The sequence below is a fragment of the Notamacropus eugenii genome, chromosome 5 (genome assembly GCF_028372415.1).
Source record: "Notamacropus eugenii isolate mMacEug1 chromosome 5, mMacEug1.pri_v2, whole genome shotgun sequence".
Lineage (NCBI taxonomy): Eukaryota > Metazoa > Chordata > Mammalia > Diprotodontia > Macropodidae > Notamacropus > Notamacropus eugenii.
In genome coordinates, this window is record NC_092876.1 from 327,304,732 (window position 1) to 327,448,910 (window position 144,179).

A 144,179-nucleotide genomic window follows, 5' to 3' on the forward strand; every position below is an offset into this window, starting at 1 on the left:
AAGGGAAGCCAGGAAGCAGAGATGAGGAAAGAGAGCATTCCCCAAAGAAGGACAACTAGTGAAATGGAATGGAGTTGAGAGGTAGAGTATGATGTTTGAAGAATAGCCAAAAAAAAAAAAAAAAGTCCTATGGTGTTGAATCACCACACAGTATGTGGTAGGGAACAAAGTGTAAGTAAACTGGAAAAGTAGGACAAGGCCAGGTTGTGAAAGGCTTTAAAGGTCAAACAGAGAATTTCATATCTGAAACTGGAAGGAGGTAATCACTTGGAGTTGATTGAATAAGACAGTGACATAATCATACCTGTGCTTCAAGAAGGTCACTTTGACAACTGAAAGAGATGGGCTGGAGTGAAATGCTTGAAGCAGGGAGACTAAAAGCCAGGCTATTGTAATAATCCAGTTGTAAGGTAATGTGGGCCTCCACCAGGGTGGCTAGTCTGTAAGAAGAACAAATGAAACTTGGATGGAAAATGGCATAAAGGTAGAAATGACAGGACTGGCACAGCCTCAGTCTCTCCTGAGCTCCAGTCCCACATCACAAACTGCCTATTAGACACTGTAAAGTGGATGTCCCATGGTCAACTCCAACTTCACAAGTCCAAAGCAGAGCTTATTGACTTTCCCTAGAACCAACCCCTCTTCTGAGTTTCCCTGTTACTATAAAGGACACCGCCATCCTTCTAGTCACCCAAGCTCAGTGTCATCTCCAGTGCCTAACTTCTATCCCCATATAGCCAGTCAATTGCTAAATCTTGTTTATTTCCCCAGCATGTCATATTTGTCCCCTTCTTTCCATTTACTAGGTGATGACCCTAGATTAGGACTTCATCACTTCTCAACTGAATTATTCCAGTAGTTCCCCAATTAGTCTCACTGCCTCAGATGTCTCCAAAGCCTAATCCTTCCTCTACCCAGCTATCAAAACTGTTTTCCTAAAGCACAGGTCTGACCATGCGTTCCCCTGAGTCCCTTCACTCAATAAACTGCTGTGGATCCCTATTACCTTCTACAAGAAGACTTTTGTGATGCCCCTGCAGATAGATGGAATAGTATACAGAGTACTGGACTTGGAGTCAGGAAACCCCATATTCAAATCCTGCCTCAGATACCTACCTGAGCAAGTCACTTACCCTCTCTCTGCCTTGGTTTCCTCATCTGTAAAACCTTACAAGGTTATTATGAGGATAAAGTAAGATAACAGATATGAAGCACTTTGCAAACTTTAAAGTAAATGTGCAAATGCTAGCACTATTAGCTATCCCACCCCAACAGTTAGTTCCCTCCCACCCCATACTACCTTGTATTGATTTTGGTTTCATTATCTCTATTAGATTGTGAGCTTTTTGAGGGCAGGGGCTGTCTTTTGATTTTTTTTTTTTTTGTATTGCCAGTTCCTGACACACAATAAAAGCATGATAAACGTTTATTGACTGACTATAGTAACTGACTATATAGGTACACACTCTATGAATGTAAACTCCTTAGGTTCAAGGACTGTTCCATTTGTGTGTGTGTGTGTGTATCTACCAAGATTAGTATATCAATCAATAATCAATAAACATCTTTTGTTTATTTATACCGGGGACATGGATTGGGAGACATCATGAGTGAATAGAAAAAAGAATACATTAAGTATCAGTGTAGTTATGATAGGCACTATGCTACATGCCAGGATACAGATACAAAAATACTTGATCAGTCAGTAAACATTTTTATGTGCCTGCCGTGTATCAGGCACTGTGCTAAGCACTAAGGGTACAGAGACAAAAGAAAGTTCTGCCTGCAAGGAACTTACAATCTCATGGGAGAGACAACATGCAAACAAATATATACAAGGCAAGCTATATACAGGATAAATAGGAAATAAATGATAGAGGGAAGGCACTGGAATTAAGAGAGGTTGGGAAAGTCATCCTATAGAAGAAGAGATTTTAATTGGGACTTAAAAGAAGCCAAGAAAAGTAGTAGGTGAAGATGAGGAAGGAAAACATTCCAGGCCTATAGGGGCAGCCAGAGAAAATGCCTGGAGACAAAAACTGGAGAGTCTTGTTCCTGAAACAGCCAAGAGACCAGTGTCACTGGATCAGCGGATGTCACAAAAAAGTAAGATATAAGAAGACCAGAAAAGAGGGGGGTAGGTTATGAAGGACTTTGAATGCCAAAGAGGATTTTCTATTTGATCATGAAAGCATAAAGCGCAACTGGAGTTGATTGAGTAGAGTAAATTATATGGTTGAACCTATGCTTTAGGGAAATCACTTTAATGACTGACTAGAGGATGGATTGAAGTGGGGAGAAAAGTGATGTGGGCAGACTCAGGTGGGTTATTGAAATAGTGCAGACATGAAGTGATGAAAGTCTGCACCAGAGTGGTGGCAGGGTCAAAGAAGAGAAGGGGGCATATTTGAGAGATGTCGCAAAGGTGAAATGGATAGACCTGGGCAAGAGATTGGATGTGGAGGGTAATAGATAGTGAAAAGTCAGAGATGATGCCTAGGCTGCAAGTCTGAGAGACTTGGAGAATGGCATTACCCTCTATAGTAATAAGGAAGCTAGGAGAAAGGTGGGGTTAGGGAGAAAGATAATAAACTCTGTTTTAGATGTCCTGAGTTTAAGATATCTACTAGACATCTAGTTTGAGATATCTGAAAGGCAGTTGGACATGCAAGACTGAAAGTTAGCAGAGAGCTTAGAGAAGAATAGGTCTTGGGAGTGGAAGAAACCCATCAGCTTCCCTCTTCCACCCAGCAATTCTAAGTTATCTTCACTCAAAAGCCTCCTATGTTTCTGTATGCATACTGTTTTCTAACTCCTCCTATCCTGAGTCAATCTTTCTGGCCCTGAAGTCAACTGGAGCTTTTCTCATCATAACATAGTATGAATCTTTCTGTCACACATGGATAGAATGATTCCCCAAAGTTCCATAAGTTGAACCAGTAAAAAAATATGTGCATACTATGTTTACCCCACTAGGAAGGAAAAATCCAATCATGGTTTAAGGACTAGGCCCTCATCCTCTGATGCCCCATTACATACATAAAATGCTTTGTAAATTTAAAATTGTATTTAATTGTCAGTTAAAATAGGACAATCATTCATGTGAAAAAGATCTGGAAGTTTTGGTAGACTGTGAGCACAATGTAAGTCAACAGGGTAATATGGCAGCCCCAAATGCTAGAATTATTATACTGCCTTAAGAGAAAAAAGTGTCTTTCTCTGATAAAAGTCTCATTTGCAAGATATATGAGGAATTGATTCCGATTTCTAAGAATTCCCCAATTGACAAATGGTCAAAGGATTTGAGTTATCAGTTATTAAGAAAAGAAATCAAGCCATCTATGGTCATATGAAAAATGTTCCAAATGACTAATAATTAGAAAAAATGCAAATTAAGGCAACTCTGAGCTTCTACCTCACATTGGCAAAATTGAAGAAAAAAAGGGGAAATAACAAATATTGGAGATGCCATGGGGAAAGGCACATTTAAGTGTTAAAGGTAAAACTGTAAATTGTTCCAGATATTATTTTTAAAAACTATTTGGAACTATGAGTAAAAAAAATTATTAAACTGGGCATACACTTTGATGCGTCAATACCACTGCTAGGCTTAAACCCCCCAAAGAGATCAAAGAAAGAGGAAAAGGCACTATATGTACAAAAATATTTATAGCACTCTTTTTCCCCCAGCAGAGAACTAGAAATTAAAGAGATACTTATCAATTGAGAAATAACTAAATAAATTATTGCACATATATGCAATGGAATTCTATTATGTCATAAGAAATGATGAAAGGGATGGTTTTGGAGAGACCTAGAAAGACTTGTATGATCCAGTGCAGAGTGAGTTAGACAGAACCAGAAAAACAATTTATGCTATAACAACAATATGGTAAAAATAAACAATTTTGAAAGACTTAAGAACTATGATCTTTGTGGCGTCAACTGGAAATTGTGGGGATGCCAAGTCATTTGGGGAATGGCTGAACAAGTTGTAGTATATGACTGGGGTGGAACACCATTGTGCTATGAGAAATTATGAACATGTTGATTTTAGAAAAACTTGGATAGACTTGCACAAAATCATGAAAAGTGAAATGAGTAGAATCAAGAGAATGTTGTATACAGTAACAGCAATATTGTTTTTAGAACAACTTTGGGCAACTCAATCTTTTTGGTCAATTATAAATACCCAAAGTAACTACAAAGGACCTATAAAGGAAGTTGCTATCTGTATCCAGAGAAAGACCTGATAAATAGAAGTATATATAGAATGATTTGGAGGAGAAAAAGGGGGAAAGTTTACATGATAACTTTATTGTATATTTAAAAGGTATAGCAAGGTGTATATAATTGCTGTTTCATGTGCAATCATCTTTTTTTTTTAATTCTGCTATGTTATGGAAATGGTTATTTCTTAAGTTAAGAATAAAATAGAAGAAATGTAGAGGAAAAAACAGGGTTGGATGACTAGAAGTCATCTAGTTCAGAGGTACCAAACTCTTATGCAGCAAAACTTGCTAGTGGGGCCAAATCAGATTAAAATGCAATTGGGAAATGTTTAGCAAGATTAATAAAAATACACCTACAACATTTAAAAAAGAGCTCTGATCAATGCTATGATCAACCATGATTTCAGAGGAACAGAGATAATGTATTTTACCCACCCCACTGACAGGTGGTGAACTAAATATCAGATTGGGATTTTTACTTTTGGAAATAGCCAATATGGGACTTTGTTTTGCTTGCATGCATATTTGTCATGTATTTGTATGCATGCATATTTGTTACAAGAATTTAGGGGGTTTGGGAGGAGTGAGGGAGAGAAAACAAATGCTTGTTAATTGAAAAAATAAAAATAATGAAGAACAAGAAGAAAAAAAGGCGCAACCCCAGAACGAGAGAGGTGATTTTCCTGCTGTTCTCTGCCTAGGGGTATTGTATTCAACTCTGGGCATCACAGTTAGGAAGACAATTGACAACCTAGATACATTTCAGAGAAAGGCAACCAGAAATCATGCCACACTAGGACAGATAGAAGAAACTTGGCCAATTTAGTCTGAAGAAGAGAAGATTTATGGAGCACATGATAGCTATCTTTGAGCTTTTGAAGAGTTGTAACCTGGAAGAGGTATTAGGCTTTGCCCCAGAGGATACAAGTAAGTACGTTGGGTAGACGTGCAGAGAGGTGTGTGTCAGCATGATTTAAAGGAAAACAAATACATGTAGAGCTATCCAAAATGGGCTACCTGGGGCGGTAAAGAGTTTGCTTAGACTAGCTATCTTCAAGTGGAGACTGGATGACCACATATCAGCCATGTTATAAATTCACTTTCAGTCTGCAAAAGCAATGGTTTCACCTCAGGTCCCTGATCTGGAGTCCTCCGTCTGTTGCCTCCCAGGAGACTCAATGTCTAGAAAACAACCTGTATAAGATGGGCTTTTTTTTTTAGTAAGAGTCCGCAGGTTTTCTTTTTCTTCAAATCAAATTCAAATATTTATGAAGTCCCTACAATGTGCAAGACACTGTGCTAATCACCATGGTACAAAGAAAAAAAATTATCATTCCCTGTCCCCTTGAAGCTTGTGTTGCACTGGGGTCTCTCCTCACTCCTGGTAGGCTGAGCCTTGGAGGTGTGCTGGTAAATATTTAATAACCAGATATTCAGGAGGAAAAAATCCTATGACACTTTTAAATTTAATGTGCATTATTAACATTTCCTCCATCGTTTTCTAAAGTCTAGACAAACAACAAAGGAATAAATCTAGCTCTGGTTTCTAGCACTTGTGGATTTCCAGAGAGTAAATGCTTACCCTGAAAATGTAAGACATGAACTGATTCCAGCACACTCCTGGCACCAACATTTCCTCAAGAAAACATGATTTTTTTTCTTTTTGTCATGCCCCTTGCCTCAACTACCCCACTTTCCTTCAGGTGCTTAATCAAAATGACACTTTTCCCCTCTTGTGGAGTACCAAGAAGCTAATCTGTAGCCTCAAAGTACCCATCCCCTCAAGGAGCGGAAACTGAAGGGTTTGATCCAGTCTGAGGCTAAAAAACAGAACTCATTGACTCTTCAGCGTTATCAGCTGCTCTGGAGGATTTGTCTCTTATCAAGGCTTTTTTGCTCTGAACTGGCCCCATTCTTACTTTGTTTATCCTTCTTAGTATGGAGCATGGAATCTGCTTCAAATGAACACTCTTTTGTCTCCCTGTGGATTCTCCATTTCATCCAGAGAATTTTTGACCTTACTAATCAGTCCTGTCCCATTCCCCAGACCCTCAGAGAAAAGATAGCCACCACTTCATACTGCATTGTCATAATCACAAGAAAACTGCCAAGCTCTTTCAGAGGAGGCAAGTAACCAGAGGTTCCTGTCAGCTAGGCACGGCTACCAATGGTTCTGTTGTGAGCTGACGAATTTATACAGTGAGTTCTCCTCCAAGTCATTTCTTATTCATAAACAAGAGCCAAAGCAGACTGGATCCTACTGGATGAGTCTTCCTCTGTCTTTTCCTTCAGCTTCTGAGGAAGGTCATGCTGGAGGAAGTCCAAAGGCAAGGGAGCTACAGAGAGAAGAAGATGGCATTCCTTCTCTACCACTTTTGACTTCTTGCATATCAGGGGAACAGCTCAAGGGAATTTATTTGCCCAATGTCATACACCTAGTTGGTGGCAGAGCCTAAAAACTTGAGCCCAGGTCCACTGAGAGTGCACTTTTAAAAAAAAAAATGTTATGTTTGGTGTTTTTTTTTTTTAACATTTCTGTCTTTCCCTAATACAATTCCCTAAGAACCCATTTCTTGTAATAAAGTACAGTTAAGCAAGGAAATTGACATACTGATGACATGTACTGCATTCTTCTCCTGTATCAAGAGGAGGGAGGCTTATTTCATCTTTAGTCCTCTAGGGGGAAAATAAATCATCACATTGATCTGAAGTCTGGTGTTGTTGGTGTCGTTTTCTTATATATTTTTGTGATCATATCACTCAAGAGACATTTACTAAGTATCTACTATGTGCGAGGCATTGTGCTAAGCACTAGGGATGAGAGAGAGAGAGAGAGAGAGAGAGAGAGAGAGAGAGAGAGAGAGAGAGAGAGAGAGAGAGAGAGAGAAACGCAAAAATGCATTCCTGCCCTCTTGAGCTCATATTCCAGTGGGGCAGATAATATGCAAACTATGTATACATAAGATCTATACAGAGTAACCAGAGGTAATCTCAGGAGAGAAGCACCAGTGTAGGTGGGAAGAGGGAAACATGGGGAAGGGAGGGCAGGTGTAACACTGGGCAAAACCTCTTGCAGAAGGTCAGATTTGAGCTGCAACTTGAAGGAAGTCAGGTAAGCCAAGATGTAGAGGTGAGGAAAGAAAGCATTCCAAGCATGAGGGAGTCAATACCTTCTCAGTCTTCTTACATTTTATACTCTCCCATGTACTCTTTGATTGAGTCACTCTGGTCTGTTTGTGGATCCTCAAATAGGACACTCAGTTTCCTGAATCTCAACATTTTCATTGACTGTCTTTCATTCCTGGAATGTTCTCCCTCCTCATCTGTACCAAACTTCCCTGGCTTCCTTCAAATCTTGGTTACAATATTGCTTTCTATAGAAATTCTTTCAAAATCCTCTTAGTTCTGGCCCATTTCCTTCCGTTTACCCTGTATATAATTAATTTATAAATATAGTTATTTGCATATTATCTCCCCCATTAGACTGTGAATTCCTTGAAAGCAGGGACTGTCTTTTGTCTTTCTTTGTAGCCTGAGTTTAGCATAGTACCTGTTACATAGTAGATAATTAATTTTTGCTGATTTAATGACTGAATAACATTCTATTAAATGAACAGCAAAAAGGCTAGTGTTGCTAGATTGTGAAACACATAGAGGGGAGTAAAGTATGAAAATAGGAAGTTACCAGATTGTAGATGGCTTTGAAAACGAAACAGAGGATTTTATGTTTGATCCTGGAGGCAATAGAGTGCTGCTAAAATTTATTGCCTAAAAGAGTGACATGATCATGTATATGCTTCAGGAAGATCATTTTAGCATAGAGGATAGAGGATGAACTGGAGTGGGAAGGGACTTGAGGCAGGGAGACCAACAAGCAGGCTATGACAACAGTCTAGGTATAGAGCGATGAGGTCTAGCCCAAGTTAGTCTAGATGACAGTATAAGAGCAGAGAAGAGGGCATATTCAAGAGATGCTGTGAAGGTAGAACTGACAGAACATGGCAACAGATTTTGGATGGGGGGAGTTCAAGTGAGTGAGAAGTTAAGGATAACACCAAAGTTATTAGCCTTAGTAAGTAGGAGGAAGGCATTACCTTTTACAGTGATAAGGCAGAGGGGAGGACTAATGAGTTTCAGACATAGTGAATTAAAGATATCTACAGGATATCCATTTTGAGGCGGCCAATAGACTGTTGAGGTCAGAAGAGGGGTTAGGGCTGGAAAAATAGATCTGAAAATCATCTGTATAACTGAACCCAAATAAGCTGATGAGATCTCCAAATGAGATATTACAAAAAAAAAGAAAAAGATCCCAGAAAGACCCTTGAGTCAAAGGATATGAACAAGTTAGTGGAGTTTTTTTCCAGATAGTTTCAAATTGTTTTCCAGAATGTTTGGACCAATTCACAGTTCTATGAACAGTGGATATATCTCTCCATAACCCCACTAAAATTCACTCTTTCCATTATCATCTTTACCAATTTGAGTGATATGAGGCAAAACAGCATTGCTTTATTTTTTTTATTTCCTTTATTATTATTAATCTGGAGGATGATTTAATTTTTTAATTATTTGCATTTCTTCTTCTAAAAATTGTTCAGATTTTTGGCCATACAAACACATACACATATACATATATATATGTATATATATATACACATATATATATACATATATATATGTACACACACATATATATGCCAATTCTATATCTCTAAGATATTAGTCTTTTAGTTTTGTTAATGCAATTTTAAAAATTTTATAGAACCAAAGTTGTCCTTTATCTTTATTTCTATGATCACCTCTATTCCTTATTTGCATATAACTCCCTGAGTTATGCATTTGAAAATCCACAAGAGGAGCAGTGGCCAATGACAGAGGAATCCCCCATAGATGGAGTGAGAGAGACCATCCTTCAAGGACAATGGCATCTTCTGGAACCATGACCCCTCTTGATAAAAAGAAATCTGATCAGGTTCTCTGGAAAGGTACCAGTCTACTCAGCCCAGGCAAGAGCTACCCCCTAAGGGAAACTTCATGAGGACTCCATAAAGGAAAAATAGGAGTTCTGGGGCCAGGAATCAAGAGGTGCAGATGAGGCATAAAGACGAGGCCAATATGTTGATATGTCTTGCTTGACAGTCCTTTGTTACAAAGGAGGATTCTGTTGGGAAGGATTGGAGCATTGGGAAGTGGCAATGCTACAAAGAAATAACAATATCAATAAACTTTTTCTGAAGTTCAGAGAAGGAAGAATTCAGTGTGACCCAGAATAAGATAGTCCCCAATTGCCTCCTGACTTCATGTGAGACCTGAGCTGCAGGACTTGAAAGGACAATTAAGATCTGATCCTTATATTAAGCTAAAATCTATGTTTTCTGCCCACTGATCTCAGGTCTGCTGTTCAAAGCCAAGTCTAGTCCCACTTGCATATATGTGTATATGTATATACATATATATATGTATATACATACACACACACATATATATACATATACACATATATAAATACACATATGCCATATGTGTGTATATGTATGTATATGTGATGCATATGCCTGCATGCCGTATGGACAGACATATAACAAAATATATAAACTAAAATTATATAAAACTAAATACATAGATAAATATAGTGTTCTCCATGTATGGACCTATGTTCACATGGGTTATGTAAATGCAACTTGCAGGGAGGCATAAGTAAGTATACCTGAAATTTTGATCAGCAGCCTTCAAGGAAGACTGAGTCCTTCCTGGAGGAAAAATGAAGGGGCTATGAGGATGGTCTTCATTCTTCTATAAAGGTGGATGTACTGGAATCAAATTATATTTATCTCTGTCTCCCTAAATCCTGCTGGTCTAGGAACACAATTTTTTTTTAAGTTCATAAAGAAATAAAGCCACCATCTTCCTTGGTTGCTGTCTTCTAAAGGGAGAAGGTAAACTAAGCTTACACTGATAGACTTGTATCCTTTTCACTGAATACTGGTTACATGAAAGGACATCACAAACAGTGAAAAACAAATAATGAGTAAACCCTTTTATGCAAGCAGATAGCAAAGAGAAATGGTTTAAGTCCTACAGATTAGAATATACCAGAAAATATACAAGAGTGATTGAGCTCTTTAGATGGGAACAAGCTGTAATCTCACTCAACCAAGGCAGAGGCTCCATCTCACCCAAAGGGAAATTTCCCCAAGTCTCAGGACGGGGAGTGGCGAGAGGGGAGGCAAGTTGGAAATTAGGAACAGGCTGAGGAACTAACTACTCTTTACATGTCAGCATGAGTCTTTGTCTGTCTCCTCCCTGCAGTCAGCCCCCTGAAGAGTGGGAAAGCACGTTTACATGTGTCTCTCTCTGTCTCTGAGGATATGACGAATGTCTCTCCAGAGCTCTAAAAACTCTGTCCCTTATTACAGGTATGCAGATTCTTTCTACAAATCAGACAAGTATTATGCAAAATGCGCCAGGCTATAAACCTAAATTATATGTATTTGTAGATAATGGTGATATCTCTACTTACTCTTTTCCAGTCTTTTCTTCCCCAAACTAAATATTCCCAATTCCCTCAGCCTATTATTACATGGCATAGTTTTGAATCATAGATTCATAGTCAAAGCAAATCAAGGAGCGTTTATTGTTTACTATATGCCAGGCACTCTGGTAAGTACTAGAGATATAAATAGGAGCAAAAAAAAAGATAGTTCCTGTCCTTAAAGAATATATATTATAATGAAGAAAGGCATCACATAAAATGGAGAGTGGAAGGGGAAAGAAAAAGGCATAGTAACAAAGACTAGAAAGTAAAGGCTGGCTGGTCTGGGCCTGTATAGCCAAGGCAATATTCACAGCACTGACGGTGACTAAGAATATGCTGGCATCATTCTGAATTGCAAAGTATAACAGACTCTTCATATAGAAAGCCGAAGAAAAACATTTATTCAGATACCAGAAAACCAAATCCCAACACCAAAAAGCCAAATCCATCATAGTAACAAAGACATCTATATACAATAACAATGCAGAGGGCAATACTATCCCCAAACCTTCCCCCTGCTAGACTTCTTACAGACCAGCTCCCTTAAACAAATCACAAACAAGCTCTCTCACTCATGCTAGCCAGCTGCGTTTCCTAGCTCTGACTGCTCTCTAATTTCCTCTCAGCTCTGCTCTAGCTCTTCCTATTCCTGCTCCACCCCTTCCTGTTCTATATGACTTAGACTCATGTAACTCAGGCTTCCATGTGAGTTAAGCAGGTCATATGGGCCTATTAATGGATGGGAAAGATCTTCCTTTAAAAATACATTAACCCATTATGCAAAAATACATTAACAACACAGAGCCTCTCCTCAAAAAAGGGTTTCTAGAAAGAACTCACCAATGGAAAAGAGGGGTCACTGGGGCAGAGAGAGAAGACCACTGAAGCTTGGCAGAAAAGTAGAAATTTAAAGCCAGAAGAAATTAGAAATCATGTAATCTAATCTCATAATTTTATAGATAATGCAGGTTCAGAGAGGTTAAAATGAGTTACCTAACATCACAAAGCTAGTTAGATAAGGATAAAGAGTTAGGTTGGGGGGCAAATAATAGAAGATATTGAATACCAGGTTGATAAGTTTGGAATTTATTATGTAGATAATTGAGAACTCTTAGAGTAGTTTTGAGCAGGGTTACTTCCTTTGAAGATTTGAAGACATTGGCAGTTCTAGTTGTGGGATGTTTTTTCTTTGTATTTCTGATATCTTCATTTACAAGCTCTTGGTCTAATATCTTTATATTTATTATTATTAATTCATCATATATTCATTATATTATTTGTTACTATTTATATTTTTATATTTACCATCTATTCTTATATACAATAATAGATTCTTGCAGACCACCTTCATGCATTGTAGCTACCCTCTATTATTGTTCATGAAATAAGATACAAAATCCTGCTTTGAAGTCCAAAGCCAAACAGCTGTCCTCTCAATGCCAAAGTCTCTGTTTTATTCTCATCTAGAATTGTTCTTTTGGCAAAGTTACCAGTTCATTCTCCAATTTGAATCAACTTTAAAAGAGGAAGATTTCATGGAAACCTATTGAATGCTTTGTAAAAATCAATTTGTGTTACACCAACTGCATTCCTTTCATCTCTTCATTATGTCATTCTGCCTTGAACATGCAAAATCATCAGTCTGGCAAGATTTCTTCTTTTTAAACCCGTCCTGAGCTTGCTAAATTCCATTAATTTTTAACTGTTTATAGATTTTTTTTTACTTCTTAGAATATTTAGTTGTTGCTTTCATGAAGAATTCAAATTGAATTTAAATATGAAAGGCAGTGCTATGTGGTGGTTTTAGAGTCAGGCAAAATTTGAGCTCCCTTCATCCCTCAGATATTTACAAGCTGGGTCACCACAGGCAAGACTCTTACCTTCTCTGAACTTTATTTCTTCACCTATACAAAGAAAACATTAATCCCTGTAGGACCTACCTCACAGGGTTGTTTTGAGCATCAGAGGAGATAATGAATGTTAACCTCTTTTGCACATTTTAAAGTGTAGTGTAAATTTCAGCTGTTACTGAGGATCAAGATGCATATTTACTTGCCATCTTTCCCATTCCTTAAATATCTTCTATATCCAGGAGAATCATTCAGGCCCTAAATAACTCTATAATCATTGGCATATTTCTTTCATTCCAAGCCATACAGATTCATCTATTTACCCTTTAATACAGAAACATCCCTAGCCTTTCTATAACTGAGGTATATCTATTTTTAAAAGTTTCAATTCAATTTAGTAATCAACAAGCATTTATTTCACATTTACTATGTAGCAGGCACTGTGCTAATTGCTCAGGATACAAAGAAAGTCATGTGTATGTATGTATGTATATATACATACATGTAGACTCAGCTTTCAAGAAGCTCCCAGGCCAGTGGGGGAGACAATATGAAAACAACAATGTTCAAAGAACCTTTGTTGTGGCTCTGTTGTTTCAGTCATGTCCAACTCAATGGCCCCATTTGGGATGGGTTTTTTTTTTTTTTGGCAAAGATACTACAGTGGTTTGCCATTCCCTTCTCCAGTTCATTTTACAGATGAGGTAACTGAGGCAAACAGGGTGTAGTGAGTTTCCTAGGGTCATACAGCTAATAAGTGTCTGAGGCCAGATTTGAACTCAGAAAGATGAGTCTTCCTAACTTCAGCCCCAGAACTCTATCCACTGTACCATCTAGCTACCCACAATCCACCTAGCTACCCACAGTCAACCTATATATGAATAATATATGAACAAACAAACAAATAAACAATCCATCATGATAAACTGGAGATCATCAACTCAGGAAAAGCACTGAGGACTGGGAAAGGCTTCTTGCAGAAGATAGCATTTTAGCTGAAACTGGAAGGAAACCTACGATTAGGAAGGAGAGAATGCCAGGTGTGGGAGTTAGCCAGGGAAAACTCAGGAGTTGGAAGAAGTGTCGTGTATAAGGAACAGCAGGGGAAGTCAAAGACTATTGGGAGGAAAAGTAAAGAGCAAGAAGGAAGAAGCCTGGAAAGGTAAGAGATGGCCAGAACCTGTGCCACATACTGGAGATACAAAAGCCAAAGGTCCCTTCCCTCCATGAGCTGCCATCCTAATTCCAAAGATAACAAGCACATGAATACATCTATATAAGTCAGATATAAGGCATACTAGCAGTTGGAAAGACCAGGTAAGGTCTGGACCAGAAAATGGTGCTTGAGTTGAGAGGAAGGCAGCCAGAATTCCAAGAAGCAAAAGTGAGAAGGGAGGAAGTGCCTTCTAGCAGGAGAGAATGCCAGGGCAAAGGTGTAGAGATGAGAAATAAAATGCTGGCCAGTCAGAGAGGATATGGAAGAGCATAATTTGTAACAAATTTTAAAAAACTAGGTTGGGACTGAGTTGTTAAGGGTTTTAAATACCAGAAGAATTTATATTGAACTCTGGATGGTATAATGAGTCCCTGGAATTTATTGAGTGCAGGTGGAAGGCTGTCATGGTCAAAACTGCGATTTACAAAAAATTGTTGGGAAACTATCTAGAAAATGAATTGAAGTAAAGAGAGACTTGAGGAGGGAAACCCATGTTTTAGGCTATTACCAAAGTTCAGGTAAGAGGTGCTGAGGGCCTGAACTGGGGTAGTATAGATGTGAGAGTAGAGAAAGAGGCATATGCAAGATGTTATGAAGGTAGAACGAGATTTGGCAATTGTTTTAACTATTTGGGGAGGGAGACTGTGGAATCAAGGCATTTATTAAATCCATGCTATGTGCCAGATACTATGGAAAGCATTAGGAATGCAAAAATAAAGATGAAAATTGCCCTGGCCCTTAAGGCAGGAATTTAGTGGAAGAAACTGCACAGAAAAATTGCAAATGCACATGTGTATATACATACATAATGTATGAATATGTATATACACAATGTAATGTATATACAAAAACACAAATTCATGTGGAGATGGGGTTGAGTACTAATAAGTGAGGGGATAAGACAAGACGTCCCATACTTGAGAGAAGTATTCCATGTTGCAAAAGTGAAAAGGGAGAACACTCCAGGTGTTCTTAGGTGGGTGAATTAAGGGAGGAGATAGAATCAGGCAGAGACAAAAAAGTCAGTCAATTAACAGGCACTTAATAAGATCTTATTATGTTCAAGGCACTGTGCTAAATTCTGGGGATATAAAAAGAAAGGGAAAATAGAAAATGAAATGATATATCCTGGGAACTGCCAAATTAATCAGTTTGATAGGAATGTTGGGTGTGGAGGGGAATGTTGAGAGGGGAATGTTAAATTGGTTTGAAAATATATCCTGGAGGCAATCTGTGAAGAAATTTAAATGTCAAATGAAGGAGTTTGGATATTGTCCCAGAGATAATAGGGAGCCACTGAAGCATTTTGAACTGGAGAATGACATGGCTAGATCTGTGATTTAAGAATATCTATTTGGCAGCAATGGAGAAGATGGATTGGAGAAGAGATAGACTTGAGGTAAGTGACACAACTAGTAGACTTGCTGCAATACAAGCAGGAAATGATGAGGGCCCAGATGTGAATGTTAGTTGTGTGGTTAGAAGAAGGGAATTTAAAGTAGAGATAATGTGGGAGGTAGAATCAATGGGACTTGGAAACTGATTAAATGTTGGGATAAGAATTTGTGGAGATTCGGAAAACTAGAGTGAGTGGAAGAATGTTGGTGTTCTTTACATAGATAAGGAAGTTTAGAAGAACCCCTCTTTTTTTTAGTTTTTAGGGGAAGATGAGGACGACTTTTGACATGTTGATGAGAAAGAATATTAGCTCTTTGATGGACCTTTCAAATATACTCACTGTTAATTCATATTATGATGCAACTATCACCAATATATAGCAACCTGATACTAGCTAGATACTTCCTTCCCTAAGGATCCATAAGCCCAGTGAGGTTCTCTCTGACCTTTCCATGATTTGCTCTGCCCTTTTTTCCTGTCTTCTAGTTGGCAGCTTCTCCAGTAGCAACCTTCTATTGTCCCTGCATCTCTCCCTGTTTCGTTCCAAATGACATTGTCTTAAAAAGTTGATTTGAAAAGGCATTGCATGATGCTGGCCCAGGTACAAAAATTAGCAGTTACCTGTGGTGATTTGTATATAATTAGATCTAGGATATGTTGTTGTTTGTCAGGGAGGTGATGCTATGACATACCAGTGAGTTGGATTTAAGTGAGGGAGGGCTATGCAAAGTCATCAGCCTCCCTTTCTCCTCCAGAGCTATCTAGGTCCAGTGGACAGATATGGATCAGGATAACTGGAGATGGTCCTGGATGCAGTGGGAGATCTTGGCCCTTTTAAGCTAAGGCCTTTAACAGGTCTCTGTTTGACTGAGACAAGGCCCATTCAGTGATTAAGGCTAGGTAAGAAATGAGGCAGAGGATGGCTTCTTTTACTTATTAAAAAAAAAAAAACAATCTAGGAAGGGAAGATGCTCGAGGTTTTTGGCCAAAACAGAAACACTTGCTATTTACATTCACTCTGGAGTGAAGATGTGAGAGTTATAGAAACTCAAGAGTATAGCTGAGCTCCCCTCTACAAAACTTCTGTAACTAGATCTAGAAAAATGCATCAGACCAAATCCTAATGGGGAAATGAGAAAAAAAAAAGTCACAATGAGTTATTTGTCTAATCCAGATTGGCATAGAAAAACAAATAGAGTGGTCTGGAGATACTGGGGATAGGTTGGGCCAGGAGCCTGTCACACATGGACATTCCGATGTCTAGGGAGAAGCTATGCACCCCAAGACAAATGAAAGTCCCAGGCGCACATATGGGATCACCAGACCCATACCAGAGCATCACCAGATTGATACTGGGGCACAATGAGAGGAACTTGAAGTACTCTGATTAAGGGGACAACAATTAGACTTTGCCTTGGATCAGATGATGCTAGGAGCACAGCTTGGGCAAAACACAACTAAAATTCCTGGAAGAAATGAATCAAGAGTAAACAAAAGTTTTAAAATGAGAGTGATGGAAGGAAAAGAAATGAGAGCTATGGAAGAAAGAATTGGAAAGCAAAGGGAATTGACAGCTTGACACAAGAGGTACAAACTCCCTAAAAATTAGAATGGACCAAATGGAATCCAATGACTCCATGAGATAACAAGAAATATTAAAACAAAGCCAAAAGACTGAAAATATGAAAGGAAATGTAACATATTTCATAGCAGAAACAACTGATCTGGAAGACAGATTAAGAAGAAAAATATTAACAAGTAATAGAATATCTGAATGCCATGACCAAAAAAGCTCCAACACATCCTATTTCAAAAAATCTTAAAAGAAAACTGCCCAGATATCTTACAACCAGAGGGCAAAATGGAAGTAGGAAGAATCCAGCAGTCACCTCCTGAAAGAAATCCCAAAATGAAAACTTCTAGAAGCATCATAGCTAAAATCCAGAGTCTCCACATCAAAGAAAAAAATACCAGAAAGAATTCACACATCAAGGACTCACAGGCACGATCAGATGATACTTAACAGCCATCACTACAAAGGAGCAGAGAACTTGGAATTTGATTTTTCAGAAGGCAAAGGATACAGGCTTATAACCAAGAATAACTTACCTAGCAAAACTGAATATAACGTTACAGAAAGGAAAATAAACCTTTAATGAAACAGAGAACTTCTAAGCCTTCATGATAAAATGATCATAGCTGCATAGAAACTTTGAAGTTCAAACGAGGAGTGAAGCAAAACATAAAAAAAATAAACATGAATGAACAATGAAAAAGAACTAAACGAGAATAAACTACTAACATTCTAATATGGAGAGATGACACGTGTTTCCCCGTTGAACCCTATCATTATCAAGGGTCCTAGTGTGAATCTATTTAGACTATCCCTGGGAGTGGTTCTGTTATATCTTGATGATCTTAAGAGAAAAATAGAAGACAGGGAAAGAAGAATACATGGGATGGGTGGAGATGGATCTCTCACAATAAGGGTACACAGGGAGATATCTATACAAACAAGGAAGAGGGATAAGGAAGCAGCTGCCATTTCAACTTTATTCTCATCTGAACTGATCAAAGGAATTAAGAATATATATATATATATACATATATATACACTTCTCTCTTCATATTTTCTTATATATAATACATTTAATCTGAATTTAGCAAAGGAAGTAAGAATATATGTATATTCTTACTTCCTTTGAAGTGTTCTATTCAAAGCTAGGATTCCCAATTTTTGAGGTTTGTAAAGAAGCTTATTTGCATGAACTTAACAGGAAGATCTGGGCCCCCTCTCAGAGTATTCTTCCTTTGATCACATCAAATGATATGTGTATATGTGTATGTGTGTGACTGTATCTATGTGTGTGTATATATGTTTATGTGTATATACACACATATATATGAAATCTGAATTCATCAAAAGAATCTCGCTTCCTTTGATCAATTCTAATGATATAGCTAGCTAGCTAGGTAGATAGATAGATAGATAGATAGATAGATAGATAGATAGATAGACAGATAGATAGATATTTCACTCAATAGGGACAAAGGAAAAGAGGAGAATGGGGAGAGGGTAATTAGAAGGAAGGAAGGGTAGATTAAGGGAGTGATTGGTCCTAAAGGTTTGTTAGACATGGCCAATGTGGAAATCTTTTAGGGGCAGTTGGGTGGCACAATGGATAGAGTGCCAGAACTGGAGTCAGGAAGATCTGAGTTCATATTCAGTCTCAGACACTTAGTAGCTGTGTGGCCCTGGGAAAGTCAATTAACTCTGTTTGCCTCAGTTCCTCATCTGTTAAAAAAAAAAAAAATGAGCTGGAGAAGAAAATGACAAACCATTCTATTGTCTTTGCCAAAGAAAACTCCCAAAGTGAATAACAAGAGTCAGATGCAACTGAAAATGAGTAAACAACAAAAAACAACAATGTGGAAATCTGGTTTGATTGACTGTGTGTGTAACAAGTTTTGCTTTTCTTTTGTTCTCAGTTTCTAGAGTTGGGATGGAAAGGAGAAAAGGCAGATTTTTGCTCATTGGAACAATTAAAAGATAATTTTTTAAAAACCCTATGGGCATGCTCTTTCCTATTCAGCCTTGGGGTCTGGAGAAAGTGGATGCATATTTAATATGGTTTCCACATAGCTTTTATCCTATCGAGTTCATATCCCTAAGCAGCATTGCTAAAGAATAAGATCTTATCTCAGGTGCCTCTGGGCTGAGTCCTAAGGGTTACTCCTAGATGGTATTGATATTGGGCTGGCTGCAAAACCTAGCCCTGACTTGACTCCAAGACTCCCAGATGACTCACTCTCCTGACTTTTCAAAATCCACAAATTTAAAGCCTCCAAATTAATCTCCTTCATTAAAACAAAAGAACCAACATAGAGGCAAAGAAGTCTGCCTCTTCCTTTACAGCACTGTCTCTCCTTCCCATCTGGCAGGAAGAAGTAAGCTGATGAGGAGTCAAAGGAAGACAAAGAGCCTGAGGCTGACTAAAGCTATTTGAATGACTCCATCTGTGCCCCGCCTATCCTCCCCAGTTCTGGCTTCTTAGCCACAGCCAATAAGAAGCTCCTCTTCACCAAGTGATTAACAGACCAGTCAGTTACACAAAATGTCTCCTAATGTTCAGTATTTCTCCAAAACTCTTCCATTCCACATTCCACAACTCACCCAGAGGCCAGTTCCTCAGTCTCCTGCAGTGAGGAGCTGTATAAGTGATCTCCCCTGTTAGACCTAATATATGTCTTCCCCCTACACATACTCACATAGAAAGTTCCTTTACAATAGAGACTGTCTTTTCTTCATCTTCACATCCCCAGTATCCAGTACTCTAATAAACATTTGGGATATTGAAAAATGTGTGTTGACAAGTTAGATTTATCCTATTGCCTTTCAATCATACCAACATTTCTCTGTATTTTTAAATAAGCACAGGATGTTAGACATAGTAGGGACCAAAATGAATGTGTTGATTTATTTTAAAGATCAATTATTAAGCACAGTTGGAATGCTCAGGCATTTTAAAGTCATCATTGATTTTGTTCCCTTTTTCATTTATTAATAGGACTCTGTCTCTGTATATTCCTTAGTGTAGTATATCTGGTAATGCCCTTCTTATTCCCTTAAAACCTTAAAGTTGGTACACTAGTAATCATTCTGCTCCTTTTTACCTTTTGTCTGGGAACCTCAGCTTCCCCACTCTTCTATGGAATTGGTCATTTCCAGGTGTTTACCCTGGCTTAGTTTTTCCTTTGGACTTTACAATTTAATAAAATGTTTGAATTGACTTGAATTTTTAAATACTCTTATTAAATCACACAGACTCCCTTTTCTTCCCCTAATGCTTCATTCTCAGAGGTCCGTTGGTCTATTTTGTCTGAATTACGATGATGTCTTTAGGATTCTCTTGTCTTTTTCCACTCACAGAGATATTAATCCTTTCCCCTCTCACAGATCACAAGCATGGCTGATTCACTTCATATGGGAAATCATTTACCCACCACACTAGGATGAGGTTTTCATTTTCCAAAGTAAAAGATCATAACAATACATTCCCTCTCTATCTCTTTCATTTCCAGTTAGTAACAGCTTGTTATGATCATGGAAATCAGCATTTCAGAGTTTGAAAGGACCTTGGGGATCAAGTCCTAACACCCTCAGTTTGCAGATGGAGAAACTGAGTTCCAGAACAGTTAAGTGGTTTGCCCAGGAATATAATGGTAATGTTAGAGCCAAAACCAGAATCCAGACATTTTGACTTGAAATCCAGTGCTCTTTAGATGCTACTCATAAGACCTTCCATTTAATACTACTCTGTGGAATTCCTCAGCCTCTGTATTTAAAAGTGAGAGAGTAGGCAGGGTAGACAACAATATGATACTCTTGTCTTAGAGCACATTGAGTCACTAAGGTGAAGAAATTTTAAGAAAGTAAAGTGCTTTCATTTTCATAGACAAGGATTTATCAAAAAGCATCCAGTCTATTGGCAGTGAGCTTCTCTATGTTTATCCAGGTCACTTCTTAGAAAGCAATAATGGTTTGTTTCATGGACCATATGCAAAGCCCCTCCATCATGGTAGAACTGGCCAGAGCTTATCCTCTTCTGGAATAGTCTTATACAATAAAATGTTATCTCTATGTCATCATCAGGCTTTGGGGTAGGACTTGTAGAGGCTCCCAGTACACTGGATGGACTTTCTCTAGAAGATTTATGGGAGAACATGGACCAGAGTCAGTTGTGTGGGTTAGGCAGCCATGGATTAGTAGTGATCTGCTCCATCGGAGAGAGTATCCTCAACAACAAAGTTATAGATCCTCTGGAACCAAAGAGTTTGTTAAGTATGGCACCAGGACAAAGGAGGAAGGTGAGAGAATATCATGAAAAAAGGTACATCAGGGAATGAGTATGAACTTACCTTTTGACCTGGGATTTTAGCATCCAAAATGAGTATCGATGTTTGTATTTGTATGAAAGACTTCCAAATTGCCTTGTCTTTGAGTAATAGAATCATAATGTTAGTTTGCTTATCTATATGAGTCATAGAATCATAATGTTAGCTCACATTGATGAGTGTTTTAAAAATTTAAAGTGTTTTCCTCATAACAACCCAGTCAGGCTGACAGTACAAGTAGTATGTATGACCTCTTGGTTGCAAATAACCAAACTAAGTCTCAGAGTGCTGGAGTTTCTCTTAGGTCTTCTCACTCTGGAATATCCATCCACTTTGCAGCCCACTTTTCCCACTGGTGAATCCCTCCTGGTGGAGGATTTGGAGAATTAGCCCAGGGCAGCCATGCTCAATTCTCCCTCTTCTGCTTTTGGGCTCTCAGGCAGGACTTTGCTGCAACTGCCATAGTTGCACACCCACCCTGCAATTTCCTTCAGCATCTAGGACCTTCTTGTCCTGGAACAATATTCTACCTCTCCAGCCCACTTCTATGAATAAGTTCTTCCTGGGATCTCCATTCCTTTCTTAGCTGTGCATTTGACTGTCAGTTCTTTACCACTGTGGCACCATGCCATTATGCAGGTATCATCCCCTTCTCTCCTTTTCAGCTCCCTCTCCCTCCATCATAATGTAAGCTCCTCAAGAGCAGAGGTTACTTTTCTTTATGCATAGTGCCACAGTGTATTAAGTACTTCATAGATATTTATTGCTTTATCTAGAGGAACTTGCCCATAATTATGTTGTATGTGGTAGAACTGAAACTTCTGGCCAGAGTTCAGTGTTTTGAAAATGCACATCATGTGACACTCATAGAGGTTCGTAGAGCTAGAAGGGGCTTTAGAGAGCATCTAACTCATCCCCTCTTCACAATGCAGGAATGTCATATATAGCACCCTTGAAAGGTGGTTGTATTACCCATAAACAACATATATGTATGTACATATATTGAGAAAAATTATTATTTTGTTATATTAATGACTAATTTTATATACACTACCCAAAGATCCTCTTTTTTATTATTAATAGGGTTTTTTCTCTTTATTTCCTCATTTACAATCCAGTCCCAAGGAAGGACAGGGCTGACAAAGAGCCATATTCCTTGATCTTGGGGGAGGGGGAAGTTGATGTGTGGGGACCTCACCCAACTGGGAGAGCTTATTTCTGATTAAAAGATAAAGAGATTCTAATTTAGGTGAATTCAGGACCATCACCTTCAACTTAAGTGGGCTGGATGGAGAAGAGGCTCTTTTGTCTAAGAGGCAGACTTGAGCAAAGTCACTACCCAGCTCCTCATTAGGAAAGGCCTTCCTCTCATTATAATTTTAAATTTCTCATTAATTGTTAACTAATCAGAGTTGATCTCTGCCTATGGGGACTCCCGATTTTCCAAAAGTACTTAAGCATTGGATGGTCTTCTAGGTTCTCCTTTGTTTATAAAGAACCACTCACCTCAATTTTTTGATTATTTGCTTGCCTAATTAATAAATTTATTATTAATTACCTAGAAACTATGTCTCTCAGACTTTTCATTTAAGTCTCAATATGTATATGGCATTATCTACAAAGATAGCGTCACTGTTGGACAGCTCTATTATAAAATTTTTCTTAGGTCATATTGAAGGCTGCCAGTTTATAACTTCTATCCATGTCTTAGTCCTGATTTTTTTTTTTTTTTGTAAATCACAGAATAAGTCTCTACATGAGGGCAATTATCATATCTCCTTGAAGATTTCTTTTATTCCAACTAATCATTCCCAATTCCTATAAATGATCCTCACATGACATCACTTCCAGACTGCTTATTGCTTTGGTTTTCCTCCTTTCTACATCCTCTGCATTCAGTAGGATATCAGCTGTTTTTAGGCAGGGACAGTTTCATATTTGTCTTTGTGTTCTCAACACCTAGCACATAGTGCCTAACACATGGTAATGATTTAATGTGTGTGTGTGTGTCTTTAAAAATGAATGCTCTTGTTTTCTTATTCTTAAAATCTGGTCCACAGAACTAAATACTTCAGATGTAATCTAATTTATAATTTCAGCTTCAATAAATTCATGAATATTGGACAGACCCACATTTGAGTCCTATGGTAAGTCATGAACTTCCTTAACCTAAGTGGTTAACAGACAGTGGTCTTGATCAAAAAGATTGAGAATTCATAGATTAAGATTCAAAAGATCAAGAATTCATGCATATATATAATCTATGTCTGCTTGCTTACCATCTCAAGGAGGCAGGAGGAGAAAGAAAAAGGGAAGGATAGAATTTTGAACTCAAAACTTTGTTTTAAATGTTGAAAAATTGTTTTCACATGTAATTGAGGGAAAAATACAATATTATATATTACAAGAGATCATGAAGTATAGGGGAAAGCTAGTAGGCTCCTTAGATCATCTAATCACCCAAACAAGATGAGTTCTAACAATTCCAGGAAGAGAAGGGAGTCTCCTGATTCTTTTGTCCTATTACAATAATTAATACCCTTATAGTCACACAATTTCACATTAGTCCATTAAGCCAACAATAATAGAAGACTCAGTTACTGGCAATAGAGGAATTTTCAATCTAGTTAGAGAGACAGAAAGTAAACACATGAAAAGACTTGAAAACTGTGGGAAACCAAAAGAAGGAATTCTGTTTTCAGAGTTAAAACACCTCCCAGATTTAAGTGATAGCAGTTAATCAAAGCTGTGACCCAGCATGGTCAGGTAAAAGGTCTGAAACTTGTGAGAAGGCTTGATGAGCTACTTGAGAGAAAGCCTATCAGAGAGGAGAACATGAAGCAACAGATGGTATGGCAGGAAGTTCAAACTTGGAACAGTAGAAAGGGCTTGCATTGGTCTGAACAAATTGTAGTCTTCCTGTGGCCTTGCTTGGGAACTACCCATTCATTCAGAGGGAATGAACATAAAAATTAATGAAAACTTTCCTGATTTTACAATAAGTGTTGTTCTTTGTTTAAGGTGAGCACTTCTGTCATAGTAGGGAATGTGCCCTCTTCTTGCAAGGACCATAATTAAAGATTCTTCTTTCACTCCGGACTTCAGTTTTGTCATTGGGCTGAGTGTGAGCCTTGCTCTGCATGGGGAGGTGATTCGGGGAGGGACTCTATAACAAAAACAATTAGAAATTAAGAAAGCTGTGTAAACTTGGGCAAATCACTTTAATATTCTGTGCCTCAGGTCTCTCATCTGTAAAGCTAAGAGATTGAATCAGATGATCTCTGATGTCCCTTTCTCTAAGTACAAAACAGATGGACAGATAAAACTCCAGAATAATGAGGGGGTCCTGAAGGAAGGAGACAAAGGATTGTGGGTAACACATAGACTTCGTTTAGGAGGGATGTTTGAACTGGCAAGTTGTAGGGAAGAAGAAAAATTGAGAGATGCAGAATGACCATGTTAGGAAATATAAGCATAGAGAAAAAAAAGAAATCCAAAAAGTAGGGGAAGTACTTCTATTCCCATGCTTTAGCAGAAGCCAATTCCTTTTTACTCATTTAATTAGAGCAAGAGACCACCTGGTGTCATCTTTATACAGGATGTCCCAAATGTCTAATAAAGCTTAAAATTGTACTAAAACTTTGAGATATCCTGTTTAAAATCTTTGAAATAATTGAAATCAATTATGAGACATCTCCCTCAAAAGAAAAAAAAGGATCCATAAAGAAAAGATAACTAGGATTATTCAGTTTAGAGAAGAGAAGGTTAATGTGTGGTTTAATGATATTCTTGAAGTCAAGAGAATGAGCATTTTCAAAGGCTTACTATGTGCCAAGCACTGTGCTATGCATTGAGAATATAAATAAAAGCATAAAGGAAGTCCCTGCCTTAAAGAGTTTGCCTTCTAATGGGAGAAGACAACACACAAAAGGAAGTAGTTGGTAATAGAGGCAGGAAACAAGGAGACATTGTAGAAAAAGTCCACAAAGAGAGTCAGAAGTGCATCCTAAAGAGAAGAAAAAGGATTTTTTCAATCAAGAAATATTGAATGAGCACCTAGTACTAATTAGTGTTAAGTTCTATTGGGGATTACAATGAAATATAAAATACAGTTCTTTTCAAAGGGGATTTAAGATCCAGTCAGAGACACAATAAATGCATGAATGAAAGAGACAAGACAGGAATGGTGCTGTTCAATGGGAAGGGCGTTGTGCTGGCCTCTCAGTCAGGAGACTTGGATTCTAGTTCCAGTTTCTTCCTTAGCTAGTGTTGTACCCTTGGGCAAGTCACTTCTCCTCTACGAAGCTCAGCTTCCTCATATGAAATGACTTTTCATATATAACTTTTAAATGATCTGATTCTATTAAAATATGTCATCAAGAAACATTTGCCTGCCACATGACTAGTACAAGGAGTACTGCATGTTCAAAAACATAGGGAGTTCAGTACAAGGTGGGGAGGCATCCTGGAAGAAGCGGGCCTTAAGCTAGGAAGACTGAAGAATAAGTCAGTTTTGGGGTGGAGCCAAGATGGCGGAGTAGAAAGACGCACATACACATAGCTCCAAACCCACAACCCAAAGAACGGCTAGAGGGGACCAACTCACGGTGAATTCTGCACCCAGAGGCCACGGAATATTGGAGCGAGGGAGATTTCTGTTCCGGAGAGACCTGCAAACCTCTCGCAAAAGGTCCGTTGCACTGCAGACGCGGAGCCCAGCCCAGACCTGCGGCGGCCACGGCTCCGAGAGGTACAGATCCGAGCAGGCTTCAGGGATGGGATCTCCAGCGGCGGCACAAGCCCCCCCACCCACAGGTGACGGGGGTCGGTGAGAGAGTCTCTTTGGCGGGTTGAGAGGGGAGTGGGGTGCCCCCATAATTCAGGCCCCCCTGGGAGATAGAAGCTGAGAGGCGGCTGCAGACAGGGGCTCCCCAAGCGGGCGGGAGCCTGGATCCATTGTGGAAGGTCTGTGCATAAACCCCCTGAGGGAACTGTATCTGAGAGGCGGCCCCGCCCCAACCTGACCACCTGAACTTAATTCTCACACTGAATAGCAGCTCTGCCCCCGCCAAAAGCCCTAAGGCAGGAAGCAGCATTTGAATCTCAGTCCCCAAACGCTGGCTGGGAGGATCAGGAGGTGAGGTGGGTGTGAGGAGAATATTCAGAGGTCAAGCCACTGGCTGGGGAGAATGCCCAGAAAAGGGAAAAGAAATAAAACTATTGAAGGGTACTTTCTTGGAGAAAAGACACTTCCTCCCTTCCTTTCTGATGAGGAAGAACAATGCTTACCATCAGGCAAAGACACAGAAATCAAGGATTCTGTGCCCCAGCCCACCCAATGGGCTCAGGCCATGGAAGAGCTCAAAAAGAATTTTGAAAATCAAGTTAAAGAAGTGGAGGAAAAACTGGGAAGAGAAATGAGAGGGATGAAAGAGAAGCATGAAAAGCAGATCAGCTCCTTGCTAAAGGAGAACCAAAAAAGTGTTGAAGAAATTAACACCTTGAAAACTAGCCTAACTCAATTGGCAAAAGAGGTTCAAAAGGCCAATGAGGAGAAGAATGCTTTCAACAGCAGAATTAGCCAAATGGAAAAGGAGATTCAAAAGCTCACTGAAGAAAATAGATCTTTCAAAACTGGAATGGCACAGATGGACGCTAAGGACTTTATGAGAAAGACAGATATCACAGAACATAGCGAGAAGATTGGAAAAATGGAAGATAATGTGAAATATCTTATTGGAAAAACAACTGACCTGGAAAATAGAATCAGGAGAGACAATGTAAAAATTCTGGGACTACCTGAAAACCATGATCAAAAGAAGAGCCTAGACATCATCTTCCATGAAATTATCAAGGAAAACTGCCCTGAGATTCTAGAACCAGAGGGCAAAATAAATATTCAAGGAATCTGCAGAACACCGCATGAAAGAGATCCAAAAAGAGAAACTCCTAGGAACATTGTGGCCAAATTCCAGAATTCCCAGGTGAAAGAGAAAATATTGCAAGCAGCTAGAAAGAAACAATTCAAGTATTATGGAGATACAATCAGGATAACACAAGACCTAGCAGCTTCTACATTAAGGGATTGAAGGGTATGGAATATCATATTCCAGAAGTCAAAGGAACTAGGACTAAAACCAAGAATCACCTACCCAGCAAAACTGAGTATAATACTTCAGGAGAAAAAATGGTCTTTCAATGAAATAGAGGATTTTCAAATTTTCTTGATGAAAAGACCAGAGCTGAAAAGAAAATTTGACTTTCTAACACAAGAATGAAGAGAACCATGAAAAGGTGAACAGCAAAGAGAAGTCATAAGGGACTTACTAAAGTTGAACTGTTTACATTCCTACATGGAAAGACAATATTTGTAACTCTTGAAACATTTCAGTATCTGGGTACTGGGTGGGAGTACATACACACACATGCACACACGCACACACACATAGAGACAGAGTGCACAGAGTGAATTGAAGAGGATGGGATCATATCTTAAAAAACAAAATGAAATCAAGCAGTGAGAGAGAAATATTGGGAGGAGAAAGGGAGAAGTTGAATGGGGCAAATTATCTCTCATAAAAGAGGCAAGCAAAAGACTTATTAGTGGAGGGATAAAGAGGGGAGGCAAGAGAAAAACATGAGGTCTACTCTCATCACATTCCACTAAAGGAAAGAATAAAATGCACACTCATTTTGATAGGAAAACCTATCTCATAATACAGGAGAGTGGGGGACAGGGGCACAAGCAGGGTGGGGGGGAGGATGGAGGGGAGGGCATGGGGAGGAGAATGCAATACGAGGTTGACACTCGTGGGGAGGGAAAGGATCAAAAGAGAATAGAAGTAATGGGGGACAGGATAGGATGGAGGGAAATATAGTTAGTCCTATACAACACAACTAGTATGGAAATCATTTGCAAAACTAAACAGATTTGGCCTATACTGAATTGCTTGTCTTCCAAGGGGAAGGGGTGGAGAGGGAGGGAGCTAAAGAAGTTGGAACTCAAAGTGTTAGGACCAAATGTAATGTTCTTACCACTGGGTAACAAGAAATACAGGTTAAGGGGTTAAGAAAGCTATCTGGCCCTACAGGACAAAAGAGAAGACGGAGACAAGGGCAGGGAGGGAGGATAGAGGAGAGAGCAGATTGGTCACAGGGGCAACTAGAATGCTTGGGTTTGGGCAGGGGGGAGGGGATAAAAGGGGAGAAAATTTGTAACCCAAAATTTTGTGAAAATAAATGTTAAAAGTTAAATTAAAAAAAAAAAGAATAAGTCAGTTTTCGATAGGCTGAGGAAAGTCCTTCATTATGGGTAAATGGCTATGAGGAGAAATAGTTATATATGTGTAGCATACAAGAAGTAGGAAACCATACAAAGTATTATGTAACAATTGTTTTATGAATGGTACAAACAAATAAGTGCTCGAGGGGTTCAGAGTACCATTTGTAATCCCCTGATCTAGTCCAATGTGTTTACTGTTGATGGTCAGAATTCAGGTTTAGGAGAAATTACTGGATCCTGGCTCACTACTTAAAAAGATGATGAGTGCACACAAAAGCACACAAATCATGTCAGGTAAAGAACATTCTATCTTGCAGATAGATGTCCTGAGTCATTGTGTCTCAAACCATCAAATGGCTGGTTTTTCAATAGGACTAGTTGACAGCACCTAAAATCTCTTTGGGGCTTAGCAGTCTTTCAGGAAGATGAAGACAAGCCTCTGATGCTCAGTGAAAGATGTATTTGGGATTGATTTGTGAAACAGGATCCAAAAGAAAAAGAACAAAAACACACTAACCTGAATCCCATCCATATAACTTTGACTATAGGAAGATTAATGAGGGAATTATAGGATACCTGGTTCAAAATGTCCCGAAATATAAACACCAAAGAGGGAACAGAATTACATTTATGTCACAAGTTCTAGCAGTGGGAGGGAGGCGTGTTTGTCTCCTCAGGAGAAATGGATACTGATTCACCAGCTCTCTCATTCTTGCCAACTGAACCACCAGGGCAAATTGACACATGATTGGGATTGTAATAGTCAGGTTTATCTCCTGGATATAAATGCAACCCAAGAAAACAGTCATGTCTTTAAACTGATGAGAAGAAGCAATCAGTTGATATGACATGACTTCATTTGATTTAGGGAAGAAATGTGTGTGATTAAAAGACAGGCTGCTAGAAAGGTTAAAGAAAAGAATAATAAGAAAAATAGAGCAGACACCAAAGAAATACTAGGACTGAGTTCCTTTCTGCCTCTCTAAAAAATATCCATCTTTCATGGCATAGAGGGACAGACTCATAGACTTAGAGCTGGAAAGGATGCCAGAGGTCATTTAGTCCAGCCCCCTTATTTTATCCAAGAAGAAACCGAGGCCAAGATCACATCACTAATTATTGGCAGTGTCAAGATAGGAACCCAGGTCCTCAAACCCCATATTCAGAGCTTTTTCCATTAAGTCACATGGATGCCACAAACGTTCCCTAAGTTTCCAAGTTTGCACTTTTTGTCCATACCAAACTTTCTACCCAGTAGACTATAGGTCCCTTGAGGTACTCGTATCCCCAATACTTAACACAGTGTCTATCATATAATTGGGGTTTAATAACTGCTTCTTTACTGATCTGTTGATTTCAACACTTTTCCCAATATATGCCCCCAGAGTGGAGACTTGAGCAGAGAAAAGATGTTTAAGAAATCCTTGATGAATCATATTTCTAACGTCTTAAATCATGTAAACTGAGTATTTCTTTAATGTGATTTTTCCATTAAAGAAAGTCAAGAACAAATGTTTGCTCTCCTTTGGCTGTTGAAGGTAAGGGCTACATTCAGATGGATTAATTGGTGCTTTCATGGTGCTTGACTGAGAAGAAAATTATTACACATTTCTCTTTATTTAATACTCTCTCCATGCATTATACCCACATTGTGCCCACACATGAATTAAATAAGAACATGGTTGTGCAAGACAACCAGATGAATGATAAGTGGTTTCAACCTTTGAGTGAACTGAAAGAAAAAGGTAATTGATCTTGTCAGAAATCCTCAGTATGTTCACTGAAGTAGTACAGATACAATTTAGAGGTTTGTGCACATGGTGCCTCATTTGAATGTTTGAATATTAATGAGCTGACAGAAGAAGGAAGGCTTGTTCAAATTTCTCTTCCAACTTGTCTGACCTTTCTATGTGAGCTTTTACTTCAGAACATGATTGAACAAACAACACCAGCTTTGTTGCAACAGCTGTCCATTTTCTTGTAAAATTAAGTTTGCTGAAGATGCCATGAATTACTCAGGGATTAAAGCCATGTTATTTCTCAGAGTATAATTTCAGGCATGTATCTGAACACACAAAAAGAGAAATGTCACTATTTTTGTAAGGTTACAAATTAAAATGACCCCCTAGGTTACGGACTTACCATGCCAGAGTCAATACAATCAAACAAAAGTGCTTTATATGAACATAAGCAAATGGAAGAAAAGTAAGTGGAAGAGGACTGGACTTTTCTTGTGGCTTGATCTGTCTGGTGTCTAAACAGTTTCTTATGTCTGCTCATTTCACTAACTCAAAGAAGTCTTAGGGAGCAGGGCTAGAGCCAGAATCTAGACTAGTTTCTACATCTATAAAATGGATGTGATAATATCTGTATTACCCACATAAAGTAGTTGTGAGGAAGACACTATTATAGACTAGATAACATTGTGTATACATACATACATGATATATATATACATACATGCATGATATCTGATATGCTTATATGTGTATATAAGTGGTATGATTGTAAACTCCCATGTGACACTTATGCATGTGTGAGTAAATTCCCACATGTGACAACAGATACATTTGTAGCATTGGTTTGAAATATCAGCTCATCTGTGTTATCATATTGGTTAACATCCAGTCAAGGGGCTCAGATTAACTCAAGGTACAACATCTGAGGTACCCACTTGGTGATGCTTTACTTGAACTACCAGGTCAGACCTCTTTCAATTAATCCTCACACTTAACACCAAGACATATCTTGCCTGCCTAGATCCCTGCAAATGTACACTGTGACCTCTCATGTTCTCTCGTCTCAAAAGTGGCATTTTGACCCATTGCTGTCTTGAATCTCAATTTAAAGGATGAAGTGAAATATCAAATCACAGATTACAAATATATTTTGGCCCTATTCCCTAACCCTTTGGGATAATTTACTATCAGAGATCTTTTCTCCTAACACACATTCAGTATATGATTCCACAGTTTATTGCACATAAAACAAAAGAAAAAGGAAAGTAGACAAAATACTTTTCTACTCTGTTAAAGATAACTATCACTATCTCTTTCTGTTGAGTCTGGGCTTCTCGACCTTCGGAGCAGATAAGAAAATCTTCCTGAGCACAAATAACTGCTGCTTGTAAAAAAAAAAAAAAAAAAAAAAAAAGAGGGGGAAGGGTGTGTTCATTCACCTGGCTCAGACTCATGAATTAATGGAAATTAGGCAAGATAATGTGTTCACTTCACTCACCAGTCCCCTCAAAGACAAGATTCATAGTAATTCACTGTGTGAATTATTTTAGCTTTTCTCATCTCTCAAGTAGAAATCTGAATGATAGGAAAAGTAAAACACAAATATAAAGAGCATTTTTTTATGCTCCTATTCTAAGGAGAGATTAGCATGACCTCAAGGCAACCCAACTCCCAGTGTCCCTTCTTTCAGAGAAGTTAAGGGCCATCTCCTTTCCAGTGACAGTGTCTCTAAAGTTCTACTAAGTTTTCTCTGAATTATTAGAGACCATTATAAAGATTCAAAGAGGTAGCAAAATAAAGTAGAATTCCCATAGCCAGATATTGGTGATAACGGCCTATAGTTTTAAATTTTTTCCCTCCTTGATTTGGTTAGAGTAGACTATGTTTGTCTAAAAGAAGGTACTTCTCTTTTTTGTAAACAATTTGTGTGGCGTATGAGTTATTTTTTAAAAATATTTTATAAAATTAATTTGTAAATCTATATGAACCATGGTTGTTGTTTTTATTTTCATGTAAGGGTTTATGTCTCATTCAATATATCCTTCTGTCATCAGATTGCTTAAGGTTCCTTATTTCTTGTTTTGTTAATTTATGTATTCAATTTTTTATTGTAAATATTCACTCATTTTATGTGGGTTGTCTGTTTTGTTAACCTGTAATTGGACATAGTTTCTGAGATTTTCCCTTATTTCCTCTCTATTGTTATGAATTTCTTCTCATTTTAACTGGTAATTTGTTTTTCTTTCTTTTTTCAGTCAAATTTTAAAAATCTCTTTCATCATCTGTTTCAAAATGATTCTTTGTTTTGCTTAGTTTTTCCCTTTTTTCATTGCTTAGTCTTTTTTTCTTCAGTTGCATATCTGATTTTCAAATTTTCTACTTTTGTGCCTTTTAAGGTGATTATTATTTTTAAGTTTTTTTAGTGGAGCATTTAATTCATTTAATTTTTTTAATTCTGATATTGTATATGTATGTATGTTATTATATTTTTTCTCTAAGCTTTAACTGTATCCCATAAGTTTCAACATTTAGTCTTATTGTTATCATTTACTTCAACAAATTACGTAGCACTTCCATAATTTTTTCCTTCACTCATTATTTAGAACAGGTGTGCACAGCCAACCATTCCCCCACCCCAGGCTGCTTGGGGCATGCCAAAAGATTTTGGTTGGGCAGTGGAAAATGTAGGGGAAAACATCCTCTACATTTGTCACACATTGCCTGAAATTCTAACATCATTTAGTCTCTACGCCTGTCTTCTTTGTTCATATTTTCTTAATGGTTGTGATTTTTATTGTACTATACTCTGTAAAAAGTATTTAATATTTCTGACTCTGTGCATTTATGCATCAATGTTAAAGGGGCTATACAAGATAGAAAAATAGGTATGTTCCTTAAAATCCTTTTCGATAATTTCTAGAGGTCAGTGACAACAAGTTGATCTAATATTTTGTTCTGCTCCTTAGTTTCTTTCTTGTTTATCTATCCACATATTTGTCTAAGTCTGAAAGAAGAACATTGAAGTCTCTAATGATTATCGGCTGATTACATAGGTCTTTTAGAACTTTGAAGAATATTTATATACTTAGTTGCTATGGTAGTTGGTGTTTATATTTAATAACTGCTTTTTTTTTTCATTATCTATAGTGCTGGTAGAGGCAGGGCTAATTCCAATACTCTTTTAGCTCAGGTTCAATGTTCAGATGAGATGAGGCACTCTTGAACTATTAACAAAAGGAGTTTTACTTTTCCCTAACATAGGAAGGGTATGAAATAAGGATACAGGGAAACTTAGCCTCTCTGGACTCAGCCTCCCTCCTCACCTTATGAGAAGGGGTCATCAGGGCAGGGCATGACTTCCATGGTCTTCAGAAGTTCACTAAGTGAGAGTTGCCTCCATGTGAGTGATTTTTTTTTTGCCCTTTGGTGACCTGGAAGTTGCCAAGGAAGGCAAGAGCAAATCAAATCCCAGAAATAGCTCTGTTGCCTTTTAGGGAAAACTAATCCTTGTTACAGGAAGGAAGAAGAAGAGCTGGGTTCAAAGTATTAGTGGTGATGGTGGGAGAGGTCCATGCCTCCCCCATGTTGCGGGGAAATACTGATAATCGGTAATATTATAAGATCCCTTCAGCATAAATGTAGTTTCCATATTTGTCTTTCTTGGACTTATATTTTTACTGTTCTGTTGGAAATCAAGTTTACCTCTCTTGTTTTCATTTTTTTTATTTCAGTGGAAGCTTAATGAATGATATTCCAATCCTTCATTTTAACTCTGAATGAATTTTTGTTTCAAGTGGGATTCTTATATATGACAAATTCTTGACTTTTACTTTCTAATCCATCTGCTACCCTCTATTGTTTGGTGGGTATTTTTATCTCATTAGCTGTCAAATTGATGTTCCTAAAGCCTGTCTGACCAAATTTTCCTGCTCAAAAAATTTCATATTGTATTTAGTTAGGATAAAAATTCAAACTCTTCTGTTTGAAATTTAAAGCCCTTCATAGTCTGGCTCCAGTAAGTTTTCCCTTCCTGGTTTCAGATGAAATTCCCTCATATACTCTATGTTTTAGTAAAATTGGCCTCCTTGCTATTTCATCTGTGTAACATCTCATTGCCTGCCTCCATGTTTTTGTACTGGCCCTATACCTAAAATACCCTTCCTTCTCATCTCCACCTGTTGGAATCCCTAGTGACATTCAAGGTTTGCCTTGACTTCTTCCTCCTTGTGAGATCTCTCTGTTCTTTCAGAAATTATATTTACTTTGTGTATATTTCCAATTTACTTATTTATCTCCAGTTGTTTCCTTCAAGTAGGACATAAGTCCCACAAGGGCAGGGAAGAGATTGTTTTCATTTTCATCCTTCTGTCCCTCTCCACTCCTCCCCAACTCACACCACGATGTCTGGCTTAGAGGAACTTAATAAATCCTTATTGAATCGAACAGTCATGATCTTAAGTATTTTTTCTTTCTTTCATAAAGTCCTGTCATAATATTTAGGGAAGGAGGAAGACAAAGAAAGGAAAAAGAAATAGATGAAAAGACAGAAGATAATGTTACTTAATGTTAAGTATCTATAATTTGTTCTGCTTAGAATAATAATCTGGTTCTGGTCTCCTCCCCTGCCTTTCCCATTCTAGCTCCAAATAACTTGGTCTTCACTCACTTCCCTCCCTTTCATTTGTTTTGTTTGAGGCAATTCCTTTTCCAACTCTGCTTTCCAATTCAGACATTCTGTTGGTCCCTTCCTACTTTATCCCAGGCCTCTACTCACTTTATTTTTATTCCTATCCCTCTTATGATAAAGAACTGCTGCTAGGTAGACAAGGTCCAGAGTATTGTACAACTGTCTTCTTTATCAGCCTCTCTGCTCTGGACCCAGGCACTCAGTCTGTACTTGGTGCAATCCTGGGGGGAGGTTTGGTCTCTGGTGGGTTTTTTTTTGGGGGGGGGGGAAGTGAGAGGGAAGGGAGTTGTATAAAGGACTAGGATTCCCATTCTCACACTCTTCAGTTCATTATCCTCCATTCCACAGCCTGAGGAAATAGTTTACTTATATCTTAGTTTATGTCTCACGTTCAGGGTTTCCCCCAAAAGGGAGGAGAAGAAAGATACTCAGTATACAATGTGAATAAGGTATTTTTGGAGGGTTATATTATTCCTATATACAATATGCTACATGTACAACATTCACAACTGTATATTTCACAAGATTAAACTTAAAGCAGGATTGAGTAATTTAATTTATAACTACTATCACATTCTGACTCATTAGAACATAAAGCAGTTGCAGTACAGATAATTAGGCATTTTACAGTTCACCTTGGTTCTACATTGTCTCAACAACTTCTAGCAGATGTTTTCTGGTAAAACAATCAGGTTTGGATGAATCCTTTTGTCAGTGACCATTAAGAATGCTGGAATTGTTGGTGGGGTCTTTTCTCCTGTAATCTTTCAACTTCAACCTGATGGGACCCAGGATGTGTAGCCCTCTCACACTCAAAGTTCCCTGCAAGCCTGGACACATCCATTTAGTATAGATGCCTATTTACCTATCATCAGAAGAGAATAAAAACTGAAGAGGCAGCCCAAACCCAAGCTCAGGCTTTCCTGAACAGCTTATGTGCTTTAGACATAATATGCACATGGCTATATGATGTCTTGGGTGGAGAACAGGGCAAGCCCCTCTTCCCCCCAAACCTCGTTCTAAGAAACTATGTCATAATAGTTCTAACATGATTGATAACTAGAAAGAAAAAGAGAGCTGGGGGAGGGGGGGTTGTTCTCCTTTAAACATTCACTTTGGAATCAGCTCTTCTAGATCTGAATGTCTTAAGGGGACTCTTCATCATCTCAAAGTACAAGCTCTTTAATCCTGTTTCACACAAGGATGGGAGCAAGCCTCAAATATCTCATGTGGTCAACCAGGAACATCTACTCCAAGCATATTCAATTTCAGTACGCTAGTACTAATACTGCTTTTTAAATCTTTCTTTGTTCAGTTCAAATAAGAACATCCATTTCCATGTTTATATGGAAATTTCAACCTCAAGAAACATATCCTTTCCTATCCCCTACCTCCACCCTTCTCTTCTAGAGTATTTTTACTAGTATCTAAGCCCAAAGAATTTTTTTTTGTCCTTGTTCCCAAATGATACTTTAAAAAAGATGGATATTCCAAGAAACCAGTGGTCTGGTCTTGCCCTTTCAGTATGTAAGCATTAGATCCATTACCTAGCTTTTCAGATTTGTTTACCTTTCTTAAGTTACTTTTGTTCACCGTATTTCCATTCTGAGGATTCTGCCATGATTCCGGGTTTTCTCAAAAGAGATTTTTTGTAATTAATTAATTGTATTAAAAATACATCCCTTGATTCTCTTCTCTTCTCCCTCCACATACACAATAATTATGTTTAACTTTAAAGAATAATTTAGTCTTGGATAAAACCTTTTTTTCTCTACTTTTAGATACAATGTATTCCAGTCTTTTCTTTGGTTTTTGTTTACTAAGAGTAGTGCTGCCCTATTTGGTCTGGAGTTCCTGTATCTGTTATGTAATCTTCTAAAGAATTCCTGTTCCTTGAAATAGTTTCTCTTTGACTTAGAAATCTGGAGCTTCTAACATTTCTATTAAGTTAAACCTGTAATTACTCCTTGGTGCTGGTTTATGGATTCTTTACTTTGCCATTTGAATCTAATACTTCTGGGTTTAGGTTGTGGTTTTTTAATGACTTCATAAAATATGGCATTTAAGGGGTTTTTTTTATTGTTTCATTGTCTTTTTCTTAGATGCTAATGACTTTCAAATTGTGTCCCTGGCTCCTTTAAATTCTGACATCTCATTCAATTGTTTTTGTAAAGACTGCCATATTTTATTTTGCTGTTTTTGATTTTTCACTAATAATATTTTTTTATTTTTGTAAATTTACATATAAATATATAATTTATATGTTTTGAAAAATAAAAATGTTTTAGCTTTATATCCTCTATTTTCTTTTCTAAGTTGTCTACTGCTGCTTTAGGGCCTATTTTATCACCTACCATGACTAACTATTGATCCATAACATAGATGTAAAATGACACCATCATCACCATCATCACTAAAATTTATGTAGTGCTGTAAGGATTGCAAAATACTTGACAAATCTTGTCGAATTTCATCCTCACACAACTGTATATGTAGGGTACTGAACAAAAGCCCCAACTAAATGTTAATTTGTTTCACTGAACCTAATACATACTTTAAAGTCTAGAGGCTGTCTCAGGATAATTAAAACTTAAGTCAGAAATTGAGGTCATGAACAAATGTTTTATATTATTTTTTAACATTGTATCCCTTGAGCTCTGAAGGCCCCTATTCAATGAACTATATAGTTATCTCCATAGAGAGGTGAGTCTGGCTTCTTGGAAATTCACACATAAATACTTTTTAAAGGCAATCTAACCTAAATCCATGAGAACAACATGCAAAGTCAGCCCTGGAGTAAGTGAATTGTCTTTTTCTTTTTGCTTTGCCTCTCTCTGTTTGTTCCATCAACCAACCACAACGCTCAGATATCCCCAAGCATATAACTGGGAGCAGAATTAATAGATAAAACCTCACTTCCCCACCAAGCACTGCCCTAAGAAATAAGCAGTGAAAACTGGTCAAACATCACTGACACCTTTCAGAGACAGGCCTTTTCTTATATAAATGAGAAAGCTTAGAATCCATATTTTGTTGCACCCTCATTGACTGATGTGATCTTGTTCTTGGCTGTCCAGATGGCAGCTTACCTAAAGTCAGAAATGTGAAGATTCAGAGCTTCTTCCATATTCAACCTCCTTTAGGCCCTCATTGCTTCATTATAAAGAACACCCTTCAATAAATCTCATTAGGATATGGAAGTTCTGTGCATGAGTTATATCTTGTCTTTCTCAGTAAGGTGTAGGGTTAATGGAATATAAGATTTTCCTTTTCCATTAATAGGCTTATGTGACCAAATGTGTTGGTCTAAAGGTACACAGGCATTTCAATCACAGATATCTTGCTGCTTTGAACTCCGGCCCATTTCACAACTGTAACACATTCTGAGTCACAAAGAGCCCTAACACAGAGTCAATCAGGTTCTGATCCATGGAGATTTTCATGCCTTTCCAATTAAGTGTTGGTTTTTCAAGCTTCTCGTGCTAAGCTAATCAGATACTGAGTCTTTGTTTGAACACCACATATATTATATTGCTTGGAGGGAGAGGAACTGGCAGAGAAAGGAACTTGCCTAGGGGACTTGATTGCAGGGAGGCTGGACAGAAAGAATGCTTAAGATGTCGATGCTCCCTGGATTGGTGATATGTACAAATATTTGTGTGACTTTATTAAAGTTTTGCCTTCTAATATCTCAATAGTGATATTCCCAGTTATTGTTTGGTCATGAATGGAGAGTTTATTATATTTTGTTGTTCAGCCTTGGAAATATATATGTATATTCTTCATAGAAGCTGCTATGAATATTGAATTGGCATTACATAAAGCCACTCATCATCATCAACAACAACAAAATCCAGTCATTTAGAGAAGCATTTGCGGTCAAATGTAGAAAATAAAATGTGGGGAAGAACCTAATCAACTTTTCACACACAAAACAAACTGTTGTTGTGGTGGTGGTCTTTTAGTTGTATGTGTTGCATAATCATTCTCTTTTCTGAAGTTTTCTGCACACATTAATCTTTCTGTTTTAGAAGATTTTTTTTCCTACTCATTTCTTCAGTCTCTGCTTATAGGACATTTCTTTTTGATTGTTTTTTTTCCCTGCCCCTCTTTTTGCTATTCTTTTACCTTATCTGGGACATTTCTTACTATTTTGAGGTGACAAAAAGAATCTGGTTTGCACATAACTCATTCAGCCATCCTTCTGAAAATTCCCTTCAATCATTAGGAGATTCCAGTAATCTCACTAAAGTATTTCACCAGAGGGTTCACTGTGCACTCTGTTTTATGTTTAATTTAACCTCCTTCACTAAAATGGGTGGCTAATAGTGACTAGTTCCCTTGGATAGTAAAGACTCTGTAGCTTCAGTCATAGGACAGCTAGATGACTAAGTGGATAGAACACTGTGCTTAGAATAAGAAAACTCATATTCATGAGTTCAAAACCAGTCTTACATACTTACTTAGTTGTGTGACCCTGGACAAACCACTTCACTCTGTTTCCCTCAGTTCTTCATCTGTAAAATGAGCTGTAAAAGAAAAATGACAAACTACTCCAATATCTTTGCCAAGAAAACTCCACATGGAGTCACAAAGCATCAGACATGACTGAAGAACTACATATAATTCAGCCTTACTGATTAGGCATAAAATAGATTATCACAATCAATCCATTTTATAAGAAAGGATTTCCTTTATATATTGTGCTTCTGACCATCAGCAAGTCAAAGGAAATAGCCAATCCCAGGGGTTCTGTCATAGTAATTTGATAAAGGGGAATTTCAATCCAAATTTACTGTTAATAGTAGTAAAATAATAGTATTAGAGGATGGCATGGGAAGTTTATCTTATATTTGTTTATTTTTCTCTAGATCTTTTGGGATTCATGATGACAAGAAATATGAGACTCTCATGGCCAGGTAACTCTCCCTCCATTTGAGCCCCTTCTGTTAGCCTGGGACAAACCATAGAGTACATTCAGAATAGCTGGAATAGTTATATTTATTGTAAGTTTAGGGCTCATATTAGTCAGATTTAGTTGTGATCTCCCCAGGATAGGTTCCAGGTTGACCTTACTTGACTCTGGGATCCAGATAACTAGTTTTGAAAGGATAATTAGATTCTAGACCCAATACATTCACTAAGGCCTAGTCCAGAACTACCCAGTGTTGACAATGAAACAAGATTAGACAAGATCCAGTCTCACACAATACATGTGAACCTGAAGAGTTAAGAAGGGTCATTCACTAGGCTATTAACAGAACTATGGTAGAATTACGGAACATAGGCCAAGTGACTGTCATTTATTATGCATGAGCCCAGGAAGCATGGAGCACAGCCCAACATGGCAGGGATAGGACCCTGAACAGACTTCAGGGAGCCACTGACAGCACCAGTTCCCAGATTGCTCAACCCACAAACAGCTTCAAAGATCTGTGGGAGGGCTTTTTCACCCAGGAGAGAGGCGCGTGGTCTGGACTCCTGGCAGCAGTGGCAGTTCCATTATTAGAGCCCCATGCTTGAATTTCAGCCCTGAGTGACAGCCCTGGGAGACCTCCACCTAAAGCCCCTGGGGTAAGTGAGCAGCTGATCTGAATCTCAGCCCTAAGCTTGGCCCTGACAAAGGACTCAAAAGTCAAGTAACTGTCTGGGAAAATGCACAAAAAGGGAAAAAGAATAAGACAATAAAGATTACTTTCTTGATGAGCAGGTATTTTCTTCCATCCTTTCAGATTAGGAGGAACAATTTAGGTCTTCAAAGGAAGACCTAAAAGTCAGAGCTTCTGCATGCAAAACCTCCAAAATAAATATTCAGTAGTCTCAGGCCATGGAAGAGCTCAAAAAGGATTTTGAGAATCAAGTAAGAGAGGTGAAGGAAAAATTGGGAAGAGAAATGAGAGTGATGCAAGAAAACCATGAAAAGCAAGTCTATAGCTTGCTAAAGGAGACCCTAAAAAATGCTGAAGAAATTAACACTTTAAAAAATAGACTAATTCAAATGGCAAAAGAGGCTCAAAAAGTCAATGAGGAGAAGAATGCTTTAAAGAGCAGAATTAGCCAAATGGAAAAGGAGATTCAAAAGAACACCGAAGAAAATAATTCTTTAAAATTAGAATGGAGCACATGGAAGCTAATGACTTTATGAGAAACCAAGAAATTACAAAACAAAACCAAAAGAATGAGAAAACAGAAAATAATGTAAAATATCTCATTGGAAAAACAATTGACCTGGAAAATAGATCCAGGAGAGACAATTTAAAAATTATGGGTCTACCTGGGAGCCATGATCAAAAAAAGAGCCTAGACATCATCTTTCATGAAATTATCAAGGAAAACTGCCCTGAGATTCTAGAACCAGAATAAATATTGAAATAAATATTGAAAGAATCCACAGATCACCTCCTGAAAGAGATACAAAAAGAGAAACTACTAGGAACATTGTGGCCAAATTCCAGAGTTACCAAGTCAAGGAGATAATATTGCAAGCAGCCAGAAAGAAACAATTCAAATATTGTGGAAATACAATCAGGATAACACAAGATCTGGCAGCTTCTACATTAAGGGATCAAAGGACTTGGAATACAACATTCCAGAAGTCAAAGGAACTAGGATTAAGACCAAGAATTACCTACCCAGCAAAACTGAGTATAATACTTCAGGGGAAAAAGTGATCATTCAATGATATAGAGAACTTTCAAGCATTCTTGATGAAAAGACCAGACCTGAAAAGAAAATTTGACTTTCAAATACAAGAATGAAGAGAAGCATGAAAAGGTAAACAGGAAAGAAAAATCATAAAGGACTTTCTAAAGTTGAACTGTTTACATTCCTACATGGAAAGATAATATTTGTAACTTTTGAGACTTTTCTCAGTATTTGGGTAGGTAGAGGTATTATACACACACGCGCGCATAAATATATATATATGTGCACATATACGTATACATATATACATATATATGTGTATATATGTATATATGTGTGTGTGTATGTATATATATATAAACAGAGAGCACAGAGTGAGTTAATTAAGAGGGGAACATATCTAAAAAAATAAAACTAATAGGTGAGAGGGGAACATATTGAGAGAAAGGGAGAAATGGAATGAGGCAAATTATTTCTCATAAAAGAGGCAAGAATAAGCTTATTCAATGGAGGAGAAAAGGGAGGAGGTAAGAGGGGAAAAGCTTAAGGAGGGAATAATATGGTCACTCAATTTGGTATGAAAATCTGTATTACACTACAGGAACGTAGGGGAGAAAGGGACAAGTGGGGTAAGGAGATGATAGAAGGTAGGGCAAATGGGAGAAGGGAGTAATTAGAAGTAAACATTTATGGGGTGGCAAGGTCAAAAGAGAGAATAGAATTAATGGGGGGCAGGATAGGAGGGAGGGAAATAGAGTTAGTCTTTCACAACATGACTATTATGGAAGTCTTTTGCAAAACTACACTTATATAGCCTATATTGAATTGCTTGCCTTCTCAGTGGGGATGGGTAGGGAAGGAGGAAGGGAGAGAAGTTGGAGTTCAAAGTATTAGGAAGAAATGTTGAGAAATATTTTTGCATACAACTGGGAAATAAGAAATACAGGCAATGGGGTATAGAAATCTATCTTGCCCTACAAGAAAAGAGAAGAGATGGGGATAAGGGAAAGGAGGGCATATGGAGGGAAAGGGATAAACGGAATGCAAGACATTATGGAGTGGGGGAGGGGAGAGATGGGGAGAAAATTTGGAACTCAAAATTTTGTGGAAAAGAATGTTGAAAACTAAAAATTAATAAACATTTAAATTTTTTTAAAAAATATTTATTAAGCACTTGTTATGTTCCAAGCATTGAACTATATTCTCAAGATATAAAAAGAAAAGTACTGATTAAAAAAAACCACACATATAAAAAAAATGTAAAATACATGCAGCATAAATACTTAGTAGTTTGGGGGAGACACTAGCATCCAGGAAGATCAGAAAGAGTGTCATGTAGGAAGTGGTGCTGAGCTATGACTTGGAAAGAGCTATCTTTCCTTAGAGGAAGGAGGAAAGGGATTTGCAAGTAATAACAAAAGCACAGAGATAGGAGATGAAATGTAATTAGCCCAGAAAAGTAGGCTCAAGCTAAATTATAAAGGACTTTAAATCTCAAACAAAGGAGTTTGTATTTTATCCTCAAGGCAATAGCAAATCATTGGAGCTTTTTTCTTTCTCTTTCAAGGGATAATATGATCTGACCTGTGTTTTGGGAATATTAATTTGGCAATTATTTGGCATTTGGTTTGGAGAGGGGAAATATAAGAGATAGGAAGCTCCATTGGCCAACTATTGCAGTACTTTAGGTGAGGAAATAATAGCCTGAAATAGGATGATGGGCACGTGAGTAGCAGGTTGTTGTGTTCATCCTTCATTGCTGAAGAAGACCATGCCATCAGAGAAATGATGACATGACTTGCACTTGACTTTCTTTTGAGTGGAAAGTAAGGGAAGGATGGAAGAGGTGATGTAGAGGTAAGTGTTAAAAGCCCTCAGCAATTGATTAGATGTGAAGGATGAGAGAGGGGGAAGATTTGAAGATGACTCCAGGTCTGCAAACTTGAGTGACATGGGCATTGGTTTCTAAACCTATGCAAAGGAATAACTCTGAGGAATGATTTAAGTCCCAGTCAGGCAAGCCAATAATAATGGAGGCTCGTTCCTCCTCAAACTGGGCACATATATCCCTTTTCAGCCATCTGTCTACTAATGGCCATTAAGTCTGGGGAAGAATTGTGGGTGCCCCTGTCAGCGTTCAAGACATGTGAGGCTCAGCAAATGCTCAGGATCTCAGCTTCATTGGCCAGCAAGAGATAGCCCTGAACCAGATAGATCCACTGGCGTGGGTCAGACCACTGGGACAGGTTTTAGCAGAAGAAGAGATAAGGAGGTCAAATGAATCAGGGAGTTGGAATTAAGCTGATCTATCAGTGGACAGCAAGTAAGACCTAGCAGCTGAGGAGTCTGGGAGCAAGCGAGAAGTAATCAGAGGTCCAGCAGCAGCAGGGAGCCACATAGTTCAATGTCAGGACTCAAGCGCCTGAGAGGATAGGCATGGGAAGGGTAATATATGATGCCAAACTGACAAAAAATTAAGGCAGAGACTCTTATCTACATAGGTAGATAAGATTCCAATAGGAGCATAATGACTGCTGTTTAATTTATTGAGTAATTACTAGAATGGGTTGATAGGTAGGGACTTGAAAAGAGGTAGTAGTAGTAATCAACATTTATAAAATACTTCAAAATTTGCAAAGTACTTTATGAATACCTCATTTGATCTTCAACACAAGCCTGTGAGGGAGGTGGTATTATTATCTCCATTTTACAAATGAGGAATCTGAGGCAGAGAGCCATTAAATGATTTGCCCAAGGTCATACAGCTAGTAAGTATCTGAGGTATGTCTCAAACTCTTGATTCCAAGGCCAGGCCCTTTATCTGATCTTTCCCATAGTGATAGGAAAGTAGCACCAGCAGACAAACTGACCTGTTGTTGAACTCTACTATCCATGAATCCTTAAAGGCCTTGTAGGACTTGTCTTGGGTCATGTCCGATTTGCTTTTATTTATCATCATAATGATTATCAACATTATTATTAATAACAATGCTTACATATTTTAAGCATTTCTAACTTGTTTAGTGTGATAAGTTCTCTTGACACAGATTACAACCCCTCTTTGATTTGATCAGTGGTCTTCAAGAGTTTCCTTGATCAACAAAGTCCATCACCCTGTGGCCATCCTGGTGATGAGTCTCTCTGAACTTTGCTAGACTAGTTCTTGGACAACATATACACATTCAATAACCAGCCTGTAATCAAATCCTTTCCAGTTTGATTGATATCAACAGAGTTTTGTGATCTACTGGCATCACCTTTGAGAACCCAGGTTCACCCATGTACCATAATGGAAAATGCATCATTATCAACAATGTTGAAGATCATAATTCCCATTTATGTAGTTCCTTGAAATTTGCAAAGCACTTTCTTTGCAAACAACCCTGTGAATTGGAGGTGGGAGGTGGAGTTGGGGAGAGTTGCCTTTCTTTTATCCCCGGTGCTTAGCACAGTGCCTCATATGGAATAACACTTAATAATTGCCTATTGATTTGATTAGCTTAAGGTTATTATTGTCATTTTACAAATGAGGAAACTGATTCAGAGATGTTAAATCACTTGACCTGAGTATGCAGCTAGTCAGGGGCATATAGAACTCAAATTCAGGTCTTTGGATTTCAAGTTATGTTCTTTCTGGTGCACTATGGTATTTCAGCCAATAAACATTTATTAAGCACTTACTTAAGTCATACACTATGCTAAGAGCTAGAGACACACACACACACGAACACACACAGAAAGAGAGAGAGAGAGACTGCTCTTGAGAATCCCACCATCTAATGGGAGAGATAATAAGCAAACAAATATGTACAGATAAGTTATATATAGGATAAATAGGGAATAATGAATAGAGGTAAGGCACTAAAATTAAGAAGGTTTTAGAAAGGCATGCTGTAGAGATGGAATTTTAGCCAAGGAAAAGATAAAGAGAGAGATAGAGCATTCCAGGCATGGGAGACAGCCAGAGAAAATGCCTGCAGCTTAGAGATGGAATGTTTTGTTCATGGAACAGCCAGGAGGCCAGTACCACTAGATAGACAGGTGTACAATGGGGAGTAAGGTATAAGAAGACTTGGAAAGAAGGGGACTTGGTTATGAAGGGCTTTGAATGCCAAACAGAGCATCTTATATTTGATCCTGGAGGCAATAGGGAGCCACTAGAATTTACTGGGTAATGAAAGTGGGAGGATAGCGTTGCCATTGACAGTAATATAGGAGAGCCAGTGGGTTTAGGTGGAAAAGGTAATGAGTTCAGTTTTTAGTATTCAGTATTTTGGTGTTATAATTGGCCTCTGTCTTTCTAAGTCATTATGAAACTGACTCATCCTCACCAACCTTTTGTTAATTTATTCGGTCTCTTAGAAAACCCTTCCATTAGAATACTCTTAGAATACTTTTCCATCCATTTCCCTTCCTGAAACTCACCTTCCTCATTATCAAGTAATGGAGTTGGACTAAATTATCCCTGATTTCCTTTGATTTTAAGGCTAGAAGAGAAAGACAAAAGAAAGAAGAGGAAAAATCTGAAAAGACAGAGGAAGAGGAGAGAAGTGCCACTAAATTGTGCTTTGGAGCTGAAAGCCACTTAAATGAGATAGTTGGCCTTTAATGAAAAAGAAAATCAACCCATATCAACATTGCTATTTCTCTGGCAGCAGACAGATATTTTAAAGTATCCCAGAGTCAGGGTTAATGGAGCTATAAACCCCAGAGTGGATGGAGAGGCAATGCATATGTACGTGTGCCCATATGAATTGTGAAGTCAGCAAAGCCGGCCTTTGCTGATGCTCCGCCTCTAAGTCTTCAGCTTTGCCTTGCCCTGGGGCTGCTCACCCTCTAAACTCTTCTAACCTAAGCCTGCCAGGGTGCCTACACCCACACTGTGCTGTTAGCAAGAACTGTCCCTACTTGACCCTCTCTTCCCAATGTACTCTCAGCTGACTTTGGAGTTGGAAAGTTGAGGATAAGAGTTCACAGTCAGGTTTGAAGAAGCAACAAGGTTTGCTTTAGGAAGAAAAGATACTGAATTTACATTTCAAAGCACCTGGGTTCAAACCCGTCTTCTCTATGACAGCCTGTACAAATCACTTCATGTGTCTAGTCCTGAATCCTCATCACTAAAATAAAAATGTCAGGCTACATGACCTCTACTAATTGTCGATAATGGGTTGTTCTGCCCAGACTCTAGGCAATGTTTTAATCCACAGGAATGAAGCTCTTCTGGTGGAATTTCAAGTGTGGTCCCTTTCTTGGATTTTTTCAAATCACACTACATGGGTGACCTGTCTACTCTGTTCACTTTTCTTATCAAGATCTGGGCTGTATCAGAAAAATCCTAAGCTTCCCCTCTTATCTGGCAATAAATTGACTAGCAACCTACAACCCGACTCTCTATGGCAGTCTCACAAAGGGCTGCAAATTGCCTCTTTCTCTAATAACTGAAGCAACAAAGACCTTCCCTCCCCCTTTCCCCTCAACCAATCAATAGGTGGGTTTTTTTTCCGGAAGTCCTCCTAGTGTTATGATTTAAGAATAATCAAAAAAAAAAAAAAGAAGAGTCTAAGAAGCTCGGTAAGTTATGAAAGATTCAACAGCAACCCTACCCCCAGTTTTTACTGGGCCTCGGCATTCCCAGCTAAAAATTAGTAAAAGATTTTTTTACCTTCCACTTCTTTCCCGGTCTCGCCTCCCCCTCGTAGCGCCCTTCCCCTCTCCCCCCTTCTTTTATTTACTGGGAAAAATAATTGAAGCAACGCACACTTTCGTTACTAAAGCACCCCTGGGCAAACTGGGCCGGGCATTTCGATCCCCTTCCCCGCCCCTTCCCCTATTAAGGAAGGGAGGAGCATCTCCATTAAGAAGGATGGTGGCTAACCAGTGATTGATCTTCCAGGCTTTGTGTGGGAGGTTTAAATAAAGCTGTCGTCTCTTTGGAAAACCGAAGGAGACCGCTTTGTTAGGGGATTAAATGGTAGCATTTGAGCCGTAATCGGATTAGAGGGACTTGCAGCCCGAGTGCAGGCCCTTGGAGAGCTGATAAAAAGCCGGGCTGAGCCGAGTCCCGCCTGCCACATCCCAGAGAAGCCAAGCCGTGGGGAGCGGACCCTCTCCGATCTGAGGCATCTGCAGCGTGCTGACACCTGAAATGCCTGCCGATTTCAACGGTTACTGGAAAATGCTGAGCAATGAGAATTTCGAGGAGTATCTGAAAGCCCTGGGTAAGATCGTGCGCCTGCTACTTTGTTAATAATCCAACTCCACTTAGGGTGAATCGGTGCGGAATTGTCGGGCGAGCTCGCCACAGTGTATCGGTCCGAAACGCAATTCTTTGTTGAATGTAACATAGTCTGGCGGAAAAAAGTAACTCGTCAGTCTGCGGCTCGAGATGATACACTAGCACTGTTAAAGTTGGCTTCTCCCGGGCTCGGAACACGAGGGAGTCCAGGAACTGAGATCTGCAAACAAAGCAGAAACCGAATTTGCAGCAAGGTCTCGAGGTTAGGTCTTTTGTGCTGCAGATTTGAAGAGAAATTAAATGTTATTGGGGTTAATAAGTGACAAATATCGGAATGCGTGCCGGAGGAGATTGGTAATTTCGTTAGAAAAAGTGAGCCTGATTGTTTTAAACTTTGTTAATGCCCTGCCAGAAACGTTGCTGCTGCAACTTTTGGAGGGCTTTGAACATTAAAAACTAAACAAGCAAAAAGCCCTTTGATTGCACAATGCCCAGGAAGAATTCTCGGTGCTCTTTCACTTTATGGTAGCCCACCTCTGAGCTTCGAGGAAAGCTTATTGCAAGTTTTCTTATAAACTCTTCCTTTCTCCCTTTGCCCCCTGCAGATGTCAATGTGGCTATTAGAAAAATCGCCTGCTTACTCAAACCGGACAAAGAGATCGTCCAGAATGGGGACCATATGATCATCCGCACTCTGAGCACTTTCAGGAACTACATCATGGAATTCGACATAGGGCAGGAATTTGAGGAGGATCTGTCCGGCGTGGACGACCGCAAATGCCTGGTGAGGTGGACAGTTACTCAGCTCCAGACACCAGTTGTTTGCCTAGATCACTCGGGGGTGTCGAACTCTGGATTTGAGCTGGCCTGTAGGTGGGAGGGGGTGTTTACTGAGAAGCTCTTTTCCTGCTCTGCCTTGATAAAGCCACTATCCCAGGCCTCCTCTCCCGTCCTTATGCGCCTCTTTGAATTTTCTTTTAAAATCTATCCCTTTATTACCAAACTAATCGGAATAGGTTTTTGTTTTTAATGGACTAAAGTTAAAAAACCAAGTCACCCATGTGAATTTGCTTTCTGCATAAAATAAGCCACAGTAGAAATTTAGGCGAAGGAAAAACAAAAGATATGGATAAAAATATTTTAAAGAAACAAGCCACAATAGGATAAAGCGTTCCCATCTCAACCCCTATCAATACTAAGCCTCTCTTGCTTTTGTGGGGGTTTTTTCCTTACCCCTTCCTACTAGTGAAAGAGAGGGGGGTAGAGGGCTTCCTTAGAATTGCTGGCAGTGAACTCCTACCCTGAGGCACCCTTCCCTGTAAACCCACAAAGCCACCAAATATTCCGGACATTGGTGCCAAACAAACTCCTCCCTCCCACTCCAGCTGTCTGGGAAATCAGCGACCATTAGAACACCAATTAGCGGCAGTACTAGAGACCAGAAGGCCATATTCAGAGTTCAAGGCTGGATGCTGACGCCTTCTTGGGGGTCATTCAGAGGTCAGAATACTTTCCTCCCATTAACTCCCACGGCCTCTAGAAAACAGTCTGTGATACTTGTGAACCCCAGCCTGGGTGGCTTGTCGGCCATAGGAAGGATAAGAGTCCAAGGCCCAAATCTTTTCACTGTTGGCCTCTAGAGTAAACAGGAAGTGTAAGATCCCTTCTTGGCCACATATAAATCAAAATGTATTAAGTACTGTGAAGATTTTTTTCAAATAACTGAGATACCCTGTAAAGTGTGCTGTCTTTGAAGTCAGGTTCAAAGCCAGTCTCTCTCATTTACCATCTGTATAACCTTCAAAAAGTGAATTAACCTCCCTGGGTCTCAGTTTCCTCATTTTAAAAATGAGGTGATTGGACTGGATGATTTCTAAGGTTCCTTCCAGCTTGAAATTCAGCTACGATCCTTTCCTAAAGCTGACACAGGGTAGTAGGAAGACCATTGTTGAAAATGAGCAAAACTTCAATGCTCTTTGGATCTCCTATGAAAGCAGTAATAATGGGAAAGGGGAGAGAAGCAGAGGGTTAGGAGGGAAAAGAAGCTTAGCCCTTCTGACTTTGGAAGGATAAGGAGTACTAACTGTTTTATATACTAACTTTATATCTGCCATATTAATTAGAAGGTGGACTAGTACTATTTTTATTCCTTTGTCATCTTTCCTCCCTTTTCCCTTAAGGTTGTACCAATATTAAGCTTGATCTTGATGCTCTCATCAGTTTCTCTACTGACTCATCCTGTGTAATTCTTCCTTATGCCCTTCCATGAATCTTACAAAGATCTACTCAGTGCTAGAAGCCTTCTTCTACATCTCTTAATATGTCATGAATACCAGTGCAACACACTCTGACCGTTCTTCTGTTAGCCTTTGTCCAGATCACCTACTTGACTTGTCATGCATATCCCTGATGCCTTTTTATCTGCTTCTTGCATGCTAATATCCTCAGGCCTACTGACATCCAATGGATATTTCGCCATCATCCATTGAGTCACCGGAAATTGATTCTCAAAAGATCATGATGTTCCATGATTCATAGCTATGATATATCACCAGAAGAATATTGCTGTTGAAAAAAGGGACTTTCAATCAATGAGCCCATGGGATCATTATAAACACTGTGCAATTTTCCCAAATCTCTTCTCTTCTGGGCTCATTTCATTGTTCATGTGCAGTGTCTGTCCAAGATATATGTCCTGACAGACTAAATCAGTGGGCTGTTTATCTGATCCCATGCTGTAATCTGGACAATACATGTGTTCTCCACCCACTGGTTTTCTCCTAGGTGATTGCTGTGCTGTGGAGATTCATTTTGAATACCTACGAATCACAGATGAAACCCATTAGTATTACAGGACAATGTAATGAGAACAATGTTATCCCCAAACAAGACAGTAATGCTTTTTCTTAAAAGGGAACGATGTCAGTCAATCCATCAAACATTTAAAGTGCCTGCTATCTGTCAGGCACTATGCTAAGTGCTGGGGATACAAAGAAATGTAAAAGACAATTTCTGCTCTCAAGTAGTTTACATCTAATGTATGAGACAACATGTAAATGGCTACGTGCAAAACAAGTTACATAAAGAAAAATTGTAAATAATGGACAGAGGGAAGGCACTAGAATTAAGAGGGATAAGGAAAGGCTTCTCTGATAAATGCTGGAATTTTATCTCTAACTTGAAGGAAGCCAAAAGAATATGGAAGTGCTTTGAAATGTAGAGTGAATTAAATACTAAATAAAAAAAAGAAAAGAAATATAGAGTGATTACTATCTAGTATTTTATTAGGTCTGTAGGTGATGGGACACACAGACGATCCTGCCTTAAGGGAGTTCCCAAACTCTCTGGGAATGTTTTATACGTTTGAAACAATAAGAAAACAATACCAGACATATTTAAGTACTTAAGAGCTTAATTGTGCATTTTGGAATTCAGTGGAGAGACAATCAACTAGAATTGGCATCAGTGAGGCCCGGCTTTATAGAGGACATGATATGTGAGCTGACCTGGGCTACCCAAGCATCCTTAGCATATTGTGATCTGGGAATAGAATGGAAAGCCTCAGAGGACCATAGTAGAGATGAAGTTAAAATGGTTCAAAATTTCTTGGAAAGTTAAACAAAGGAAAGAGTCCTTCCTTAATTCAAAGAGATTTTAGAGTTTTAGAATTTTTTATCTGGTGATGGGGTGTAACATGATTTAGAGGGGGAGAGGGAGAGAAGGAACATTTTAGTGAAAAAAAAATCATTATGAGTCATCAGCGCAGCATGGCATCTAAAAAAGTCAAGGTGGGCTTTACATGAAAGAGACGTAGTGTTTAGGCACAGGTCTTACCCCGGTTACTCCACTGCAGTCTAGTGTGTTCATCCTATTTAGGAAGGATGTTAAGCTGAAAGAGCAACCAGAGAATAATCACCAGGATTTTGAGGAGCCATGAAATTAATTATCTGATGGAAAGGTTGCTCAAAGAAACTAAGGGTGTTTATTTAGCTTGGAGGAGAAAACAATTAGTGGAGACATTGTAGCTGTCTTCAATTCAACAAATACTCTAAGCACCTGCTCTGTGTAAAATTCTATGTGGAGTATCCAGTGAGCCATCATATGGGAAAATGGCTTGATTCTTTTTCTTGTTGCCCCCAAAGGGCAAAACTAGCAGCAATGGATAGATCATTTCAGTCCCAAGTAAAGAAAAGCTTCCTAACAACTGGAGCTGTCCAAAAGGGGAACTGGATGCCACTGGAGTGTTAAAGAGTCACTAGAAGTCTTCAAGTAAAGACTGTATGGTCTTTGAGTAAGGATGTTCTAGAGGCAAGTGCCAGCACTGCTATGGGTTGGATTAGACAGATGACTTCCTGAAATTCCTTCCAATTTTGTCATTCTGTGAGACAGAGATGAAAGTTTGTCTTGAGGAGTATAGGGATAGTAGGAATGGAGAGGAAGAGGGAAGATAGAACTTTACTATCTTTAAATACATGACAGTGAATCTCATTCTATTAGCATGCTTCTTTTTTATTGTTTTTATTTTTAATTTTTATCTCTCAACCCAATTTATAAATTCCTCTAGAACACATACCATTTAACATAAATTTAAAAAGTGACAATTACCCAAGGATAATTCCCATTTTTTTCATTAATTCATTAAGTGTCTATAACATATACAGAAGGCATACTGCTGGGTATTGTACATTTGAATATAAAAGTGATATAATATAATCTTGACCTTCAAGAAGCTTATTTCCTACTACATTTGGGGATGGGGTAAGGGAAAGAGATGCTATATTACATGGACATGGTTAAGTATGATGCAAGTAGGGAGCCACACAGACAAAGTACCTTAGAAAAATCTGAGGATGGGGTATCATATAACAAATGATTTGCAAAATTTTAATTAGATTTTAAAAAACAATGACTTGTCATGAGAAGGGTAGCTTATGACTATATTGTCCCTTATTGTCTTCTGTCTAAGTCTGGATAGCTATTAAGTGCTCAATAAATGCTTGAAGTTAAAATAAAGGATGCTGGGAGAAATTTTATGATATTATATTCATTGTGACCTCAAAGACCTCTGGTTTGCCAGAATTTGATACATAGGAAAAGATCAACCTTGCTGCTTTTTGTCCAGGGCTTCTCTAGGTAAAAATTGCCATGGATACAAAAGGAGGGGAGTGAGGAAAAACAGACTGAGAGCATGCAGGCTCTACAAATGAGAGTGATTCTGAAAGAAGAGTTTGCATGAAAGATGAATATGGACTAGAAGGTGAAGTTCTTGGGCTTGAGACTATGGGAGATCTGGACCACCAACTGTTCTGAATGAATTGAGTTTGTCTTTGGTAGAGATTTTAATTCTGAACCTGATGTACTCTTTTCATGGCTATGAATGGGGAAGACCTAAAGAGCCAAGGTCAGAGCTATACAGTTTAAGAGATTAATTTATATCACCTTGGTGATCAACGATTTCCATTAAGAAGACAAATCTGTAGGAGAAAGGAACCAGTTGTACCTAGTCATGTACTGAACCTTGGAACTGTGGTGTTGGGGAAGGAGCACTGAGGTATCAGTGCCTGTCTTGGGGCTAATGTTAACCCAGAAATATGAGTTTGGGAATTCTGTCTTATCTTTAACTTAGATGTGGTGGTATTAACAGAATAATCTATGAGTACTTCACAGGCTGTCAATAGCTACCCCTTGGAATATAACTTCACATCCATCTGCTTAAATTGCCCTAGGTTTGAGTGGAGAGATAGCATGGTTTGGTAGAAGGAGTAGAATCTGGATCCAGATCTTGGTGGTAATCCTTATTACCTGTATATTTTCTTATAAATGACTTCTCTTGACTTGAAGGGACATAGGTCCCTTCTAGCTCTACAATGATTTCCCTTAGTAACAGTTTGCACCAACTAGAAGGTAGACACCTCTCAATACTGGAAAGAAGGTGTCCATAGAGGGATGTGCTAGAGCCAGCTAGTTAAATTAAATTGCCATAGTTAAATTTTTAGTGTGAGAATTTATACCTTGGAAATCAGCAAACACTACAAACCTGATTTATCTCCTTGTTGATTATCTAGACCAAAAGTGTCAAATAGGCAGCTAGCAACACTTCAGACTGCAGCCTGAACCAGATTAAAATGTAATTAGGGGAAAGGTAGTGAAATAAATAAGAATAGAACACAGATTATGTTAATATGTGATTTTCTCAGTCAAGGAGCTGCTGCAGTTTAATGGCCTAGTTTCTTTTTGAGTTTGATGCCACTACTCTCACTTAAGGAAAGGGAGAAAATATTAATAATGCAGATTAAATCTTGTGTATATCCCCTTCTAATGTTTTGTTAGATATTTACCAGCACATCCCTGGGTTCATGTCTCTAGCTGGGGAAACACTATGTCCAAAAGATGTTTCCCTCCTTTCAAGAGCAAATACAACTGTACTTGGAATCAAAGAATATTTGGGTTTGTATCTCACTTCTGATTCTTATCAGCTATATGACCCTGGACAGGTCACTTAATTTCTGAGCCTCAGTTTGTTCAAGGCACAGATACTGATTCGGATGTTTCCTTCTTCAGTCCATTTCACAGATGAGGAAACTGAGGCAAACAACATTTAAGTGACTTGTCCAGGGTCACACAACTAGTCAATGTCTGAGGCCAGATTTGAACTTGGGAAGATGAGCCTTCCTGATTCCAGACCTGGAGCTCTATCCACTGTGCTACCTCGTGGGCTCCTTTATTCTTCCTTAATTACTGGCTCTGCAACTCTGTTATGGTCCAAAAAGAGGAGAGCGTTTCTCCTTGTGATGATGTGAATCACTTTACCAGTCTGGCATCAATCTACTTAATGTCCTCATTGTGTCCTCATTGTGATACATGAAATAGAAAAGAAAGAGATGAGGACCTACTAATTGGTGTTTATTCATAGAAATATGTTTATAAAAAACTGTCATGTTTGGCTTCCTTTTTGGACCAAATCTCAAAGCCAGAGATATCCAGCACATAGAACATGCAGTGCATAGCACTCTGCAGCACCGTGTGAAATTAAAATGGAATCGGTAAATATTTAACAAAATAATTAGAAACACAGTAAAACATGAATAATATTAATAAGTAGTTTTCTAAGTCAATACATAGCCCACAGGAATCCTTATATACATTTCAGAAGCCTCCATTTCTATTTGAATTTGGCCTTACCACTCTAAGGTCCCTTCTGACTCTAAAATCATAGTACTAAATTCCTTCTTAAGGCTTTGAATCTAACATTAGAGAATTTTCATTCTGAGGAACAGTTTAAGCTTTCATGAGTAATTGATATCTTCATATAGTTTTGAAAGGGGAGAACCCAAGGGGATTGAATTAGTAGGAGAGGTCATACCTTCATAAGAAATTTGTACATAAATGTGTCTATTGAATCCCCCCCATTCCTCTCTTCCTGAAGCCTTTCCTGATCCCTCCCCCTCAATACACCTTCTATTCAACTACTTTGTATTTATTTGCATTTAATCTCTTCATGTTGATTCTGTATATCCTTACATATGTATTTGTTGTCTCATTACATTAGAATGTAATCTTCTAAGCTCTTGGTGAGAAAGGATTGTTTCATTCATTGTATTTGTGTCTTTGGCACCTAGGCATGGTGCCTGGCACATGCTGGATTCTTAAGAAATACTTGTTGATTGATTAAGACAATGCCAAGTTGACAGCTTCTATTAAGCTGGAAGGATTTCAGGTATAGGCTCAGGAGTGGACAGTGTGTGTCTGTCAACAGAAGACTAATCTAGCTAACTTCAGGAAGGCATACCACCAGAGGTTGGCCAGCAAGTGACAATTTTGGGGGGGGTCACAGAAACTCCCTATGACCATCTATTAAGGCATATAAGTTTGCATAACACCCTACTAAGAGGGGTGTTCACACCAGTGGTGATCATGGAGTTGCTGATCAAAGGATAGAAGAAATGTGTCAGAGATATTAAAAGGTGTGTGAGAGAGAGAGAGAGAGAGAGAGAAAGTGTGTGTGTGTGTGTGTGTGTGTGTGTGTGTGTGTGTGTTTGTGTATGTGTATGTGTGAGTGAGTCAGTGTAAGAAAGAGAGAATTCTTTTTCTTGTACTATATTACAGATGTTTCCCAAACTGGAAAAGGTCAGGAAACCCTATGAGTGTTGGTGAAGAAGGACTGTAGTTAAATATTCTAGGTACATTGAAGAACCAGGAGCCTAAAGAAAAAAATCACTGACTATAGTTTTGTATGTCCCTTTTCTGTGCTAATCTCTCTCCAAGGAGGGCTGTTCTTTTGAGGGATGCACATTCACAAAAAAAGAATGAGCCTAGCACATAGGGACAAGAGTAAGAGAATTCACCTACAGGAACTGAAAGGCCTAGTTTGGGAATTACTGACATAGGGGTAGGGTGAAATTTCATAAGGCATTGAATTTCAAGGTAAAGGAAGTTTGGGACTTGATTTGGCAATAGGGAATTGGAGGTAATGGACAGGAGCCCTCTACCTCTCCAATATTATCTCCCCCCTTCTGTTTTCCTGTCCATTTCTTTTAGTGTTCTATAGCAGAAGCAATTAGAAAAGAAGTGGGGTTCAGAAGAAGACCACTTTGTCATTAGGATGGTGAACAAAAGTGACCATTAACTGGCTTATCCAAATACAGAAGATGGCTGTTGCCCAAGGATGATGTAAATATCCTTCCAATAAGATCAAGAGATTTGGGGTGTCTGGCCCTGAAACCAACTTCTGTGGGTTGCAGGAGCTTTTGTCTCATTACACACACACATACACATGTTTATTTCTCTATTTTTTTCATTGTGAGCTTAACATTTGTCAGTAAATATAGAAATGTCCATATACAAATAAAGGAGGAAAAGAGGATTGCATATGAAACCATGACTGGTATATACAGCTTGTTTTTAAGTGTATGCCAAATTTAACATGGTAGTACTAAGAATACCTTGTCTGTGGTCTATTCTGACCTTATTTCTTTTCTGACCTGTTTTTTTTTTTTTAATTTCATTGGCTATTTCCTTTTCTCTTTGTTTCTTTGCATCACTGCATGAGTCTCCTTCCCCAAATAAAAGCCCTCTCTTGTAATAAGTATAGTCAAGCAAAACAAACTTGTTTTTTATTGGTGGCATCTGAAAATGTATGCCATGATGTGTGTTCAGTCTGTCACTTTTCTGAAATGAACTGATTGGGATGTTTCGTCATGAGTTTTAATTACTTCATTGATCAAAGTTCTTTAGTCACTCAGAGTTGCCTTATACACTGTTGTACTCAAGGAAAAAATAATTCTCCTTGATCTACTCACTGTCCATCAATCTACATTTCTCTGAATCAATCCCTTTCATCATTTCTTATGCATAATTTGTTTAGCCGTTTCCCAAATGATGACTACCCACTTAGTTACTAGTTCCTGCTTTTAGCAAAAAGTGCAACTTTAACTATTTTCTATACATATAGATCTTTTCCTTGTGTTTTCAATCTCTTTGTAATATGACTCATACTGCTATCATACGGTCAGTTTAATGTTATTTTGAGTATAATTCCAGTTGCTTTCTAGATAATGATTGAATGACTTCACAATTTTGCCAACAGTACAGTATTGTTTGTTTTCCATTGGTAGAATTATAATTTCCCATTTTGGTCATCTTAACTAATCTGATAGATGTGAAGGTGTTTTAAATTTAACTTCTCTTATCACTAATGAATTGGAGCGGTTTTTCATATTATTGATAAGAACTTGCATTTCTCCTTTTGAGATCCTTTTCAGGATCCTGGAATGGCTTTTAGTATTATATAAATTTAGTATTATATAAATTCCCTACATATCTTGGATATCAGGTCAGAGAATTGTGCTCCAAGAATTTTTCCTACCCAATTTTGATATAATAGATCTTATTTGTACATAGGCTTTTTAATTCTATTGTAATTAAAATAGTCCACTTTTATTCTTATGATCCTCTGAATTCTTTCATTGGTCAAGAACTCTTTTCCTGTCTATAGTTGTGAACGTTATCTCCTTCCTTGCGCCTCTAATTTGTTTATGACTATTTATAGCTGGGTCACGTATCCTTTTGGAGCTTATTTTAGTATACAGTGTGATAATATGGTTATATGCCTATTTTCTCCTAGACCATTTTCCAAACAGTTTTTGTCAAATAGTGAGGGAGAAGGAAAAGTGTCCACTAGATGCATTGTGGCAAAGTCTAGAGAGTGAAACAGAACTGTTCTGAGCCCTTACTGAAAACAGAGAGTCTGGGAAGAACTCACTAATGGAAAAGGGGGACCATAGAGGCAGAAGAAGAAGACAGCTGAAGCATGGTGGCCAACATCATATTATCTATAAAAAGTGATTTTTTTTCTGCTTTATGCTTATTCCTCGTTTCTTTTCCTTGACTTACTGCTATAGTTGGCATTTCTAGAACTATATCAAATAATAATGATGATAACTGATATCCTTGTTTTACTCCTGATATTATTAGATAGGCATCTAGTATTTCTTCATTACAGATAGTGCTGAGTCTTAGAGCACCACATTAAGGAAGAGTCCATTTATTCCTATGCTTCCTACTGCTTTCATCATGAAAGAATGCTTGACATTTGTTAATATAATCATGTTATTTTCTTTGTTACTAATATGGACTAGTAAGTTTACAGTTTTCCTCATATTAAATGAACCCTGGTATAAATCCAACCTGACTATAGTGCAGAATATTTTCAGTATGTCGCTATAGATTTTTTGCTAACATTGTGTTTAATATTTTACATCAGTATTCCATTCTTTCGTAAGTGAAAACATAAATGGTAATTCTAGAATAGTGAAACTTGGCCCTTCTGGGTGCCTTTTCATAAACCAAGAGGGTTGAACAAGTTCAAAGTCCAAAAGGGCAGGGGGGGGGAGGGATTATGCTGCCCTCTGATCACTCCTTTTCCTGTTTGGATTTTTCTCCAATCAGATATTTGAATGGGCTGAGAGTTGATGTGACCTTCATTTCCATGGAAATAGAGAAAGGCCATGTTTGTGTTAAATAGATGCCAGAATATTTTCTGGTCATAAATATCTTCTCCTCCTGATTTACAATTTAAAAAATTAAGATGCAGTGTTATAAATTACCATCTAATTTCGGTGCTTTGTTTCCACTTAACTGCTAACAGATACAATCTGTGTTATTTTATGTCGTGGTTTTTTTTTTTGTGCTAGGAAGAAATTCTTTTGAAGCTTTTGGAATTTATTAATCACTTCTCTTCCCTAAGCTCCCCGTAGTTTTTAGCTTATTGCTGAGTGCTTTTTTGTGGGATGAACCCAAGCCAGAAATTGTAGAAATGAAAACAAGAGCTTGTGTCTTGTGGCAGCACCCAAATACATTTTTCATTCCAGTAATAATATTGACTTAGATTTATCAATCCACATGTAGCTTTCTGCATTGAACTTTTCCTCTAGCAGTGTTTCAATTTCATCTAATACTTTATCCATGTGACCTCATCTGCTACAGCCCTGTCCTCATACTAACTGTTCTATAGTATGCCATTTGATTTAAAATCCTGTTCACACCATTGTCTTCAGATGCAAACATTCATTTACATTTTTCTTTCTCATTCTCTTTAAAAAAAACCAACCAATTGTAGAATTAACACCTTCTAATGCAGTTCTCTGACTAACTGGATAATTCCCTAACAAAGAATGTTGGTTCAGTAACATTGAAAAACAATTACATAAAGAATGATGAAAGTGGTGGAAATAAAATTCACTATGAGATAATAAAAACATGCACTTGGACTCTGCTTTCCATAAGGATGTTTGGTATGAGTACAGCAGGACACTGAAATTCATGGTATCTGAGTTTTAGCCTAGGATTATCAATAGCTCTGTGTGTTTTGAGGTAAGGCATCTCCCCTCTGTGGACTCAGCTTTCTTATCACTAAAAGTAAGAGAGTTGGACAAGACGACATCTAACAATCATCAGATCATAAAATTTAGAGGTAGAAGAGACCTTCAAAAGTCCAATTTTCTCATTTTACAGATGATGATGATGATGATGACAACTTGCATTTAGATAACCCTTTAGAGTTAGCAAAGCACTTCCTATACATCATCTTAATTGATCCTTGTAGCAATCTTGTGAAGTACTGCAGGTATAGCCATTTTGTAGATAATGTATGGGCAGCTCAAACCAGGGAGGTGACTTATTGATGCCATAGGGACATAATAGTAACAATAATGTCATATTACATTTTAATAGCATTTCTGTGCATCACATTAAAGTTTTTGGAGCACTTTACATGTTATTTCACCAAACTTTATGGATAATTATTATGTATCAGATTGGGGTTTCAAATTCAAGTATCTCATTCCAAATCTAGTGGTTTCTCATGATTGTACCTTTAAGATTGAATAAATACTTGAGTGCTTTTTGTTTTGCATAATATTTTCACACCTGACCTCATTTCAACCTCACAACAGTCATCCCTAAAGGAAGTGGAGACCAACATTGTCATCCCCATTTTTAACATGAAGAAAGAAACCTAGTTTTGTCTGCATGCCTTTGCCAAGGTAATGTAGTGGCATAGCTGCTCAAAAACCTTTCTCTTGGTTCTCCTGTCTGTTTTTCTTTCACTAGACCATATGCATGAGGAATAGTTGATTGAAAGTTGGTGGTAGTGTGATTATGTGTGGAGTAGAGATGAAGCACAGAATTATAGAATGGTAGAGCTGGAAGGAGCATGAGAGAGGAGAAATGACTGGCCCAAAGTCACACAGCTAGTGTGTGACAACTGAAACAGGAACCAGGTAATTTTAGTCCCACCCAGTCCGTTGTTCTTTGCAATGCACCACACTCAACATTTGGCCATGTGTATAGTGAATGGGTTCCACAGAAATGAGTGAACAAAGAAATAAGAACAGCATTTGAAGTATTAAAAAAAGCATCCCTACCACCACTAATAGCAACCACAAGGAGCTAGGATGATTTATTAAATGACCCATTAAAGTCTGCCTGAAAAAGGGAAAATCTCTACCATTTTTCTTATCCATTTTTTTTATCCCTCCCATCTCGGAAAACAAACTCAGGGGAAGGAAAAAAAAGGCAGTTATTAAATGCCAAACATTATCTTATTTGGAAGGGAATAAACATTTGTATAGCACCTACTATGTGCCAGGCTTTACAAATGCTATTTCATTTGATCATTACAACACTCCTGGGACATAGAGGCTATTATTATCCCCATTTTATAATTGGGGAAACTGATGCAAGCATCAGTTAAGTGACTTGCTCAGGGTCACATAGCTAGTAAGTATCTGAGACTGGATTTATACTTGGATCTTCTTCACTCCACGCCCAGTGCTCTATCTGCATTGCTAGTTAGCTCTCTCTATAGGAAAGATGAGAAGAAACTTCTCAAGGAGTAAAATGAGAACCTGAATGAAGACCCTTGAGAGGAAAGAAGGAGATGATTGGATCCCTGGAGAAAGATCAACCCTGGGACAATATAAAAGGAATCTAGAATAGCTAGTTCCTAATCTGGAGGCCCTCATTCCCAGAGGTATGTAGAGAGGGGGAGAAAGTTATCTCAAGGAGTCCCCAAATCCAAATGTGTGCTGCACTTGTTAATTTTGACCTTTAGCACTAGCAAAATAGGCATGAGAGATTCTTTTTTCAAATGTATGAAACTGATATAAAAAATGGAAATGAATTGAAAACAAAAATGACATCATATTAGCTATGTCATTTTGTATTTTCTCAGTGCCATTCTGTGAAGGTTTGTGAAATTTTTTTAATGTCAAAAAAGCATCTTTATTCTTGAAAAGGATTAAGAACCACAAATTGTAGCGATAAAGCAACGTGGATGTGTCGTTGTTCAGGCAAGGCCAAGAATTAGCACCCACGTGATACTGATATCTGCCCTATCAGATTTAGTAGAATTAAATCTCCCTCAGTGAGGATAGAAATTAAACCCTCAGTACGAGGTGGCATGTGATCAAATGTCAAAATGAGTGATCTAGCCAGTAAGGCCTACAGGAATGAGGAAGAAGGCAGGGAGCCTTTTGTAATTGCTTGACACAGTTTTAGCTAGTCCTGAAACATGGTTAAGGTTTAGTAGTTTTCATTTCTGATAAACCTGACACAATCAATTCTCATTGTTGGTCCACAAGGCAAAAATTTTCGACATGAATCAGTCTGTGAGATCTTGTAAATGAGTAGAAACTTAAAATGAATCAACACACACCTTCCTGGCTTCATTGACTGCTGAGTTTGTATTGGCTTTGTGACCCCAAGGAAGTCACTTAACCTCCCTGAACCTTGGTTTCCTCATTGGTAAGATGAGGATACTTGACTCAGAGGATTGTTTTTATTGCTATCCAGACTCTTGGATAGTCAAGCAAAGGTTGAGAGAGGCTGCAAAAACACATAACTTGTGGAGAATAATATTTTTTAGTGTCAGAAAATCATCCTCTTTTATGGCAAAATGGGAATATCCAGAGTGAATAAGCTCCTTGGTTGTGTTACGGGCAGGACAGGTGAAAGGTTGAATAATAAAATTTCAGATTTGGGGACTGGGGAATTGTTATTTTTTCTCTATAGTCTAGAATTATAGGCCTAGCATTAGTAAATGAAGGTTCACTGACATCTTGAAATATTTAAGAAATTCATTGAGCATCTTTCTACTACTGAGATCTTTGTGACCTGCTACTATATTGGGCACCATGTGTAATTATTTACAGGCCAGAGACCATGTTCTCTGTGGACACCAAAAATAAAAGAAAAAATACCTTAGAGAGAGATTCATGTACCTAGTCTGACCTCTTATTGACGAGGAAGTAAATGATTAGCTAAAATATCTGGTGCTTAAGATGACCTTCTATCTTTTAAGCAAATCTACAACTGAAAGCCAGACTCTCCTATAGGGTTTAGGCTCAGGAAAAACCCTCTCCTCCCTCCCTCCAGATCAATTTGTTTATGTTGAAAAATTCTACCACAGGAGATTCAATGGCCCAAGAACCTTTTAAAAAAGCACAAATGTCCCTGGAAGAGATGATACATTAAGCCTTGCATTTATTTGTAATTCATCGTGAATGAATTTATCAGATCTTTTCCTGAAAGTAGCTTTTGTTGGGGGGTGGGGATGGAGGTGACATGAATATCTATTAACAAAAATTTATTAATTCATATTATATTCTAGTCATTTGGAAATACAAAGACAAAAATAAAGGTTTCTGCCCTTATGGAGAATACATTCTATAGGAGGAAACATGCACATAAAATAAATACAAGGTAATTTTTTAGGCTAGGCAGTAGTAGTGAGTGACTCAGGAAAGATTTCATTTAGAAGGCGGTGTCTGAACTGAGCTTTGATGACAACTAAGGATATAAGAGATGGTAGTGAGGAGCAGGCATGTTCAGATATAAGGGGACAGCCTATACAAAAGCATAGATGGAGATGGAAGGTCATGTGTGAAGAGCGAAAAGAGAACCAGTTTGGTTGCCGTGAAGAATTCACAAGGCAGAGTAATTATAATAAGCCTGGAAAGGTGGGTTAAGATCAGGTTGTGAAGGACTTTATATAATAAGAGGAGAATTTGTATCTGATCCTAAAAGAAATGAAAACCACTGGACTCAGTTGAGGATCACTGAGATAGATACTACAGGTATTCTTTTCCCCCTTGCACAGGTGAGGAAATTGACACTATCTAGGTTCCAGTCCTGGCCCTGTAACTTACTAATTCTGAGACCCTAGTATTTTAAGAAGTTACTTTAATATCTCTGCCTCAGTTTCCTCATTTATAAGACGGAGGGAATACTATTAGTTACATTACTTATTTCTCAGGATTGCTGTGGAGAAGGGGCTTTTAAAAGCACTCTGCAAATCTCAAAGTGTTATATAAAATTTGGGGTTAGCAATAATAAACTTTAAAGCACCAATTATAATGTAAGCTGCTGTTTTTTATATTAAAGTCACAACTCAGACTGGGCAACAGTGATCCTCTCATTTAGTCTCAGAGAATTGACAGTTGAGTTAGTGTTGGCCTAAGAAAGTTAATGAAAGGCACGAGGAGCTAGGTGGCTTAGAAGAACTCTAGGAGTTCTTAGAATCACAAAATCTGTAGCAGGAAAGAACTTCAGCGAGTATCTATCTGTTCTGACCTCTGACTCTTTCTACCATATCCATATCTCCAGGCTTTCCCCCCACAGTCTGTCTCCTAGCCCTCCTCTCCTTTTCCATTCTCATTGTCCTCTCATTGTTAGAGACACTGAAGACCCTGATAGTAAAATAGTGGATTATAGGTGATGTCTTGGACTGATCAGTCACAATCAATCACACTGTACCCTGATCCCGACATCATGATGAATGACATTGATCCTTTCTGAAAACAAAGGGTGAACAACAAAGACCCTGATACCCTTATCAACATGAATTCCATGCCCTCCAAGATCTAGTAAACCTCCATATCCATCTCATATGAGCTATGCACTGCCATAACATCACCCTGCCTCACTGACTGATGGAGTCTCCCACTACCACCAGGAAGCTAGGATAGAGTGTTAGAGCTCAAATCCAGCCTCAGATACTTACCAGCTGTATAACCCTTGGGCATGTTGCTTAACCTCTGTTTATTGCAGTTCCCTCAACTGTAAAATGGCAGTAATAATAGCACATATTTTATCTACCTCACATTTTGAGGTAAAGAACTTACCATAGTGCCCAGCACACACTGTTGTGGCTCAGTCATTTCAGTCATATCCAACTCTGCTTAAGTTCTTTTGGAGTCTTCATTGCAAAGATACTGGAGTGGTTTGCTATTTCCTTTTCCAGCTCATTTTACAGACGAGGAAACTGAGGCAAGCAGGGTTAAGTGACTGTAACAGTAGGCACCCTGGCATACACAGGAAGGTCTGCTGCACAGGTTCTTAGGTCTGTTTTCCTTTGGAAAGCAACCTTAAAAGGGGTAAACAGTTTTACTTTAATCAGGCACATATATCATTCACTTAGTTCAGGGGAAAAAGTCAGCACCCTGAATTTCAGAGCAAATACAAGCAGAAATTACAAACAGAAGGACCAACAGACAGGGCTTCCAGCTGTCTGAACATAGACAATACATACATTGTTTCCAGATAGAGAAGCACCAACATCTAGGTTTCCAAAGGGGGATAGGTGGGGCTACTTAACTCCTCTTCTGGCTCAATCACACAAACACTCTTCTAATGATTTGAACCCCAAAGTAAAACCTCACCTCATAATATGTGTGTATGTGTCTGTGTGTATGTATGTATACACACATACTTTTTAGAGTCTGAGAGTCCCAGTGCCTCATTAGCAGTTAACAAAAGTTGTAGGTCTTCATACAAAACAAGCCTCCCTTAATCAAGCTTCCCTTAATAGCCCCACCTGAGGCCTATTAATGGGTGGGGAAGATTTTTAACTCCCATTACAGTGACTTGCCCAGAGTCACACAGCTAGTAAGTATCTGAGGCCAGATTTCAACTCATAAGATGAGTTTGCCTGACTCCAGGCCCAGCACTCTATCCACTGTGCCACTTAGCTGCCCCACCTGGCACATAGTAGGTACTATAAAATGCTTCTCCTTGTCCTTACCACCACCATCTCCAGGCAGACACACACCTGAGCATTGCTACCAGGTGAGGTAAACCTCTGATTTCTGTTAGTCTTCATGGTCTTTATTGGCTGGATAGACTGAGTCTGTTTGCCAGATGCTTTTGCCAAAATCAAGCACCTCAGCTTAAAATTCATGTTAAATTTAAATTTTGAATTTAAAAATGAATAAGCACTTATTTTCACTCCCTCCCACTTTCCTCTATTTAGTGTGTGTGTGTATGTGTGTGCACGCGCGCGCGTGTGTGTGTGTGTGTGTTGGGGGGAAACCTTGTTACAAATATATATATAGTTAAGCAAAACAAATTCTTTATTGGCCATGCCCCCAAATTTCTATCTTGTTCTGTTTCCTGAGTACATTGACTCCCTGTCAGGAGGTAACTACACGCTTCATTATCAGTCCTCCCAAACTATGGTTGATCATTACATTGCCATCAGATTTTTGAAGTCTTTCAAAATCATTATTTTTATAATGTGATTGTCACCATCTAGATGGTTCTCCTGATTTTGTTCACTACATCTACATCGGTTCATGCAACTCCTCGGTTTCTCTGGAACTTTCCTTTCATCATTTCCTATCAGTACAATATTATTACATTATATTCATATACTGTGATTTGTTCAGATATTCCCCCATTTGATAGACCCACCCTTAGTTTTCAGGTCTTTGCCACTACAGAAAGAACAGCTATAAATGTTTTTGTATATGTAGACCCTTTTCACCTTCTTCAGCTCTTTGGGTAGAGGGACAATTTAGATACTTTGGGTGCATAGTTCCAAATCCATTTAATTCATTTTAGTGTTAACCATTTGTTTTAGAACAAACAACTTTCATTGTTTGTAACCATCCTGCCTCAACTATACATGCCTGGTAATGTATTCACCAGTCTCAGATCCCAAACCCATCCATCTGTCAAACATTTTAATGGGCATTTAATAACATCCTTAATTGTATGATATACTCAGTCACCTAGCATACCCAGAGGCTGCCATTTATTGTATGCAGGAAGTAATAACGGCCTCTGAGGGGAATCCCTGTCTGGCAGCAGGGGTGGGAGGTACTGAGCCTTGATATTTTCTTTTCCCTTCTGAAGCCCTGAGACAGCTTAGTTTCTCTAGCGGAAGCTGTTTATTGCTTTTTTTTTTCACGCAGAAAAAGGGGAAAAAAAATTCTAAAACTTGAATGGAAGAAAACTTTTTCTGAGGAAATAGCCCATTTTAGGTACAATTTTCCAAGGTTTACTTCATCTCCCTCTGCTTTTGACTGCCCTGGACTTTTCCAGGATGCTCAATCACCCTCTCATACTCCTAGCTCAGTGTGGCCACTTCCACTCATTTCAGGGTATTTCCCTCTACTCTCAATCATTGACCTCTGTTGCATTGATCACTTCTATCTTTTTCTTCACCCTTTGAGCACAAATTTCAGAAGTAATTGATTTCAAATATTGAAGATTGACCCTGCATGGTAGCAGCTCACCTTTAGCACTCAGGTTTGGATTTTTTGTCACAAAATGCTTGGCTGGCAAGAGGCCTGATGACAACTGTAGAAGTAGCAAAGCTTTATGTTAGGCAGGGAATGTATCCCCTGCCTTTCACAGACCACATCAGGTGAACCAACTAAGCTAAAGCTGAGGAGCACTGGGAAAGAATGGTTGCTAACTCTGAGTCATTGGAACTTGGCTTGTAGCTGGCAAGCTTGCTGATGAGTTTCCTCTTCCCCCCAGAAAGAACATTTGACCAAACCTCTTTAGAAGCCTATTTGTGATATAAGATCCAGTAACAATTCTATTATGATCATGAGTAATAGTGCTACTTCTACTACTACTACTACTACTACTACTACTACTACTACCACTACCACTACTACTACTACTACTACTACTACTACTACCACTACTACTACTACCACTACTACTACTACTACTACTACCACCAACACCACTACTGAACTAAGAGTAATAGCTAACGTTTATGTAATACTTAAAGATTTACAATGTTCTTTATAGACATTATTTTAGCCTCACAACAATGGGAGGTAGGTGCTATTCCTATTTTACAGATGAGGAAGCTGAGTCAGGAAGAAGTTAAGTGACTGTGAAAGAGGGGAGGGGAGCAAGTGTTTAAGAACCTACTACGTTCCAGGTTATTCCAGATAAATCTCATTTATCTCTTAAAATAGGAACCCTCCTTGGAGAATTTCCATTTTGAGAGAGATCAAAACGCTCAGCCAAAAGGATCAGTCTCAATCGTTGTAATTTCACAAAGCAGTTGGCTGCCAGGAAGGAGTTAGAGTTATGGTGGTGGTTGTCATGATGGCAGGAGTAGAAAGACCTTTGTCCGATAAGGACAAGCATGCAGAGGACACAGCCAGAAATCATCTCTCCTTCCTCCATCTCTTCTATGTATTTCTCATACCATTTACTGTAACATACTTAGGTTTGTACCTATTTTATTCCATCTTCCCTGCCTGCCAACTAGATGGCAAATTCTTTGGGGGTGGGAACTATGACCATTAATACATATTGAATAAATTGGCTAGATCAGGAGCAAAGGAAGGGAAACCACTGGCAACTCATTCACATCTCAAGTACCCTTCAGGTAGAAGAACTAAAACTTTATCCACTGCAGTAATTTGTTGCCAGAGACTAATATAGAATTTTATTAAATGGAATATTGTTTTAGTTGCTGAGTATAGGAGATTGGAATTATCTTTGTGTGTGTGTGTGTGTGTGTGTGTGTGTGTGTGTATAGTATGTATGTATCTAGGTGTTTATATGTATTTATGTATGAATGCATATATATGAATGTGTGTATGTTCACATTTTTATACGCATATACATGCACACGTGTGTGTAGATGTGTAAGTTTCTTCTGTCAAAGTCCTTCTCCTTGCCTCTTCATGACGTGGAAATGACCCTGGGTTCCCGAAGGTTAGACCAAGTTCTGACAACTCTTGTCAAACTGGAAATCTTCAGATGTAGGCCTGGTGAGATTGGTCATCTGAGAATGCCAAGTAAAATCTGGAGGTCATGGGATCAGATGTAGATCTGGAACAGACCTTATAAGTCATCTAGTCCAACCACTTCATTTTACAGATTAGAAAACTGAGACCTAGAGAGGTGGTTTGCCTAAGGTCATCATTATTGTGTGGTGTGTACTTACAGAGTGACCATTATCTGAGAAGTGCCTTAGCTAAAGTTTATTGCCAGATGCTGGCCATCAGGTGTGTTGGTTTGTTTTTTGTCTTGACCAAATTCTTGATTTGACAGCTCTTTTTCTTTGCACCAACAATTCATGAAAATAATTTCCTAAGGTGTGGAAGGGCTGTGGCCACCTTGACAGAGAGTACTAACACCAGTGAAATTATGAATCTTTTTGAACTATTAGAAATTAGAATACTTGAAGTTTCTGTGCCTGAGCAGAATTGTAGACTTTTATATCAGACCCAAGGCCCAATCAATTCATAGGGTTGATACCCAAGGCAGCGTGAGAAATTACAGTTTGAGGGAATTGTCTGTCACATCTCATAATTGACTGTCACTTCTCAGACAGTTGTACTGTCTGAATAGAGGATCCCCAGAGATGGGTTTGCTGTATCTGGGCTACAGAGGGCCAGATTTTCTGTGTCACTGGGTTTCTACTGCTTTAAAGTGAGCAAGAGGGCAACATGATGGCTTTTAAGGGGATATGTCATTCATCTAACCAAAGCAAATGTCTTCCCAGGGCTGTCATTGCCTTTCTTCCTGGAAAAGTTGCTAGGGAAGCAAAAGTATATGGACATATTTGGGCTTCTTTTAGTAGCTTTAACAGAAAAGTGAGATCAGCTTTGCTTTTCCCTCCTTTCTCACTTCTCCGAGTGACCTGGGGAACCACGGAGAGATGGATTGCTCTGTGACTTGGGCTTCTAACACTTCATTTGCTGGGGAAGGGAAGGTATGAGAAGAGAAAAAAGGAGATGCTCCAGCTTGATTTCTAAGCATCACAGTCTCAGGTTCTCATCTCATTCTTGGACCTGTGATATTGGTGCTTCTGGGTCCTGGGCTTACACTGGAGGCACTAGCTTCCATTTTCTTTACTGGTAAGTGGCTATCTGCCACCTCTAGGGCTGGAAGCACCTACAGACAAATGAGTTAAAGCCAATTATATGGTATGTAGAGCTGTAGGGAGGTCTCGCTGCCCAAAATTATTTCCTCTTTTGACATGCTACAGTAATGCCTGAAATATTATTTTTTTAATTTTTAACATTCAGAATTTGAGTTCCAAATTCTCTCCCTCTCTCCCAGTAGAGAAGACACGCACTATATTAACCATTATACATCTAAAATATTTTTAGAAAGTCTATCCTTTGGGTTGTTTCTCCCACCTCCAAACTTTTCTTAAAAATATAGCACTGCCCTTCCCCAGGGATGATGTAAAGTGAATGGGAGAAGGAACACCAAGTGGAGGTAAAAGGGAACAGACTCTAGAGACTCAGATAAGGAACGACTGAAAGCAACCTGTCAACTTCATAATTTTTCCAAGGATCAGCCAGATCCCTTTCTCCCAAATTGTTCATTTTTCTGCACCATCTGGATAAGCTTGCTTTTGGGTTTCTAGGATCTCGAATTAGCAAATAAGATGAATTAAAATAAAACCAAAAAACTCTGTAGTGGATAAAGAATGAAAATCCTGTGATTCAGTAATCATCCTTCATCTCTCGGTAAGTCAAGGAGTGAATCTCAGGACCATGGTTTGTTTTTGTGTTTTGTTTTGGTTTTTTTGTTTTACTTTTTCCTCCCAAGAGCAAGGACTTCTAAGGTTCCATCCAGGGCTCCACTCAGGTGAAGGTTATCATGACTGATTATTGTACGATAGTGATAAATAAATGACAGATTTACTAGTGTGCAGACACAGAGCCCTCTTTGAGTAATTCCGTCATATAAAGCCATCAGCATTAAGAGAAATAGAAGTTGTTGATCTTAGTTTGAAGGAAGAAAATGAAATACTTTTTCTTGTAAAGTGAAGAAACCAACTGAAATTCGTAGCTATAGAACGGAACCTACCACAAATGAAATTTCCAGCACAGCACTGTGAATGATAAATGTTAGACCATTCACGTTTGGCACTGGTATCAAAAAAATATTAAAAGAACTAGACAAAGTTCTCTAGTACTTTGAGAATTTATGGGGGAAATGGACAGGAATTATACCGGGTGAGAAGACTTGCAATATGCAAAACGGGAGACTAAATCTCAATGAAGCCACATACCCATCAAAGAACCCTGAAATTCCTCCAATCACACTCTCCTATCGTAATGTCTTACTCCTGAAACTTTTTTATCCTCACCATGACCTGCAAGATCACCCCTGCTCTGGTCATGCTCTAGTCCCTTACCAAGAAAGAACCCTTAGTGAACCAGTAAACTCCACAAACCATTCTACTCTTGAATCACTTGCTCCCTTGTCCTTATACTACTCATACTTTCCAATTCCCAGCTTTGATTGGTGGAGTACTCTTACCATCTGCTTTCTCTCCTCTTTCTCATATGGAGCTAAACAGAGTTATAGGAAATCACACAAGTGTGCTGACTTAGGGTCGCTACAGATTTGTTTTCTAATCTCAACTGGACCCCCACCACTAGAAGGCATCCTTTTCCTTCTCTGTGAATCATTGTCTATCCTGTTTACCATAACAGCTGTTCCAAACCTTCTTTCCTTGTCCTTTAAAGCACTGCTTTCTCCCCACCCTTCAGATGCGGTCTTCACTTCATACTTTATGGAAAAAAAATTAGGTCATTCACTTGAGAACTCCCTCTCATCCCTTCCTCTTTTATAGATCCACAAAATGATGCCTACCTCTATCTTCCTTTGCTCCAGTCTCTGAAAAGGTGGTGCTTCCCCTTGCCACAACCAACCCTTCCACATATACTCTGACTCTCTTATCTTCTCTAGCACATTATCCCCACTATCATCCCCTCCTCTGTCTAATCTTGCCTTTCTCTATTTACTAGTTCTTCATTTGCTTCTTAAAAATATATCGAAATCTCTTCAACCTAAATCCAGTATTTTTGTAATTTTGAAATTACCCAAAGAAAAAAGCCTTGCTATAACTCACCATTCTTTTTTAGCTGTCATCCTATACTTTTCCCTTTCTCAATCGTATTACACTTAGTACCCCTATTTCCTCTCTTCTTACTCTATTTCTAACCTTGTAAAATCTATCTTCCAACCCAACACTTGATTGAAATTGCTCAAAGATATCAATGATTTCTTAACTGTTAAATCTAATGACTCTTCTTTGTTGTCTATATAATGTTTTTTGTAATGAACTTAAAGACCAAAAAAGGAGCATTTCTACATATACAGTAGAATACAGAGAGAGGATTGTACATAAAACCATGGATTTCCATTTCATGATTCTTGCTTTAAAAAATATATACATAATAAATTCAGTATATTATTTTCAAAATTGTCTGGCTTATTGGTACTTCCTTCTGTTCTCTTCTGTGCATTTAAAAGTGTTTAAATGGTTTTCTTTTTCTTGAAGTCACTGTTACTGATTCTGCTCCCTTGTCTCAAACACCCGACTATTAAAAAGTGAGAAGAAAAAGCCCTGATAAAAATAAGCACAATTTAGCAAAATATATATTTTATATATTAAATATACTACATATATTTTAGACACACAGTGGCTATGTCCAAAAATACATGGCTCTCTGCGTTATGTAAGGGGATGGGTAACATGCGATCAGCAAGATTCTGCTTTCTCTCCTTTCTATCCTACAACTGAGAATGAAAGAAAAATAAGAACTCTGTTACAAATATGTGTCATTAAACAAATGTCCAAACTGGCCATGTGCAAAAGGAAATATACACATACTTATACATGTACATGTATGCATATACACACACATACATACATAAACACACAAATATACTATATAAACACACATACATTTTCTCATTCTGCACTCTAATTCTTTCAATTCTTTCCAGTCATTTTACATGTTACTCCCATCTACCCACTCTGATTCCCTCTCATATTGGTCTATTGCTATTAATACACAAATCATTCCATTTCCTATCTCTCTGATATCACCCTGCTGCACCTGGGATGCACTCCCTTCCTCCTCACCTCTGCCTACTAGAATACTAAATTTCCTTCAAGATTCAGGTCAAGTGTCACTTTCCCCATGAAACATTTTCTGATTTCCTATATTACCACTCTCGGTTCCTCAGGAATTCCTTCCCCAAATATCTTTGTATTTTGTATCTATGATATATATAAATGTATATATGCATATGTATGTATGCATTTGTATACACATATATACATGCACACATATATGTATATATGGACACATGCATACACACGTATGTTTACATATATGTATTTGTATTTCTACATTGGATATCCATTGTTAGAATATCAACTTTTTGAAGGAAATAATTGTTTTTCTCTTTGGTCTTTGTAGCCCCAGAACTCAATACAGTGCCTGGTACATAGTAAGTATTTAAGAAATGCTTATGGATTAAGTGTTTGAAAGTATAGCATTACTCACCATTGGGCAATTGTCTTACCTTCTTAGTTAGAAACATCTTGTATATGGTCTTCCTCTTCACTGGGGAAATAGTTAGAAGGCCTAGGTCAGGGGTGGAGAATCTGCGGCTGTGAGGCTACATGTGGTCCTCTAGGTCCTTGGGTGCAGCCCTTTGACCGAATCCAGACTTCACAGAACAAATCCCCTCATAAAATGATTTATTCTGTAAAACTTGGATTCAGTCAAAAGGCTGCACCCAAGGACCTAGGAGGTCACATGTGGTCTCAAGGCTGCAGGTTCTGTACTCCTGGCCTAGGTTCTAGTTCTTATCTGGGGTAGGAAACATAGTAAAGAAAACTAAACTTGGAGTCAGAAACTCTGGATTCTGAAGGGATTTGACCAAATGAACCTTAAAATCCCTTCTAGCTTAAAAATTCATACCAACAAGTGTGAATGACCCCTAATTTGGGGATAGCACCAGAGGATGCATGTAAAGCAAGTTTGGAGGGTCATGCATTCATACCTCAAAGAACAATGTATGGCTTTCTATCCAAGCAATCTGCCATCTATCAGTCTGGGCCTGTTTATCAGCCAGAGACAAACTGTAACTAGCACAGGGTGACCTGAGGCTTTAATCCAGAGCACCAACATCTGGGGTGGAGGCATATTTCCTTCCAGTAAATGGCAGTCCTCCACAAAGACTGAGTCAAGCTCCTCCCACCCCTCAAGGGTTGCATCATCACCATGCTGGCATAACTATACCTAATCAGGGCAGATTGCTCTAGATCTGGAGGATTGTGATGCATTGGATGTCCAGGATCTAGAACCAGTATACAATGACTTTGCTAGCAAGCGACATAAAGTTGTCTATCTTCCTCCTCTTTTCTCCACACACTTCAACTAAATTTGACCCAGGCACTGAGATTCCTAGTTACAACTCTGCCCCCCAAGTGGGCCCACCAAGGGATATTGTTCCCAACAGGATGAGACAGTGAGGTTTGAAATGAGTGGTCAAGGGAAAATGTGTCATCTCTATCTCTTTAAGAAGGGAATGGATAGCCATGTTGTTTAGAGATGTTTTGCTTCTATAGAGATAAGGAATTATACTTAATGACTTCTTCAAGAGCCTTCTAGCTCTAGGATGCTATGAAGTTAATTTAGTCATTAAACAGCTCCAAAATTTCAAAAAGGCACTTTGTTTCTCTCTTGGTTTCCTGTATTTAGCAGAGGTAGCAATTTGTATGCTGAATGTGTTCAACATCCCCAAGATCTGAAGGATTACTTGGAGACTGTGTGGTGCATCTTGGCAGTGGGAGGAGGGAAGAATCTTATTTCTGGTGTTACAAAGCCTTTTTCCTAAATCTCAGAGCTATAGTTCCTCTTATTTGAACACAAGCAATCTCCTCTTTTCTGGTTCAAGATGAAATGTGATGTTCCTTTAAACATGGCCCTGCTCTCCCAAGAGAATAAAAGGCTTAAAAAATTTTCTGCCTCTACTGAAATCAAACGTGGAACAATGCCTGGAGGTGGTAAGCCAGCTAAGCTAAATTACATTCTGAGATTAATAGTAGCTATTTGTTGGGAGCCACTAAACAAATATTCTAGTTAAACAAAGACTAATTAAGTTTCTCAAGGAAGGCAAAGTCTCAGTGATCTCTGCTCTCAAAGCTTGGTAGACTCTATGCAGGGTCCCTTTCTGAATTTCTAAGTTTTAATAAAAGAAAGGGCCATGGCCATATGTGGGTTTTCTCCCCAGCCTTGAGGAGCAAGTTCAATCAGAAACATTAAAAAAAAAGAGGGAGTCCAGAAGTCAGCTCACACTTCTAGAGAAGATTGTCTCAGTGAAGCTACATATGGGTTTTATTTCATTTAACTTTCAGTCCCCACAGGACCAAAGTGCAGCGTATTTAACTCCATAAATATTTCTGAAGTATTATCTATGGGCAAGACCTCCTTAGTTCACTGAAATGCCCTATGGTATGGAAAGAGCACCAGGAATGTAGAGAGGGTTCCTAGGTTCAGATGTGGCTCTGCTGCTTACTGCCTTTGTGACCTTAAGCAGATTAAGTCATAGCTATTTGCCTCAGTAGTCTAAAGGTTCCCTTCCCACTCAGCCTTTATGATCTCTCTAGACTTGGTTACTATTCCCGAAGCATATAACATCCCCTTCCCCTTCACTTACATTGCCCCTTCTCTGGTTCGGGCGCTCATTACCCCTCTCCTGGAGTGTTGCGATAGGCTTCTAATTGGTCCTCTTGCTTCCAGTCTCTCCATTCATCATCCACACAACTACCATAGTGATCTTTCTAAGACATTCATCTGGCCTTTTCACTCCTCTTTTCAAAAGCCTTCTAGAGCTCCTTATTGCTTCTAGAACAGAAGACAGATTCTTTCTGTGGTGTTCAGGGTCCTTGACCATCCATCAACAATATGCTTTTGCAGCCTTATTTCACACTATGTAAGTCCCTTCACTTACTCTGTGTTCCAGCCAAATTGAGCTACTAACTGCTTCCCCAGCTCACCATGCTCACTCCTGCTTCATGCATTTGCATGTTTCCCACCCTCCATCTCTTTCCTCTGCTTCTCATAATCCTCATCTCTAAGGCTTAGCTCTAGCAGCACTTCCTGGGAAGCCTTCCGTTCTTCTAAGAACCTTTTATTTTCATAGTTAGATACCTGTTACATTCATAATCTCATGTAATATGTAAGCTCCTTGAGGGAAGGGGCTATTTGTCTTTCATTTTTGTATCTCTAAACTCTAGTACTCTACCTTGAAGAAAGTAAGGCAACTTAATAAGTATTCGTTTAATTAAACCTTTCTGAATATGATGCTAAGACATTGTGTCTCCAAAAGACTGCCAGGAGAAACAGTACCTAGATGAGACTGTGATCCCTGTTTTCAGTTGTTATGACTTTTGTCCCATCAGTGCTGTGAAAGGTACCTAAGTTTGTTGTCTTCTAAGATTTTTTTTATACTGCTGTGATCTTGTACATTCAGGTCACCTATTCATTTTTTTCTTACAGTATATGTTTGCATGTGTTCTACACCTGTTAACAGAGAACAAAGTCCTGAGTGAATGGAATAGGAGGCAATTAGATTGCAATGAGGGGAGGAGAAGAGGAAAACTGATGGAGGAGGTTGGAGAGGAGGGGATTGCAGTGGGGTAGAGTACCACAGAGTCAGGGGTTCTACTCGTTCAGGGTTGTTGATTGAATGATGGGAGTGGAGGTCATAGAAGGGGAGCAGCAAGGACCTGAAAGGAAAAGTGGGAGAGCTCTTTGGCTGACTATACAAATTCACCTCCCTTCAGGGACTTTTAGCAACTGGCCTTATCCTTCTCACTGACCTCATTCTCACATGTAGCTCCACTGGGGACTCAGGAAATGGGAGCCACTTCTATTTCTCTGCCCATTTGCATTAGAGACAAAAACCTGCTAATCATTTCTTGTTGCCACTATTTTCACTCAGGTTCTCTAGTTTAAAGTTTTTTTTTTTTTCCTTTATAAAAATGTTTTGTTTTGTTTTTTTACTGATGCCTTGGTGACTGTTTATTTTTTTTAAATACCATAATTACATGTCTTCTTAGTAATTAGAAAAAATGGGTAAGCAAAAATAGCTAACAGAGCATATGTATCTGGCAATGTGTATAATATTTTCATCTATAATCTCTGCCCTCTCTTTAAAGAAGGTGGAGAACATTTTTCCCCTGTTCTCCCTTATGCCCTCCTCAGAGGCAGTGGTATTCAATACAACACAAGGACTTAAAAAATTCCCAATGGGTTCTTGAGGCAAAACACCTTCCACATCCAGAGAAGGAGCTATGGAATTGGATCACAGAATGCAGCAGACTATTTTCTTTTGTGTTATGTTTTGTTTTGTTTTATGATTTCTCCCACTCATTTTAATTCTTCTATGCAACATGACTAAGGTGAAAATGTATTTAATAGCAACGTATGTGTAGAACCTATATAAGATTGCACACCATCTCAGGGAGGGATTGGGGAAGGAGGGGGAGGGAGGGAGAAAAAAATCTAAGATATATGGAAGAGATTGTAGAACAAATAAAATAATTTAATTTAAAAAAGAAAAAAACACTATCCCCATCTTGCATGTTAGGCTTTCCTTTTTCTCATGGCAATATTAATGCTTTGGATGTTCTTACTCCTGCTTTCTTTTCCCCTCTATTGATTCTTGGTTGGTCCACCTAAAGAAAATTCCCATGGTTGAATTATGGTGGTTAACTCTGCCTTGGGTGGTAAAATTGTCTCTTCTACTCATTGTTCTACACTAGTATAGGGCATGTGACATTGGTGCCATGACTGCTGGCCTTAATGATGTCTCTCCTTAAGCTTGGCCTCCTGATGTAGTTGCCATAATAGACTCTCCCACATTCCAACCTGATGTTCTGATGGCCCATTTCTAGCTAAGCTGACCGATAGATTTTTGAGTCAGTGGATATTGATCACTTGACCTTGATCTCATTTACGGTCTCTAATCACTTCCTTGTCTCAGGATACTGCAGTGTGCTTGTGTTTTGATTCCTCCTCATAGAACCAGATCCTTCATACTTCCTGTGTTTCTAATAATTATTTTTAAAACGCATGTAGCATGCATCAGTTACATCACATGTTCTCCTTCCCTCGTAATCCTACAGGGCCCCATATTTTCATGGGATCTTAGAGATTGTATAGTCCACTCCTCTCAGTTCTTCAGTGAATAAACTGAGATCCAAAGATGTGAAGCAATTTGCCCAAGTGTTAATATAATTAGTAGTAGGTATGTTCCTGATTGAAAGCAGTAGGATGGATTAAAATTAAGTAAATACTCACATTCCTTTCCACACCTATGATTCTCTTGTTTCTACCTTTATTAGTGGGGTGGCTAGGTGGTGCAGTGGATACAGCACCAGTGCAGGAGTCAGGAGGACTTGAGTTCAAATCTCACCTCAGACACTTGACACTCACTAGCTGTGTGACCTTGGGCAAGTCACTTAACCCCAATTGCCTCATCCTGGGTCATCTCCAGTCATCCTAATGAATATCTGGTCACTGGATTCAGATGACTCTGGAGGAGAAGTGAGGCTGGTGACCTGCACAGCCCTCCCTCACTCAAAACAAAGTCAAGTGGAAGTCATGTCATTATTTCTCTGATGGCATGGTCTTCTCCAGCAGCGAAAGAACACTGGGCTGAGTCAAGAGTTTGGGTTTGGAGCCTAAACCGGGGGTGGGGAACCTGTGGCCTCGAGACACGTGTGACCTTCTAGATTCTTGAGTGTGGCCTTTTGGCTGAGCCCAACTTTTACAGAACAAATCCTTTTATTAAAGGGATTTGTTCTGTGAATTTTGAATTCAGTCAAAGGGTTGCACCTGCCACATGGGGCCTAGACGGCCTAAACTCTGTCACTAGCTAGATATTTAACCTGGGCAAATCACTTAACTTCAGTGGACCCGTCTGTAAGGTCTCTTCATCATCTATAAGATGAAAGGTGGTCTAGAGCCTTAATATCCATTATTGCTCTAATAATCTGAGAAAGTATGTGTGTATGTATCTTGGTTGAAGTAAGGGTAAACAATTAGCAAATTCATACTGTTAATACTTTGATTCCCAAAACTAAGTATTCATATAAAAACTTCATTCTAGTCATTGATAAATGAAAGTATTTGTATTCTTATAAGCAAGATTCATATACTTCAATAACTATGTATATGCTGATAGTGCTAATCAAGGCAAGATAACTTAATTTTAAAATTAGTATATAGAGTAAAAGTAGAAGATTAGTTTACGAATTAGCTAATTGCTCTTCTGTCTTATAGTCATTAGTTATTCTTTGCCCATTCCACATTTAATGTGTCATCCTCCTTTCAAAATGATTCAGTTTAGCCTCTGTCAATTCTATCAATGCTTTTTTTCAATTCAGTTTAACTCAACAAACATTGGTTAGACATCTATTATATGCAGATCACTTACCAGTCACTGGACTAGGCACTGGAGAAAGTACACAATTGGTTAAGACATAGCCCCTGAGCTGTGCATACACTTTGATCCAGCAATACCACTACTAGGTCTGTATCCCAAAGAGATGGTAAAAAAAAAAAAAAAAAAGGGAAAAGAACCCACATGTGCAAAGCTACTTATAGCAGTTTTTTTTTTTTTTTTTGTGGTGGCAAAAATTGGAAATTGAGGAGATGTCCATCAATTGGGGAATGGTTGTGGTATATGAACGTAACGGAATAATATTGTTCTATTAGAAATGATGAGCAGGCAGATTTCAGAAAAACGTGGAAAACTTACATGAACTGATGCTAAATGAAGTGAGCAGAACCAGGAGAACACTGTACACAGTAACAGCAACATGGTGCAATGACTAGCGTTGATAGACTTAGTTCTCAGCAATGCAAGGATCTAAGACAACTCCAAAAGACTCATGATGGAAAATGCTGTCCACATCCCAAGAAAGAACTGTGGAGTCTGAATGCAGATTGAAGCAGACTGTTTTCTCTCTTCTTTTTTATTTCTTGTGGTTTTTCCTTTTTGTTCTGATTCTTTCACAATATGAGTAATGTGGAAATATGTTTAATATGATTGTACATGTATAGCCTATATCAGATTGCTTGCTGGCTTGAAGAGGGAGGAGGGAAGGGAAAGAGGGGAGGAGACGGCGGCGGGGGTGGGGAAGAACAAAATTTGGAACTCAAAATCTTGTAAAAGTGAATGTTGAAAACTATTTTTATATGTAATTAGAAAAAATGCTATTAAGTATGTGTATGTGGGGGTGGGGTGGGGGGAGACACATAGCCCCCAACCTCCTGGAACTTAGTTTGGTACAAAGAGAAAATACAAAGACAGAGGGCATTCAAGAAGGCTTTGTGGAAGACATAGTTTTTAAGATATGGGTTATTGTTGTTTTTTTTTAGTTTGGTTGGGTTTTTTTTTTAGTGGTGGAAGAATAAGAGATAGAGAATACTTTTTTTGCCCAGTTCTCCTTTTGATCATTGGTGCATATTTGTAAAATGTCTGGATGAACTTGAAAGAAGTCTTCCATGATTGAGAATCATAGTGGGAAGATGAACAAGACAATGCATAGACTAAAACAAAATGCTTGTTTGGCATTTTCTAGCCAGTAAATCTGCTCGTTCCATGGTCTGTATTTTTACATTCTTTAATCCAGTCAGTAGAGGGCAGTAGTTGATCCAAAGATCCAATACATGCGTGTTTTGGATCAAAGTTCTAAAACATGGATAAGTCCTAAAAAAAAAAAAGATAGGAGAGAGAATACTAGATTGATAGAATACTATATAGACTCATAAATTCATCATAAATTATCAGAATTACATAAGACTAGAGATCGCCAAGTCCAAACCTCTCATTTTACAAATGAGGAAATTAAGGTTCAGAGAATGAAAATGACTTGGCAAGGTCATTCAGGGAAGGGAGGAAGGAAGGGAGGAAGGAAGGAAAGGAGAAAAGAAAAGAGGGTGAAGAAAAAAGGAGAAGGAAGGAAAGAAGAAGGGAGAGAAGGAAGGAGGACAAGAAAGAAAGGAGAGAGGGAAGGAAGTACAGAGGAGAGAAAGAAGGGAAAAAAGAGGAAAGGGAGAAAAGAGAAAAGAAAAGGAGAGAGGGAGGAAAGAAGTACTGAAGGAAGTAAAAAGGAAAGAAGGAAGGATGGAGAAAAGGAAGAGAGGAAGGGAGAATTTTCATAAGATTTACCACCTGAGCTGAACTTTGAGGGAAGCTAGGGACTTTAAGAGTTGAGATAAGGAGGAAATTTCCAGAGTGAGAGACATTTTGTGAGAATATACAGACATGGCAGATATGAGAGAGGGAATAAAAGTTTGGAGAATAACTATAGTAAGTTGTTTTGACTGAAGCATATAATGCATGAAGGGAAGTGATGTCAAATAAGTCAGAAAAGCTAAGCTTGAATCAGTTTGTGGAGGGATTTCAATGCCAGGCTGAGGACCTTGTTTTATCCTAGAAGCAAAAGAAAAATACTATAGATTTTAAGATAAACATCATACCTGTGTTTTGGAAGATATAATTTTGGCAGCTGCATGAAAGAATTATTGGAGAAGAGAAAAACTGGAGGCAGGGACAGTAATTATGAGCCTTTCATCCAGGCAAGAAATGATGAGGGCCTGATCTATGACAGTGTGTGGGAGAGGTTGTATAGGAATAAAGTGGCAGAGTTGGGACTATAACCCAGGTGCTTTGATTTCAAACCCACTGCTCTTTTCATCATACTTGATGGTTCGAAATGTAGGAAGTGTTCCAGGTAAGCAATGAGCTCCAGATGTCTATTTCTCAAAATTTCTCTTTCTCTCAAATAAGCATATCATGGTGGAAAGAATGCTGAATTTGATGTCAAAGGACATGAGTTCAAATCTTATCTCTCCCACTTAGAAAGTAACTCCCCTTGCCTGGTTTTACCTTCCTCATCTATAAAATAAATGTCCCAGATGTCCGCTGTGGTTCCTTTTTGAGCTCAGCCTTATGATTCTCTAGAAGAGGGGTTCTTAATCTGGGGTTCACACATATGTACATGTGCATGTTTAATGTGTATGTTGTTGGGCAAGTGGTGCAGGGGATAGAGCATTGGGCTTAGAATCAAGAAGACTCATCTTTCTGAATCAACTCTAACCTCAGACACTTTCTAGCTGGGTGACTCTGGGCAAGACATTTAACCCTGTTTGCCTCAGTTCCTCAACTGTAAGATGAGCTAGAGAAGGAAATGGCAAACCACTCTTGTCTTTGCCAAGAAAACCTCAGAAGGGGGTAACAAAGAGCTGGATATGACTGAACTGAACAACAACACATGAAAACTATATTTACATTATTCCCCTTCATGTAATACATATATACATACATATATATATACACACATATTTTGATAACTGCTTCCATGTAATTGGTTTCCTTTATAATCTTCTATGTACTCTATTTTATGCATTAAAAATATTATCTGAAAAAGGGTCCTTAAGTTTCACTAGACTGCCCTAGGGGTCCATTTCGCTAAAAAAATTTAAGAACTCTTTTCCTAATTCTATTGCTAAGTTGATTCAAACTTCAACTCCTTTTGGTTCATAGGTATTCACTAAGCATCAGGTACAGATTCAGGACTGGCCGGTGGGGAGAAGGAAGAAGAAACTGGTTATGGAGGAGATTGGGGAGTATGGAATGAGGTGATATAATAGTCACATCAGAGTTGAAAAGAGGCTTAAGAGATTGTCAAGCTCAGCCCCTCATTTTATAGATGAGATGTGATCTTTGAAACATGCAGTTCATTCTTCATTGACTGGGCCAGTGGTTAGACTCTGATTTCCTGACTCCCAATTCCATGCTCTTCCCTCTTTGTCCCATCCCACTATTGGTTATTGAGGAGTTAATGACCAGGTGCTGCTCCAGGCCTCAGTCTCACCTCTCTGATTCAAGTAACTGTTCTTCTCTGCTGTATCCAAGGCCCAAAGTTATTACTACAGTCCTGCCTTTTAGCCGCTGCCACATCTAAGGAACTTGGGCAAAATAAGCTATCACCCTAACGGGAGATTGCCTGATAGTATCTCCCTTACCCCTCTTAGGGGTATTTGTTGTTCAGATTAATTTAGAAATAGAATAATTTTAGTTAGCGTGGAAGAAGCCACACTGGGGCAAGAAGCCTTCCTTTAATACATGCAAGTCACTGTGTTCTGTCTAAAGCTAATTCCTGAAAAGAAAGGACCTTCTTTGTAACAGGGAGAAAGGATGAAAAGGAGAAAGAAAACTTTCTTTCCTGAGTCTTCTTTCCTCAACAAACTTACTACTTTTTCAAGTAAAGACATTGGCTACTATTTTTTTTTTCTTTTGGAGTAGGGGAGGCAAGGCAATTAGGGTTAAGTGACTTGCCCAAAGTCTTACAGCTAGTAAGTGTCAAGTGTCTGAGGTTGGATTTGAACTCAGGTTCTCCCGACTCCAGGGCTGGTGTTCTATCAACTGCACCACCTAGCTGCCCCCATTGGCTACTATTCTACTTTTTGTACCGTCTCCCCCCTCCCCACCCCTTACTATAACCAATTTCTTGCCCCTTCTGACCTCCATGATCTGATTTTCAACTCCTACCTACCACCCAGGAATGGGCTACCACTCAGTGTCTCTGGACTCCAATATCTCCCCATCCTGATTCTTAACACCTAGGTGAGGGTGTACCTGCTGGCCAGTCAAGTCAACAAACATTTATTAAACAATTACTATGTGCCAGGCTCTGTGCTAAGCACTAGGAATTCAAATACAAGCCAAAAGTAAATCAGTACCTGCCCTCAAGAAGCTTATATTCTAATGGGACTATACATAAAAGGAATCTGAGGAAGAGAGGAAATGAAGGTACCTGGGTGCATGGAGCATGGGAGAGAAAGTCAGGAAAGTCAGGAGTCCAACACAGAGAAGGATAGTGGGAATACCCAAACTGCTGAAAAATGAAAGGACTTGAGTTTCTTCCAGCTTGTGGGATTTAGGAAACTTCCTAGGCCACTCAGAACATCTTCCTGTTCTACCTAATATTCTCCTCCCCCATCCTTCCCTCAGATAAACCCAAAATTGCTTGATGTAGAAAATAGGACACTGCACTTAGAGTCAGGAAGACTGGGTTCAAATCCCACATCATATACCCGTGTGAGCTACCTGTGTGAGCCTGGGAAAGTCATTTAATTTTTCTTTGCCTCAGTTTCCTCATCTGTAAAATGGAAGGGCTGGACTCTGTGGCCTCTAAGGTCTCTTACATCTCTAAATTCATGACCCTCTGACATGCTTAGATTGAGGGTAAAAGAGTCATATGAGTTAAGACCATTTCTGCTGCTCAATACTCATCCCTAATTACCAGGTGTTTATACATAAGGATTATGCATATTACTAAAACCCTGTCAATTTTCTCCTTTGTAAATTTTACTTGATTATAACACTGAGTTCTATCTGTATCTGCTTACTCAATCAGTCTTTTCCATGTAGCATGGCTATTTCTTAATAACTTTGTTTAAAGTTAGAGAAAATATTGATGAATTGAGTAATCTGATTAGTGTTAAGAACTAGATAAAGGATTTCTTAATCACTTAATAATAATAATTAGCATCTGCATAGTGTTTACTACATGCCACACTCTGCTAAGTACTTTACAAATATTATTTCATTTAATCCTCACAGAGGTAGGTACTATTATTATCCCCATTTTACAGTTGAGGAAACTGAAGTTAACTGATTTCTCCAATGTTTCACAGCTAATAAATGTATAAGGCTGGACTTGAACCCAAGTCTTCCTGACTTTAGACCCACTGTGCCACCTAGATGCCTTTTAATAGCTTGTATCCCCTGCTTACTATATGTGTATAGGATACCAGTACAAGTGAGTAAAGTAAGCCCTCCCCACAAGGAGCTTACATTTAAGGGGGGAAACAGTCCATGAAGGGTAGCTGCAAAGGAGGACTGGGAGGGAATGGGAGAATAAATGGCATGATTAGATCAGGAGTAGTAGTGATATGGAGGCCTGAACCTTTGGCAAGATAGGGCAAAAGCTCACTTCTCTGAGCTGGGAGACCCAGGGCCAGAGTCCAAGTATCTAGTGGGGAGGAGGCAGAGGTTGATGGTCTGAGCAAAGAAGGCATAGAACAGACCAGGAGGAGGTTCGACGACCCAGAGCCAGGCATAACAGCCAAAGTTCCCCTCAGAGACTCAGGGCCTGAGAAAAGTGGGCCATCAGATGATTATTTTCAAAGTCAGAGAATGGAAACCGGATTGATTTGGGGAATGTAACTTGTTCATTTGTGCTCTGTTGCAGGATTTTCAAAGCTCCTTGAATGACTTAATGCTTGGGTATCTTAGATCATAGATATCCTTTTCCCTTCCCCCTACTAGAGCCTCTTAGACCCCATTTGTCAGTAGTAATCCTTAGAAGTTGGTTTACGTTACCTCTTTTTTCCCTTTTTAAAAAAAGTATTTATTTATTTTTAGTTTTCAATAGACAGTTCCACAAGATTTTGAGTTCCTAATTTTTTACTCATCTCTCCTCTCCGCCTACCCCAAGACAGCATGCATTCTGATTACCCCTTCCCCCAATCTGCTCTCCCTTCTATCACACCCCTCCCTTCTCTTATCCTCATCTCCTCTATTTTCTTGTAGGGTAAGATAGATTTCTATACCCAGTTGCCTGTATATCTTATTTCCCAGTTGCATGTAAAAATAATTTTTAACATTCATTTTTAAAACTTTGAGTTCCAACTTCTCTCCCTCCCTCCCTACCCATCCCACTGAGAAGGCAAGCAATTCAATACACATGTGCACTATGCAGAACATTTCCATAACAGTTACATTGTGAAAGATTAATTATGTTTCCCTCCATTCTATCTTGCCCCCATTTATTCTATTCTCTTTTGGCCCTATCCCTTCTCAAAAGTGTTTACTCCTCCCATTTGCCCTCCCTTCTATCATTCCCCCCACCTCCCTATCCACACCCACCCCTTTTTATCCTCTTCCCCCTACTTTCCTGTAATGTAAGATAGATCTTCATATTGAATGTGCATGTTATTCCCTCTTTAAGCCAAATGCAATGAGAGTAAGATTCTCTCTTCCTCTCACTGCCCCCTTCCCCTACATTGAAAAAGCTTTTTCTTGCCTCTTTTATGTGAGATAATTTGCCCCATTCTATTTCTCCCTTTCTTCTCCCAATATATTCCTCTCTCACCCCTTAATTTTGTTTTTAGATATCATCCCTACTTATTCAACTCACCCTGTGCCCTCTGTCTATATGTATATAATCCCTCCAACTGCCCTAATACTGAGAAAAGTCTCAAGAGTTACAAATATGATCTTTCCATGTAGGAATGTAAACAGTTCAATTTTAGTAAGCCCCTATAATTTCTTTTTCCTGTTCACCTTTTCATGCTTCTCTTAATTCTTGTGTTTGAAAGTCAAATTTTCTATTCAGCTCTGGTATTTTCATCAAGAATACTTGAAAGTCCTCTATTTCATTGAATTACCATTTTTTCCCCTGAAGTATTATACTCAGTTTTGCTAGGTAGGTGATTCTTGGTTTTAATCCTAGCTTCTTTGACCTCTGGAATATCATATTCCAAGACCTGCAATCCTTTAATGTAGAAGCTGCTAAATCTTATGTTATCCTGATTGTATTTCCACAATACTTGATTTGTTTCTTTCTGGCTGCTTGCAATATTTTCTCCTTGCCCTGGGAGCTCTGGAATTTGGCTACAATATTACTAGGAGTTTTCCTTTTGGGATCTCTTTCAGGAGGCAATCGGTGGATTCTTTCAACATCTATTTTACCCTCTGGTTCTACACTATCAGGGCAGTTTTCCTTGATAAATTCTTGAAAGATGATGTCTAGGCTCTTTTCTTTGATCATGGCTTTCAGGTAGTCCCATAATTTTTAAATTGTCTCACTTGGATCTCTTTTCCAGGTCAGTGGTTTTTCCAATGAGATATTTCACATTGTTGGATATTTTTTCATTTCTTTGGCTTTGTTTTATAATTTCTTGATTTTTCATAAAATCATTATCTTCTGTCTGCTAGCTTTGACTTTGTCTTCTGTTTGTATACTCTCATCTTCCTTGTCACCAAAGTAAGATTCTATGGTCAGATTCTTTTTCTGGTTTTTACTCATTTCCCCACCCATTTACTTGACTTTTGAGCTCTTTGTTAAGGTAGTCTTCTACTTCCAGTGGGAATGGGGGGTGTACTGTCCTCTGCTTTATCCCCCCACAAGCTGTGCACCTAGAGCCCCAGAAACAGTTGCTGCTGTTGCTGCCCCTGCCCCTGCTGCTGCCAGGGGCTCCTTTGCAGGTCCTTCCACCCCATCCACAGCCCTGGAGCTGGGGCCCAACAGCTCTACTCTCTCACACAAGTCCCACAGATTTTTCCCACTGACTTTCCAATTTGTCCTCTGAGTTTTGGGGTCATGAATCTGGAAATCGCCATAGGTGCCTGAGATTCAGTCCCTCTGAGGCCTTCTTAGGTCTCTTCTGTGCCAGCTTGGCCCACACTGGGCTGTGCTCTGCTCCCAGTGTGGTGCAATAGACACTTCCCAGTGAACTTGCAGGCTGTCTAGGGCAGGAGATATGCTTCTCTCCATCATTTTGTGGGTTCTGAAGCTCCAGAATTTGCTTAGAATCATTTTTACAGGTATTTGATTGTGTTTGGGGGGAGAGCTCAAGCAAATCCATGTTGTTACTATACCATCTTGGCTCCTCCCCCTACATTAGCTCTTACTAGGTTGTTCAGTGCATAGAGCACTGGGCTTAGAATCAAAAACACTCTTCCTAAATTCAGATCCAGCCTCTGACACTTATTAGCTTTGTGACCTTGGACAAATCACTTAACCCTGTTTGCCTCAGTTTCATCATCTGGAAAATGAGCTGGAGGAGCAGAGCCAAGGTGGCAGAGCAATAGCACAGTCTTTCTAGAGTGCTTCCACCAAGCCCAGCCAAATACCTGTAAAAAACAGCTCTAAACAAATTCTGAAGCTGCAGAACTCACAGAATGACAGAGTGAAGCAAATTTCCAGCCCAAGACAGCCTGGAAGGTCACTGGGATATGTCCGTCATTACACATTGGGAGCAGAGCTCAGGCCAATATGGGCCGTGAGTGCACAGAGAGAACCAGGGCAGATCTTGGGGAGATTGAATCTCTCACACTTGTGGTGGTTTCCAGACTTCATGATCCCAAAACACTGAGGATATATTGGAAGGTCAGTGGGAAAAGTCTGTGGGACCAGTGAAGGAGAGTGGAGTGGCCCTGCCTCAGGCCCAGGGGGGGAAAGAGGGGGGAGTGGGCGGAGGAATCCTTGGCAGCCACAGCAGCAGCAGGGGCAGCTGCAGCCACTGTTTCTGAAGCCCTAGGCCCACAGATTGTGGGAGGATCAAGCAGCTGACATTACACCCCCACTCCCACTGGAAGCAGAGAACTACCTTGACAAAGAGCTCAAATGTCAAGTAAATGACTGGGGAAATGAACAAAAACCAGAAAAAAAATCAGACTAGAATCTTACTTTGATGAGAAGGAAGACCAAAGCATACAAACAGAAGACAACACAGTCAAAGTTCCTCCATCCAAAGCCTCTAAGAAAAATATGAATTGGTCTCAGGCCATGGAAGAACTCAAAAAGGATTTTGAAAATCAAGTAGAAGTTGAGCAAAAATTAGGAAGAGAAATGAGAGTGAAGCAAGAAAATCATGACAAATGAGTCAACTGCTTGCTAAAGGAGACCCAAAAAAATGCTGAAGAAAATAACACTTTAAAAAATAGACTAACAAAAATAGAATAATAATAATACATAATAATAATATTAAATGATAATAATAAATAATAATAATAATAGTAAAAATAGACTAGCAAAAGAAAACCAAAAAGTCAATGAGGAGAAGAATGCTTTAAAAAGCATAATTGGCCAGATGGAAAAGGAGATCCAAAAGCTCACTGAAGAACATAATTCCTTAAAGATCAGAATGGAACAGGTGGAAGCTAATGACTTTATGGAAAATCAAAAAATTATACAACAAAACCAAAGAAATGAAAAAATAGTAGGTAATGTGAAATATCTCATAGGAAAAACAACTGACCTGGAAAATAGATCCAGGAGAGACAATTTAAAAATTCTGGGACTACCTGAAAGCCATGATCCAAAAAAGAGCCTAGACATCATCTTTCATGAAATTATCAAGGAAAACTGCCCTGAGATTCTAGAACCAGTGGAAAATGAGCTGGAGGAGGAAATGGCAAACCATTCCAGTATATTTGCCAAGAAAACCTCAAATGGGGTCACAAAGCATTGGACGTGACTGAAAAACAACACAACAAAAATTAGAGGAAATAGGGTAGTATTTTTACTTTCTTTGCAGTATTGCCCAAAGTTAAAAACTGGGAAGCAGAAAAACAGAATTTTTTTTAAAAAATTGCATATTCTTATTGTAAACATAAATATCATATAAGATTAGTATTCCCATATATAGAACAGAACACAAAAAGATTATACATGGAACTGTGACTTTTTATTATGTACAACTTGCTTTTTTTTAAAAAAAAGTGTATAATAAATTCATTATTTCTCTTCACAAGCTGTCCTGCTCATCTGTGATTCCTTTTAAACTTTTTGTTCTGTTCTGTGCATGTAAAACTGCTTTGATAAACTCTGGTTTTGCTTTGGTTTATTTATTTTTTTTTGGAGGTAGGGGAGAGTTTAATCTTCCTATCCCTACCTCCACACTACCCCATCAGAGAAAAGCAAAAGAACACCCTCATTAAATATGCATAGTCAAGTAAAAGAAATTTTTGTATCGGTCATGTCCAAAAATATAAATCACAGTCTTTTAGAACTGGAAAGCAGTTCTCCAGTCACTGCGTTCAATACATACTCAAAGGATTCTCTTCTGTAATGTAGAATATAATGCAAGCAGCCATCCTATCTTACTTAAAGAGGAATCTACCTCTTTCCAAGACAATTTCCCTCTCCTTCCTTCCTTCCTTTCTTCCTTCCTTCCTTCCTTCCTTCCTTTTTTCTTCCTTCTTTTTTTGGAGGAGGAGTAGCTCTAATTCTTAGGAAGCTTTTCCTGAAATCAAGTCTACATTTATTTTTTGGAAACTTCTAAGGAACTGCTCCAATTTCTCTTTTCCAGGGCCAACTGGAACAAATCTAATCCCTCTTTCATGTGCTTTCAAGCCTTTCAGATGCTTGAAGAAGGCTATTGTGGCCCCCATGCATCTTCTGTGCTCCAGACTAAATGTTCCTATCTTCTTCATCAGATCTCCAGGCATGGGCTCTTTATTTTAGCAATGTCCTTTCTTCCTAAACTTCAATACTTAGAACTGAGCACAATACTCCAGAAGTGGTTTGACCAGGACAAACTATATATGAACTGTCATCTTCTATCTCTGGAAGCTATTTTTCTCTTAGGGCAGATAGGTGGCTCAGTGGATAGAATGCCATGCTTAGGGTCAGGAAGATTCATCTTCCTGAGTTCAAATCTGGCTTCAGACATTTACTAGTTGTGTGAGCCTGGGCAAGTCACTTAACCCTGTGTGTCTTGGTTTCCTCATCTATAAACTGAACTGGAGAAGGAAATGGCAAACCACTTCAATATCTTTGCCAAGAAAGCCCCAAATAGGGTCACAAAGAGTTTGAAACAAACTGAACAACAAAATTTCTCTCTTAATGCAAGCCAAGATCACATTAGCTTTATTGACTGCCACATTGCACTACTCACTCATATTCAACTTGGAGTCCACTAAAATTTTCCAGATCTTTCCGCAAGTGTTCTCTAAGTATTCCTCCTCCCATCCTAGAGTTGCAAAGTTGATTTCTAGGTCTCAAGTATAAAACTTCATGTTTTCCCTTTCTGAATTTCATCTCATTAGATTCAGTACAGCGCTCTGGTCTCTCAAGATCATTTGGATGTTGGCACTGATCCATTAGACTGTGAGTTTCTTGGGTGTGTCTTTTGCCTCTTTATGGGTTTCCAGCACTTAGCACAGTGCCTGGCACATAGCAGGTGCTTAATAAATGTTTATTAAACGATTCTTCTATCATTCAGCGTATTAGTTATCCCTTACAATTTTTTGTCATTTGAATTTGTTGATTTTGCCATCTTGTGCTTCTATCCAAGCCAATGCTATAAATGATAAACAACATGGGACCAAGCTCACATCCCAGTGACACTGTCTGGAGATCTGATAAGTCACATGTACTGATGCCCTTCAGAGTTCCAGACCTTTCCACCTGTCCTTTCAATGAACTTTCTTGAGAACTTAGAACATGAGAACCTGAGAACATAGTAGAAATTATCTGGCTTTTTCTACTTGTATCTCAGTCTCTTAAGTGTTTGGCATATACTAAGTGCTTCATAAATGTTTATCCAGTCATTCAGTTCAACACTGAACCATTAACTACTGTGAAGCCAGCCGTTCAAACCGTTCTCAATCCATCTAACTGTGCTATTTCATTATTGTCTAGCCCAGATCAGTCCATCAATTCCACAAGGATAGTGTAAGATACTTTATTAAATGCTTTGCTAAAAGCTAAACAAGCTATATTTGCAGCACTTCCCTGACTTCCCACATTAGTAGCCCCATTAAAAATAATGTTATGTGTGAGTGGGTAGATGATTCCCAGGGGAAAATGTGAAAATTCTCTGCTGCTCAACCATCTTTCAAATTCATCTCTTGCTTTTTTCTGTTGTTGTTCAGTCATCTACAACTCTTCATGAACCTTTATGGGGTTTTCTTGGCAAAGATACTGGAGTGGTTTGCCATTTCTTTCTCTTGCTCATTTTATAGATGAAGAAACCGAGGCAAACAGGTTTAAGTGGCTTGCCCAAGATCACACAGCCAGTAAGTATCTGAAACCAGATTTGAACTCAGGAAGACTAGTCTTGATTTGGCACAGTGCTCTGTCCATAGTTGTCCCTTACTTCCCTTTTACCTCTCTAATCAAATAGGATTTCTCACCATTCCCTGAATGTGCCTTCTACTTTGTTGCCACTTCAGTTGTCATTGAAATGCCCATCTTTCTCCCTTCCACTTCTTGAAATTCTATCCATCCTTCAGGACCCAACTCCTAATCCATTTATCCCATGAGGTCTTTCCTTTTCCTTGAACTGAAAATGGTCTTCTTTTCTTCTGAATTCTCATGGCATTTTGTTGTTACTTCCCCATAGGCCATTTATAAAATGTGCTATTTCCTTGTTCATTTTTCCATTCCTTAAAGGTATTTGTGCATATGTACTATTGCCTTACTTTGACTGGAGGTAACTTGAGTATTTACCCTGCTTGTCTTTGAAATCTCCATTCCCCTCTGGTGCCTAAAACAGTGTCTCACACTTAGGTACTAAATGAATGCTAAACAAAGAGACTGAAGATGGACACTGGCTACTTCTGAGAACTGCGACCCTTGAATGGCTAGAAAAACACAAATAACCATAACACTAATTAGCTGTTTATTAGACCACCACCACCTGCTAATGGTAATATATAAGACTGGAAATTCTTCCTTCACCCCTGTGGTACTCCCATTTCCTCAGCTTTTGCATATCATCAGGTGGTCAACTTCCAGCAGCAGGGACTTTTTTTTCTATCAGTAATTACTCTTTTTAAATGAAATTTCTGGAGTGCTTCATAACTTTTTTTTTTTAATGATTTAGGCTTTTTAATTAGAAAGGGTGATTAGAGTGGCAGTGCTGTTGCTACAAAATCTCTTTAATGAAACTGACTTTAACACAGTAGAAAAAAGGGGCACTTGAACCCCAGAATGACTCCGTACTCAGTTACTACCCCGCCCTCACTCATTCATTGTGTTTGTTCGGCAGACCAAGGTGAGCTGGGATGGTGACAAACTCCAGTGTGTGCAGAAAGGGGAGAAGGAAGGCCGAGGCTGGACACACTGGATCGAAGGCAATGAGCTGCATCTGGTATGTTCCTGAAACACAGGTCAAGTGCCTTCCCTTTGTTTTGTTTTTTTTCCCCACAGTAGCAGTTGTCACATGGTTGCAGCCAGGTTGGAATGGGGAGAAATCAGGCATTGCCGCTACTTTCATTTTGCCTCTAAAGTAGGGAACCCAGGCAGGTGGCAGATAAATTACATTAACTTTGCTTTCAACTTCATTATGCTTGCTTTGTGTATTCTGAAATACATAAAATTTTGCTCTGGGATGGAATTTTGGTTGATCCAAGAATGATCAGTGTCAGAGGCCAGGTTGTACAGCTCCCTAGCTGACACATTAATGATTACTGAGTAAGGCAGACTAAAATTAGCACCAATTTGAGTTTCAAAGGGCAAAGAGCTGGGAGTGAATGAGGGGGAGAAAAGGCTTCTTTCTCCTGGTCTTCTGAGGATCACTGCAAGGGGCATACAATACAAGGCCCACAAAGCTGTGGATTCTTTTTTTTTTAAGAGTCTAGTATAAGGGAAGGAGCACTGGCCTTGGAGTCAGAAGTTGTGGCTTAATTACTTACTAGCCATGAGATTGTGAGTAAATCACTTCACTTTCCTGAGCCTCAGTTTCCTCATCTATAAAAAGGAAAAATAACAGCAACAATAACAATAATGGTATTTATGAATCATATTTGTTTTCCAGGAAATGAGGGTGCAAGGTGTCGTATGCAAGCAAGTCTTCAAGAAGGTGCAGTGACCTTGGCATCAGGAAGAAGAGCAGAATTAAAATGTCCGTCTGACCCTTGTCAATTCCTGCTGTTAGAGGGCCAGGCATGCCTGACCATTTAGAAAGCCCAACCCTCCCGGTGCACCTGTCATCAGAGTCTATCTCTTGCTTTTTTTCATGTTTTCTTTATTAAAAAAGAAATTGTTGCAAATAAACATTATCACCGTCAGACATTTACATAAAAAAGTGAACACTTTCTTGTATACAGCTTTTTCTTTGTCTTTCTCAGTCAATGAATATTGTATTAATTATCTATTATGTGCCATACTGGCTAAGTTGTAGGGATACAAACCAAGGTAAAACCATTCCCTAAACATGAGGAGCTCCCAATCTAATGAGGGTGACAGCGAGTAAACAGTTGCCTACATACAATGTAGGCAATGTGTACATATGCACATACATATGTGTGTATATTTTTGTATATATGGGCATATACATATATGTAAATGTGGTAAACTGGATAGAATTTCAGCAGTGAAGGGACCTGGGAAAGGTCTGCTGAGAAGAGATTTGATCTGAACCTTGAGAGAAACCAGGGAAGCCAGGAGGCAGAGGGGAAGAGGGAATGCATTCCAGGCATGGGGGATAGTCATTCCAAAGGCAGAGCTGGGTGACTGGAGTGTCATTTTCAAGAAACCTCATTAAAGCTAGTGTTGGTAGATCATAGTGGACAGAGCAGAACTCAAAGTATAAGTAACTTAGGAAGGAAGGAAGGGGCAAGGCCATGAAAGGCTTTAAAATCTGGGGATTTTATATCAGTTCCTGGAGGTGATGGGGGGCCACTGAAGTTCACTGAGTGGAGGATGACATGGTCAGACCTCTGATTTAGGAAGATTGCATTGACTGGGGGAAGAATGGATTGCAATGGGGGAGTCTTGGGATAGGCAGACCACCAGCAGGCTATTACTCTGAAATAGTCCAGGAATGAGGTGAGGAGAGTCTGCCTCCAGCTGTTAGAGTAGAGAGAAGGGCACTCCTAATAGCGCAGATAGGAATGATGGGATTTGGTGGCAAATTGCAGATGGTGGATGTGAGTTAGAAGTCATGAACATCACTGAGTTTGCAAGCCTTGGTGACTGGGAGAAAGTAATGGAGAAGTCTGGGAGAGAGAAGAGTTCAGGGAAGTCAGTTACCCAGCTGGAGATGTAGTTTACATGACTCTCTAGAGCTAGAAAGAACCTTAAAAGTCATGCAGCCCAGCCCCCCTTATTTCATAGAGAGGGGAGACTGAGGTCCAGATAAGTTAAGATACTTTTTTCAAGATCATAAAAGAACTAAGAGTGTTTGGATTTGAACTCAGGTCCTTTACCTCTAAGTCTACTATTCTTATCTCACTGCTCTTCAAGGAATATTTTTGCCTGAACAAAGACTTGAACCATGCTCCCTCACTTCTTACAAGTTACTGCTGCAGAGGAGATAGTAAGTACTTCAATAGTTTAGATTAATGTGGGCTAGGAAGGTTTCATAGACAGGAAGACAGCCCTGAACAAATCTCAGGCAAGACCAGCCTCATACAAAGGGAAATTGGACAGCTGCCTCCACGATCCTTTTTTCTATTGTTACCACTACTTTTTATTGTTTATTACATTGTGGTCATTTCCTCACATACCACCCCACGCTGGTCAGGTAACAAAGAAAAAGAAATAAGCAAAACTGAAAATCTACTGAGTCTCACAGTATTTCATGCCTCTACTAAAAGTGGGGATGTTTCCCCCTCTGTTCTCTCAAATCAAGATGGTTTATTGCAATTCATCAGAATTTTGCTGTCTTTTTCTGTTGTTTTCCAGACATGTTATTGCAGACAGATACATCGTTCTTTGGCTCAGCTTTTGTCATTCCTTATCACCTCATCCAAGTCTTCCCATGTTTCTTTGAATTCCTTATATGCTCTCTTTTCTTAAGCTACAGTTATTTTCTATTGAATTCATTTTCCACAATTTACTTAGTCATTTCCCCAAACCATGGGACCCATTTTGTTCTAGTGGATGTTACTATGAATATTTTGTTATATAGGAGACCTTTCTGTCATGATCTCCTTGGGGTATAAAACTGCATCAAAAAGTATAAACAGTTTAGTGATTTTTGTTACATGATTCTGAATTGTTTTTCAGAACCACTGAACCAGTTTACAATTCCACCAACAGTGTATCAGTGTGCCTGACTTCTCAGTTGCCTCCAACACTGGCTGTTTCTGTTCATCATCTTTGAAAATTTGAGGGGTATAAGGCAAAACCTCAAGAGTTTTCAAAAAACCATTTCAACAGCACCTTCCTATCCTTTCCTCCAACTAAACCAAAAATAGCGCTTCCTTATCATGATGACTGAAATTATTTTAATGAGGTCTCATAGCCCTGGATTCTGCTTAAAGCATTAACATTCTGTGGAAGAGGTACTAGAGTGATTTAAATTTATTAATGAATGACAGCAGATCTGAGGAGGCATCATACAGGGAAATAGGCACTCACTCTAGAGGCAGGGAACCTGGGTTCAAAGCCTGTATCAGATGCTAAATCGTACCTCAGATGCTTACTATCTAGGTGACTTTGGGCAAAGCACTCAACCACCCTGGGCCTCAGTTTCTGCAACAGTAAAGTGGAAGAGAGGCAGGATGAGGGTTAGATTAGATGGCTTCTGCGAGCCCTAGTCCTAGAAGTCTAGATCTATGATCCCCCTCTGAAACTAGGTTTTGATGGAGGGACTAGGAGAGGGAAGAGACCACCAGTGTATTGTGGTACATGAAGGTGAAGGAAGTAGAAGAAATCCATGAAAAAAAGAGGAAGTTCAAGTTGATGCGGGGTCATGGAGGTGGAGAGTATGGTAGTCACAGGGCTGGGGAAGGAGTTCAGTGACAGCTATCACAATTTACACGGATTAAACAGAGGAAACTGAAATGGCCACAAATTCTGAGTCCATGTTTCGACACTTGTGCCACTAGTATAGGTAAGTCTATAGCATATAGCACATAGCATTTGTGTAGTCTTCTTGCTTTGTAGCCAAGTCTTTGTCTCTGGCATTTCCACGATTATAAGAAATGAAAGCAAAGAGACCTTAGGGACTACCATCCCTCACCTTCTGGGCAATCTGGAATGAATTGCTTCATCTCCTTCATTGTTACTGAAAGCCTCTTGAGCAATGTACTCTGTGATCCTTTCAAAAATGCCCATTACCTCACTAATAATTCAAGACTTATTCAAGGGGAAATGAAAGAAGAACAGGGTCTGATGGGGTACACATGACCCACATCCTCAGGAAGTTTCTTTCCTTAATGATGTCAGGGAGACCAGATGCTCCCAACTCTCACCCACAGTACCAAGAAACTATAGGTTGTTCAGGGGCCACACCCCAGTAACCCATAGCAGCAGATGAACTAAACCTGGTTGAGAGTTTAGTGTCTCAAACTCATCATTGAATTAGGGGGTTGTCTACCCCAAGCATGTGAAGATTTCCCTCAGCAGAATAGGCAAATGAGAGCCATTTGTTCCAGCAGCCATGAAGGCATGAAGTCGGCAGAGCATGCTCAGACACTGAAGAAGCCAAGGTCATCTGCTATGTCCCGGGCCATAGCCAGTCACCTTGGCTTTATTACCACTGGACTCCAGGGACTCTGCAAGACAAAGAGTGGGGCTGACAATTGTGCAACTATGCCTCACTGAAATCTAATTCATGGGAAAGTCAAGACATCATCCCATGATGTCTTTGGTCATATTTTAAAAAAAATAAAGGACAAACATCTGCCTCCTAAGGAATAGAGTGGGTGGAGTTAAAGTGCACCGGTAAATAAATATACAACAAAGTAAAGTGAGATTGGGAAGAATATTGTAAAAGGAGTCAGGGGACCTGGCTCTTCTACTTCGCAGCTTTCTGAGCCTCAGTTTCCTAATCTATAAAATGAGAGGGATTGGGTTGGATTTTTAGGTCCCTTCCAGTTCTAGAACCTGTGGGAGATCTAAAATGCCCTAGGAAAAGTTGAGAAGTTTTTCATCTGAGTGGATCAAGGTAAACTTCATGGGGCAGGGTGAGCACCTGGCACTTAACTGGAAGGAAGCATCTTCAAGGAAGGGAAAGGTAAGAATAGGAAGAGATGCTTAAGGATTGATATCCAGACATGGGGGACAATCTGAGCAAAGACACAGAAGCCAGAGATGAGAGATTAGGGCCTCAGTTATCTTATCTTTAAAATAGACAGGGAGTAGTGGAAAGATTAGATCAGTGGCCCTCCAATTTTTTGGTCTCAGGACCCATTACACTCTTAAAAAGTTATTGAGGATGCCCAAGATGTGGGTTACATCTAGCCATATTTTCAGTATTAGAAATGTAAATGTCAGTGTTATTATGAAACTAGTTAGGACTCTTGATCCTGGAATAGGTCTTAAGTACCTCGCAGAGGTCCCAGGACCACACTTTGAGACCCATTAATTAGACAACTCTCTAAGAGTCCCTCTAACTGTGGCATTAAATGATTCTGTGATTTTTTTTTTGTTCTATCATGACCCAGAATTTTTGGGAATTACTCTCATGAATCTTCATTATTCTCAATTCTGGTAAAACAGGCAGCAGGACCAGGAAAACATGTTGGTTATTCATTGGCCTCTAAGTGTATCTCATCTGAGCTGTACCAATGAGCAGAAAGCATAAGCTAAGTCAGGAGAGCACCGTAGGTTGGGACAGGAAAAGGTTCCCTTCCAGCTTGGAGGAGTACCTCCAAGAGAACCTGCATACCAATTTTCTCTGACCTAGTTGGTTTGTCTGAGGAAAATTCACTGGTCAGATATAAGGACTGGCTTTTCCTTCATTCATAAAATTGGGGTTTATATTATTTAACCATATGGACCCTTTCCTTCCAGGAAGCCATTTGGCCAGGCAATGTAGGATGGTGGAAAAAAGCATTGCATTTAGGTTCAAATATCTGCTTTGTTACTTACTACCCATGTGACCTTGAGTAAACGACTTCCCTTATATAGGCCTTAGTTTCCTCAGTCTATAAAATTGAGTTTGGGTTGGATTTTGAGCTAGATTATCTTTAAGGTTTATTCCAGGCCTAAATATATGATTTTATGCTCCTAAATCCCAAGGGTTCAACTTTCCTTCTCCTGTTTTAAACCTATATCTCCTGTGGGACTTCCCTGGTTCTCAATCTGCTGGTAAGAATGAGATAACAGACACATAAATGAGCCCACAAATAATAGACAACCTTCCTTGGCTGAGCTGCTTACAACCTTCCTGCTCTCATATGTTTGAATTATTTTCACATCTCCTCTCTATTGGATTAGTTTCTTCAAACATTGGTCTCAGAGCCTTTTTTATATTGCACTTGTCTTGGTAAAGAAATTTTCATCATATACTACAATATAGGTATATCTACTTATTTTCCAATTATACCCATATACTTCTATACTAATGATTATGTACATCACAAAACTTACACGAAAAATGGAAATTATTTAAAAAGGAGATAAAGAAGTAGTAAAATTTATCTTAAAATCAATAGGGAGGCCATGGAATAAGATCTGAGATGAAGATTGTAACCTCTCCTTGACTGCTTATCCAATGTGACTGACTGACCAAGAAACAAAAAAGTGTGTATGTGGGAGTGGAGGGATGGGGTGAGGGGTAGAGGGGGTGAGAAATGGGCTTACCATTCCCCTGGAGAACAGAACAAGTTAAGAAGTTCCTGCTCCATCCTGGGAGCAGGAAGTTGGTATGCTTGAAGATAAGGTAGAGGAGGTATCTTCCTAACTATTGGTGGCTGGGTAAAAGTTAATTCTAGGACAGAAAGGGAGAGTTGGGGAGTGAAGTGGGAGAGTGGGGTTGTATTGGAGACAAGTCCTGTGACTAACTATAAAAAGGGAGTATGGAATGTGATTTTTTTTCCCACCTTACAAGTGACAACTCACCTCTTGAGGTCATCCCATAGTCCCCCAGGAGGACTAGGTCCTCACTTTGGAAGCCACTGTCCTAGAATCCAAAGCATGGTAAAACACATACATACACACACATACACACACACACACACACACACACAACCTTAAGTATATCAAAAATCAAAATGGAACAGAGAGACAGCATGAAGTAGTGGATAGAAAACACTCCTGGGAGTAAGATGGCTTGCATTCAAGTCCCTTTCTAACATATAGCTATATGACTCTTGGCAAGTCATTAACCTCTTTGTGGCCAGGTTAAGACTCTAAGGTGCCAATATATTGGTAGATATTTCCTCACTAGAAGTTCTCAAAATAATGAAATCACAGATTTGTTAAGAAAAAAATTAACAGGACATTCTTCCCACCAGAGAGGAGACAGTCATGGTCCAATTCCACAGAATGATTGTATTTGATAGGAGTGGAAAGGAGTTTAGTATAAACACACAGAAAGTTAATTCAAGAGACACCATAAAACAGTACAATACATAGAATCATAGATTTAGAGCTTGAGGAGAGTTTAAAGTTAACTAGTTCAAATTCATTATTTTACAGATGAGTAAACTGAGGCCCAGAGAGATTGAATGACTTTCCCAAGATAAAAATGTGGCTTTTTTATATCTGGGATTTGAACCTATAGTCTCTGACTTTAAATCCAATGCACTTCCCCCCTCCCCACTCCCATGATTGGGCACTAAATGCCTGGAAGAAGATTCAATGCCTTCTTTCATGGGGATTTTATATCTCGTGGAGTCAGTCAAAATAGCTCTCTGAAACACTAACCAACAAAAGTCAAAATAGTGTTTGAGGAAGACAATGGAGCATTGTTTCTGAGTGCAGGATCTTTGGGGGGGAAAGTAGGTTGAAAGGCATTCAGGTGGGAGGTTATTAAGGTGGAGACCAGATGGGTGAGGTATCTCCAGGTGAAGGTGGAGTTAAAGAACATATCCTTATGAAATTCTTCCTCAGATCTAATTTCCATCTCCTACTCTAAAATGAAGCCAACTTATTTTTATCATCTTAAATCTGATATCTACTTTCTGACTGTGTTGAGAAAGGAATAGATGAAAAACCTGGAGGAAAAGAAAGGATTGTGAAAGAAGGAAGATTTGGGAATTGTGAAAGCCAACAAGTGATTTCAAGAAGGAAAAATTTTGAAAGATTTGCATGAGGATGTCAAGAATGCTGGCTATGGAGTCAGAGGACCCTAGTTCAAATAAAGACTCTGCCACTTTGTGACCTTGAGAAGAAGGAATGAGAAGGAAACCGGTAAAAAAAATCAGAACAGTAATAATAAAAAGAAAACCAGCTGATGAGACAAGGTAAGAAGCTAGTCAGATTAATGAAAGGAAGTTAGGTATGACTGACATGATGAACAGAATAGACATCCTCAGAGATGAAGACTCCCTCAAAAGCATTTTTCAGAGCAATTTTCCTCCTGAGGCTGCTCAGTCTGTAGAGGATGCTGACGGTCCTTAGCCGCTCGCCACTTGCCAAAACATTTCAGCGGCCTGCAAAAAATGTAGAGGAAAACATCCTCCAAGCGAATGAGAATCTCCCTTCCGGCAAGCATGAAAAAGAGGGTCTGCTCTGTGTGAGCCAAGTGACTGCTGGCTCCGCTCAAAGCACAGGCAGTTCTTTTTCCTACAAGAGAAGGCCTTCCCACTCTCTAGGCTATCGAGGTAACAGAAGAAGATTTTTTTATATGAAAACAAAAAAGAACAAGGATATAAAGAAGAGACAGAGTGGAATCTAAACCTGTGCCAGGAGAATAGAAAGTTGAAGAATTTGACAGAGAGAAGAAAAGAAGAACTCAGAGCTAAACAGTGGCACGTTAGAGCTGACTCCAAATTTTCAGTGTGAAAATTCATACCTCAGAAATAGGCAATGATCTAAATCAGGGCTTGGTTTATTGTGTTATAGGTTGTCTAGACTTAGGAAGGGTGGCTAGGTGGTGCAGTTGAGCCAGGTTTTTCAGGATCTTAGACACTAGATGTGTGACCTTGGGCAAGTCACTTAATCCTGTTTTCTTCAGTTTCCTCTTCTATAAAATGAGCTGGAAAAGGAAATGGGAAACCGCTCTAGTATTTCTGCCAAGAAAACCCCAAATGGGGTCACAGAGAATTAGACACGGCTGATAACAACTAAACAATAACAAGACTTAAAGTGATGGAGAAAATTTTAATAATGAAGATTACACTTAAAAATGTATCAAAATATATTTCTTTGCCCAGAAAGCCAATTACAAAACAAGTAGTAGCACACCTTTGGAATAAGCAATAATTACGAGTCTCTTCCTGAAAAGGAGAGAAGTGAACCTGCTGAGAAGAAAAATATTAGTCTTCCAAGGACTTGATGCTATGTAATTAGAAGTGCTATCAAATGGGAGAACATCTGGTAAGAATATGAAGGAAAAGACAAGAATGGTGTTCTTGAAGAAAAGGCTTATTTTATTCATGTTTCTGAATCCCCCGAGCCTAGCTAATACCAAGTACTTACTATATACTTGGAGAAATGAATTGTGTTGAGTAGTGCATATTGGTGACTTTCTGCTAAGGCTCCCATTTTTTGGCCTGAAGACAATATTGTGCTGTCTTCTTCAGGCACATCCAGGATGTGATAGAGAGTCAGGTGATCACTTCTAGTCATTTAACATGGACCCAAATCATACTACCAGATGGAATCTAGAAAATATTTCTAAAGATTATGAAGACTTGGATAAAAACTGAGGATCTTGGGGCACAAATGGTAGTTTCCTGATTGCTAACAGTTGAAGATAAGAGAAATGGCAGACTCCTTACCAGGGATGGAGTGTACCTAATAAGAAATAATAGGAATGCACTTGCATGTTCTCTTGAAAAAATGCATCAAAAGTATTTTCAGATGAAAAGAAAGGAGGGAGAAAGCTTCCTTTATATGTCCATCATACTAGTTATCACAGAGAATAGTTGAGATGTCCAGAAATTCATAGGAGACACAGTCCAAGGAAGGACTCAGCAATAAAACCCATGAGCACATACAAATGTCCATATGCAAATGCACAAAGTACAGGTAATAAGCAAGCTGAACTAAGAATCTAATGCAAGAAGGTAAATTTGACTTCACGTGTATCAGTGAGAGCTGGTATGGGATAAGTCCCATGACTGGAATAGGCCTCCGGAAGTATATACTTTATTCAAAAGAACCAGGATGGAAAGGTAAAAGAAGGTGAAAAGAATAACATTCTCTCTCTCTTTCTCTCTCCCCTTCTCCTTCTCCCTCTCTCTTTCCACACACACACACGACTAATTATACATATACATATGACTATGGATATACATATGAATATCTATCTATCCACACATGTGTGTATCCCTACCATTTATTCTTAAATTTTATTTAAATATACTTTTACTTCTATTACATGTTAAAATTTTTGGCATTAATTTTTTTTAATTTGGGTTCCAAATTCTCTCCCTCCCTTCTGCCCCTCCCTTACTCCTCAAGAAGGCAGACAATATAATATCAATTACACATGTGAAGTCAAATAGCATTATATATCAAACAGAAATATGAGGAAATTCAGAAACCAAAGGAGGAAAACACTGTGAAAAGCATTTAGTTGAAAATCAGCAGAAGGAGAAACAAGGAAAATATGATCATCGAAACATCACAGATAACCTGGAAAGAGAGAGGACATAGGGGCAGAGTGTGGCTTACAGATCACAGGTTTGAAACATAGATATAATATACTCATAATGTGATTATATTTTAACTTGATGTATGATAACTTCAGTTATCTGTACATAAATTCCATGCTCCTTTCTGCACAAACAAAGCAGATAAAAGATTTTTTTTTTACTTGCCTTAATAATAGTTTCATTCTTAAAAAGATGGAAGAATCAAGAAAAGGACTTAAATTCTGAATCTGACTTTTATCAGTATGGAAGAACTTGTTGCTGGAGTAGAAGTTAGGGAAACCTTAGGACCACGAAATTTTATAGTTTTGATTGGAGCAAGGAAAATAGAGGTGACTACAAATTTTTGTTACCTAATCTCAACCAGGCCCTCATTTTTACAAGGCAATCAATCTACTTCATAGTCAGTTTGCTATCACACACTCCATAGCAATTATTCCAGAACAGCTTGTCTCTCCTCAAGCTTCCCATAGATTCCTCAAAAGCTCAGGACTTCTTCTCATGTTTCACCAAAAATATGAAGGCTATTCTTTTAAAGCTCACTATTTCTCCCAGTTTCTCATTTTATATCACTCAGATATCTCACCCCACCATCTTCTCTTTTAATCTGGTTTAGGAGAAAGAGGAAGCCTTTCTCCTTGAGAAGAAAATACCTCTACACGTGCTCTTTATACCATCTTCTATTGCTCCCCATTATCTCCACCCTTTCTTTTACCTTTAATCTCTCCTTAACTACTAGCTCCTTCCCTGTGTCTACAAACATGCCCATGTCTTTCTCATTCTTTTGGGGGAGAAGGGAAGAAAGTGTGGAGGGAGGACCTATTCAGCAATCTTATTTTATTTTTTATAATTCCAATTTATTTTTTACAAACTTATTTTGTTTTGAATTCTTTCCCTCCCTCTTCCCTCGTCTTCACTTTTTGAGAAGGTAAGACAAAATAATGCCCATTATAAATATATGTAGTCATACAAAACAAATTTCCACATTAGCTATGTCCAAAAGAAAAAGAAAGAAAGAAAAGTAAATTTACATTAATCTCTACTCTGAATCCATCAGCTCTCTATCTGGAGGTGGATAGTATGTTTCATCATGAGACCTTTGGAAACATGAATAGTTGTCTCTCCCATACTTAAAAACAACTCTCTCTACCATCTGCTCTTGCTATAGACCTATTATTTCTCATCTTCTTTGTGGCTAGACTCTTTGAGAAAGCCATATGCGCTTGTCAACTTCCTCTCCTTGTTTTTCAGTTTTAAACTCTCTAGAATATAACTTCTGTTCTCATTATTTAACTGAAACAGCTCTTTCTGAAGTTATCAATAATATCTTAATTGCCAAATCTATTAGCCTGTTCTTTCTTTTTAAAAAATTGTTTTTTCATTTAACAAAAATCTATTTTCTTTCACTCTCCATGCCAACATGAAAACCCTTGAAACAAATTTATGATGACCTTTTCTTAATCCTTATCCATCTTAACCTCTTTGTATCATTTGACATTGCTGGCCACTTTCTCCTCCTGGATGTTTTTTCCTCTTTGGATTTTCATGAAATTGATCTCTTCTTGTTCTCTTCATATAATTTTGAATTTCCCTTGCTGGTTTTTTATCCATGTCATGGTCACTACTGTGGGTATTCATCAAGATTCTGTCTTGGTACCTTGTCTCTTTTGACTCCATACTATCCCATTTGGTCATCTCATCAGGATGGGTTCAATTATCTCTATGCAGGTGATTCCTAGATAGATAGATGATAGATAGATGATAGATAGATAGTTAGATAGATAAATATAGCCCTACCTTTCTCCTGAGCTACAATACCATGCTATGAACTGTACTGTAGACATGTCTACCTGAATGTCATGTAGGTATCCAAACTCAACATGTTGAAAAGAGTACTCATTTTCCTTCTTCTCAACTTTCTATTAAGGATACCATCATCTTCCCAGTCATCCAGGGTTACAACCTTGGTGTCATCCTCAACTCTTCATTCTTGTTAATCCCACCGATCTAATCTGTTGTTACATCATGTTGTTTCTAGAATCATATCTTTCAGATATATCCTCTCCTCTCCTCTCAGATAGCCACATGCTGATTCAGGCTCTTATCATTTATCATCTGAATTATTACAATAGTCTTCTGATTGGTTACCCTGCCTCAAGTCTATCCTCACTCCAATCCATTCTTCACTCAACTATCAAAATGATTTTTCTTAAGTCTAGGTCATTTTCACTTCCAGCCTCAATAAGCTCCAATATCTTCCTATTACCCCCTGGGTCAATTACAAATACCCATTTGACACTTAAAGACCTTCACTGACTGATAATCAGGCCCTTTCCTACCTTCTGGTCTTCTTATACTTTCCTCCATTCTACCTCCTCTGGGGTCTAGCTTTACAGGCTTATTTGCTAATAAGCAAATCTTCCATCTCCCATCTCTGTGTATTTATACTGGATGTCCCCCATTCCTAGAATACCTTCCCCATCTTTGTCTCCGCTAAGTCTTAGCTTCCCTGGTTCATCTCCAGACTCAAGTCCAATCCCACCTTCTGTAAGAAAACTTTCCCAGTGTCTCTAGTAGCTTCCTCTCTGAGGTTATCTCCTATCTTCTCTGCCTGTATCTTGTATGTTATCTCCCCCACTGGACAGTGAGTTCCTTTAGAGGAGGAATTGCCTTTGCTTTTGAATCCTTGCACTTAGTATAATGACTGCCAAAACTGTCATAATTTTAAAAAAGCTATTCATGACTCACTTCCTTTTTTGACAGAGTCAGTAGTCTGGCAGATCATCTGACAAAATCTTACTTGTTGTTCTTATGGAAAAGATGGAAAGTGTGAGTTAAGTGATAGAGGTTGGTTAAGAGCTGGTTGACAAAATGGCCATTAAAGATTTGATGTAAACTTGGACTTTGATCTCTAATGAAGACTCTCAGATAGTTTGGTCTTCTATAGTTTAACCTTGTTATCAGCAACTTCCGTCAAAGCATAGATGGCATCCTTTTCAAATTTCCAGATGAAACCAAGCTAGGAGACATCGCTGAGATGTTTCTTGACAAAGTCAGGATCTAAAAATATCTTGGATGGCTAGAACAATAGGTCCAATACAATAAGATGAAATTGAATCGGGGTAAATGTAAATTCTCACACATGGGTTCAAAAAAATCACCTTTGCAAGGATAATACAGAGAAGGCATGACTAGAGAGCAAATTACTTAGAAAAACCACCTTGTGATTTTAGTGGGCTGCAAACTCAATATGGACTAACGATATGTGTGGGGCCACTGTTAGAATATATCAAAAGAAATATGGCAGACAGCATGGCATAATAGAGAGCTAGTACAGAAGTCAACAAGACCCAGTTTCAAATCCTGCCTCTTACACTGTTCTATTCATGTGATCTTGGACAAGTTCATTAATCATTAATACTTAAGGCAATTCTCTAAGATTAAAAATTGCAGAGAAGGTGCTGACCTACAATAACAAAGGAAGTTTCCTCTGTCAGTGGCTCCTTATACCAGTAAAATCATGGGTCCAGTCCCTGTCCCTTACCCTAAGATAAGCAAGGACTTGGGAGGAAAGAGTAAGGCTCTAAAAATTGTCCTGGTCAGAATATAGCTGGCTTTTATGTGGTAAAGAGCTTCAAGTTTATGCCATATGAAGATAAATTAAATAAACTAGGGAACTTTTGCTTTTAGAGAAAATTGGGGTAAGGGAAAAGCACTTGATATGTGTTCTTAAGCATTTGAAGACCTACCATGTGAAAGTGTTAGTTGTTCTGTTGGATCAGAGAAGGTAGAAATAGGAGCAGTGGGTGGAAATGGCAAGAGAGACATATAAATTTGAAATGAGGAAAAATTTCAAATAATTAGAGATATCCAAAAGTAGAATGAGTTTCCTTAGGTAGTTTCCAGTTATTGCAGGTCTTCCTACAAAGACTCAAAAACTATTAGGTATAGAAGGAATTATTGTTCAGGTGTGGATTAGATTAAGTAGATTCTGGAATCTCTTTTCTATATTTGAGATTCTGTTAAATAGCATGTTAGAGCTACAAGGGATCAGGAGAACATTTAGTCCAACCTCTTGATTTTACACATGACAACCCTGGGGAATAAGGGAGAGGTAGAGACTTTTCAAGGTTGTATAGCTGATTAGGAGTAGACCCCAAGACTTCTAATCCATGACTCTTTCTACTAGGTTATCTCACTCAACCTACTGTCTGCCCTTAGCAAAAATATGACAACCAGTTGGACCTTTAACATCTGAGGACAGTCCCTGGACAGCAACAGAGGAGACTACATTAACTGAGAACAACTGCTAAATCTGGGAATAACAGACTTCATTCCATACCTTCAGCTATGCAAAAAGGAAATTGCCTTTCACATCCAGAAACAACATCCTAATTGCATTTATAAGAACCAGTTTGATGCCCCATGCCTTCATCATGATGAACTTGGTCTTATTCTGGAAGGCAATTTCTAAATTGTCAACAGCAATATGTATTTAGATTCATTCTTCCATGGAACTTGGCTCTATAGAATCTAGTGTCTTTCCTCTTTACCCCTCACTTGTGTGTGAGATGAAGTCTTTCTTTACAGATGCCTTGAATTCAGGCCCAGGGAAAACAAGCTAGGTTTATGTATAGATATAGATATAGATGTATGTATTTGCATACATATATATATATATATATATACACATATATTTATATATATACACACATGCATACCTACATGCAGTATGTATTTGTGTTGTTGTTGTGTTCATCCTTTGTTGCTGAAGAAGACCACGCCATCAGAGAAATGATGACATGACTTGCACTTGACTTTGTTCTGAGTGAGGGAGGAAGGTCACTAGCCTCACTTCTCCTCCAGAGCCAACTGAATCCAGTGACCAGATATTTGTACACACACATATATATATATGTATAGTACGTTACAAATATTATCTCATTTTGTATCTATATAATCTCTCCATATAATGCACATAACATTATATAATCAACATAATAAATATATAGATAATATATGAGATATATCTATGTATACATTATTCCCTTTCCTTCCTTCTCCTTATGTTCTCATGGTAAGTGGAGTATTCTGTGCTTGTCCATGTGTAATTCTGTGGGAGATAGATATGGACCTGATCAAGCAGATAAGAAATGACCTAAGCTTAGCCTGGAGCAAATGTGTCTAGACACTTTCTTAGGATTCATCTGTGTTTGGCAACAGAACAAATAACCAGGCAGGACGTAACATGCTCAAGAAATCATACCATCCTAGGATCAGAGATTTAGCAATGAAAGGAAGTTTAGAGATGAATGAATCCAACTCCCCCCCTCCATTTTACAAGTGAGGAAACTGAGGTCCAAAGAAATAAATTACTTTTCTCAGGGTCATATAACAGGGTCAGAATAGAGAGTTGAACCCAGATCTTACTAATTACCAAATACATCTTTTTCCATCTTTGCTTGAGGGATTAGGGAGATGAGGGGCCATAATATCCCATAATCCTAAATCCCCATGATATTTCTTTTTCTTGACCAACGTTCCCAACAATAGAAATGTATTGCCGACCCATTCCCTCTTGCCCAGTGTCACTAGGTGTCTTATAACTGATGTCTCCAAAGTCTCTCCCCTAGGAAATATAGCATGAGGGATGAGCAACGAGGGCCAATTTTCCATTTATAACCCAAATTTCAAGTCAATAGGACAACATTGTGATTCCTCTCAGGTGCAAATTTAATCAACAAGACGGCTGAGGGGACTTGCGCTGCAATTAAACTTTGTATAATTCTCATAAATGCATCCTATCCACTCAGACATTAACAGAAGAAAAAAAAAACAAATTGTTTTTCTTCTTCAGAGGCTGGTGGTTCATAACCCTTTATTCACCACTTGTCTTCTAACTTTCCTTTTAACTTCTGGCTAAAAACCTATACTTTCCTCTGTAACTCTTTCTCACCTTGGAGTTCAATGGACACATTAATAGAAAACTTAAAAAAAAATCGTATTTTAGAGACTCATTATTATTATAACCAGATGAATAGTGTAGGAACATGACCACTGGTTTTTAGTAGGTGAGAATTGGTTACAATTTATTGTCGTGTGTATGTGTGTGTGTGTGTGTGTGTGTGTGTGTGTGTGTGTGTGTGTGTGTGTGAAAGAGAGAGAGACAGAGAGACAGAGAGACAGAGACAGAGACAGAGAGAGACAGAGAGGGGGCAGGGTGGTGAGGGGAGACATAGAGATTATATGAGCCATGACTCATTTCCCAGAGGCTCAGAATTAAGTAGAATAAAAGGTAGAACCCGGAAAAAATGCCCATAGTTTTGACTAGACCTGAGGTGTGTCTGTTTTCTTTACCATACTAATGAGCTAAGAGCAAGGAAGGTCCTGAAATAGGTTTTAGTGGGTGGGGATATAGGTTTCAACAGGATGTCAAAGTTTAGTGTAGATGGGAAAAATGTATTAGAAACAGAAGCCAGGCTTCTGGGAGAGCATCATAGTATCTAGCACCTCTTTTATAGACCACATGGCATCTAGTGAACACCATTCTAGGTCCACATACCTGTGTAGGGCCATAGAACAGAGAAATCAGTTACAAATATGGACAATGCTAACCACTGGAGGAAGTTAAAGGAATCACTTTAAGTCAATCAGGACAATCAGAGGTAAGAGTTTCCAAGGCTAAAATGTCAAGATTATAGGAACATATATTGAGAATTAGAAGGGACATCAGAGGTTATCCAGTCCAACTCTATCACTTTATGTAATTAATGCTTAAAGAAACTAAAGCTCAGTGATCTGCTGAAGGCTGCAGTGGCAAGTGGCAGTCAGGCTTGCTTTATCTCAAATCCAGGACTGTTTCCACAGCAGGCTAAAGGAAAGGGTGAGAAAGTGGGTTTGAAAAGCAGAGTGATACATGTGATTTTGCCAGCCTAAATTCATTGGCTAGAATTTCTGGCAGCTGAGTGGCACAGTCGATTTAGTGCCACATCTGGAGTCAGGAAACCCTGAGTTCAGATGTAGCCTCAGATATTTACTAGCTGTGTGGGTTGGGCAAGTCCTTTAATTTTGTTTACCTCAGTTTCCTCATCTGTAAAATGGTCTGGAGAAGGAAAAGGCAAAACACTCCAGTTCCTTTGTAAAAAAAACCCCAAAATGGGGTCATAAAGAGTTGGACATGGCTGAAGCGATTGAACAACAAGAATTTGAGAGTTAATTTAATCTCTGAGAGGCAGCATGGTAGGTAGAGAGGCTAGAGAACTGGCCTTGGAGTCAGGAAGCACTGGATTCCAATCCTGCCTCTAAAAGTGTAGTCACAATGTAACCATGGCCAACTTACTTAAACTCTCAATGTTCCTAGACAATTCTCTAAGACTATAAAATTATGCACCTTAGCTCAAATCCTGGTACAATCCTGAGCAAGTCAATTTCTGGGGGCCGCAGATTGTCTCTCCATAAAATCACAGGGTGAGACTAGAAGAACTATTAAGGTCCCCCCTAGCCCTAAATCCATGATCTCTGTCATCCTAGAAGTAACTAGGAGAAAACAAGGATCTAAGAAAGAAGAAGACTTAAACGAAGAAGGTGTCAGCCACTATGGAGGTGGAGAAACAGAGCAAGGCTGAGGTCCTTGTACCAGTGTAGACATGAAGGACCATGATTTTCCCACATAACATTTGTACCACTGTAACTTTACCCTTTGATTTGTTATTGTAAGTCCCATATAAACCTTCTTGGTAATACTCAGTGGTAAAAACCTTAAAAAACCTTACAGTTGTGTGTTATTGGGAAATCAGGACATCTCAGTTGTGCAGTGCATAGAGTGCCAAGCCTGGAGTCAGGAAGACTCATCTTCCTGAGTTCAAATCTGTCCTCAGACACTTATCAGTCTGGGCAAGTCACATAATCCTGTTTGCCTCAGTTTCCTCATTTGCAAAATGAGCTGGAGAAGGAAATGGCAAACCGTTCCAGTATCTTTGCCAAGAACATTCCAAATGGTGTCACTGAGAGTTAGACATGACTGAAAACAACAATATTAGGGAATAAGGGAGGGGAAAAGGCTGAATTCTCACCTCCCTTACAAGCCAAGAGAGTTCCTAATCCAGTAAGAGGTGACAGGTGTGCTAGAAACCAATTGGGGCCACCAGTGAACCCAATTCTAGGATTTCCTACTGGAAGATTAAAATGGCACCATACTCTCAAATTACTTTTCCCCTCCAAGGACATAGACTCTTAGCACTAGTGAAGACCTTAAAGTTCATGAAATCTAAACATTTCATTTAGAAATGAAGAAGCCCAGACAAGTTGTGAGATTCCTTTAAGTTACACAGCTAACTTGGTGAGAGAGCCTAGATAAAACCCAAGGTCTCTTGACTGCCACATTGATTGACTGAAGCAGAGGGAGAAAATGGCCTAATGCATATCTGAACTGATATGTATGGCTGCAGTGGAAATAAGCCTGGGCCTGTAGTCAGATGGCCAAGTTCAAATCCTGTGTGACCTTGGGCAAGTCACTTAACTTCTGTGGGCCTCAGTTTTCTCATCTGTAAAATTAGGGAGTGGGACTGGATGGCTTCTGAAAGTGTCTTCCAGCTCTAGAATATATCTGATATATTCAGACTAAATCCAGTAAACATTTTTGGTACTGCTATATCCATGAAACATCTTTTTCATTGGTGAGAAAAGGAATTCCTACTTATAGCTTTATATCACAATCCTAAAGCAGAAATAATACAATAGGAGTAAACTTTATTAACTCATCCAAATAATCTATCAATAGAATTTCTACTCCGTTTCCTGAAGCAATTAGAATTGGACCTGTGGAAAATGGAACCTCTCCATGTCTTCTTTTGGAATATGTAAGAGAGCTGGCACACATAATCACCCAGTCTATTTTTGCTTTGGAACCATAGGAGCAGTCAAGCAAAGCTTTGTTTCTACCTCCAATGAAAATGGTGTTGTTTGGACTTGGAGCCTGCAAAATTTTGGTTGGAACTTGATGGCCTAGGCTGAGCTTCAACTCATCCCCAGGGCACTTGTGCCCCTGAGGACTTTGAAGTAGGTTTAAGCCAATTACTTGATTACCACACTTCTCCTCTCTCTGCTCTATTGGCTGTGCTGCCACATCTAGACTCTCCTTCATTGAGAAAACTATATAAATGGGCCCATGATTTCTAGGACAGAAATATAACTAGAAATGTGCCTGGAAAGGAAATGGCATTGATAGGTCCCATTTTCTGGGACCCAGAAAAGAGATGGAAAAGTGATAGGTAAAAATCTGTCAATCAACACTTATTAATCTCCTTTGAATACTTGGCAGTTCAGCTCAAGCTAGGACTTCAGTGTGTGGTACCTTACCCTGCCAGGTGGTCCTCAGAATCTTCCTAAGACAATTCAAATGGAAGTGATTCAGTTTCCTGGCATGGCGCTGGTAGACTATCCACATTTCACAAGCATATAACAATGAGGTCAGCACAACAGCTCTGTAGACCTTCAGTCTGGTAGTCAAACACCTCTTCTCTCCTAAACCTTTCTTGAGAGCCTCCCAAACACCAGACACTGAAGTCTTTGCTCTTGCTCGAGCTGAACTGCCAAGTATTCAAACTATGCTTCAGAGAGCACAACTCCGATGGGCTGGCCACATTATTAGAATATAAAATATACGCTTGCCAAAAAGACTATTTTATGGAGAGCTTGCATGGGGCAGGTGATCACATGGTAGCCAGAAGAAATGATGCAAGGACACTCTCCAGGTCTATTTCAAGAACTTTGGATTTGACTGTGCAACATGGGAGACACTGGTACACGACTGCTCAGCATGGTGTCCCCATATAAGAAAAGGTACTGTGCTTTTTGAGCAAAGCACAACTGAGACAGCATAAAGTAAATGCCCGATGCGCAAATTTAGGGTATCCACCCCAAATATTCATATGGACTATCTGTGCCCAACTTGTGGTAGAGCATTCAGAGCTCATATTGGTCTGATCAGGTCTGATCAGCCACAGTTGGACACACTGATCACTTTCCAATGGTGATGTCCTCTTCGAAGACAACGGACAACAACCAACCAACCATTAATCTCCTATGTGTGCCAGGCACCCACCGTGCTTGGTTCTGAGGATGTCAAACTTCCTCCAGAGAAAAAGGAAGCCTGAGATTGGACACTGCAATCCAGGGAAACGAGCACTTGTGTAACAGCAAGTACCCCAACACACACAGGTGGGCCTGCTATCACAGGTTCTTAGATCGGCTTCTCTAAAAGGAAAGGCAACTTTTGAGGGGTTAACAATCACTTTAATCAAGCACATGTATCATTGAGTTAGTTCAAGGGAAAAAGTCAGCACCTTGAACTTGAAAGAAAATACAGAGAAATCAAAAGTCAACAGACATGCTTCCAAAATGTCTGACCTTTAAAATCCATACATCTTTACCAGAGAGGGATCATTTGGGTTTTTCAAAGCAGAAGGGCTACTTAAGTGGCTTCCCAGAGTCCTATTCTGGCCAACAAACACTTCCATTCACTAAGCCCCCAAAGTAAAACTACACCCTCAGAGTATTTATACACTTATCAGAGCCAGAAGGCATAACCCTCTGACCCAGCGGCTCAATAGAAAACACAAAAGGTACTTGGGACCATGCTACAAAACAACTCCCCTAATCAAACTTCCTTCACTGGGCAGGTCCATCAACGGTTGGGGAAGACCCTCCTAAATCACATTCAAATAGAGGCATTATACTTCTAGGTATAAACACAAACAAAAACTGCAAAAGATCCTAATCTGATTGTCATCACACTTTGAGAGGGGCAGACTCCTGCAATCTTTGGGGGCCACAGAAAAGCTAAATAGACCAAAGTGGGCCTCAGAGGAAAGCAAAGGTCATATAAAGTGAGTAACCAGAAATAGTTATAGAATGTGATAAGGCACTGAGAAAGCCACAGACAACACTGAAAAGTTCCCTGCTTCTTCTTCCCCTTCCCTACAACAAAGTTGATCTGGGAATCTAGCTTAAGGGAAATCCCTGTTTTCTGACCCCATAACCTTTCAACCAATAGATATTTCAGAGAGGTTCATCCTCTAACCAGGTACAGGATGTGCTACCATTGTGCCCAGTAGATGTCTAATAAGATGGTGACAGCTTGAGTTGCCTGTCCCAAGAAAAATGGACATATTCTTCCTATTTGTAAAACAAGCAATGAAGCTACTTACTTTGGTTATGGCCAGATTGGAGACAAAATAAAGCTGTATCAACCAATATCACACAGTCAGTTATTAATAGCCTGAAAGGAGACAGGGGACCAGCAGCAGAAGCTGTGGAGTTCCAAAAATGTTAGTCGGAAGTGTTTGAATATTAGGATTCAAAGGGGCAAAAGAGACAAGCATGGTCTAAGGAGGTCTGGTAAGTGTTCAAGTAACTGGGTATCCAAATGGGTCTGAGTTTGTACAAATGGTATGTCTTCTAAATTGACTAAATTGGCACAAAAATTGAGTCTGTGCCCCTTTGAGTCCTGGAGCTAGCCCCATCTCCTGTAATCTCATCAGAGGGATTCTAGTAAGAACAGCTCCTCATTGAGACGAGCATTTTCTGTATTGGAAACAGATAAAATTTTGGGACAATGAATGAAATATAAGGGATCTTTTAATCTGGGATAAAGCCAGAGAAGTTCTGGCAAATGTTTAATGACTAACTGTGTAAGGTGAGGGCCGGGGCAAGTAGAGTTGACACACTATTAAGTTTAATCTGCAGCATTAACTTTTTCTAAAGTCTAGACCAGAGATGCCAAACACCCAAGCAGAAGGCTGCATGCAGTATACAATACTCCCAAGCACAGTCCAAACAAGATTAAAATGTAATCGTCAATGAAGCCACTGCACTTATTTTTTTTAACAAAAAAATTAAAAAATAACAAAACATCAATAATATTAAGACGTGGCTTTCTAACTCAACATACAGCCTACAAAAATCCTAATGTGTGGCCTGGTAGCCTCTAATTTCTATTTGAGTTCTGGACCACTGGTTTAGACAATCAGCAAAATAATGCATCAGGCTATTGTTTGTGGTGTTTGCCAGATTCTGAAGTGCAAAGGCTCACACTGAAAATTTAGCAATTAGCTTTAAGCATCCAAGCTGGCTCCTGCATACACCTGATCAAAGGACTAGTCTCTACTCATGTATCAAGAGAGAAAAATATTATAGGACATTGTAATGTTAATGGGATTTAAGATCTTCCCACCCATTAACAGGCCTCCCATGGAGACCATTAAGGGAAACTTGCTTAGGAGATGAGAAAGATCCTGCGTTTCCCTGGTCAAGACTCTGAGTGTCTGTATATTCAGACATCCCTAACTGCTCACATGTAAAGGCTCTCTCAATCCAGGGGTGTATGTTAAAGTGTATAGCAATACTGCTTTGATTCAGGCAGTCAGAGCCCTGACTGTTGGTTTTTATGCTAATTTCTCTGCTTGTATTTTCTTTGTTTTTATTTTTCTGACATTGAGTGCTGACTTTTCCCCTGAACTAATGAATACAATTAAAGAAGATTATTGACCCTTTAAAAGTTGTTTTCCTTTAAGAAAAGCAGATCCAAGAACCTGTGCTAGCAGATCATCCTTGATATGCTAGGGTGCTTGCTGTTACAAACATCTGATACCATTTCCTATTATCCCAAATTGAGGTCAAATCAACATGCATTAATTAAGTACCTATCATATGCCAAGCATTGGGACTACATCAAAGCCAGTCCCTGCTCTTAAGAAATTTGCAGTCTAATGGGGAATACATTATGCAAACAACTATATGTAAACAAGATATATACAGGATACATTGGAGATCACTTAAGAAGAAAGGCGCTAGCTTCTTCCTGGTTGTCATCCAATTCCTTCTTTGATCTTTTAAAAAAGATCTTTTAAAAAGATCTTTGATCTTTTTTCCTCAGCCTTTTCATGCAAGTCAACTATTATCTGCTAAGTGACTCCTGTGAGCTCAGCCCTGTGCTAAGTGCTATGGCGAGCTGAAGAGAGGAATAAAGGTCTGACCCTGGATGGTAGCAGTGGGTATGGAAAGAAAGAACAGTCAAGGGATAGTGATCAGGCTTGGGACCTGGTAAATAAAAGTAAGAGATGTAGGAGAAGGATTAAGCAAAGGCAACAGAAAGTTTGAGCCTGGGTGGAGGTCACTGCTACTCCACAGTCTCTTTACTCATCTCTTGCTACTGAGAAAAATTAGGAAATTGGGAGAATAATAATAGCTCAACACATATAATGTTCTAAGGTTTGCAAAGTGATATACATTGTCTCGTTTGATTCTCACAACAACTCTTAGGGATAGATGCTGCTGTTGATCAGTTGTTTCAACTGTGTCCAACTCTTTGTGATTCCCCCCCTTTTGGAGGATTTTTGGCAAAGATACTGGAGTGATTTGCCATTTCCTTCTCCAGTTCATTTTATAGATGAGGAAACTGAGGCAAACAGGGCTAAGTGACTTGCCCAGGGTCACACAACTAGTAAGTGTCTAAGACCAGATTTGAACCCAGTTTAAGACCTAGAACTCTATCCACTGCACCACCTATCTGCTCTCATTAGCACCTTAGTGTGTTTTATTTGCATCTTCCTTTCTACCATTCCTACAAAGCAAATTTTGAGAAGGAAGTAAGAATTCCAGAACAAAAGAAAATTTCCTAGAGGATCAGAGTCCTTGGTTTGGCAAGGACAAACAGGAGTATTGATGAAGGTATTAGATACCCAGAGGGAGGTGGTATGGAGGTAAACCAAGATGGCAGAGGGGCATAGAAACAAAGGTTGGCAGGCACTGAAGACAAACTTTCCAACCTTGCTGAGTGCTAGACTAGTGAGATGGCAAGACCACTGACTCTGGACTCAGGATTCTTGGGGTCTTATCCTGGTTCTGCCACTTACCATGTGTCTTTAAGTAAATCACTATATCTCTGTCTATAAGCTTCAATTTCCAGATCTGTATGGTGAAGGGGGATTAGATTAGAAGATCTATTATGGTCCTTCCAATTCAAAAATACTATTTTACTCCATCATTGGCTGATTGTTGTCAAAGTAGCTGGGAGCTAGGCTGGAGAAAAACCTGGTCTTCTTTCCTAGCCAGTTCATGCATCTTTACAGGCGCAGCCCTTATTATGTCTTAGTGATTTGTCCATAAGGTTTATTTGCAAAGATGGCTGGGAATTTTATTAGAAAAGGCAATCTCCCTTGTTTGTTTGTTAAACAGCTTGTTTAAAAGTAGCAATAAAACAGAGAAACTGCTTCCACTTTATGCCAAGGTATGATGTCTGGGCTTCAGCTTGGCCAGAGCTCCAGAGACCTGAGTAGGAAGGTGATTACAACTGTCTTGGGGGAAAGGGAATTCAAGATTAGAGAGGAAAAAGGGGGAAGATACGGAGAGATTCAGGGAAGTACAGTTAGATAGAGAGAGACAGAGAGAGAGAGAGAGAGAGAGAGAGAGAGAGAGAGAGAGAGAGAGAGAGAGAGAGAGAGAGAGAGAGAGACTGACAAAAAAATTGACAAAATAGAGAAATCAGTTGAGAGGCAGATACAAAGACTGTCATAGCGAACCATCAGTCACAGAAAACAAGCATATTTTCTTCCTGTGATTGGTGCCTTTCTCTCTTCTATACATTCCAATTGCACATTTGGAAGGCATAGGAGTCAGAGCGCTACCTCTTAAGTATGGGTCATAGGGATTTACCCCAGGACACTGACATGAGGAGGAATTGTTTCCTAGGGGGTGGGTAACCTGCTTCTACCCCAGGAAGAATCCATTGCCCACTATGGACCATTTTTCCCTAGACTTCCAGATATTATACAGGACAGTCTTCCCCTCTAACCTCAGCCCCCAGAGGTGACAGTAAGACTACCCTTCTTCTCCCAGGACTGTTGCACTGTGGTCCAGCTGTCTCCACCCTAGTTCTCTCTCTCCCACTTCCAACCCCCAGCCTGGATTTCTTGTTATTAGGCTCATTTCCCTAATTCCTTTTTAAAAATCTCTGTCCTGTTTTTTGCTGGTTTTGGATTAAAGTTCTCTTCAGATGCCTCATTCATGACGGAGAGGTTACTATAGAATCTCAGAATGGGACTAGAGACAATCTAATTTAATCCATACCTGAAACAGAATTTCACCTCATACTCAACAAATGATTATCAGGCTTTTATTTAAAGAGGTTCATTAAGTGGTAGTGGGAAATTGGTGGCACAATGGATAGAGAGTTGGGCCTGGATTCAGAAAGTCTCATTATCGTGAGTTCAAATCTGGCCTCAGATACTTCTTAGCTATGGGATCCCAAGAAAGTCACTTAACCCTTTTGGTTTTAGTTTTCTCATCTGTAAAATGAGTTGGAGAAGGAAATGACAAATCATTCCAGTATCTCTTCTAAAAAAACAAACCAAAACAAAACACCCCCACCCCTCCAAAAAAAATAGTAAAGTTCATGAAGATTCATCACTACCGAACCATAAGAACATCAAGTTAGTTGGGAATCAATTACCTCCCAAGAGATAATGTGCATAGTTCTAATTGTTAGGAAATTTTTCAGAACGGAGAATCCGGGTGGTGACTCAGATCTTTACTTTGCATACTTTAGGGAGGAAGAAAGAAGCAGCTTCAGCTGCTGGTGTTTAGAAAAACTTGTGACTCCTACACAAACAATCAGGATCCAGAACTGTCCCTTCCCTTGAGCCATACACACATACGTGATCCTCCCCAATCATCCAGACAATCTGGTAGTACTCCTTTCCCTCCCACTGGCCATTCTGTGCCCTTTCATGTTGAGTGGGATAGGTTTAGTGAAGACTTCTCAGATTGTAATTCTTCTCCCAGGGGTGAGGTAAGACCGAGAGGCTCAAGGTTACTATATTTTTAGAACAGAATAATTCCATATAAGGATATAAAACTATGTAGTACATTAGGGTCTCAATGACTGGATAAAGTTTACCTAATTCTTCAATGTCTTCATTTCAAAAGGGATTGGTTAGATTTTGTGTCTAGAATGTAAGATCATATTCTCAGCTAATGAGAATAATGGTCAGTGGGGGGGGAGGGACTTGCATTAGAGTCTATATAAATCACTGCCCTTTCTTTGTCTTCGGCTTTCCTACTCCAGGTGAACTGCTGTAGGATTGTCCAGATTCTCGAGAATCAAATAAATCTCTTTTCTGCCATCACTTTGAGAGGCCTCTGAGCAATTGATTTATGTAGGGACCTGAGCCATCCCACACAATGTCATCACTCCTTGTGACTCTGTGACGCTATTCTCAATATCCTCTAGTAACCTGATTTCATCTGGTTAAACCTGTTGGGGGGAAGGGAGAGGCAGGAGAGAAGTGCTGGCTTTTAGAAATGTATTTTCTATCATTGTGAAGTGAGCAAACATTTCTTAAGTTCTTAGTAAATACCAGGTACTGTGTTGAGAACTGGGAGCACAAGAGGATTCTGGGAAGATCCTAGAGTAGGTCAGAAAATTCCAAGCTCTCAAGATTTTCCCCCACAAAAGAGATAAAATAGCTCCTTAGGGCAAACAAAATGCAGGTAAAAAATAAATAAGAATGGGGGCACCACAGGGGTCTTCCTGGGATAAATTGAGAACTTCAGAAGAAAAATTCCAGAATGAAGTTTGGTCTCAGTGAAGGGTAAACACCTCCAGGTTAGGGTCTGCTTTAACAACAAGTGGCAAACCCTGGGGTTAGTTGGGTTGAGCCCCAACCACAGAAATTCTCCTCTCCTCTTGGAGAGTTGAGGGGAAGGTGTGAGCCTGGGAAGATTGAAGGAAATTCTGTTGACAAGTAACACCAGACCCAGCTGTAATGTGGAGAGTGAAGGGAGAGAGAAGGAAAGAGCACATGCCCAGTGAGTGCAGAAGCAGTGGCAGGATGTCCCTGGCTGTGGGAAAACATCTGAGGTTGGAAGTTTGGCTTTTGTTCCAGGCTAGAGGGAAGAATTGAAGATCTGGGTCAAGAGGCACCAGGGCTAGAGGTGATTACAAAATTTAAGCTATTATCACAAAATTGCACAGGCAAAGGAGAAGGAATCCAACCATAGAAAGCGATTATAGGAGTAGACATGAGTGGGGTTCATCTTCAGAAGAGGATATAGAAGTAAAGAAATCCCCAAAGAGTAACGTTAAATGGTCACCTGCCTAAAAAGAATTCACAGAAGATCTTTAAAAAGACTTTAAAAATCAAGTGGTGGAGATGGAGGAAAAACTAAAAAAAATAAGAATAATCCAAGAATAATAAGGATTATGAAAGGAAAGTCAACGAATTAGAAAAGGAGATCCAGAATCTTAAGGAAGAAAATGACACTTTGAAAATTAGAACTGGGCAAGGCAAAGCCAGTGAAATTATGAGATCAAGAAAAAGTTAAACAAAATATGAATAATGAAAAAAAAGAAGAGAAAGTGAAACATTTTATAAGAAAAACAGATCTAGAGAATAGATCAAGAAGAGAAAACATAAAAATAATTGGACTATTTGAAAGATATGATCAAAAAAAGAGTCTTGATATGAGAATACATGAAATAAAGAAAATTGTCCTGAAGCATTAGAACAAGGGGGGAAAGTAGAAATAGCAAAAACCTATTGATTACCACTTAAAAGAGATTCTATGAGGAAAAGTCATAGGAATATTAAAGTCAAATTCCAAAACCCCCAGCTCAAGGATAAAATATCAAAAGCAACAAAAATTTTAAAAATTTAAATATGATGGTACCAAAATTAGAATCACACAAGACCTAGCAGTAGAGACATTAAAGGGTCGCAGGTCTTGGAACATTATATTGAAGAGCAAAAGAACTGGAGCTCCAGCTAAAAATATCATACCCAGCAAAGTTAAGCACAATCCTGAATGGAAAAAAATGGACATTTGTTCAACTGTCAGGCTTTCAAGACCTTGTTAGAAAAAAAAAAAAACCCGAACTTAATAGAAGATTTGATATACAAGAGCCAAGAGAAACGTAAGGTACATACCAAAAACTGATTACAATGGATTCAATAAACACAAACCATTTACTTTTTATATATGTAAAATGTAAAACGTACGTCTATGGTTCTTCTTAATAATTGGGTAGCTCATAAGAAAGATTGGGGTTAACTTGAGTATGATATGAATTTTAAAAGTAAAACCATTTAGGAACAGCTGAAATGAGTAACTATTTTAGACAAATGAGGTGCAAGAGTAAGAACTGATATAGAGAAATTGGATGGGGGAGGACAGCTGGTAATTCTGGTAACCTTATTTCACTGAGAATGGGTTTAAGACGGAATGACACACACACACATATATTATATATAATATATATGTAAGTGTATATATATATATATATTTTTAAATCCATGGATTTTATTTATTTTTTTATTTTTCTCTATACATACATTCTTATTAACCACATTTTCACATTAGTCACGTTGCATAGAGGAATTAAAATGAATGGGAGAAACCATGAGAAAAAACAAAACAAAACAAAACACAACACAAGAATATTTTCTGCTTCATTCTGCATTGCAGTTCCACAGTTCTTTCTCTGGATGTGGAAGGCATTTTGCCTCCAGAATCCATTGAGAATTTTTTAAGTCCTTGCATTGCAATGTAGTACTAAGTCTACCAGAAAAACTCCTTGCACACTCTGGTTGTTGCAGTGTACAAAGTTCTCCTGGTTCTGCTTCTTTCACTCAGCATCAGTTCATATAAGTCCTTCCAGGCCTCTCTGAAGTCTTCCTGTTCATCATTTCCCAAAGCACAATAGTATTCCATTACATTCATATACCACAACTTGTTCAGTCATTCTCCAATTGATGGGCATCCCCTTGATTTCCAGTTTTTGGCCACCATGAAGAGAGCTGCTATAAATATTTTTGTACATGTGGGACCCTTTCCCATTTCTATGATCTCTTTGGGATACAGTTCCAGAAGCAATATTGCTAGGTCAAAGGGTATGCACATTTTTGTGGCCCTTTGAGCATAGTTCCAAATTGTTCCCTAGAATGGTTGGATTAGTTTACAGCTCCACCAATAATGAATTAGTGTTCCAACTCTCCCACATCTTCTCCAACATTTATCATTTTCCTGTTTTGTCATGTTAGCCAATCTGATATGTGTAATACATATATATAAAAGTCTTCTAAATTCAGAAGAAATAAAATGATAAAGGGATAGGGAGTGAGAAGAGGACAAGGGAGGGATCTTTAGAGGGGAGGGTGAGGGAATAGGTTATGGGGGGCTATAGAAGGGTGTTTATATTTATGGGAATGGGAGGATGAGGAGGGATCCTTGGAAGGAGGTAGTCAAGTAATAGGAGGACAAGGTATCAGGTAGAAGTAAGGTATAGGCAGGAAGGATAGGAAACAAGAGATATACACAAACATAAAAACAAAGATCAGGAATTTGGGAAAGTATATGTCTATATATGTGTATCTATCTATCTATCTATATGTATATAGATAGATAGCTATAGAAAAACATATCCACACTTAATTGTAGCCTTGGTGGGGAGGGGAAAAAATTAACAAAGTAAAAAAGTGCACAGCAGAGACCAAAAGAAAACTTACAAGGAAGCAAAGAAAAGAGGGACAGCTCTAACGTAGCATTTCTCACACAGGCTTTCTGGAAATGAAAATTTATTGTTACATATTTTGAATCCTCTCTTATGTTCTGCTATGCACATGACATGCTTTCCCACCATTTCTTTCTTTGTATTTAAGTTTACGAAATATTTTTGTTTCTTTTCTCTATTTCGTATTTGTGTTCTGGTGTTTGAGTCTAAAATAAAATAGTAAAAAAAAAGAACTGGGAGTAAAAATCAAATCAATTGAAGAGACAATCCCTGCCCTCAGAGAGCTTACATTCCAATGCGGGAAGACATAAAAGGAAGCTGAAAAGGGAGGTAGATGGGCAGCCCATTGAGGGAAAGGGTTCTGGGGGGAATCAACCAATCAGAAGAAGAGACCGCCGGGGGCAGAGCATAATTCCAACGTGAAAAGTCCAGCACTGAAGGGAATTTCAAGTTTGAAAAGATTTCTGTGGCTTGGGTGGTAGAGAAAGTACGGAGAATCAGGAGGGGAGTCTGGAAAGGAGCAGATTACAAGTTCCTGGAAGGAAGGATTCATGTTTTTGTTTGTCTCTTGTTTTCAAAGAGGACAGATGATATCATGGTGTGATGTCTTGGCTTGTGTATCAATCATATTTAAGTGTTTATTCAGTACTGATGAAAATTTGAAAATAACATTAATTCATATTTATATCTAGCACTATGTCTTGCATGTGTTGTTGTCATTTTACAGATGAATAACTGAGGCAAACAGGGTTAAGTGACTTGTCCAGGGTCACACAGCTAGTAAATGTCTGAGACTAGATTTGAACTCAAGTCTTCCTGTCTCCAGGCCTGGCACCCTACCCACTGCCCCACCTAGATCAAAGTATACACCTAATGCTTATTGATTTTCTTGTTTCTGTCATTATACCCCACATGTCACATCAGATTAAATTCAAATTCTTACTTGTTGACTTTCTCCACAATCAAAAAAACATAGAATCCATGATGAATGGGTTCAAGGCAAACATTTTCAGGATTGCTCCCCGCAAACTCTCTTAGTCAACTGGATAATTTCTAAAAATTTTAGGAGGAATTTTTTTCTGGAGAGAATTCTCTTATTGCTCTTTATATGGAGAAATATCCACTAGATCTCATAAAATCACTAAAATCTTCACCTCATAATTGAGTTCTATTAGATTTCCCAGTCAATAATCCCCATAGCCTCCTAGAGTAGACCTACTCATATAGGCACAGTGCCCAGAGAGGACATCCAGCATCTATTTGGCAGCATTGATGAGGCAGTTAGATGATGCAGGGTATAGAGACCTGGGTCTGGATTAGGGAATGCCTGAATTCAAATCCAGCTTCAGACACTTACTGTGTGACCCTGGCCAAGTCACAAGGGTATCCTCTGAATCTGGTCCTCATTTTTGCTTGAGGAGGTAGGCAAGGGTGCTAATGACTGAAGCATTGCTTTCATTCTCTCCACCCTTGCCTTGACAGCCTCCTTATCCACTCTCTTTCACCATGTAGCTGACTAACAGGTCAAAGTCACAACAATGCTTGCCATGTAATGGCTAGTCTGCCTCAGTGGAGAGGGTGCCCTAACCTGCTATGAAGGTAGAGGCCAACAGGCAATGTAAAAGTGGCTGAAACATCTCATTTCATCTTTTATGTGAAGCCGCTTACCTTGGAGATGATGGGGGGTGGTGGTGGTAGTGATTTATGGTTTTAATAGCCTATAATCTCTCAGATAAACCCATGTTCTTGTGCTGAATAACACAGGATTAAAGATAGATCCCTGAGACACATCACTGTAGATTTCTTTCCAAGTTTGTAATGACCCAGTAATAACCATTTTAAGAATTTAATCAGTCAACCACCTAGGTACATGACTGGCTATCTCATGTTTCTCAATCTTGTCCAAAAGGATATCATGAAAGACTGTTGAATGCTTTACTGAATTCTAAGCTTGAAAGGTCTGAGCATTTCTCGGACCTAGTCTAGTATCTTATTTTTTAAAAAAGGGAAAATAAGGTTACTTGGGCATGATTTGTTCTTTAAAACTTGTTATTTTTCCGATTTTATTTTTGTTTTTAGAACACATGTATTTCCAAATATATTCTTCCCTCTTTCATTTCTTTGTAAGCTGTCCTAAAAAGGAGAAAACAGCATGTCTGCGAAATCAGCCAACATATTAACTACATTTGATGGCATATGCAACAATCCACATCCACTCTTGGAACAAGTTTGGTTATAACAATTACGTAGTGTTTCTATTTTTATTGTTAATTTCTGTTTATGTTGTGATTTTATATACATATATATGTATATACACACACATATACATCCTCATATAGGCACGGTGCCTATGTATACATATATATGTTGTTTTCTTCATTCTCCTTAATTCATCCTGAATCAGTTAAATTCTCTGAATTTTTCATAGTTGTATCTTTTAAAATTCAGTTTTATTTTATTTTTACAAAGATCTATATTCTTTCCACCACTTTCCCCTGACCAATCAAGGTAAAAAAAAAAAAACCACAAAAAACCAAACCCTTTCTACAAACATGTACAGTCAAGCAAAGCTAATTCCTTGCATTGGTCATGTCAAAAAAAAAAAAAAGGTCTCAATCCTCTCTCTGAGTCTGTCATCTCTCTAATTAAGATATGGACAGGTTGCTTTATCACGAAGCTCTATGAAAATGTTGATTCCACTGTGTTGACCAGAGTTCCTAAATTTTTCAAAGCTGTTTGTCTTTGTAGTGTTCTTGTTATTATATAAATTGTTCTCATACTTCTGTTCATTTCACTTTGTATCAGTTTGTAAGTCTTCTCAGATTTCTCTGAAATTGTCCCCTTTATCATTTCTTACAGCACAATAGTGTTCTTTCACATGAATATGTCATAACTTGTTCAATGATTCCCCAGTTGATAGCATCTCCTCAGTTTCCATTTCTTTGCACTATGAAAAGAAATGTTGTATTTTTTCACTTCTCAATCCTTTTCTTTTTTAGTTTTTTTGTTGTATAGCCCTAGTAATGTCATCATTGAACACTCATAATTTCTTATAGTATGGCATGTTGTTTTTCAATTAGAAAAATAAGTACTCAATCATTTTAGCAGGGCAAAAATGATTTTTATCTTTAAATTAAGAAGCAAATACTGATCTTATTTTATAGAGAATTGTTCTATAAATTATTTTATTTTGCTTATATTTAAATGCCATATAGATATTATTTATACATTTGTATGCACATATCTTAAACTTATGCTATGTCATAATTCTGAAGTATATAAGCATCAGAAAATTCTGAAATGAATCATTACATAACAATAATATTTGTAAGCCTGTACATTTTAAATCTTATTTGAATAAATGTAAAATATCTCATCATATTCCATTTCTTTGCTACCACAGAAAGTGCTGCTATGAATATTTTGGTATATATATAAGACTTCTGTCTTTGACCTACTTGGGGCATATGTTAGCAGTGGGATATCTAGGGTTAAGTTTATGGACATTTTCATCATTTTTTAGCATAATACCAAATTGCTTCCAGAATTGTTAGACAAATTCACAGCTCCACCAACAAAGAATTAGTCTTTTAACTATTTCCATCTTTGCCAATCTTCTGAGTTTGAAATGAAATCTCAGAATTTTTTCAATCTGCATTTGTCTTATTGTTAGTTATTTGGAGCAATCTTTCCTAAGGTTGTTATTAGTTTTTAATTATTATTTTGAGAACTATTCATTGTTGGGATTGGAAGCTCAATTCCGTGTGGACGGTCTCGGGTGGGTAAAAGTGGGACTTCTAAATCTTAGAGTCTTACGAGGCCCTCCATGAACAGCGGGGATTCGAGAAGGTTAGACTGAGCTAGCTCGGCTAGCTCGGGTATTTCCGCCTCTCCCCTGGAGATACCTGATGGGTGGAGTCTCCCTGCCCTCGAGGTCGTCCCAGATCTGGGCACACTATTGTTATCTAACAGCATGGTATTGAGATGCAAACTGTGTGGCTGAAGGTTAAGTAGGATTGAGGAAGCCTAAAAGCTCTCTTAGCACGTGTGGAGCCAAAGAGGACAGTAGGGCTCTGCTTCTTTTCTTTCCTCTCTCCCCTCTCCCCTCTCTCCCCGCTTGTACTTCTACTTCTAATCCCTTAAGCTTAGCCTCCTTAGGAAATCTCCCCCTCTTCCTCCTAAGGAAGACTCCCCTGCACTTGTAACCTGGACCCTGAAATAAAGCTCAACCCCTGTTCGACTCTGGAACGTCCTTTCTCTCATACGTGCATCCGGCGTGGCCAGCCGAAGACCTCGGAGGTGAGGTAGGAAAGACTCGGGTAGCCCAATACAGGCCTCTAGGCTTGGCAATTCATGTCCTTTATTATATCCATTGGGGAATAGTTCTCAGTATTATTTAAATTAATCTCTCATATATTTTGGATATCAACGAATGAAGGAATGAAGAATATTTGTTAGGTATTTGCTTTGTCAGAGATACTTGAGGTAAAGGTTTCTTTTTTTCCCCAATCAGTAGTTTCTTTTTAATATTTTCTGCATGGATTTTGTTCATGCAAAACCTTTTCAATTTAATGTAAACAAAATTATCTATTTAATATTTTGTGATTTATTTTCTCCTTAATTTGGTTATAAATTCTTTGCCTAACCATAGCTGTGAAAGGAATCTAATTTTATTCTCTTCTATTTCTTTATGGTATTGACTTTTTATATTCATGTCATATATCCATTTTGAGTTGATTATCATAAATGACAAATTGTTCTTGATGAAGGCCATACTGGCTTTTCGTGACTATTATCTCCCTCTCTAAGACTTCACATACAAGCTCATTAATAAAATGTTCTAAAATTTTGCCCAGAATAGAAGTCAAACTATAGTCTAGAAAAAATATGCCTTATTCCCCTTTTGGAAAATGGGCTGAAATTTGCCCCTTTTCATTCTTATTGATAGTACTTCTCCAGTACAGATCACTGACCATAGTAAATTTTGGGAAGATTTTTCCTAGGGTCACTACTAAATAATAGGTGCTACTATATGGTAGTGATCTTAGGGAATATATGTAAAGACATTTTCCAGTTCTTTCAATACTCTAGAATATAGTTTGAGTCTAGTAATTCAAACTTGTTAAAGGCAGCAAGATCCTTCCTGCTCATCTTTTCGTTTGAGTTTCTACTACTTGGTCACCATTTTATTCCCTCTTCCCCAGTCAAAGATCCTTCTCTTTTGCAGAGAAAATACAAATAAAATAAATGAGTAATTCCATCTTCTCACTGTTATTATTCTTCCATCTACTCAAAGCAAAACTCCTATTGCTTCTTTGGTTCTCCTCTTGCCTTTAACATGCCTTTAAAAAGATGTTTTTTTCCTATTTTCTGTTTTCTTCTCCAGTCTCAATTTATTTCGAGCTAGAGGGCTGCTGGGGTAGTTTTTATGAGACCATGCTACTCTTTTATATGAATTGTTGGTTACTTGCCCTTGCTTCTTTCTTCTACACTTGTCTTTAAGCACTTGATTTTGTAGACAATCCGTGCATATCCATCAATTTCTCTAGGCATGCTTCCTTTATTCATGAAAAACAATAGTTTTTAAGAAAGTCAGAGAGCCATACACAAATATTCCAAGTATAGATAAAAAGAACAAACTAGAAATCCCAACATAAGTGGCCTTAGACAACTCATTTAACCTGTTTGGGCCTCAGTTTCTTTATATATAAAATAAGGAGCTCAAGCAGATGGTGTCTGAGGTCCCATTAAGGTCTGGGTTGACGATCCTGTGTCCATGTGGTCATCAGGTTTGACAGTTCCCAGCAGGCTCTTTGCCATATTTTAGACACATGTCCTGGGAAGATGACAAGCCTCTTTGTTATTTGAGTGTGCCCTCATTTGGTTACCTCATTCCTTCATCCTCTGAATCCTCTCAGTTTCCCTGATTTGATATATATGGAACCTCAGGACTTGATTTTAGTTCCCTCCACACTCTTTGCTTTTGTTAATATGGGAAGGAAGTCTGGCCTGGGTTAACCTTTCAGAAACAGTGAAGACTCAAAACCAATGTATTCCCCAATGGCAGCTGTTCATTTGTGTGTGATGGCAGTTTTCCTTTACCAGCATAAAGTCCCAGTGACAATAGAATCACCTTCATGCTGAGTTTTTTAAAATGCACATGAATATAATTGGATTTGGAAAATGTTCTTTGTGGACTAACAATAATTCTTTGGATTCCTTTCATAGAGAGATGAAGCCTCCATCTACAAGTCTCTTGAGAGTACATGGCAAGAGATAATTATGCTTTTAATGTAAAGAGCTAGAATTGTAGCTTAATAATAATTCTTTGAGATTGTAGAATGCTTTATATTTTCCACGCTCTTGCAAATCCATCATCTTGTTTGATCCTTTCAACAACTTGTGAGTTAAGTAAAGTAAGTGTGATTATTCTAATTTTAAAAATAAGAAAATGAAAGCACACAGAGAGTAAGGGACTTATCTAAGGTCATTTTATTTTATTGATGTCAGAGCTAGGCCTAGAATTCAGGTTGTCCTGACTCCTACTCCAATGTTTTCAAAAGCCAAATGTAACAGAGAGGAAAGTACCTTATAGATTGACCTCCAAGAGCATAATTAAAGAAATTATGTCAAGGGCAGCTAGATGACACAGTGACCAGAGCACTGGCCCTGGAGTCAGGAGGACCTGAGTTCAAATCCAGCCTCAGACACTTAACACTTACTAGCTGTGTGACTTTGGGCAAGTCACTTAACCCCAATTGCCTCACATTCATCTCTCCAAAAAAAAAAAAAAAAAAACTAAAAAGAAAAAGATATTGAGTGTTTCCTTATCCTATGTCCCCAGAAATACCTATCAGAGTCTAGGCAGATCAGGATTAGGGACGGTGGGGCATTGACTGGGTTTTGATCCAGAGCAAGAAACTGAAAGAGTAGGAAATTGAGAGGGCATCAACAAAACTGTTGTTAGGATGTTTCCTTCCCTTCTTACCCTGCTTCTACTAGTGCAAGCAGTAGTTGCTCAACCCTAATATTCTCCCCCTCCCTTCCCAGGTTAAAAATCTTGTGATTTTTGGAAGCCCCATGTGAGTCAAGTCAGCTCCTGTGCTCTCTGCTTCCACCCTACCCCAAGGACTGACTGACTACTTGCCACTTGTGCAGAAATTGTTAGTAATTGTTAGTTTCCTAGCCCCAGGGCCAGAGAACAGTAGAAGCTCAAAAAAAAGTTTTATTTATAAATGATCAGCTCATGGTTGTCAGCTTTACCCTTTTCTTTCTAATTTCCCATTGTTTTCTGGAGACTTATTGGAACTTCAGGGCCATTTGCATGGTTGAGTGCCAGTAACTTGGAGAGGGAGTGCATGGTGGGATTTAAAAGGAAAAAAGAAAAAATAGTTCAGGCATTTATCCCCAGCTGCAGACTCAAGGGGAGGTGCTGATGCTGTGGGAAATCCTCCCCCTCCCCAAACCCCCATCCTGGTCTTCACTGTGAGGTGGGAATAGTGTTGAAAAGAATTCATTTGCTCTCACTCAGGCAAGACTGAGGTATGGGAAATGGACAGGGACAAGTCAAAGAAATCTTCCAATCCTGTCTTCTCCTCCTCTGCTGTCCCTTGGCCAAAAGTAGGAAAGCGATTTAACGGCAAAGTCATAGATGTATTAAATAGCCTGAAGAATGTGGTCTTGGGAGCCTTGCTCTAAAAAAACAAAAAAGTAATAATGCTTCTTCCCCCATGAAGCAGCAATGCCAGTCAGAGAGAAGTGATAGAGAACAACTTCTATTGGCAGAAGCAAGATTGAGCCACCCAGGTTTACTGACTCCAGAGGAAGGGGACGTGAGGTACCAGAGTCCTTGGATCATGCCAAAGAATTCTGGGAAGTGGAATTATGCAGATTTGGGGTGAAGGAGTTTTCCAATTGTGATTGATAATATTTAATATAAATTTTAGACTTTAATAAGGGTCAAAGTTTGAATTAAGAAGAGCCTGGACCTAATAGTCCCCTTTGTTTAACTTAGAGGACACCTTCTGATGTCAGGCAAACAAATGGGACCTCCTTACCAGACCCTTCTTCTGGCATCTTAGTGATAAGGAAAAACACAGATACCTTGAGTTGTAATTTCAGCTTTGTCAACCCTGTTAAGATACCACAACTTCAAAGGCCTTTTTAGGACAGGGTATCTGTCATCTGGGTGATGAGACTTTTTCCTTATCTTAAATCACAGAGACATGCTATGGAAAGAAGATGCCCACAGCTTGGGATCATAAAACCCAACTGATGCTACTTTGTTTACAATGTGTTTATCTAAGAGAACTCCTTTCTCATGGCAAAATGTATATAAGCCAGAAGATTTCTGCACTGGGTAGCCAGAACATCTCTGGCTCCATAATGCATTATGTTACCGTTATCTTTAATAGGGAATTGATCAATTAATTAATTAAATCATAAAATGTATGCATTTAGCCTGTTGCCTTTTCTTTAACCAAGTTTTCAGGTCAACATGATGAAAGGCAAAAAAAAAAAAAAAAGCACTACAGTAATACCAATTCCCTTCCTTGGAGAGTGAATTTTTCCAGGGATTTGTTTCCTTCTTTACTGGTGTACACGTCTATGAAACTCTATTTCTATATGGGGAGTGAAGGAAAAAAAAACAAGGAAACAAGTATCCATTAAGGGCCAACCATGTGCTAAGCAGTTAATACTTATCTCATTTAATTTATACAATAACCCTGAGAGGCCGGGTGCTACAGAGGGGAAGTGACTGCCTAAGGGTCATATAGTATCAAAGTGGATTCGAACTCAAGTTTAGGTGACTCCTGGCCCAGTAGTCTGTCCAATAGTCTGCCACCTGACTAAGAATGGTTCCACTACCTGATTTACCACATTATTTACTTTGTCGTAATTTTCCAATTAAAGATTCTACTGTTTGATATATGGCTCTCCCCTAGACTCTTTGTACAGGAGGTACTGAATAGGGGCATGAACCCATATTTTAATTACCCCTGCAATAAAGCTGAGTAGTAGTGTGATTCCAAAGTATCTTGACTAATTCATTGACTCCAACATAAAAAAAGCTGAGTTGTATTTTTAACTTCTAAAACTTGTTAGGGGAATGGGATAAAAGAACAACTGTCTTATTACTTGAATTTATTTACAAGCTGATGTGGCAGAACCAGACTCTTTGGATTAAATAGTTTTGCATTGACCTTGGGAAGAGGCTATTATCATCTAATTCTATTAATTCTTCTATCAATCCACCCATCCATATATTTGACCAGCAAAAGTTTATTGAACCACTTATGTGTTACACTGAACTAGATACTAGGAGAAATGAAAAGGTATACAGGACTGGTCCTTGTTCTCAAAGTCTTCATTCTTCTAACAGATATTAGGGAGGTATAAATTCTAAATATGGCAGTATGTGAGCATTGCCATCAGTGTTAAAAAGGCCATAGGAGTTCAGAGAAAAGAAAGAACAGATTCCAGTTGGTTTCATCTGAGGTGAATTCATAGAGAAAGTGGTATTTGTGAGGGTCCTTGAAGGATAGCTAGCATTTTGTTTGGTGGAGGTGGTTGGGAGGTTATTTCAGGAAGAATTAACAGATGCATAATGGTACACAGGGAAGCACCAGGTACATTTCAAATTCATTAAGTTGTTCAGTTTGGCTGGAGCACAGAGTTTGAGAACAGATGTAGATTTAGTAGGGCATAAGATTAAACAACTAGGTTGGAGCTAGGCTTTGGAGGACCTTAAATGACGGGCTAGGAAATTTAGGCTTTATTCACTGGTAGGTGGAGAGACATTGGATTTTTAAAAATAAGATAATCAGGATTGTGCTTTAGAAAAATTAATCTGGCAGGTTACAGGATGGATTAGACAGAATACAAACTAAATATAAGGGAACCAATTAGAGATTATCACAGAAGTTCAAGTGAGAGGTAATGAGTTTTAGGATTGGGAGGAATAGAGGGAAAAATATTTTTATGTGAATATCTTTTCTGTTTTGTCATCAACTACCTAGTCTGACTGCTGTTCCAAGTCTAGATCCCTTCACAAACTAAACAAATCTATGACAAAAAGTATTGAACTGAATAGTCCCAAGATGTTCTTTGGTCTCTGGGATATAAGCCTAGTAAGGGTATAGATGTTCCAAGGAATGTGTACAGTTTAGTGACTTTGGAGGCATAGTTCCAAATTGCTTTCCAAAATTGTTGGACCAACTCAACACTACTCCAATAATGTATTAGTGTGCCTGTTTTCCCACAGAGCCTTCCTTCAGCATCTGTCACTTTCCTTTTTTATCATCTTTGCCAATCTGATGGGTTCGATAAGATATTAAAATTGCTTTAATGATATGTAAATGTAATGAAATAATAATATAATAGTGTTAAAAATAGAAAGACAGTGTTGTATGGTGGATAGAGAGCTAACCTCAAAGTCAGGAAAACCTGTTCCAGTCCCACCTCTGACACATACTGATTATGTGACCCTGGGTAAGTAATTTAATCACTCAGTGCTCTCTAGGCAACACTCAAAGACTACAAGTTCCAGAGAGGGTACCAACCTATTTTGACAGAGAATTTTCTCAGAGAAAGTTCCCTATACTAATGAAGTCTCAAGTCCACTCTTTAGCCCTAATAATAAAAATAACAGCAAATATTTGTGTAATGCTTTAAGAAAGTGCCTTACATGTTTTCTTATTTGATTTGAACAACTCATTTGAATATCATCACCCCAGAAGAAATTATGACTATATATTAAAACGGTTACATATTTACCAGATTGGATTTACAGCAGGAATGCAGAGTTGGTAGAATATTTGAAAGGCTATAAACACAAACAGCAAAACGAAGTATTAACATATTATGTGTTAATGACATGTTATTGTGTTAACCATATGTAATTATGTTAACACTAATAACAAAACAATAAAAACCCACATGATTATATCAATACATATAGAAAAAAGTTTTGACAAAATATAACACTCAGCTATTCTAAAACATTAAAGGGCAGAGGAATAAATGGACCTTTCCTTAATATAGTAGACATTGTCAATCTAAAACCACTAAAAGCACTAGCATTATTTGTAATGCAGAAACATTAGAGACCTTTCCAATAAAATCAGGAGTAAAAAAGCATGTCCATGGTCAATGTTATTGTATTTATCCAAATATTAACACAATGCCTGGTACATAATTGTGTTTAATGAATGCTTGTTGACTTGACATATAGCTGTAAAAATGCCAGCTATTGCAATAAAATAAAGAAATTGAGAGAATAAAAATACACAAAACACTAAAATTATCATTAACTGCAGATGATATAGTGATTTACTTAAAAAACACTAGAGCTTTAGTTTAAAATTTAATTGAAGCAATAAGTTCAGCAAAGTAGCAGAATATAAAATAAATCTGCAAAAATCATCCCCTTTTCTGCAAATTAGTAACAAAAATCCAGTAAGAAAAGACAGAAAAATAATCTATTTAAATGAGTTACAGTCTGGGAGTCTATCTACCAAGATACAGATAATAGTAATATTAAGAAAGCTACAAACTCAATCTTTACAGAAATCAAGGCAAATAATGAAACAAATGTTAAATTTTTCTTGGTTTGTCTATACAAATAACATACAAATGATGATGTTACTTTAAATTTTAAAATGAATGGATTCAGAGAAACCTGGGATGACTGGTATTAATGGATTCAGAGAAAGGTAGGTAGAACCAGAAGAACAATTTATTAAATGGACCCAGTCATCTAAAGAAAAACAGCATTGAAAGACTTCAGAATTCTGGTCAATGAAGTGAGCAATCATGATTTCAGAAGACTAATGATATATTTCTCCCACCTTTTAACAGAAAGGTGATGGACTAGAGGTATAGAAGAAAGCATTCATTTTCTTTTTAAAACTAAGTTTTTATTGATGTCTTTTGTTTCTTTCATCTTCATAGTTATTTCCAGAATCCTTCCCCCAACCTCCTCCAGAGAGATATATAACTTTTAAGTATTTTTTAAGAAGAGAAAGAAAATCAGTATAACTGATTATACATTCACAACGTCCAAAAACATGTGTAATGTTTAATACCTGTGGGCCTCCCACCTCCCTGAAGTGGTGGGTTGGGGCTATCTTTTCATATTTCTTCATTCAAGTCATGCTTGATCTTTGTAATTTTTTTCCATTATTCACTTTTGATTTTTTGATATGTAGTTGTACTTTCCATTTATGTTTATACTTATTGCGTATTTTTTTGATTTTTCTTACTTCACTCTCTATTAGTTTGTGGAAATCTTTCAATACTCCTCTGTTTGTATAATAAACATAATATCTGACATCAAAGCAATGTTCCATTATCTTCATGTGCCATAATTTATTTAGTCATTCCTAGTTGATGGGCATGGTTTCCGAATCTTTGGTATCACAAAAAATGCTGCTATAAATATTTTTTATGTATATGGTGACTTTCTTCTAACTGATATATCTTCCTTGAGTTATAAGCCCAGTAATGGAACCGCTGGTTCAAACTTTGGACATCGTAGTCATCTTATTTGCATAATTCCAAATTGTTTTCCAAAATGGTTTGTACCATCTCACAGCTCCACCAACAGTGTATTAGTGTGCTTTTCATTCTATGACCCCTCTAACTTAGAGTATTGCCCTTTTTAATCATTTTTGACAATTTTCTAGGTATAAAGGGAAACCTCAGGGTAGTTTTAATTTACATAGTGATTTGGAGCATTCTTTCACTTAGTGGATACTTTGCAGTTCTTCTTTAGAGAACTGTTTGGTCATGCCCTTGACCATTTTTTCTATTGGAGAATGGCTATAATACATGCATACACATATATAAGATATATTTACATATGTGTGAATATTTACTACTTATTTATATATCTTGGATACCAAACCCTTATCAGATAAATTTGATACAAAAATAATTTCCAATTTGATCACTTATGTTCTTGCTCTAAATGCACTAATGTTGTCTGTGCAGAAAATTTTTAGTTTCCTGTCATCATTGTTTATTTTTAAGACATACATTTTCAAATATAGCCAGGGTGCTGATTTTACTTGTTTCGCTATATTAATCTGTTTCAAATAAAGCATTCTATTTGGTGAGAGATAGGAGGCCATTGTGATATATATATGATTCAAAAGAAAAAAGGAGGTATCAAATGTTAAATTAAACATTTAAAATACAGACAAGTAGGTAGGAGGTACAGTGAATCTGGAGTTGAGAAAACTTGAGTTCAAATTTGGCCCTAGACACTAATTAATTGTATGATTCTGGGCAAGTCATTTAACTTTTGCTTGCCTCAGTTCCCTCATCTGTAAAATGGAGATGACAATAATAGTACCTACATCCCAGTGTTGTGGTGAGGATAAAATGAGGTAATATTTATAAAACACATTGCAAATCTTAAAATACTATATGAATGCTAGCTATCATCATTATTATTATGCAAGAGAGAACAGAAGGAAATTCAGAAAAGATAACAGACAAGCAATATAATTTTGTTACGACCCTGTTGCATTTAATATACAATTTAAAAAACTAATGTAAAAGAAGTTCACAGTTTCATGTGAAATCATCTTTTCTGTTCTTTGTCTTTAAGAACACTCATGTTTACTTATATTTGCTAAGTTCATAATAAAAAGAAAATTTAATATAAAGAAATAGTAGATTTAGAAAATTTAGAAAAATATGAGAAGACATATGAAGTGACTGAGTAAAGAAAACAGAAGCCAAAGAACATGTACATTGAGTGCAGCAAAATAATTAAAGATAACAGTAACAACAAATTCATTGAAAAAACATAAAGCAAGAGTTTAAAGGCGTCACTGAAACAAGCAGGACAATGTAGTGGCTGCTGCATAAAAGTTAACATATGCATCTTTCGTTTAGGGTTTAACAATCATTAAAAGTAATTGACACATGCACACTCATTTACTACCTTGTTCTTTCCTTTATTCAATTTTCTCATTTTCCTTTGTTCTTAATTATATATTTGAATATTTTTCTTTTTAATAGAAGTTAAAGCATAATTTATTATTTAATGTGCATGTTAACTATAATGCTACAATTACAATTTCTCTTTTCCTTCCCAACTGATTTAACTATATTTTTCTATATCTTCTTGTGATGATGATGATGATAATTATAATACTGATTATTAATATATACACAGATGCCGTCGATACATACATTCGTGTCAGTGAATTGTTTTGATCTGACTTTCTCACTCTACTTTGATTCCTATAAGTCTTCCCATATTTCTTTGTACACTTAATATTTATTATTTCTTATGAAAAAAATCATATTCTACCTCAATTTCCATTTCATTACTTTGGATTTAGCTAGATTTGGACTCTGTTGAATACACATACAATTTGGGAGGATATTGGTGGTGGTTGCTTTTGCTCCATTGACCCCTCAGAAGATTAATGAAAATATAAAAGGGAAACCCACAGAAGAGCAGGGCCATAATTCATTAGGTTCAATATTATCTCCATGGAGATTTCAGTGAAAAGCAAATCATTTCCTTTAGCTGTTCCCAGAGGAAATCCTGGATGGTAGAAAAATTATTCAGATTCTGAGGTTCCCTGAGGAAATGCTGAATAGGAGAATGAGGTAAAGATTTTTGAAAAGTCATGAAGTTATAACTTAATATGTAAAACACTAGAAATTGGAATCGGGAGTGAGAGGTTATTGTAGGATTATAGTACTGTAAATTAGAACAGGGAGAGACTACAAATATGATCCAGGCCAATCTTTACATGAGTGTGAATTGCTGATAATGTGAACTCCCTCTAAGTGTCTGAGTATTTAATTTAATTTAACTTAAGTTTATCCCGAAGGAAGAGCCAAAATGGCAGAATAGAGGCAGGAACTCACATGAACTCTCCTAAGTTCTCCTATAAACAACTTTAAAATAACACTTCACATCAAATTCTGGAATGGCAGAGCTAAGGAAAGCTTGGGGTGAAATAATTTTCCAGCCCAAGGCAACTTAGGAGGTTGTCAGGAAATATTCATCAATCTGGAGTGGTGGTTGGGCCTGGAATGCAATGCAGGTTGTAGCACAGCAATGCCAACAGCAGACCTTGGAGAGGAATGCATCAGTTGCACCAGCAGTTTAGGGAATTCTCAGCACACAGGTGATAAGGGAGTTAGCCAACTGGTCAGGAAGAGATTATAGGGGAAGCTTGGCAAGTGTTGGATTAAGGACCCCATTACATTGCCCAAACCAAGTTTTGAGTCTCAATTCAATGGTGAAAAGGAGTGGGAGGGGAATAGGGATTCTGGTCATAGTTTCAGGGGGCAGAAACATACTTATGGTCACTCACAAGGGAGTAGGGGCCTTAGTCCCACTTACAAGATAGAATGGAATATTAGCATTTGGGGCTGAAGCAGAACAGGGAGCTAGTCACAACTCCAGGCAAATAAGAGTGCCAGCATCTGTGGCTGAAGAGGAACAACGTCCTTTTCTGTGCAAAGGGCAAAGTTCAGACCAGGAGAGCAATGACCATACCACTTCTTAGATCACACCACTTTGGAAGCAATGAAAATTTATAGAGCTCCAGAACTAGCTCTGAAAGCAGCAGCATGAAAAACTTGAAGTTTGGGACAGTTCTACCTCCACCCCAAAGCAGAACCCAATTTTAACAAAGAGTTAAAAGGCAAGAGCTACATTGGAAAACATGAGCAAACAAAATGAACTAAATCATAAAATTTTACTGTGGTGACAGGGAAACTCAAAACACAAACTCAGAAGACAATATCAAAATAAATGCAAGTAAAACCTCAAATAAAAAAAGTGAAGTGGACACACACATACACTTAACAAGAATTTTTAGAAGGGTTCAAAAATGATTTTCAAAATCAAATGGGAGAGGTAGAGGAAAACTTGGGAGAAGAGAGGAGAAAATTATGAAAAGGGAGTCAACAGTTTAGTAAAAGAGGCACAAAAAATATTGAAGAAAATAAGACCTTAAAAAAAAGACTTGGATAAATGATAAAAAGAGGAACAAAAATTCACTAAGGAAAATAACTCCTTAAAAACCAGGAATGACCAAGTGGAAAAAGAAGTACAAAAGCTCATTGGAGAAAAACAATTCTTTAAAAATCAGAATTGGGCAACTAGAAATTAATGCCTCCATGAGACATTAAAAAATAATTTTTAAAAGTCAAAAGAATAGAAAAAATAGAAGAAAATGTGAAATAGCTCAACAGAAAAATAACTGACTGGGAAAAAGATTGGGGAAAGACAATTTAAGAAGTATTGGACTACATGAAATCCATGATCAAAAAAAGAACCTAGACATCATATTTCAGAAAATTATCAAGAACAGCTGTCCTGATATCCTAAAATTAGAAGGTGAAATTGAAAGAATCCAATTATCACCTCCTGAAAGAGATCCTAAAATCAAAACTTGCAAGAATATTACAACCAAATTCCAGAAATCCCAAGTCAAGAAAAAATTATTACAAGCAACCAGAAAGAAGCAATTCAAATATCATGGAGCCACAGTTAGGATCACACAAGATTAGCAGCTTCCACACTGGGGGCTCAGGAGACCTGGAATATGATATTCCAGAAGGCCAAGGAACCATGTTTATAACTGAGAATATATACCAAGCAAAACTGAATATAATCCTTCAAGAAAAAAAATGAGGGTTTAATGAAATAGAGCACTTTCAAGCATTCCTAATGAAAGAACTGGAGTCAAATTTAAAAATTGACTTTCAGATACAAGACTCAAGAGAAACATGAAAAGAAAACAGGAAAGAGAAATCATAAGGAATTCAATAAGGTTAAACTGTTTACATTTCTTTACAGGAAAATGAAGTATGCAATTCTTAAGAACTTTATCATTATTAGAGCAATTAGAAGGAGTATTTATAGACAAAGAGAATGGGTGTGAGTTGACTCTGATGGGATGATTTCAAAAAAATAAAACTAAGCTCTGAGAAAGAGGGATCCACTGAGAGAAGGGGAGATGGAGTTGAGAACAGGGATAATTATTTCACATAAAAGAGGTGCAAAAGGAAGAGCTTATATCAGGCAGCGGGGAATGAGGAGTGACAGGCAACTACATTCTCATCAGAATTGGCTCAAAGAAGAAATGACACTAAGTTGGGTATAGAAATCTATTTTACCTAACAGAGAAATAGGAGGGGAAAGTGATAAGAGAAAATTAGGAGTGGGACTGATAGAAAGATTAGAGAGTCAGTGTTCAGAAGCAAAACAGACTTTTGAGGAAGAACAGGGTATGGAGAGAGAGAGAAAGAGAGAGAATCAACAGGGGAAAAACAGGATGGAGAGAAATATACTTGGCTTCTTTATATCACATAACATTAACACACAATTAATAATCATAATTCATGTGAACACGAATGTGATAAATTCATCTATAAAACAAACAGAAGAATGGATTAAAAACCAAAATCCAACATGATGTTTACAAGAAACACACCTGAAGCAGAGCAACACACATAGAGTTAAAATAAGGGGTTGGAGTATAATCTATTATGGTTCAATGAGGTTAAAAACAAAGTAAGGTTAGTAATCATGATCTCACATAAAGACAAAAATATATATAATTAAGAGAAGTAAGCAGGGAAATTACGTTGACCATAGACAATATCAATGCTAAACACATATGCTCCAAATGATATAGCTTTGAAATTATTAAAGGAAAAGTTAACTATCTGACAGGAGGAAATAGACAGTAAAACTGTACTACTGGGGGACCTCAACTTTCCCCTCTCAGACTGTGTGTGTGTGTTCGTCCTTCATTGCCAAAGAAAACCATACCATCAGAGAAATGATGACATGAGTTGCACTTGACTTTGTTTTTGGTGATGGAAGGCTGTGCAGGTCATTAGCCTCACTTCTCCTTCAGAGCCATCTGAATCCAGTGATCAGATATTCATCAGGATGGCTGAAGATGACCCAAGATGAGGCAATTGAGGTTAAGTGACTTGCCCAAGGTCACGCAGCTAGTGAATGTCAAGTGTCTGAGGTGAGATTTGAACTCAGGTCCTCCTGACTCCTGCTCTGTCCATTGCACCACCTAGCTGCCCCTCCTAGGTAAAACTAACCAAAAAATAAACAAGAAAGAAGTTAAAGAGATGAATAGAATTTTCGAAAAGTTAGATAAGATAGACTTCTGGAGAAAACTAAATAGGAATTGAAAGGAGTATACTTTTTTCTCAGCTGTACATGGTATCTTTACAAAAATTGACCATGTATTGGAGCACAAAAGCTTAACAACCAAATGCAGAAAAACAGAAACATTAAATATATCCTTTTCCTACCAGAATGCAATAAACATTAGAGTAAACAAAGAACCATGGAAACAGACTAAAAATTAATCAAAAACTAAATAATGAATCTAAAAAATGAATGGGTCAAAGAACAAATCATAGAAATGATTAATACTTTCATTAAAGAGAATGCCAACAATGAGACAACATATCAAAATTTATGGATTGAAGTCAAAACAGTACTTAGGAGAAAAATGTATATCTCTAAATGCTTACATCAATAAAATAGGGAAAGGATATATTGATAAACTGGGCATACAATTAAAAAAAACTAGAAAAGCAAAAAAAAAAATTAAACCCCCAATTCAATACCAGTCCTGAAAATCAAAGGAGAGATGAATAAATTTGAAAGTAAAAAAAACATTGAACTAATAAAACTATGAGTTGGTTTTATGAAAAAAAAACAATAAAATAACCCATTGGTTAATTTGATTTTTTAAAAAAAGAAAGGAGAAAATAAAATTACCAGTTTCAAAAAGGATGAATTCACTACCATAAAGGTAAAATCAAAGCAATTATTCAGAGCTACTTTGTCCAATTACATGCCAACAAATCTAACAATCTAAGTAAAATGGGTGCATATTTACAAAAATATAAATTGCCCAGATTCACAGAACAGGAAACAGAATATCTAAATAATCATCTTAAACAAAGAAATTGAGTAAGCCATGAGTTCTCTAAGAAAAATCCCCAGGACCAGATAGATTCACAAGTGAATCCTACTAAACATCTAAAGAATAATTTATTTCAATATTAAACTATAATTCCAACATTAAACTACATTAAACATACAAACTATTTGGAAAAATAAGCAAAAAAAGTTCTACAAATTCCTTTTACAATACAAATATGGTACTGATATCTAAACCAGGAGGAGAAAAAACAGAGAAAGAAAACTATAGACCAATTTCCCTAATGAATATTGATGCAATAATTTTAAACAAAATACTGGCAAGGAGATTACAGCACTACAGATTACAGAGATATGGTCTCAAAGACCATATACTAAGATCAGGTATGCAGGGCTGGTTCAATATTAGGAAAGTTATAAGCATAACAGACCATATCAATCAATAATTGACCAATCAAACAAATTGACCAACAAAAATCATGTGATTATCTCAATAGATGCAGAAAAAGCTTTCGACAAAATACATCACTCATTCCTATTAAAATTACTGAAAGCATAAGAATAAGTGGAGTTTTCTTTAAAATTATTAGTATCTATCTAAAACCAACAGCAAACATTATCTGTAATGGGGATAAGCTAGAAGCATCCTCAGTAAGATAAAGAGTGAAGCATGGATGCCCATCTTCATTACCATTATTCAATATCATACTAGAAATGTTAACTATAGCAATAAGTTGTGGCCATTAAAATTGTCCAACTTACAATAACAGAGACTGAACAGGGGTGAAGCCAAGATAGCAGAGTAGCAGCACAGACGTTCTAGAGTGCTCCCACCAAATCCAGCCAAATACCTGTAAAAAATTGTTCTAAACAAATTCTGGAGAGCAAAATCCACAGAATGATGGAGTGAAGCAAATCTCCAGCCCAAGACAGCCTGGAATATCATGAGGAAATGTTTATCATACCACTCTGGGAGCAGAGCAGTCCAGTGTGGGCCAAGTCAGCACAGAGGGGACCTGAGCAGGCCTTGGGGAGATGGCATCTCTTACACTTGTGGTAGTTTCCAGACTTCATGACTCCAAAACGCTGAGGATAAATTGGAAAGTCAGTGGGAAAAGCCTGTAGGACCAGTGCAGGAGAATGAAGTGGCCCTGCTCCAGCCCCAGGGTGGGACAGAGGGGAGTGGGCAGAGGAATCCTTGGCAGCCACAGCAGCAGCAGAGGCAGCTGCAGCCACTGTTTCTGGAGCCCTAGGCCCACAGATTGTGGGAGGATCAAGTAGCTGACAGTATGCCCCCCACTCCCATGGGAAGCAGAGAACTACCTTGACAAAGAGCTCAAAAGTCAAGTAAATGCCTGGGGAAATGAACAAAAACCAGAAAAAAAATCAGACTATAGAATTTTATTTTGGTGACAAGGAAGACCAAAGCATGCAAACAGAAGACAACAAAGTCAAAGCTCCTCCATCCAAAGTCTCCAAGAAAAATATGAATTGGTCTCAGGCTATTGAAGAACTGAAAAAGGATTTTGAAAATCAAGTAGAAGTTGAGCAAAAATTGGGAAGACAAATGAGAGTGAGGCAAGAAAACCATGAAAAATGAGCCAACGGCTTGCTAAAGGAGACCCAAAAATATGCTGAAGAAAATAACACTTTAAAAAATAGACTAACTCAAATGGCAAAAGAGATCCAAAAAGCCAATGAGGAGACAAATGCCCTAAAAAGCAGAATTGGCCATATGGAAAAGGAGATCCAAAAACTCACTGAAGAACATAATTCCTTAAAGATCAGAATGGAGCAGATGGAAGCTAATGACTTTATGAAAAATCAAGAAATTATAAAACAAAACCAAAGGAATGAAAAAATAGCAGACAATGTAAAATATCTCACTGGAAAAACAACCAACCCAGAAAGTAGATCCAGGTGAGACTATTTAAAAATTATTGGACTACCTGAAAGCCATGATCAAAAAAAGAGCCTAGACTCATCTTTCATGAAATCATCAAGGAAAACTTCCCTGATATTCTACAACCAGATGGAAAAATAGAAATGGAAAGAATTCACTGATTACCTCCTGAAAGAGATCCAAAAAGAGAAACTCTCAGGAATATTGTAGCCAAATTCCAGAGTTCCCAGGTCAAGGAGAAAATATTGCAAGCAGCCAGAAAGAAACAATTTGAGTATTGTTGAAATACACTCCGAATAACATAAGATCTAGCAGCTTCTACATTAAGGGATCAAAGGTCTTGGAATATGATATTCTAGAAGTCAAAGGATCTAGGATTAAAACCAAGAATTACCTACCCAGCAAAACTGAGTATAACACTTCAGGGGGGAAAATGATCATTCAATGAAAGAGAGGACTTTCAAGAATTCTTGATGAAAAAGACCAGAGCTGCATAGAAAATTTGACTTTCAAACACAAGAATCAAGAGAAGCATGAAAAGGTAAACAGGAAAGAGAAATCATAAGGGATTTACTAAAGTTGAACTGTTTATATTACTACATTGAAAGATAATATTTATAACTCTTGAAACTTCTCTCAGTACTAGAGTAGTTGGAAGGATTATATACATATAGACAGAGGCCACAGGATGAGTCGAATAGGAAAGGATGAGATCTAAAAAAATAAAATTAAGAGATAAGAGAGGAATATATTGGGAGGAGAAAGGGAGAAATGGAGTGGAGAAAATTGTCTCTCATAAAAGAGGCAAGAAGAAGCTTTTGCTTTTTTTTTTGTTTTTTTTTTTATTATTTCATTTGTTTTCAGTGTTCTACAATCACTTCCATGTGTCTTAGATTTTTTCTCTTCCCTTTCCCTCTTTCCCCCCTACCTTCTCACTCCCTCCCTGCGATGGCATACAGTTTTATAAAGGTTCTACACATACATTCCTATTAAATACATTTTCATCTTAGACATGTTGCATAGAAGAATTAAAAGGAATGGGAGAAATCATAAAACAAACCAAACGTAATGCAAAAGAAAATGATCTGCTTCATTCTGCAATTGAATTCCATAGTTCTTTCTCTGAATGTGGAAGGC

At 38.4% G+C, this 144,179-nt stretch overlaps 1 protein-coding gene and 1 long non-coding RNA gene across 3 annotated transcripts; one reads left to right on the forward strand and one right to left on the reverse strand.

The window, feature by feature from the left end:
- Positions 1 to 351: 351 nt before the first annotated feature.
- LOC140506386 (uncharacterized) lies at positions 352 to 47,210 on the reverse strand. Its single transcript, XR_011967908.1, has 3 exons — positions 47,145 to 47,210; positions 39,301 to 39,366; positions 352 to 440 (listed from the first exon to the last, which is right to left on the reverse strand). It is a non-coding gene; the product is annotated as an uncharacterized lncRNA (long non-coding RNA).
- RBP1 (retinol binding protein 1) lies at positions 47,038 to 93,415 on the forward strand. Of its 2 annotated transcripts, none has more exons than XM_072613516.1 (4): positions 47,038 to 47,700; positions 48,323 to 48,501; positions 92,165 to 92,266; positions 92,933 to 93,415. In XM_072613516.1, the coding sequence occupies exons 1-4, from the start codon at positions 47,628 to 47,630 to the stop codon at positions 92,984 to 92,986; spliced, it is 408 nt and encodes a 135-aa protein (XP_072469617.1). In that variant the 5' UTR covers positions 47,038 to 47,627; the 3' UTR covers positions 92,987 to 93,415. The 2 variants fall into 2 exon arrangements, with proteins under 2 accessions (XP_072469617.1, XP_072469618.1); XM_072613517.1 differs by lacking the exon at positions 47,038 to 47,700 and adding an exon at positions 47,709 to 47,979 and having other exon boundaries at positions 92,933 to 93,222.
- Positions 93,416 to 144,179: the final 50,764 nt, after the last annotated feature.

Excerpts from the sequence above, each read along its gene's own strand:
- RBP1 (XM_072613516.1), top strand. The coding sequence starts at position 47,628 with ATGCCTGCCGATTTCAACGGTTACTGGAAAATGCTGAGCAATGAGAAT. Across the intron at positions 47,701-48,322 it reads GGAGTATCTGAAAGCCCTGG|ATGTCAATGTGGCTATTAGA; the intron begins GTAAGATCGTGC and ends TGCCCCCTGCAG. Across the intron at positions 92,267-92,932 it reads AAGGCAATGAGCTGCATCTG|GAAATGAGGGTGCAAGGTGT; the intron begins GTATGTTCCTGA and ends TTTGTTTTCCAG.